Source organism: Lycium ferocissimum, chromosome 2, assembly GCF_029784015.1.
Source record: "Lycium ferocissimum isolate CSIRO_LF1 chromosome 2, AGI_CSIRO_Lferr_CH_V1, whole genome shotgun sequence".
Classification (NCBI taxonomy): Eukaryota; Viridiplantae; Streptophyta; class Magnoliopsida; order Solanales; family Solanaceae; genus Lycium; species Lycium ferocissimum.
In genome coordinates, this window is record NC_081343.1 from 59,271,256 (window position 1) to 59,386,107 (window position 114,852).

General features: G+C 34.8%; 12 protein-coding genes and 1 pseudogene across 16 annotated transcripts in view; 9 read left to right on the plus strand and 4 right to left on the minus strand.

Annotated features, from left to right (window-relative positions):
* LOC132046388 (phospholipase D delta) overlaps positions 1–14,386 on the minus strand; it is a 16,370-nt gene extending 1,984 nt beyond the window's left edge. The window contains 8 exon segments of the mRNA XM_059437009.1: positions 8,212–8,370; positions 8,992–9,140; positions 9,633–9,780; positions 9,916–9,984; positions 10,064–10,366; positions 11,993–12,187; positions 12,745–12,861; positions 13,219–14,386. Of these exon segments, the coding sequence (XP_059292992.1) occupies positions 8,212–8,370; positions 8,992–9,140; positions 9,633–9,780; positions 9,916–9,984; positions 10,064–10,366; positions 11,993–12,187; positions 12,745–12,861; positions 13,219–14,175 (2,097 nt within the window). The 5' untranslated portion in view covers positions 14,176–14,386.
* LOC132048454 (U6 spliceosomal RNA) lies at positions 5,248–5,341 on the minus strand (annotated as a pseudogene).
* Positions 14,387–22,095: 7,709 nt separating the features above from the next.
* LOC132046389 (DNA-directed RNA polymerase II subunit RPB1) lies at positions 22,096–30,473 on the minus strand. The gene is made up of 14 exons (XM_059437010.1): positions 30,184–30,473; positions 29,834–30,097; positions 28,830–29,129; positions 28,590–28,748; positions 28,283–28,444; positions 27,959–28,179; positions 27,707–27,848; positions 27,289–27,624; positions 26,908–27,194; positions 26,344–26,602; positions 23,158–26,261; positions 22,823–22,894; positions 22,568–22,624; positions 22,096–22,493 (listed from the first exon to the last, which is right to left on the minus strand). The coding sequence occupies exons 1-14, from the start codon at positions 30,265–30,267 to the stop codon at positions 22,376–22,378; spliced, it is 5,565 nt and encodes a 1,854-aa protein (XP_059292993.1). The 5' UTR covers positions 30,268–30,473; the 3' UTR covers positions 22,096–22,375.
* Positions 30,474–40,127: 9,654 nt separating this feature from the next.
* LOC132046390 (uncharacterized) lies at positions 40,128–40,894 on the plus strand. The gene has a single exon (XM_059437011.1). The coding sequence runs from the start codon at positions 40,186–40,188 to the stop codon at positions 40,699–40,701; it is 516 nt and encodes a 171-aa protein (XP_059292994.1). The 5' UTR covers positions 40,128–40,185; the 3' UTR covers positions 40,702–40,894.
* Positions 40,895–45,814: 4,920 nt separating this feature from the next.
* On the plus strand, positions 45,815–47,848 carry LOC132046392 (uncharacterized). Of its 2 annotated transcripts, XM_059437013.1 has the most exons (4): positions 45,815–45,954; positions 46,077–46,461; positions 47,283–47,407; positions 47,542–47,848. In XM_059437013.1, the coding sequence occupies exons 2-4, from the start codon at positions 46,228–46,230 to the stop codon at positions 47,678–47,680; spliced, it is 498 nt and encodes a 165-aa protein (XP_059292996.1). In that variant the 5' UTR covers positions 45,815–45,954; positions 46,077–46,227; the 3' UTR covers positions 47,681–47,848. The 2 variants fall into 2 exon arrangements, with proteins under 2 accessions (XP_059292996.1, XP_059292995.1); XM_059437012.1 differs by having other exon boundaries at positions 45,821–46,461.
* Positions 47,849–50,316: 2,468 nt separating this feature from the next.
* On the plus strand, positions 50,317–55,289 carry LOC132046393 (probable prolyl 4-hydroxylase 10). Of its 2 annotated transcripts, none has more exons than XM_059437015.1 (8): positions 50,317–50,701; positions 50,808–50,895; positions 51,634–51,731; positions 51,851–51,948; positions 53,149–53,278; positions 53,359–53,546; positions 53,690–53,776; positions 54,926–55,289. In XM_059437015.1, the coding sequence occupies exons 1-7, from the start codon at positions 50,505–50,507 to the stop codon at positions 53,761–53,763; spliced, it is 873 nt and encodes a 290-aa protein (XP_059292998.1). In that variant the 5' UTR covers positions 50,317–50,504; the 3' UTR covers positions 53,764–53,776; positions 54,926–55,289. The 2 variants fall into 2 exon arrangements, with proteins under 2 accessions (XP_059292998.1, XP_059292997.1); XM_059437014.1 differs by having other exon boundaries at positions 50,318–50,701; positions 54,941–55,289.
* Positions 55,290–69,966: 14,677 nt separating this feature from the next.
* LOC132046394 (NEP1-interacting protein-like 1) lies at positions 69,967–72,084 on the plus strand. The gene is made up of 5 exons (XM_059437017.1): positions 69,967–70,665; positions 70,937–71,115; positions 71,318–71,401; positions 71,491–71,658; positions 71,753–72,084. The coding sequence occupies exons 1-5, from the start codon at positions 70,500–70,502 to the stop codon at positions 71,873–71,875; spliced, it is 720 nt and encodes a 239-aa protein (XP_059293000.1). The 5' UTR covers positions 69,967–70,499; the 3' UTR covers positions 71,876–72,084.
* A 2,611-nt stretch (positions 72,085–74,695) lies between these two features.
* On the plus strand, positions 74,696–76,380 carry LOC132046395 (polyamine oxidase 3). The gene has a single exon (XM_059437018.1). The coding sequence runs from the start codon at positions 74,757–74,759 to the stop codon at positions 76,200–76,202; it is 1,446 nt and encodes a 481-aa protein (XP_059293001.1). The 5' UTR covers positions 74,696–74,756; the 3' UTR covers positions 76,203–76,380.
* A 1,191-nt stretch (positions 76,381–77,571) lies between these two features.
* Positions 77,572–80,016, plus strand: LOC132048267 (receptor-like protein kinase ANXUR1). 2 transcript variants are annotated; one of them, XM_059439172.1, is made up of 7 exons: positions 77,572–77,924; positions 78,263–78,466; positions 78,543–78,611; positions 78,740–78,808; positions 78,884–78,946; positions 79,029–79,322; positions 79,455–79,597. In XM_059439172.1, exons 1-7 carry the CDS (start codon positions 77,780–77,782, stop codon positions 79,463–79,465), a joined length of 855 nt encoding a protein of 284 aa, XP_059295155.1. In that variant the 5' UTR covers positions 77,572–77,779; the 3' UTR covers positions 79,466–79,597. The 2 variants fall into 2 exon arrangements, with proteins under 2 accessions (XP_059295155.1, XP_059295154.1); XM_059439171.1 differs by having other exon boundaries at positions 77,578–77,924; positions 79,029–79,351; positions 79,455–80,016.
* An 8,854-nt stretch (positions 80,017–88,870) lies between these two features.
* Positions 88,871–92,714, minus strand: LOC132046396 (probable protein phosphatase 2C 60). Of its 2 annotated transcripts, XM_059437020.1 has the most exons (5): positions 91,564–92,714; positions 91,101–91,468; positions 90,782–91,018; positions 89,594–89,846; positions 88,871–89,282 (listed from the first exon to the last, which is right to left on the minus strand). In XM_059437020.1, exons 1-4 carry the CDS (start codon positions 91,880–91,882, stop codon positions 89,598–89,600), a joined length of 1,173 nt encoding a protein of 390 aa, XP_059293003.1. In that variant the 5' UTR covers positions 91,883–92,714; the 3' UTR covers positions 88,871–89,282; positions 89,594–89,597. The 2 variants fall into 2 exon arrangements, with proteins under 2 accessions (XP_059293003.1, XP_059293002.1); XM_059437019.1 differs by lacking the exon at positions 88,871–89,282 and having other exon boundaries at positions 89,313–89,846.
* A 7,467-nt stretch (positions 92,715–100,181) lies between these two features.
* Positions 100,182–103,014, plus strand: LOC132046397 (CSC1-like protein At4g35870). Its single transcript, XM_059437021.1, has one exon. The coding sequence runs from the start codon at positions 100,420–100,422 to the stop codon at positions 102,913–102,915; it is 2,496 nt and encodes an 831-aa protein (XP_059293004.1). The 5' UTR covers positions 100,182–100,419; the 3' UTR covers positions 102,916–103,014.
* A 3,009-nt stretch (positions 103,015–106,023) lies between these two features.
* LOC132046399 (uncharacterized) lies at positions 106,024–107,151 on the plus strand. Its single transcript, XM_059437023.1, has 3 exons — positions 106,024–106,325; positions 106,436–106,487; positions 106,623–107,151. Exons 1-3 carry the CDS (start codon positions 106,183–106,185, stop codon positions 106,839–106,841), a joined length of 414 nt encoding a protein of 137 aa, XP_059293006.1. The 5' UTR covers positions 106,024–106,182; the 3' UTR covers positions 106,842–107,151.
* Positions 107,152–109,812: 2,661 nt separating this feature from the next.
* On the plus strand, positions 109,813–114,163 carry LOC132046398 (aspartyl protease family protein 1-like). The gene is made up of 10 exons (XM_059437022.1): positions 109,813–110,414; positions 110,506–110,644; positions 111,483–111,718; positions 111,909–112,133; positions 112,242–112,377; positions 112,461–112,534; positions 112,631–112,730; positions 112,824–112,881; positions 113,449–113,520; positions 113,617–114,163. Exons 1-10 carry the CDS (start codon positions 110,116–110,118, stop codon positions 113,838–113,840), a joined length of 1,563 nt encoding a protein of 520 aa, XP_059293005.1. The 5' UTR covers positions 109,813–110,115; the 3' UTR covers positions 113,841–114,163.
* The last annotated feature ends 689 nt before the right edge of the window (positions 114,164–114,852 follow it).

Below are 114,852 nucleotides of genomic sequence, written 5' to 3' on the forward strand. Positions count from 1 at the left end.
ACCATTTTTCTATAAAGATATAAGAACATTAACATCTCCTCTTCAAAACACAAAATCAAAAATCAACTCCCCCAAACCAAAAAAAAACCCGAATTACTTTCTTATCCAAACGCCACATAGATATCCCAATTGCCCTGATGAATAAAATAATCACAAACCAAAGAGGGAAAAAAAAATCACAAAAAGACAGATCAAAAATCCTAACTAAAAAAAAAATTCAATTACACAGAAAAGAAAGAAAAAAAAACAAAGATAGATTATGGAAGTTAGGTAGAGAAACAAAGTCGTACCTTTTGCGAGGAGAATCGGCCTGCAAAAAAAAAATATAAATTAGTTATTTCGACAATTAATTAAGAAAAGAACGTTGTGAACAATGCAAAATTGACATAACACATATAGTGATGGTAGAGAGAGAAAGAGAGCTTGCCATTTCAGGCGAGAGAAGCGAACCCTAAATTGCCAAAATGATTATGCTGTGAGAATCGAATTTTGAATTATATTTTAGAGTTCAAGCTTTAAGCGTGCCTATCATAATTAGCGAAATTTTAGGTGACTGCATTTACATTTATGCCCTCATGTTTTGTATAACGCCACTTTGAGGTAGAAAAATATTCATTTGTTTTTTGTTTGTATTCTTCTATTTAACTAGTCTTTGTATGCATTGATCTGCTTTTACGTATCAAATGAAATTAATCATAAAAAATTATCATATCTAGTTTATATCATCATCATCATCATCATCATGATTATTATTATTATTATTATTATTATTATTATTATTATTACAACAAATGTAATTACTTAAAACTGTCATTCTTGTGGAGAATTGGAGATAATGTAGTTTCTCTTTATAAGTCAATTTCTAATACTCCTACAGGTGAAAAATAAATTAAAGGATGCCATAATATTCTTTAACATGCTTTAATTTAAAAAATAAAAAAAAAACTTATCAAGTTTTGATATCGAATTTTTATGATTATCTCTCACAGATATTATCTTCAATTGCTTCCCCCCCCCCCCTTTCTTTTTCTTTTTCTTTTTTGTTAATATTCATTGAAAAAATTATAATATTTAAGTTTTTCCAATTTATTACTCCTATCTTAATTCTTTTTTTAAGCTAAAAATGAATTTCTTATCTTTCATCTAAATAAAAAAAAAAAAATTAATAACACTCAATTTAAAAAATTTATATTTCAAATCAAATTCAAAATATAAGCACACTCATTTCAAAAATTCACTTCAATGTTATTGTACTACTTTTAAATATGTCAAATGTTGCCGATTTTCTAATAATTTGCGATTTGCTAAATTTTATTGCCCGCTACATATACTATCCAAGCATGAAATCAATATTGGAAAATAATAGAAATATCAAAGATGGACCATCAATGTTAAAACCAATTGAATGAACATGTGGTGCAAAAATTACCACGGATGTTAAATTATTACTACAATTTATAGTCCAATGTCTTAACATATTTCCTTTATATTGCAACTGTGAATTGTTTTCTTTAACCCATATCATCTAATATACACTACTCGAACACGATGTTTTTCCATTCTTGACCCATATATATTTGATAGCAAGTATATGTTCCTTTTTTTTTTTTTTTTTTTTTTTTTTAAATAGTATCCTTGCATTTCTTGCCAAACCCCTAAGATTTACTTCTTATTCAAACTCTCTTCATTATTTCTTCTTTAAGCTGTTGATTTTAGTGCATAAATTTATGAAGAGTGTCGAAGATGATAAAAGACCAATCTTGGAATTTTAAAAGTTCGAATCCTTCGTAAATAGTATATTGAGAACGTTTTCTCGTATTATATTTATTCAACAGCTCATAAAAAATCAAAATAGAAAAATTGTAGCCGAAATTCAAATATAAAGAAATTTGGTTAAAATGAACAAATTTGCAAAGTGAATACATGAGTACAAAAGATCTTTTTTTAAAATAATAAGAAAAAATATAAAACTACGAAAAGAACATAAAACATTGTGCTCCTTGATATACACCAACTTATGCCGACACAATTCTCTTAAGAGACTTAAAATGACAAATCAACTTTTGAAGAACATAAATAAATAATGCAAGTATTATAGCTAAAATTCAGAAAAAACAAAAAGATCACTATTCCTCTGTATTCAATATAAAGATCTTCGGATCCACGCATATTTTTTAATCAAGAGCAGAATTTATAGCATCACACACTATGATTTGAGCAAATAGATCAATGCCTCATTTCAAGGATCAACCATAGTAATTAATGTATCGAAAACATTACTTGAACTATTCAAAATCTCCTCGGAGATCTGACAACTAAAAAAAAAAAAAAAAAAAGAAGAAGAAGAAGAAGTAGTTCAAGAATAAAGAAGTTCAATTAAAAAGAATAAATATACAGTGAATACAACAAAGTAAGCTTTTTTTAAATAATAATAAATAAAGAAAATAAAGGTGAGTAAAAGTATCCAACCTTGTAGACTCCTTGAAATTCATAAACTCATATCGACACAGATTATATGAAAGAATTGAATTACATATCGACATATGAAGAGCAAAATGAGCTATTGTAATTATTATCTTTTAGCTTTGGAGAAATGAACTCAACCATATCTTCTTCAATTTCTTTTGAAATTTTGCTTGAAGTTTCAATGGATCCACTTTGCCAGTTACTGTGTAACTTTATATTTTATTTTCATTTATTCGACGTCCATCGACTTGATACCTCTAATGTAGATAATAGAACAATTTATTTTGTCCATCTCCCACTCGTTTTTACTCTCTTCTTTCTTTCATGCATTTTGCTACTGCACATTTTCCACGCCGCCGAGAAGATTTATGCAATGACCTTCCCGAAAGTGTTTTAATTCACAATCACAATGCATTTGCATCAATGCATCAATAACCCCTACATCCAGAAGCATCATATTGATAATTAAACCCGACATTACAAATGGAGTGACACCACTATTCTTCGATAGGATGTATAAAATGGAAGCTAAATGATTGACGACTTGGCGAGTAGTTTACCTACTGTTACCTCATTTTTGAACTCTTTTATGCCTGGTCTTGAGTTCTTGGCAAGTCTTTTTAATAGCAACGTCCATCTGGTAATGCCGCCTGTATATAAATCACACATTCAACTTATAATCGGATGAGTGTAAACTAAGCGAAATTTGATACTATTTTTTTCTGCTGAAGTTCAACAATTAAAACACACACGTGATACCTTGTAAGTATGTCCAAATCCCCCCTCTCTAATCTCATTATCTATATATACTTCTATATGATGTAATCATACAAAACTTATTAGTTTCCCATTTCAATAAGTTCTAATCTTTATAAGAATTAAATCATAGTCTTCGAGTAACTTTAGCCATTCCAGGGTGCAACGTGATTTTATTCATAAACAACTCAGTACCAAATAACATACCATATGAAATTTTTAAGTTTTTGCTTGAACACCAACCTTTCAAAATACAGAATGCTAAACCCAAACGACATCCAAATCATAATCTAAATATCAAAAAAATGAAGTGCTGGAGGTTACTTCAATGCTGTAATTCATGTCATAATAAAAAATAAGAAGGATAACATATAGCATAAAGTCTTTCATCTTGATTCTTGAAATGTTTTCAGGTACCTTATAATATTCAAGTTCCCAAAAAAACATCTTGGCAACAACTGTTGCATTCCAGGGCACATGCACCCAATTTGCTTTCATTTGCTTCCTTAAATAAAACATGTGACATCTACCAAAACAAATAAAATACCTATTTTAGAAAGAAAATATACTTTATAAAATAATAATTAAAAAAAAAAAATGACCGCAGGTGTAATAGTCCAAAATATTCGAATATATCAGCAGAAAAAAATTATAAGTACTTTTAAAGATTGTTGTTGAGAAAATCAAAATACAATTTATAATTCCGCTAAAGATCCAATTTATAATCTAAGAGAATGTTGTCAATAGCCGATGTAGCAAGTGATGCTCGGATAGAAAGTAACCCGATGTGTAATGTGATAGCATGTAGCAGGAAATAAGCAGGACCTTTGAGGGTTATCTGAAACTCTCCAAAGCAAAATAGTATGCAGATTTGGGCTTGATACTTTAGGCGTGCGTTAACTACATAAGCAAATAAATTTTGTAACTGATCACATAATAGCAGAATATATACGGTCTAATAACACGATGCTAGAATATTCACAGAGAGGAGAAAGAGGAGAGAAAATAGTAAAACAAACCTTGGCAGTCAATTTGATTATTGGAGTATATATTAAACATTAAGAAGTTAGAACTTCATTCCAACTCAAATTTCATTTGAACTCAAATTTGAGAAATCATACCGATTAATTATGTAGCTTAAAAATAGGAACTGCTTTTTAAAAGCAGTGTATATTTGAAAAGATAGGATTGTAAGATCGTGTTTATCTTTTTGTTTTATTTTTCATACTTTTTATTTATTTTTTATTTTTGATATTTTTCTTCCTTTTTTTTTTTTTTTTTTGGTAGAATCTTCTTCTGTTCTTTAAATTAAATGAAGTGATACTGCTTGCCGTTATTATTATATTGCCTATAATATGAAAGGTAACTTTTTAAATAACTCATATCATTTAAAGATGGCTACTAATAGTTATCTATTTATTTATTTTAGTAAGCCAAAAAGATACTCACTTTTGTTAAAAGAATCCCTCGTCGTTTGCGTACATATAGGAGTAGTAGTTCGTATTGTTCAAATTCAAATAATTAGCTTCTTATCCATTCAGAAAATATATTGCAATCCATAGATTCAAAAAAATATCATCTTTCAATTCAAATTTCATGTTATTACAACCTATTAAGTTTGTCTTAAAATTGCCAAGTGCTTGTATTACTTGCCACTTGCTTAACCACATTGCTTGTACCTCTCCTTTTATATATATAGATTACCAAATCAAATAAAACAAACAATATTTCTTTTCCTTAGAGAGGAAGAAATCAATATGCACAAATAAAACCAATGAAAAGAAGTTGTCTAACTTCGTCAAGTTATTTCTAGTCGATCTAAACGTTTAGATGATTAATCAAAATTGATTCGTCAAACAAAGTTATTCGCTAAGTCTTTGACGAGTTGAATGAATTATAGTTACTTGAGGTAAAGATGTGTGATGCACTTGACGAGTTGAATGAATTATAGTTACATGAGGTAAATTTGACACTCCAAGATATGTGATGCATTGAGCTAGTCAAAGTATATAAAAGAGGGTCATAAAAAATACTGATCATTTTTTTATTTTTGTGCACAAGAGTCGTGCTAATCTTCTTTATATCATTTCAATTTTATCAGAATGTTTCCGAAAGGGACGGGTGGTCAATTTAATAAATTGAAAGTGCTAGTAGCAAGACTAGTTGTATACTGCTTTTCTTTTTTGCTTCTGGGTGTTGTTTGGTAGTCAGTTAGAGTTATGCAAGTACGATTAATATAGGAATTAGTAATGAGGAAATATATGTATTATTTTATGTATGAATTAGTTATATATAGTTTAGTTATTTATGTGAAGTATTAGTTATTTCATCTTTTATCCTACATAAAATAATACATAGATTTCTTCATAACATATCAATGTATTAATTATACGGGTTCTAAATTGCACGCAAAACACCATTTTAGGTGTGTTGAACTTTGTACAATAAAAAATAAAGTGGCTGAATAAATCATGTGAAGCAAGAAGATCTTTGATTAACAACCCTGTCACCGGGAACACTAGGAATTGGAATTTAAAAACTTCTCTAATCAAAGATTTTTCTTAATCGACAGAAAAATTGTCGCCTATAATTATTAATTGATTTTTTTTTTTAAATGCAGACCATGAACTTATGAACCAAAACACAGGAAATCAGAACATCTTGAATGTAATTCTTGTTAAATCACAGGAAATTAAATTGATTTTTTTAAATCATCTGTACTTTTACATATCTTGAATGTAATTCTTGTTGAACAGCTAACACCCAAGGGAAGTAAATCCACAGCTTCCCTAACATTTGACTAATTGTTCCATCAACGAAATTACATAAAAGACTGCAGCTACTCTATATTCAGCAAAAATACAAGTCCACAATCAAATATCCAGGAATCTTTCACATGCATCAAATCATTTCCACCTGTTTTTCGCCCAGTATTGTACAACATAGAAAAATGTACAAACTAACGTCTTGCAGCTATATATGTTTACAGTGACGACAGACTCACTGTCCTGTTATTTCTTGAGATTATGTGGTTAAAACATCTGGGATAGTAGGGGCATGTTGTCCCAGTATTTTACCCCCTACATCTGGGAAATTTTCATGTTCAGATAATGGACCTATTTTCCCTTCAGCGTCCACATGTATTGGATACTTCAGAAGATGTCCTTGCAATGGAGTGAAATTTTCAGCTGTGTACCACTTCCAGTTAGCTTCAGCAACCTGATTCACCCTCCGGACGCATGTTAACGCCTCCGGTTCCTCGAAACATTCTTCTATTCTCCCGAGGTGCTCTGCCCACAGTGACATTCTATATCCGTAGATCTGGAGATAGAGACAAGATGGATGAATAAATAAATAAATAAATAAATGTATACGATTTTGTTAACATCAGTGTTTGGTTAACATCTTGTCAAGATAAATTGCGTGCATTATGTGATTTTCTTTTAAACCTGTCCCCGTGGATGCCTTTGCTTTTCTGTCCATGCGTAATGAGGCTGGTAGGCACCCATAGCTATCTCTGCTGGTAGGAACCCATTATAACATATCTCTGTATCTTTTGGCACCCATGCCATAAACTTATTGAGTTGAGATCTGGTTGGCAAAGAAAACTTCTCAAAAAAGTATTCCTTGATCATCCTATAAGCAAAATAAAACAAAATCATGACATCACAACTATGGTTTAGAGACAGTTCCGATAGTAATGCAGAATTTGTAATGATTATTCTTGTTGGATGTTTAGTTTGACATATTACAATTCGTATATTTAAAAATGTGCTGAACTTTTTAAATGAAATAAAATTGTGTTTACAGTATAAGGATTAATCATTAATGTTCCTTTCTATGCACTACTAATACCCGCACTCTTATTTCACTTTCTAAGAAAGAGATAAAATTTCTCAAGTAATGCTAATTTTATACAGAGATTAGTTCTCCTTATTCAAGCAACCAAGCGGTCCCTAAGTTTTTTCTTCTACTTCACACCTTAAAAGGATAATGCAACAACAAAACAAAATCAAGCAAGCATATAGGTGACAACTCACAACTGTAGGGGGTCACATGGTTTCGAAAGACAAGTAGAAAGCATAAAAAGATAGTAATGCCAGAATTTGTGAAAATGAAAATAACGCGGGGATAAAATAAGATAATCAAAATTGTTGGATGTTTACGTTTGACATATGGAAGGATACAGACTATCTACGCATATTTAAAAATGTGTGCACTTTTTAAACGAAATAAAATTGTGTTTACAGTATAAGGATTAATTTGCATCCAATGTCTCTTGCCCAGTGTTTCTTATCTTGTCCTATGCACTACTAATACCCGCACTCATTATTTCACTTTCTATCCGGCATAACATATTCACGCATAACTTATGCAGTTAAGTATTATTTATGAGAAAGATAAAATTGCAACCAAAGTATTGGGTTATGCTAATTTTATACAGAGATTAGTTCTCCTTATTCAAGCAACTTGCACTCCCCTAAGTTTTTTCTTCTGCTTCACACCTTAAAAGGAAGCATGACAAGACTAAAGATATTGGCAAGGCATAAAAAGGTGTTAAACCTAAAAACCTTAAAGAACTTTGCTTGCTCGAACTCCTCTGCGGCTCGGATATAGAGCAAAGTTTAAGATACCAGTTTTCAAGCAAAATTCTTAATCTAGAGTAAAGCAACTCTATTCTATTCACCTGAAGAACTCATCTCACTCGCACCTTTATAAGTCAGTCTCATTCTATCATAAATGGTTTACCCACTCCAACTAGCGGTCCATAGTAAAGCACGCTACAACTAGTGTAATCAAGCTAATGAATACTCATTCACCAATTGAGAGACAACAGAGTTTAGGAAATTTGATACTGTTTAAAAAAATTTAAGACTCTAGAACCCATTTTCATCAAATATTAAAGGCAGCCTTCGATTCATTTGTTCCTAAGTGTATTTTGTGTATATACACAACAAGAATATTCAAAATAAGAAAATTCCTTATTACCTTATCACCATTACCAGAAGATTGAGCGATAGGGCCTGGAATTTCTTCACGATTACCAAGGCAGTAGAAATTTAAATAATCTTGCGGATGAGAGTCCAAAAGCTGCATTGACTTGAGCTCCGTTGCAATAACTTGATACATCATCTGTATTGTCTGGCTCTGTTGAAAGCAAACAAAAATGTTAAAAAGCACATCTCATTTTCTTCCTGTATACCTTTTTTCAGATCGCTTGGTCCTTCAATAATCAGTTAATCACATATTGAATCATCAAAATTGCATAGTAATATAATGACGATGAGAGGCGTGAAGGAAAATATGTCATGGAAAGTAGCATCTTTTATCAAATTCACCTATTATTCTATCAGGTCCTCAAACATACAATAATGACCATAAACATCCTTTTTCAATGTCCATTTTCTCGCTTGTCCTTCCATGTTTAAGGAAAGAAATAATGCCATTCTAAAGGATAAGAAAATTTGCTCTTTCAAAACATTAAACAAAGAAAAGCTATATAGATATTAAATAAAAGTTGGCCACTGTTTATACTAATGCACGCCCTATAACTAGTACATTCTGAGATTTGGATGCAGTAACCCTTCAAACAGCCAGCATTCCCCCTCTGAAAGTATCCTTGATATAGCTGCCTATTTGAGGCCAGCTTCACCTAATCATTTCTTTTATTGTTGTGGCCAGCATCACCTAATCATTGCTCATTTAAAACTACCTATATTCTTTATTAACATCCAAAAGACATAATCAAAGAGTTTCAGGAAAAATTACCTGCCAGAAGAGTATTTCCTGCACAGTGAGTGTCTTAGGGTCCCCTTCAGGCCACATGGGCATGACAACATATACACAAAACCGTTCCCTGGCTCTAATTTTACTAGTGATTTTCAGTGCCAATTCCATCGGTATCAGATGATCAGCTCCTGATCAAGTGGACAACAAATGAAATCAGGAAGCAATTTAACAACTCCAAGAGTGTTGGAAATGAGTACATCTAGAAAAGAAATATTAGGAAAACTATGGGAGCCACATTTTTTTTTTCAGGAGGTTGCACTATGTCAAAACCATTCATTTCTTTTCTAGGAAGCTGCATAATTTGGAATCTTACCAAGTTTGAAGCAACACCATGATCAATTTATAAAAATGGGGATGCAATCCAAGTGACAAGATGGTCATTTAGATAATTATTTCTTTTCCTGAACTATATTCTACGGCACTATCGATTTGTACCTATGAGTTTCAATGCATTAAGTTGCAATAATTTTTTTTTTTTTTTTGCATTAAGTTGCAATAATTCACGGTTGCAACTTTTCATATGGACAAGAATATAAAGCCAAGCCTACATTAATACAGCGCTGGAGAGTGGAATCTTATATATACAATTCAAAAACATAGCAAGAAGATTAAACTTTGACCTGCATCTCTGTACGATTCCCAAGCGTATGACGATCCGAGAAAATACTGATTTTCAATATATATGAAATGGTCAGCGGATCTTATTGCCTGAATATATGCGGCTTCAATGCTTTTATCTACTATCAGATTTTTTGAGCAGACAAGCTTCTGCAAAAGATATAACGCCAAAGAAAATGTGAAGTGCGAGGGGAAGACAAAAGTTTGAGCAGATAAGGTTCCTTACACATTACAGCTACTTCTACAAAAGTTTGAAAATAGAAGACAAGGTTATGGTTTCCTTGCCTGTTCCTGCGCAACATCAATTCTCTTGGGAAAACCTTGCACTGAACCAGAATCAATGGAGCGGAAGATCTGCAATAAAAGAATGAGAAAGAGAGTTGAAAGAGATGTAAGCTTTTTAAAGATATCCACAATACAAAGAAGTATCTACCTGTACATGCCAATTTTCTGAGTGATCTTCCCCATATACATGTAGTTTCGGATCATCCTCTGGGATTCCAGTATGATCCTTTAAAACAGAAAAAGCAGGGCTAAGTATCCATGAGATACGCTCAATTTTTAACATAGCATCATCATGCCAATGGGACAATGATTTCTTAAAGAATTTGAATTCCCTCCACTTTGTCGCTTTCCTCCATCGTTGAGCAAAGTTTATAAGCACATCATATACAGCAGGTCCTTCAATTCTGCAATGCAAATCATGCCATGGTTGCCTTGGAGCCTTGGTCCCTGACTAATGCATGAGACCAAAAAAAGAATCAAAACAGAGAAAAGAATAATCAACTTTGAGAGAAGTGCAGAAAAGAAGTAATGAAAGAAAGGAACATATCACTGAACAGAGAAAACATGTAAGCATCAAAATTCTCAAATATTGTATTATACAGCTATTTAAAAAAAAAAAAATTGTCAATATTTCCATTGCTAACAGATATACATATTAGAGACTGACTATTAGAGATGAAATAGGCTCATTTATATTAAGGCTAATAACGAACACGTGACCAATAAAGAGTTACTCCCTCCGTCCCATAATAAGTGTCACCTTAGCCAAAAACACGCATATTAAGAAACCAATAATGCAATGTGAAGTTTACCAAATTACCCCTATATAATAAAAATAAATTACTTTTACCTTTTGATTAGAGCATGCACAAGAAGTAAACCTTTTGACATTGAGAATTCAACAATACCAAGTTACTATGTGGCTTTTCCAATCATCATTTAAATGTTACTTTATTGTCTAAGGGTAGAATTGGAAAAAACTAGTCAATTTATGTCTTGGTTTCCTAAGGTGACACTTATTATGAGACAAATTTTTTTAGCTAAGGTGACACTTATTATGGGACGGAGGGAGTAGTAATAAATAAATAAGTTCCAAATTATCACAAAAAAAGAAAAAAAAATCTAAGAAGAAATCATAACAATAAAAAATGAAAGCAGAAAACGGCAAGCTGATATTTGAATATTCAAAATACGGGCACTTAAATTTCAGTCTTCACATTTATTTTATCATTATCAAACAGCTCATAGAACTCCTGAAAATAATTACAGCAATTATGGATGTCAGAACCCTATGTAAGGTTGACATTTCAACATTCAAAATCCAGAAACATAAGTTTCAGTCTTCAGATTTTATCTTTCATTATTAAACAGCTAATACATCTCCTGAACAAAGAATCTACAGCAATTACGTAAGTGTAGGACCAGGTGTCTTTCGCCCCAACTAATTACAACATGCTTCAGAGCCTGAAACACTGTAACCTTTAAATCACGTGAGTGATAATAGTTAACAAATATCCAGCAGCAAATCATTTCCCAAAACATTAACAGATGGCTTACACTTTTTAGTTCGGAAGAAGAATTTTAGATATTTTACTTAAACCTAAAACTCATTATTTCCAGATGACATGGTCAAAATAACAAATGACAATAAATCTGCTGTTATCCTTTTTGATAATTAAGTATAACAAATCTGCTGTTAGTGCCCACAACGTCCCACTAGGGTCAAGTACACTAGCCATTTACCACAACCAACCAATTTCTATAAGCAGTATTCCACAAGCCCATTTCAGTGTCTGCTGAATGCAATCACTGTTGTTCCAAATTCTGCAAGGAAAAACTTAGCAGAACATTAAATTCCCAGAACCAAGGTTCTAGAAAAGAATGAATCAATAAAATGAAGAGAAATCTCTTCATTTGCTGAAGACAATGTTTTTTTTTTGTGAATCTACACTCAGAGTGCTGATCCCTTAACCACCTTCACAATTCTGGAAAACTATCAATTATGTAAAGAATGCCAGAGTACATATAACAGATATCAGAATTATTCAGGGAAATATTGAGAACAAAAACTACTCACAGGAAATGTAGGCTGATGAAAATCGTCTTTAAATACAGTGTCAAGATCGTGGAATAGGCGATGTTCAGGTGTATCGTATCGACCATCGCAGAGATCCAGACCTCCTAAGAATGCTGTAACTTTTCTATTATTACCGGGTGCCTGTGTATCTACCAGTACACACTTCTGATGGTGTGTAAACATGGTTCCAACTACCTGGAAGCAAGAATGTTCAGGTCACAAAATCACTTCATTGCAATATCTATCCAAGGGAAATGATGGATCCAAAGGTAAAGAAATGATTTTATAATCATAAAAACATTGAAAAGACTCATTTATCAAAAAAACAAAAAAAAACAAATTGTAGAGACTCTCAGAAAGGAATATTTAAGACGTCCAAACAAAATTTAGCTTCACACAGCCCATCAAAACCTCAAGTACTGCTGCTTTAGAAGAATTATATGTCTTTATTCCACTCATTCATGACAATATTCTGTCAAGCCAGAAGGCAAGCATCCATATTTATGTTAATCTGCTGAGCTGAAGCTCTTCCTTGATCCCTATCTTTCTTCGGCAAACTTATAAGAATATATTCTACCAATTCATAAGAAAGAACACCCTCCATCAAATGGAACGCCTGATTCTGAACGCAAACTATTGAAAGGGCAGGATTAAAGGGGCAATAACTTCACAGGCACATAGAGAAGTCAACAAGCAGAAGATGTCAAGGTACATTTAATCTAACAAATGAGTGAATGGTTATGAAAGTTAACCTGTTGCTTGATAAGGCTGAGCTTACTGCTAGCATAACGTGGTGACAAAACGCATATTACAGAGGAATGCTTAAAGAACTTTCTGGTCTCCTCATCGTGAGTTCCCATTACTCCCGCCTGCATCCAATGCCAACTCAAACTATAGTGAGACTTACCAACAAGAACTACAACTAATGATGCACTCATTTAAAAGCAAATAGAAAAAGACAATTCATTATAATGTACATAGAGCAACAACAACACAAGTAGTGTATTAAAATAAGGGTAGAGCAACTAGCAATTTCAGCAGTTCAGAAAAGAGACTGAAGTGAAGAAACCATGGCAAAATACCAAAGATAGCAATAATGTACATTATTTAAAATAACAGCCACAATATTCTTAAAGTATCTTAAAATAACAACCAAGAAAGTAAAAGTACCTCAACATAGTTTAACAAGAAATTCAATAAGTAACAGTTTAAAGATCCATACATACCGTGTTAATAAGGAACTTATCATGGGAAGTTTTATCATCCCAAACTAACAACAAAACCCGCACACCTTCTTGTGACTTATATTTAAGCAATTCACCAAGTGTCAAGTCACCCCCACGCGGTAATTGGGTCTTAGTCTCTCGAATTAACTTGATTTTGTGAAAAACAGACCACCCAACAATGTAAATCAAATGATGTGCCTCTGAAATTGCATAACATATATCTTCCCAACATTTATTGTGTTCAAAAACCGTACCATTATCCAACTGAATTTCAGGTAGTTTATAACTATCAGTAACATGAGCATCTTGATATAGCTTCACTGAACTCCCTTTTCTCAACGGAAAATACGTATTTCTAACACCTAAATGTTCTGGATCTGAAGCAATTCCTCGTTTATACAATGGGTTTTTATCATATGGAACAAATTTCATCCATAACCTCAAAGCCGTGTTTGGTTTTGGTGGTTTACCTGAAGCACCAATAACAGGAAACCAACCTGAAATATCCTGACCAGTGGCTATATCATGAACAGGAATAGTAACTTTACCCATAACTTGAGCACCAAAAACATCATCATCTTTAACACGAATTTCCAAACAGTCCATAAAGTGTGCTAAAGGGATATTAAAATGTTCATCCCAAACAGGGTTTTGTGAATTGCGTATGACACGTGTACGTGCAAGAGCAGTATGTGGGGCAGACACAGTTACATATGGGTCACTTGTTATTATTCTCCGGTGATGGATTTTTTGGTTTGATGTTTTCACATTGGGAATTTTGCCGTCGTGTTCATCGTCGTTTGACGGTGGTTGACGGCAGACGTCACAGCCGGTAAAGCAACGGCGTAAACGGTCGGTGGTTAAGTCCATGTTTGGTAAATGACGTGCTTGGATTATGTGAAGTTGTAAATCTCCATGTAAACATATCAAGTTTTGTTGAGATGAATTTTCTGCCATCTTTTTTTTTTTTTTGTTGAGATTATTGTAGTGTTTAGAGGAACATAGTAGGGAAGGATAAGATAAATTGAAGAAAGGGATATACGAAGATTGGGGTTTTAGAAATATGATTTTTTGGGGTAACTGAAATGATGTGTTGAAAATGGGGTCACGTTGTGATTAACGTGGTGAATAACTGCAAGTTGTTTTTGCTTTACTGGGATTTTACGACAGGGTAGCGGTGGAGGTTTAGTAAGTAGCAGTGTTCTTCTATCCTAATGCGACAAAAAGAAAAAGAAAAAATGGTCTGGACAAGAATCAGAGAAATATGATATTTTTTAATATTTAATAATAACTTAATTTTATTTTTTATTTTATTTTAAATGAGGTAATTCATAAGGCACGCGAATATTTATATCTTGTTTAGACTATAAGCTTCTTTTTTTTTTTTTTAATAAAAAATATTCTTACATTTTGTGTTCAATCAAATACCATCACATAAATTGAATTTTGATTTAGTAATTTTCAAAATCTCTAATTCTCATTATAGTTAGCTTTTTGGTAATTAAAGTTGCATATTAAAAAGTCATTATATAATTTTTATGAAAAGCAGGTTTTGTGTAATTGCTATAAGAATTTATGACAGACATGTTAAGGCTAGAACTTTATGATCTTTCAAAATAACGATAATTAGAACAAGTACTATACGTATCATGTTGTGATTTTTCAAAATATTTTTTATTAGACAAATTAAAAGGATACATCACAAATATTTTTCACATGACAAAGCATAATAATCAGGGGCGATTTTAGGTATAAAAAATGGTGCACGTGAATACATGGTCTCTCGTAAAATTAGGTTTTTTATGTATATATTTTCTACAATTAGTATAATACTATCTGCTAGAACGCATACTAGAAAAAGCTAAATAATGCACTTAGTTGAAGGTTGAGTTATTTATCTAGAGGTCCAGGGATCAAGCCCCACTTAATACATCTTTCCTTCTTTTCTTTTTTTTATGGTGAACTCATGTTACAGAAATTCTAGATTCGCCTCTATAATAATAGATTATAAACTAAATTCAGAAGGTGGTGTGTTACCTCAGTTAACTTTAGGAGGCAAGTAAATCTCACTATTTGCCTGCATTTTACATATTTTTCAAAAATTTCACGAAAATTACATATTTTTGGAATTTTGCAGCCAAAATATTACACATTTTGGAAAGGAAAAAAATCCATTGACGTGGTACATGTGTGAATCTGTGATTTGGTGATAGTAGAAATCGAAAAGTCTTACTATGTGCCTCACAGTGAGGCTCTTGTTTGTGAGACAATAAAGTAAACCTACATCTTATATTTTTGGATCCATAAATTTTAGGTTCACTTTTCTATCGCACAAAAAAGAGCCTCACACATTTATTGTGAGTTGTGTGAAGCACATATTTCTAACACCTAAATGTTCTGGATCTGAAGCAATTCCTCGTTTATACAATGGGTTTTTATCATATGGAACAAATTTCATCCATAACCTTAAAGCCGTGTTTGGTTTTGGTGGTTCACCTGAAGCACCAAGAACACGAAACCATCCTGAAATAACCTGACCAGTGGCTATATCATGAACAGGAATAGTAACTTTACCCATAACTTGAGCACCAAAAACATCATCATCTTTGACACGAATTTCCAAACAGTCCATAAAGTGTGCTAAAGGGATATTAAAATGTTCATCCCAAACAGGGTTTTGTGAATTGGGTATGACACGTGTACGTGCAAGAGCAGTATGTGGGGCAGACACAGTTACATAGGGGTCACTTGTTATTATTCTCCGGTGATGGATTTTTTGGTTTGAGGTTTTCACATTGGGAATTTCGCCGTCGTGTTCATCGTCGTTTGACGGAGGTTGACGGCAGACATCACAGCCGGTAAAGCAACGGCGTAAACGGTCGGTGGTTAAGTCCATGTTTGGTAAACGACGTGCTTGGATTATGTGAAGCTGTAAATCTCCATGTAAACATATCAAGTTTTGCTGAGATGAATTTTCTGTCATCTTTTTTTTTTTTTTTTGTTGAGATTATTGTAGTGTTTAGAGGAACATAGTAGTGAAGGATTGATAATAAATTGAAGAAAGGGATATACGAAGTGTGGGGTTTTAGAATTGATTTTTTTGGGGTCAGGTCACGTTGTGATGATGTGTTGAAAATGGGGTCAGGGCACGTTGTGATGAAAGTGGTGAATAACTGCAAGTTGTTTTTTGCTTTGCTGAGAATTTACGACTACGAAGTGGTGACAGGGTAGCGGCGGAGGTTTAATGCGACAAAAAGAAGAAAAAAAAAATGGTCTGGACAAGAATCCGAGAAATATGATATTTTTTAGTAATATTTAATATTAATTTAATTTTAGTTTTTTATTTTATTTTTTTATTTTAAATGAGGTGATTTAAAACTCACACGAATATTTATATCTTAGTTAGGCTATAAGTTTTCAAAAAAATACATATATTCTTAAATTTCGTGATTAATTAAATATCATCACATAAATTGAATTCTCATTTAGTAATTCTCAGAATCTCTAATTAAAGTTGCATATTAAAACGTCATTTTATAGTTTTCATGAAAGCGGATCTTTTGTGATTGCTGTAAGAATTTATGACAAGCATGTAAAGGCTTGGACTTTTCGATCTTTCAAAGTAACCGATAATAAGAACATGTACTATAAGTATCATGTTGTGATTTTTCAAAATATTTTGATTAGACAAATTAAAAGGATACATCACAAACAATTTTAATTGGACAAAGCATAATAATACATTACAAACTAAATTCATAAGGTGGTGTGTTGCCTCAGTTAAGTTTAGGAGGCAAGTAAATCTCATTATTTGCCTGCATTTTACATATTTTAAAAAAAAATCACGAAAATTACATATTTTTGGAATTTTGCAGCCAAAAAATTATACATTTTGAAAAGGAAAGAAATCCATTGATGTGGTGCATGTGTGAATCTGTGATTTGGATTGTAGAAACCGATTTGATAATAACTGATTAGAGGGGTTTGCTTCTTGTTCTTTAATATTTGACTTAAGGGTATGGCCAACATGTTCAGTGGGACCAATTAATTTTGTTGTGATTGATCATTAAGATTTGAGCTTAATAAGTCTATGGCTAACTTTCTTCTATAAAAAGGGTTAAAAGAAGTGTAGCTGCGTAGGGGTTAAATATTGTAGTACGTATACGTACTACTCCTATAGATTTACAGACAAAAATGAAATAAAAGTAAAGCAGCTAATATCCTCCCTTTTCCTATTATATTTCTTATGCAATATTTAAAACCATATACTACTTTACGGCCAAAAGTAAAAATTAGAACAAGCTCATTGGTCGTTTTAGGATAATGTTTCTATTTACAAAACATAATAACATTTCATGTGTCAGAAAGAACATGATGAAAAATAAACAGTCTACATATTGCAATATTTAAATTTATACTCATCCATATGTGCAAATAAATTTTAAAAACCTCCCCTGTGGTTATAATAAACAATGAATATTTTTCTGAGAAAAGATTTTCAGGCATTGTTTATCAATTAATTACTGACTCGAATGCACATTTTTGTGGGGAAGTTACATGAAAGCGAAGCAGCGGAGTACCGATTTGCACAAAAGAGAATTGCAAAAATTGAAAAAAGTCCTGCAACCAAAAAGAATTTACGTCTATAATGAAATCAGACAGCAATTAATGCCTCTCCATGTTGGGTAATAAAATTCATGATGGAAGACAATGATTGGTTGTCCACCTTATCGTCAAAGTTGATCTATATCCATAGACAGAGTTACAATGAATTTCAATATTAACTGGATGGCCTATCTTAAATGCTGCGGACGGACCCAACACTTTAGATTATAGTGTATCTATATATATGTAGTTGTATTTGGATAGCAATAATATATATATATATATATATACTATGATCAAAACACGATTAATATAACATTGTAGTTTGTTATATTCGTATTTGCTACGAAAATTTATTAATACTTTTTAAAAGAGAAAACTTGTTTAAAAGAAACTATTTTTTTCTCTTGAGATAAAACAATAATAATATTTAACGTCGGTTGATACTTTCAATTTGAATTAGATTAATTTAAAGGTGTAAAATACTTATTATTTTTTATCAAATTTTGATTTGGATAATTCTAATTCAAATTATTAAATTAATTTTACATGTTTAAAACGAAACAAAGTTGAAATTGATTTTCTATTTAAATGAAGAAATGCTATTTTTTAATTTTTGGTAAATATTTTTGGATTAGCTCATTTTACTTGTCATGTTGTCTTTTGCATGGTATTTTAAGAAAACGTGAATTAGAATTATAATTTGACTAATTTACCTTACTCATTATTTGATCTCCATTTGATATTAATCTCTTTTCACATTTATTAGAGTAAGAATAAAAATGAAAAAGTAATTAAATTCTATCTTATTTTAAAATATAAATATTTTAAGTATATTTATTTTAATAAACATAACAAATAAATGACATGGCGGAATAGCAAATATAGCAATTAAATATTTAAATTAGATCTCAGGCTAATATAAGAAAAGAAAGGAAATTGTATGTATTTGTCTACTTAACCTTTTGAAGAAAAGCAATAATATGGGTTCATGTTTTTCCCTGTGCAATAATTTCATTTGCTCCCACTAATGGGTTAATACGCATATGGCAATGAATTCACTATTATTGACTTGATGGGATACTTTGGGAATTACATGAATATTGTTTGATTTTTTAATATATGGGTTGCACCTTTTTTTTTTTTTTTGACATTGTTTTTTTTTTAATATGGGGTCCACTTTTTTGTTTCATGAGTTTGGAGAGGGTGGGACCCTTTTTTTTTTTTTAATGAGTTTGGAGAGGTTGGGGTCCATTTTTTTCCTTTTTTTTTTTTTTTTTAATATTGCTTGGCGTTTTTAGTATGGGATCCACCTTTTTTTTTTTTTTTTTAAAAGTGACTGACGACTATGCATGGGTAAACCGATGCTTCTATATAGTAGAAAAATAGAAATATAGTAAAGTATTTCTATCTACTTTTTAGAAGAGTTGGTAATATAAAGTATAAAATGTCATTTTTTTTTTGCCCTTAAATAAAAAAATAGGTGGGACCACAAAGAATTTTTTTGCCCTTAAATAAAAAAAGTGGGACCGAAAGGACGGACGACGATCTTTTAAAAACTCTATATATAGTAGTAAAGTACACACACACACACACACACACACACACACACATATATATATATATATATATATATTATGTTCAAAACACGATTAATATAACGTTGTAGTTTGTGCTCGTATCTAAAACTTTATTATATTAGTGTTTGCTACGAATACAAAGTTGGCAAAAATTTATTAATAGTTTTTAAAAGAGAAGACTTATTTAAAAGGAAACTATTTTCCTCTCTTTAAGATAAAACAATAGCAATATTTAAACATCAGTTGATACTTTGAATTTTAATTCGATTAATTTAAAGGTGTAAAATATTATATTATTAATGTATGTAGATTGGGCCTAAACAATACCTATTATTTTTTATCAAATTTTGATCTGGATAATTCTAATTCATATTGTTATATTAAGTTTACATGTTTAAAATGAAATAAAGTAGAAATTTGATTTTCTATTTAAATGAAGAACTACTATTTTTTAATTTTTGATAAATATTTTTGGTTTAACTCATTTTACTTGTCATGTTGTCTTTTGCACGGTTTTTTAAGGAACCGTCAATTAGAAATATAATTTCACTAATTTACCTTATTAATTATTTGATCTCCATTTAATATTATTTTTACTTTTATGACATTAATCTCTTTTCACATTTATTAGAGTAAGGAAAAAATGAAAAAGTAATTAAACTCTATCTTATTTTAATATATAAGTATGTTGTTGTACAATAATTTCATTTGCTCCCACTAATGGGTTGATACGCATGTGGCAATGAATCCATCATTATTGATTTAATGGGATACTTTAGAAATTACATGAGTATTATTTGATTTTTTAATATGGGATGCACTTTTTTTTGACATTGTTTGTTTTTTTAATATGAGATTCACTTTTTTTTTTTCCCTTGAGTTTGGTGATGGTGGATTCCACATTTTTTTTTTTTTAATATTGGTTGGTGTTTAGTTGAGGCCCACACTTTTTTTTTTTAATGGAACGGACGACGAAGCATGGGTCCAAACCCATGCTTCTATATAGTTAAAATTAAAATTTAGATTAAATTTTATATACTAATAGTGTCTGAAAATCTTTTTAATCAATCAAATAACAGTAGCAGATAATTATATGTAAATCCCTTTATAGACATTAATTGGTATTAACATGGACTATTACAAGTAAATATTCACAAACAATATTAACAAAATTATAGTATTATCTATGTATGTAATTTATATCGTATTTTAATTTTTACGTCTATTCCGTTATATTGGTAATATAAGGTACCTCTGACTCAGCCTAATTCTAAACCATACAATTGCTCTCCACGTACTCACTTTAGTTTTGATGTAAAATGATCATATTACATCACAACTCCTTATTTCACATTCAACAACTACACCCATGACCCACCCTTGAGAATTGTGAGGTAACCACCCCATCTTGCTGAAACTTGGCGCAACTGAAACTCTGACGAATGTCATATGGTTTCTTAAGTATATGAAACTTGCAGACGGTTTATTGCTGCACTTGCTAAGCTTACATGGTTCCCTAATTACGTATCTCGTTCACGTGGGTCAGTCATTGTCGGTGGTTAACCACGATAAAGAAACAACAATTTTTAAAACTACCCAAAAAAGTAGTACTGCCAATTATCGAGGAGAGCGGAATCCACTTTTTGAAGCATAAGTTGAAAAGCAAGAAAAAGAATAGATTTTGGTGCAATAATTAAACTATGCCACTTTAATTTAGCTTTTAAAGTAAAATTGAAACCATAGGCTGCTCTTTCAATTTCTTGAACAGGTTAGTATACGATTATGCTTTGACACTATACTTGATGTTCAAGTTGGTACAGAAATTAACACATTTCCACATGAGGAACTCGAAAAGCTGTATCCTTAAGAGAGCTTGCTTTATCCTTCTCCCTTGGCATCCTTAATTGGCAGGCATACAATACAACAGTACTATATAAAATAATCCACCTCCTCAGCAAACGATTTTTTCATATGAACACTCATCAATCACATGTCTTAGCGCTAGAACATGTGATTTTTCCACCTGAATTAAGATCCTAAAATTTGTCGCTACTACTATTTTTGCAATATCTTTGCAATCTAATTCCCACTGAAATACCATTTACACATTGGATTAAAATTTTCATTGTCCTAAAGAGGTATACAGGAGACCGTGTTGCCCGTGGGAACAACCACTTCAACAGACATACACTAGTAGGAACTACTCTGATGTGTTTTATTTCCTCTTCTTGATCATCACCTTTTTATCTCCTCAAAACATATCGTAACAGAGTGAAAAAAGACCAAAAAGGACCGAGACTCTCATTCGACATTAGGACATCTTTCACTTGAACTAAGATTACTTGTTATCATAATGAAAATGACTCCCCACAACTCTGTCCAGCAGAGTAAAAACCATCAAACAAGACTTTTTCCAGGCATCAGATCTATAATATACTTAGAAATTCAAATCTATAATCAGTAACCTAGTAGGGTGAATCAGTAAACAGTGACCCGAAATCTTTATTCCACGGGAGTTCTGAGATTACTTAAAAGTAGGAAGCAACGTTCAGCACATCCAACACAATATCCAATTCGGTCATAGGCAGCAAAGGTAAACACGCAGCCTACTCCCCAAAATGGAAAACACAGGTTGCAGGTTGCACTATTCGGGTTACCGTTGAAAAGTAGAACCCAATTAATTCATTTCCAATCTCCAACATGTAACAAACCATTGAGACGAATCACCCATTGATACAATTTGATCTCAATCAATGACACCGCGTTTACTCCCTACCCCTATCCACAGCATTCTCAACCGAAAAAAGAGGAACCCACAAACTTGAACAAAACCAGCATTCTTCGAAAAATATTTTACAGCGTCCAGTGTCATTCAATCTTATGCTCCAGAAAGCACAGTAATGACTAATGGGCCAGTTTCGCCACTGAAAGATTAAAGTGAAAAGCAATACAACTTTGTGTTTTCCTAATGATTAACCAGTCTTGTCATCTTTGACACTTTTGTTGTCTTTCTCACTTATGCGTGGGGTGTACTGGCTAGTAGATGATGGTGAATAGCCAGGAGCACTTGGTGAGTACCCTGCACTTGGACTGAAGAAAAACAGCTTTTAGAAACAAACATAAATCACTCTGCATTACTATCTGGTAAAGTAAATCAAACTAACCTGTATTGTGGAGAACTGGGACTATAATCTGGACTTGTACCTGAGTTGTTGTATGGGCTGAATTTGTGGGTGGGGTGGAAGAAAAAGAGAGAATTATTTCAAAAAATGATCAGGTAATAGTGTTCATTAAATTAAAAATGCAGCAAAAGACGTACTAAAGCTAAAAAAGAAGGTTACCCTACAACATAAGATTTCTAAGATCGACCAATATTTCAGGCATTAAATCAAATACAGAAACACATGCAAATCATTTACCTGCTGGGACTGTAGGTTGGGCTTGAAGGAGAATATGATGGAGATGTTGGAGAGTACGAAGGTGACGTTGGACTGCAAACACAAAAACCGCATAATCACGTCATTAGTAATATATCTAGATAAGTCTGAAATCCACCAATACAAACCCCGACAACTTCAAAAACTAACTAGTTATTATGAAGCTGACTTCAAAACTAGAGATAAGGTAAAGCAACTTAGTTAAGAAGAATAAGGCCTACTAAAGTCACTGTATTATTATAAACACAGCCCGACTTAAGAATCTTTCCTGTCTCAGCAAAAGAATCACGACACCATATCAAAGTAAGGTTATTTACCTGTAACTTGGAGATGATGGGCTGTATGGACTAGAAGGAGACAGCTTCGGACTGGTTGGCGAATATGCAAGGGAGGGGCTGTATCTCGCTGAGGGATTGTAACTTGGTGATGTAGGACTGTATGATGGTGATGTTGGGCTGTAACTGGGAGATGTTGGGCTGTAGCCAGGGGAGGTAGGACTGTATGCAGGAGAAGTCGGACTATATGATGGAGAAGTCGGACTATATGAAGGCGACGTGGGGCTGTATGAAGGCGACGTCGGGCTGTATGAAGGCGATGTGGGGCTGTATGACGGCGAAGTGGGGCTGTAAGATGGCGAAGTGGGGCTGTAAGATGGAGAAGTGGGGCTATAGGCAGGAGAAGTAGGGCTGTATGCAGGCGAAGTGGGACTGTAAGCAGGAGAAGTAGGGCTATAGCTAGGCGATGTTGGGCTATAACTAGGAGATGTAGGGCTATAACTCGGAGATGTTGGGCTATAACTGGGTGAAGTGGGTGAGTATGACGGACTGGTTGGAGAATATGCTGGACTTGTCGGGCTGTAGCCAGGGGAGCTTGGGCTATAAGTGGGGGAAGTGGGGCTGTACCCAGGGGATGTGGGGCTGTAACCCGGGGAAGTGGGGCTGTAACCTGGAGAGGTCGGGCTGTAACCAGGGGATGATGGGCTGTAACCAGGAGACGACGGGCTGTATCCAGGGGATGAAGTAGGAGAGAAAGCCATTCCACCCACATAAGGAGAAAATTGAGCATCTGTCATCGGTGACATCCGCATATTATTTGGGCTCAGCAAATAACTTGGAGACATCATTCCATCATGATATGGCGTTCCACTGATAGGTGAACGTCCAGGTGTCATGCCAAATTCCAGACCACCTTCCATGTAGCTAGGCAATGGAATCTCGATAGCTTGTTTCAACATCTCCTCATTGAGGTACAAAGAACAGCCTCCCGTGCCAATTGGTGCAAGCTGACCTAACATGATATTTTCTGTTACACCCCTCAAGTAATCTGATTCTGCATATACAGCAGCATCGAGAAGAATGTCCACCGTCTCCTCAAATGAGCATCTCATCATGGGACCAGTGTCGTTCCGGTTAATACCATGACGAGTAATGGCCATTAAATGACCACGGTAGGTCATGGTATCACACAATATGGCCAAATGTCGGTAGTTCACATAGGACCCATCAAAAGATATGACGACCCTCAACTCATCCAGCAATGCTCTACGAACTGCCTCAATACCAAGAACTTCAATAACTTCAATCAAGTGATTACTTGTCGTTCTACTTGCATCAACATCTTCGTGCGTCATAACAGCCAAAAGATTCACACCCTCAGTGTCCAACATCCATTCATTTTCTGCTTTAAATCCTTCATTGTCATCAAACTTCTGCACCTTACTATTCTTTATGAACACTTTATTAATATCTGGAATTCCCCGGAGAGCCATCTCCGTAAGCATGTTACTCTCTATCTTCTTAAGGAATACATCATCCTCAGCAGATTCATCCAGTTCACCTTTGGGAGCTTCATCATTCATAATACGAATTCGAAGGATCAGCTTTTCCGCATTATCATCATTAAAGATACATGTCAAGTCATCATCAAATTCAAGGTTGATTTTTTCAGCAATGTCAGCCATGCTAAGTTTCTTATCCACCATCATTTCACGATTTAACTCTATACGAAGCAACCATGGGGAGATTTTGTCAGGGTCAATCTCTTCATCCGGCATTTCATAGTATGACTTGACGAATTCAACATCCTCCTCAATAAGGGTGCTCATAGGATCTGGATCATACCACACTTCTGTGGCTTGAGTAACGCTCCGCAAAGTGGTATATTCTAAGGCACACTGGACTGTTTTCGCCCTCTCTTTTGTTTTGCCTACCTCAGGTTTCAAGTACACAGAAAGAGAGGGTGTTTTGATTTTCTTGGCAACATTGATGATCTCCCTCAACCTTGGCACACCAAGAGTAACATTCTTGGCACTCACACCAGCATAATGAAATGTATTAAGAGTCATCTGTGTGGCAGGCTCACCAATAGACTGTGCTGCAACACAGCCAATCATCTCTCCTGGTGCGACAAGGGATTGCAAGAAGCGAGCCTCTATCTCACCAACTAGCCAATCGAAAGCCTCTCGACTAAGCCTATACTCCTTCAGAACCCTTTTACTAGCCAAGGCACTACGGAGCAAGATATTGAAGAAAAGAGTAGCATTCTTTTGAGCTTCCATGCTCAGATAATCATCGCCAGGAACAACTTTAAGCCTCTCTTGTAACTTATCAACAGCTTCCACAATCTCCATAGGATGCATATCAGAGGGTCTTCGGAAATCTATCTTAAATGTCTTCTGGGCATTTAAGACAAGCCTCTGAATGTTAACAGGAAGGGGCCAAGAATTGTCACCCGTAACAGCAATCTCTGTCCCAAGCTGGTGTCTATCAGCTTCAAGCTTCTGAACCTCTGCATCAAACACACTACGAATCTCCCGAATACCTTTTAGATCTTCGACAGCTTCTGGCAACATGTAACTTGGGTTCCAGTTAGAATCATCGATCTCATATGCATACATGTCATCAAATGTTGTTTTCTTTGCTTTCAGAGAATCCAGCTTCTGCGTCTCGATCCAAACAGAATCCATCCCATCTTCCCCATACAGAAACTGGATAACGTCACCCAATGAATTCCTAACAGTGCCATCATACTTGACCATTATATCCTCCATGGCCTTCACTAACCGCCTCTGGATGTACCCAGTCTCAGAAGTTTTTACAGCAGTATCAATTAGACCTTCTCTACCACCCATAGCGTGGAAGAAAAACTCCTGTGGGGTCAGTCCCCGGAGATATGAGTTCTCCACAAAACCACGACTTTCTGGACCATAATCATCCTTGGTAAAATGAGGAAGAGTACGGTCTATGAACCCAAAAGGAATACGTTTCCCTTCAACATTCTGTTGCCCCACACAAGCAGTCATTTGAGATATGTTGATAAAACTTCCTTTGGACCCAGCAGTAACCATAGCTTTAAGATTATTGCTCTCTGATAAACTCTTCTCGGCACTGCTTCCAGCATCATCACGAGCTTTATTCAACACCTGAGATTACAACGAAAACATTATTAAAAAGTTATCACACAAAAGAAAGAGGAAAAGATGGATGTCAATTTACAAAAGGTACCTGATTCACTCTGTTCTCGAATGATTCCATCATAGTTCGCCCCGGTTCAGCTTCTAATTGCTTCTCTTGAGCAGCTTTAATAAGTTCTTTGACTTTGGCTTTTGCATTCGAGATAGTTTCATTAATTTTCTCCATGGTTGAAGCATCAGCAATTGTATCTCCTATTCCAATGCTAAACGCTTGCTGAAGAAGCCAATAATTAACCAGCCACTGTGTATGTCCCAGAAACTTGCGAGCAGCATCCGGCCCAACCTCCTCCCTGTTTGCAGAGGCAGGGTTAACTAGGGAAAAAAGGACAATGACTCCGCCTACTGTAACACAAGTACAGAGCCTATGTTTGATGCTATCATCTCATCCACCTCACATCAACTAGTGACAACATACTCACATAAACAGGAGGAAAGCAAGCCACAGAGCATCACAAAACAGTTATTGTCTATAAAGGTATTTAGGTTTGATATAAAACCAACCACAAGTGAATGGGCCCAGATGCAAACTTGATATGAAAGCAAGATATAAGGCCAGGGGAACCAAATAGAAATACAAAATTCTGAAAATGCATACCATATAACATGAATCAGACTTCCAGTGGACGTTCCAAGGGTCTTTTTGCAAAGAGTACCAGATAGCAACTCCCCTTTCTCTATTCTAACTTGAGTATCTCCAGGAGTTATGTAACCTTTTTCTGTATCATTATGCCATGCAGAATATCTTAACAGATTTATTTGTTTTGGTATGATGAGGTTAAAAACTTGCTTTCCGGTCCAAAGTGGCCTTGGTTTCAGAATCGCTGGAGCGGGTACTTTCCCGTCAAAATCCTCCCACCACATTAAGATGTTCATAAAGACATCCTGCAAACCGAAAGTACGCAGTCTTTACTAAGTTATGCAAAATCATTAAATATTTTATGGTAAGCGCTTTGAAACGGCACAAGTGGATTCTCACCTTTTCTATAAAGGTGTCTCTTTTAGTGACTTTTCGGCAACCTAAAAGGGTATCCTGGACGATACCCATTACAGGCCTATTTGCCTGGGGTGAAACAATACACTTAGGGACCATCATAAGCTCCAGCACCTCTGCTCTGGTTTCAAATGACTGGGGAACATGCATGTTCATTTCGTCACCATCAAAATCAGCATTGTAGGGAGAAGTGACAGATAAATTCAAGCGGAAAGTTGAGTATGGCATGATCTTGATCCTATGCCCCATAATAGACATTTTGTGTAAACTGGGTTGCCGATTGAAGAGAACAAAATCCCCATCATTCAAGTGCCTCTCAACCTGCATTGGCAGCATTGGATGTTAAGGAGCTATCTTAGATATCAAAAGCTCCTCAATAACTTGGGAACTGGAAGAAACAAACCTTATATCCTAGTTCAAGGTGCTGATCGCTGCTCTTCTTCAAGTACCGGAGATCAAGCCTTTGGCCATCATCCCTAATTATATACTTGGCCCCGGTTTTACCAGGAGGTGGATGAGGTCCATTTTCAACAAGCTCCTTTAACCTGTTTGAAAAAACCCGCCTTTCAATCAGCACAAAATTATACAGTTCGAAATCTCCTTTTTTCAAGTGGATTGGTGAGTGTGGTTCATTTCGACAAGAACAACAACACACCTTTCAATGTTATATGGTGTCACTGTTTCTGGATAAGTGAGATTCAAAGCAATACTCCATGGAACTCCCAATTGATCAATGTTAATAGTTGGATCGGGAGTAATCACTGTCCGAGCAGAAAAGTCTACTCTCTTGCCCATCAGATTGCCTCTGATCCGACCTTCCTTTGACTTTAATCTACTACATATTGATTTAATAGGTCTACCTGATCTTTGCGTAGCCTGAAAGGTTAGAATATGTAAAATTCAGCAATTAAAACTAAATGGAGTTTCAAGAGATCCAACAGTTAAAAGAAAAGTATACTCAAAGAGAAAATCAGCATACTCTTGGTTGTCCAGGCAGATCATTATCAAAATATGTAGCTATATGAAATTGCAATAGCTGTGCAAACTCCGAAATGATGTGTGCCGGAGCCCCATTCCTTTCCTGCCTCTTCAAATTCTCATTATGACGAATAATCATGGCCAGTTGATGTGTTAAATCATCCTACATGAAATTTAACAGAAAAAGGTAATCCTTATATTGGCACAATTTTCTAGAATTTTATGAAATGAACAGGAGAAGGTACAGACAAAGTGAAACTTTTAGCAACAGTACACTAAGCTCTCGACCTCAACAGGAAAATGAATACCTCACTCCTTGACGAAGTATCCATCATCACAGAGGGACGAACAGGTGGCGGTGGTATAGGAAGTGCTTGAAGAATCATCCAATCTGGCCGAGCATACTCTGGGTTTAGGCCAAGCAGCAGGCAATCTTCGTCACTTACCCTCTTCAGTATGCTCAACACCTACAAGATGAGGTATAATATTAGACAGGTTGAGAGGTCATCCCAAGCAAACCAAAACACCTAGGGGAAACATTCACATACCCTTTCAGCAGAGAGTTGTTGTTTCCTTTCAACTGGTTCTGGCATCTGCTCCGGGTCATCACTCTTTTTCTTTTGCATCTTATATTCAGCAACCATTTTCATACCATCTATTGAAATTTTTGGCTGCTGTGCACCACAGCCACCTCTACTCTTCTTGACAGGTGTTTCCGAATCTTGACCTTGTACATCAATTTCATCCCCTCCTTCACATTTTGTTTTATTTTTGCAGGCATCCAACATCTTTCTCAGCCTGTTTTTAGGATTCCTGATTCTCATGGCTTGCTTGAATTTGGGATCCTCCTGCACAAAATCGGAAAAACCACGGAATCAATAATCCATCCCAGAGCTACATTGAGCATCAGAAACAATAGTCTAGATAATGGATACAGACCACTTCCTTCTTTATGAGACGTCAAGATAAGACCCCTTTTTTTCCCTCTTCATTCATCAGTGAAACCGTAAAGGAGTGTAGTAAGACCGTAACGGAATTAGAGCTATCTTAATATTAAAGATCACTCCTACACATAAATTATAGTCCAATTTTCACTGTTCAATAAGTAAACTATCAAAAGGTAATGAGTTTGACTACTCTTTAGATAGAAAACTTTCTGTCTCTCCCCCTCTTCTAACAAATTTTGCACCCTTCACAAGAAAAATACCAGTCACTAAAGTACCAAATCCAGACTAACTAATACATAGAAACTACCTCCTAAAAAGGATCATGTCGATATAATAGCAAATACTGTTTTATCACCACTTTTGAAACTTGTTTAGCTAGTTTCAAACAGAAGGAAAAACAATTGGCAAACCTCAATACTCTCCAAATTTAATCGTTTACTCACTTAAAATTTAATATTACTAACTTCAAAAATCTCCCCAGTAGTACACATAGGGTCAGTAATTCAAGTCAAGACCATTCCTTCTTCACATAAAAATACTAACTCTAACCACAAACCACAATATTTCATTGGATGCAAAGTTTCAACCTAACAAAATTCAAGTACCTCATCTGCCAGAATTTTGGAGCAGTTGAAGCAGACACAACGAAGGATACTAAGTACAGGTTTCATAAACCCAATATGAAACATAGGCTTAGCTAGCTCAAGATGACCAAAATGCCCTGGACACTCAGCCATGTTAGCCATACACGTCTCACACTTCATCTTTCGATCAATTGTCCCAAGCCGAGGATCACTCAAACCTCCAGGCTTAGGTTTCCCTCTCTCCGTAGTCTCACCATGCTCAATATGCACCACTGACATTTGTCTCTGCAATTACAAAACAAGCCAAATCAATTTCGTTCAAAATAAACCCTAGATAATTCAAAGAAGTGAATTAGGGATTGGAAATTTACAATTTCGTCCGGGCTGACAATGCCGAACTGGACCATCCGGACTTTGGCAACCTCCGCCGGTGAATAAGGGAAGCGCAAATCCATGGTGGCGCAATCTAGGTTTCAACTTTACAGTAATTAATTAAGCAGTTTGGATACTTGTAATATGGGATTTTGATTTATAGATGTGTATAGTTTCTATTTTAGTACTCGATTCTCAGTTAGTTTCAGTTGATTAGTAGAGATCTGAATTTTGCTTTCGCTCTTTGTCTCCTCTCGATTTGAGAAGAGGCTTTGCAAACGAAGTCAGGAATGAGGGCAATATGAGGGTATTTATAGAATATCCACCGCCCTATGGCGCAAGGAAAGACGCGGATGCTAACTTGGGCCGGGTGTGTTTTGAGAGTTAAATGGCCTTTACTAAAGTGCGCTTATATGGCGAGTCTATGATATCCCTTCTATTTTAGGAGTAGGAGAAGAATAATGAAAAATATTTATATTTATACATAGAAATATATCCATCAATTGTAAGTGCCAGACAAGTTCATTCACATCAAATTTATTTTTACTTATAAATAGTTAAATAATTAATGTGTCTTCATTCTCAATTTATTACGGGGAACGGCGCAAATGGTAAATTAATTAGTACTCCCTCCGTGCTATAATAAGTGTCACATTAATCAAAAATACGCATATTAAGAAACCAATAATACAATGTGTAATTTTCTAAATTACCCCTATATAACAAAAATAAATTATTCTTGCCTCTTGATTAGAACATGCACAAATAGTAATCCTTTTGACATTGGGAATCCAACAATAACAAGTTACTATGTGGCTTTTCTAATCATCATTTAGATGTTAACTTGTGAGTTTTTGTCTTAGGGTAGAGTTGGAAAAAACTATCCAATTTATGTCTTGGTTTCCTAAGGTGACACTTATTATGTAGGGGTGTCAATGGTACGGCTCGGATAGTTATTTTATAAAATTTATACCGTACCAATTTTTCGGTTATTTCATTTTGTAGAACCAAAATTAGACATCTCGAAACCATCCCATCATGTCAGTTTCTCTTCAGTATCGGTACAGTTCAGTTAAGTTTCAGTTTTTTTTTTTTAAAAAAGAACATCATGTTATAGTCACTAATAAAAATTAAGACACAATATCATACATACTTCTATATGACTTTGACAAACACTCTCTAGATATTTTTACTAATTAAAAGGTGATGAATCAAGAAAACATGAAAGATGACAAGAATAGAGATTGATCTCACTATTTTACGGTAGTGTAAAATAATGTTAAGCAAAAATAAATATATTTTAGATCGCACGAGGGGGAAAATCAATGAAAATGAGACTACTAAGATTGAGTATCCGTTAAGAGAATTTAAAATCACACGAGAGGAAAAATGTCTAATATTTTGTAACTTTCTATCCAAAATCGTTGGAATACCTTGTAGCTTAGTAATTACTACTCGTGATGCTAGAACTAATTTAAGTTCAATAGGAGTAATATAATAGGTTTTAGAGTTGGAACTTTAGGTGTTAATTATGTTGCCAACTCATAATTGTTTTCATCATCCCAAACCCAAGGCGAAAATTTTAATATTTTATAGTATGTAAATTTAAGAGAAAAGACATCATTTCCCCCTGGAACTTGGCAGCAAAACTCACTTTAGCAACTAAACTTAACCGGGTAATTATTTACCCCCCTAAACAACTTAAGCGATAATTATTTACCCCCTTAGCGGCCGGACCGGTTGAGTGTATTACACTCGCGCCACGTCATTGCCACATCATTGCAGTCATTGCCACGTCAAAAATTACCAACTCTTCATTTTTTATTTTTCTTTTATTATTTTTTCTCTTTCTTCTACTTTCTCCTCATTCTCACCACCACCGCCGCCCCGCCACCAACACCGCCGCCGCCCCCACCTTCTTCCGCCCTCCACCCCCACCCCACTCGCATCGTGATTTCTTCATTATCAAGAACACCACCACCACCATATTCAAGTCGAAGTCCACCGTATTACATCACAGAACTTCACTCGCTAAGGTGTCAAACAAGAAATTGATTAGGTGAAGCCTTCATATACACACAATTTCATTAGGATATCGCAGGCAAGTACATTAATCGTCTTCTTTAGCAATGCCATAAATAAAATGAAAAACGTAAATACAACTATCCTGTGCGTGAAAGCACGTTTCATTGTACAAATGCCTTCCATTACATTTGTTCTTTAGGAAGTATGGGAGTGAGTAGATTCATTTCTCCTCCACCAACGAGCTAATCTAATAAATAATTAACTTTCAAGTAAGGAGCCCAAACAATAAGCATTCAAGGATATCGGCTAACTCTCGCATTTTCATATTTTCTTTTGTTATTTCCTCTATCGTTGATGCTTTCCTTTCCAAAATACTCAACTCCTCTCGAACCTCGAAAATCACCATACGTATCAATGTATTAAGTTTTCCTAATACTAATAACCGTACAATACAAAGCAATATAAGAAACGATATGAGAACGTACATGTGCATAACTAAACATAACTAAAAGTTCGTTTTTCTCAGTACTTTTAGTTAAACACAACTAAAAGTCCGCCGAACCCGCATAACTAAACATAACTAAAAGTCCGTTTTCTCCGGCGTACTTTTAGTTAAACACAACTAAAAGTCCGCCGATCCGAGATAACTAAATATAACTAAAAGTCCGCCCCTCCAAAGATATTCACCTTGCATTTCTAAGAAAGTATGCCTCGATCGAGCTTGCATTTTAATCTTCTTATGCAGATAATGTTCCAACTCACATGCTTAATCTCGCTTACAAATTAACAACAATTAACATAAGTATGAATTCAAACGAGACAAGCAACCCAAGCAATAAGCATTCAAGGATATCCGGCTAACTCCCCGCATTTTCATATTTTCTTTTGTTATTTCCTCATCGTTGATGCTTTCCTTTCCAAAATACTCAACTCCTTGAACCTCGAAAATCACCACACGATCAATGTATTAAGTTTTCCTAATACTAATAACCGTACAATACAAAGACAATATAAACGATATGAGAACGACAGCATAACTAAACATAACTAAAAGTTCAAGCCCGTGCGACTTTTAGTTAAACACAACTAAAAGTCCATTGGGACCCGCATAACTAAACATAACTAAAAGTTGAAAGCCCCTCCGCGAGACTTTTAGTTAAACACAACTAAAAGTCCGCTCTTGATCCTAGCATAACTAAATATAACTAAAAGTCCGCCCTCCAAAGATATTCAAATTTTGCATTTATAAGAAAGTATGCCTCGATCGAGCTTGCATTTTAATCTTCTTACGCAGATAATGTTCCAACTCACATGCTTAATCTCGCTTTTACAAATTAACAACAATTAACATAAGTATGAATTCACTTTCGAGACAATGCAACCCATAATTCCAAATCCACCGTTTGAATAACAATAACAATTGTCATTGTTATTGTTAACACAAATAACAATAGTAATAGCCACTGTCCCGCCCCCTCTTCTTCGACATAAAGTGCATTCAATTGATAATAATAATATTTTGTCGGAAGACAAGAATTGTAATTTCAGACAAGAAGATTGTTCCTTGAATATGTAATAAGAAATTAAAGTAACTAGAGCTTAATAACAAAACCCGTAACAACACTAGAGAGAGAAACCAACACAAAGAACAAAGCAAATGTCAATTTTATGCAAATGTCAACTTTATGCATTTGAATGATCGTTTCACTATGGCCGAATTTGAGTTGGGTTTGTTAACTCAACAAATTTAATCTCTTTATTTGTGTCAAATCAAACCCATAAATTAAATCTATATACAAAGAAACAAAGAAGAAGAAAAATAGTGGGAACTGTTGAAGTAGAACGCAGAAAGAGAAGGGAAAAGAATAAGAAAGAAAAGGAAAAAGTTAATTTAAAATAGAAAATAAAATATTAAGAAAATCTTAATATATCATCCAATTAGAAGATGACATCTGTACAGTTGGGATCACTTTTAGTGTTTATTTTTTCCTCCCACGCGCTTTTAAGAGATTGAGTACACTTTCTTGCCACGTCACCCGTTAAGGGGGGTAAATAATTATCGGCTAAGTTGTTTAGGGGGATAAATAATTACGGCTAAGTTTAGTTGCTAAAGTGAGTTTTGCTGCCAAGTTCCAGGGGGAAATGATGTCTTTTCTCAAAATTTAATATATAAAATATATTTTAATTATATTTACTTATTCGGTTCGGTATTTTTTCGGTTTATTTTTATAAAATTAAAAACCAACCTAATTATTCGGTACGGTTATAAATTTATATAAAAACCGTCGGTTTTATTAAAAGAAACCTAAAAATCGGTTCGGTACGGTTCGGTTGGTTAAGTCGGTTTTTGAAAAACCATTGACACCCCTCGCTGACAATGTATTATGAGACAATTTTTTTTTTTGCTAAGGTGACATTTATTATAGGATAAAATTTTTAGGCTAAAGTGACACTTATTATGGAACGGAGAGAGTATAATTTAGTGTATGTGTCGAATTTATGGAAAAAAAATTGATAAAATGTGATTAACATAAACGTTACGATAAGATAAAGACTTTGTATTTGAAAAATTTAATCTAATCGTAATTTTGATATTTATTTTGCTTAATCTATTCTAATCTGTATGATAATTTTTTTCTTAAGCTTTTTAAAATGTATGACGCAGTTATATTTCTATTAAGCTTTAACTTTTAATAATTAATAACGTCCTTCAATCAATTATTTATATGCAGGCACAATAAATTTAGTAAATAAAAAAAGTTATATATTAATGAGTATCATCTTCTTGGTGAGTATCTACGTTGAAGATCACTCAAGTTTCGGTGCAGTTGATTACTATCGGTACGTCTATTTTTTTTAACATCAATAGTGTTATTTGATGTGTAGTAGTTAAAATACCCTAATTTCTTATGTAGGGAGAATGTGGTGGTTGCACCAAATTATAGGCAATGGTGGTTGCACCAAATTATAGGCAAAGGCCTGCTATGGATGGTCTGGATTATCCGAATTATATAGTGACATCATCCAGCGATAGTGAGGAAATACCTAATGCGGAGGAAAGTGACGATGAGCAAAGTGACGATGAGATTGAGGTTGGAACTAATCTTCAACATCAAGTAGAATTGTTGTAAGACATGATGAATAGTCCGGCACACGAGGAGGAACTGAATTCACAGCAACCATTTGAACAGCAAGAGTCGACTCCGGTTCACATTGCAGAGCCAATTTCAACAGCAAGAGTCGACCCCGATTCAGTGGCATTCCAATGAGATCCCCATCTTGATCATCTTCAAGATCGCCCCGGATGCCTTTGTCTTTACTAGGGATGATGATCATATTCGGCGAAGTTTGTGGAAAGAGCTAGTGGATCTTTTAAAATAAAAGGCTCATATTGAAAATAAAAAAAGTTAATTATTTATATGCAGGCACAATAAATTTAGTAAATAAAAAAAGTTATATATTAATGAGTATCGTCTTCTTGGTGAGTATCTACGTTGAAGATCACTCAAGTTTCGGTGCAGTTGATTACTATCGGTACATCTATTTTTTTTAACATCAATAGTGTTATTTGATGTGTAGTAGTTAAAATACCCTAATTTCTTATGTAGGGAGAATGTGGTGGTTGCACCAAATTATAGGCAATGGTGGTTGCACCAAATTATAGGCAAAAGCCTACTATGGATGGTCCGAATTATCCGAATTATACAGTGACATCATCCAGCGATAGTGAGGAAATACCTAATGCGGAGGAAAGTGACGATGAGCAAAGTGACGATGAGATTGAGGTTGGAACTAATCTTCAACATCAAGTAGAATTGTTGTAAGACATGATGAATAGTCCGGCACACGAGGAGGAATCGAATTCACAAGAACCATTTGAAAAGAAGAGTCGACTCGGTTCGGCCAGCAGCCAATTTCAACAGCAAGAGTCGACCCCGATTCAGTGGCATTCCAATGAGATCCCCTATCTTGATCATCTTCAAGATCGCCGTATGCCTTTGTCTTTACTAGGGATGATGATCATATTCGGCGAAGTTTGTGGAAAGAGCCAGTGGATCTTTTAAAATAAAAGGCTCATATTGAAAAAGGGATGATTTTCAGCTCGAAAAATCATTGCAAAGGTCGTTAAGATTTATTGCATCCAGGGGATGAGGAGTTAAAAGTTGACGATTTCACACGAAAACTTTGGCGATAGATGCAAAGTCGAAAATATCAAGGCTGCGAATGGATGCTCCGTGGTAAGGAAACTGCTGAAAAGATGTGGATTATTTCAAAGTTCTACACAAAGCACACTTGTGATAAGGGTGACCTCCCAGATGATCATTGCAATCTAGATACTAATTTGATTGCGCGTGTATTAGTTGGCGACATTAGAGAAAACCCAAGGTATCCCCTTCGCCTAAGTTTATTTTATTTTTGGTGATAATATAATGTTCCTCATTGTTATATCTTCGATATTTCAACTTTTCGGGTTCCCTATTAAAGATTGTATTAGAGCGAAAACGAAAGTATATAGCAAAACCGTGACTAGAAGGAAGGCGTATCTTGGGCGTAGGCATGCACATGAGATAGTCTTCGGCAATTGGGAAGGCTCTTTCAAGACGTTGCCGAGATACATGGCGGCTCTACGACACTTCAATCATGGTACAGTTGTTGAATAGAAGCTCAAATCGAAGCCTGGTATGCCCGATAATATTTTTGATTTTGTGTTTTGGGCCTTCAAACCATGCATTGATGGTTTTGCTCATTGTCGGCTCCGTAATATCAATAGATGGAACACATGTGTACGGAAGTATGACATAAAGCTGCTAATAGCTGAGCTGGAATGGATGCAAACGGAGTTATATTCCGTCTAGCTTTTGCAATTGTAGCTAATGAGAGCATTAGTACGTGGGGTATGTTTTTGGACTACTTAAGGCAACACGTTATTAAGGATCACATGGGAATATATGTGATATCAGACAGATATGCTGGCATATTGCACAGTATGTTCAATTTGCAAGGGTGGCAGCCACCCTTTGCCTACCATCGTTATTGTTTAAGGCATTTGAAGGCAAACTTCCAAAAGGCATATCGAATCTCAAAGACTTTGCGGTGGATGTGGGCGGCTGTAATAGAGCATCGGGAGAAGAAGTTTAAACCGAGATGGACATTATTAGGCGGGCGAACGAGGAAGCCTTCCACCGGTTGAATGCAATTGATAAAGACAAATGGACATTACACCGGATGAAGGTAGGCGATGGGGTATGTCGACAACAAAACAGCTCCGAGTCATTCAATGGCTTATTGAAATCGCACAGGTGTACCCGTCACCGCAATGGTGAGAATGACATTTAAGGTGTTGTGGAGCGGTTCGTCAGTAGATCAAAAGAGGTCAAAGCACATGCAACAGCAGGTCTAAGACGGATGCCAAAACCGTCAAAACTGTTCGAGTACCACAAATATAAGGCTCAAAAACATGACTGGATGGAGTACAACTCTGTAAAGTGCATATTTGAACTCACAACAAGTGTGCATCAAGGTAAATGAGGTAACGTCCACACAATTTGTGAGATTCCAAGAACATGCACATGCGGCAAGTGGCAATCATATATGCTATGTTCTCATGCCTTCAAGTGTTTTATCGCAATGGGAAAGAACGCCTCTCCGTACATGGCTGAGGAATATACAGTTGAAAATTATGCAAGAACTATGCTCGAAGGTTTTACCCATTTGGCAGTGAGAGTTATTGGCCACCGGATCCATTTTCAATGGTTGCAAATAAAGCATTTATCCGTAAATTCAGAAAGAATGCATACTCGCGTATTCATAATGAAATGGATGTTCCACCGGGGAGATACACTTGAAAATGCTCATTTTGCAATTATGTTGGTCATGATAAGCGCAAGTGTCCCTTACGGCATGGTGGTCAAACTACATCTCGAGGTGGAAGTACCTCTCGTGGTGGAGGAAACTTTCGTGGTGGAAGTACCTCTAGTGGTGGTGGCACATCTCGCGGTAGTGGCGGAAGATCAACTCAAGGGCATTAATTGATGAATGTTTTTTAAGTTTTTTTTCTTACTTTGATGATTGTATTTTAAAAAGTTTAAGTTTCTTATTAATGAACAAGTTTAAGTATTTTCATCTACTCAAGGTAATGAATGATGCAATTTAATTAAGTTTTTTTTTTTTTTGGTATGAATGCTTGTCATTTTGACTAACTTTTGATTAATTATTAATGAACAAGTTTAAGTATTCGTAAAGAACTTCAAGCTAATGTCACTGAGCCTTCAAACGAAAATGGCGTTCGAGCACTTTTCAATCACTAAAACGCCCATCCGAACTTTTATGTATCCTTGATATATTGACCCTACCTTATTAATCGCACAAAAATAAGTAGGATTCTATATAAAATATTGAAGTTTCGGGGTCCCGAAGCATGATTAATCTATGGTCAAAGTACGTTAAAAAGTGTAATGGAAGAAGGGTTAACCAAAAGGGTCGGAAAAAAAAGAAGGGACACTATAGCGCAGTAAATTATTGCGCTATAGCAGTTAACGGAGCTGTACCCGTTAACTACTTTAGCGCAGTAAATTACTGCGCTAAAGGTAGTTTGGTAATATTTTTTTTTTTGTTGGGGTATTTTGGTTCAAAATATTTTTTTTGGGGGCATTTTGGTTCCGGACTCGTAAAGGGAGACAAAAAAATAGAGACAAAAAATGGCGGTAGTGGAAATGTGGCGGCAATCGTAGGTGGTAGGAAAGGGAATGAGAGAAGTGGTTGGTTGGTGATGGAGATTGCCGGATTATTTTAGGAGGCGGGTCGGGACGGGTAAAATATGGGAGTGAGTTATTTTTAATGAAATCGGGTTATTTCAATCAATTTGGGAATTTTCGTTAAATGAAGGGTATATTTATTAACTTTCATAACGATAGGGGTATAAATTACCCAAAATTATAACGGAATATATTTTTAACCCTTAAAACAAAATAGAGGTATATTTCTGACGCTTTTTATTTAAATAAAACGTCTACTTAACTTCTTTTTTACTTTTATTTTTCAGGAAGGACTTGTCTAAATTTTTTTTAAGGGAAAAGAGTCAAATATACTCTTTTACTTTGTTTTATTAGTTAAATATATCATCCGTTAGTAAAAGTTAATAAAAACACCCTTAGTGTCTTCAAACTTCACACTTATGCCCTTATTTGAATGGAAATTCCCAAATCCTCTCAAATTACCCAATTTCAAAAAAATTATCCTTTTTTTTTACTCGCCCCGCCTGACCCGCCTATCATCATCATTAAGCTTTAGCTTCATTTTCTTTCATGGAGAAAAAAAGAAAAAAATAAGAACACACCCAAATGATAAAATTCCAAAACTGACCTCAAATTTCATCTTTAAATCCAACTCTAAAAATTAACACAGACAGTGAATACCAAATTACATCAAGAATTTTTTTTAAAAAAAGGGAAGTTCGTTTATGTTTGATGAGATATCAACAGCTTTTACAACTTCTTCCTTTTCCTCGAGAATTCGGACATTGTATAACTGCTGCGATTGCCACTGTCCTTTTTTTTTTTTTTTTAAATTCTTGATGTAATTTGGTATTTACTGCATCAAAATTTAGAATTGGATTTAAAAATTAAATTTGAAGTAAGTTTTGAGATTTTATTATTTAGAGTTGCTTTTTCTCCATACATAAGATAAATCAGAAATTACGATGATGATTTAACAGGGTTTGCCGAGAGATGTCAACAAAAAAGGTGAATAATTTTTTTTTGAAATCCGGTAATTTGAGAGTATTTGGGATTTCTATCCAAATAGAGATATAAGTGTGAAGTTTAAAGATGGTAGGGGTATGTTTATTATCTTTTACTAACGAATAATATATTTAATTAATAAAATAAAGTAGAGGGGTATATTTGACCCTTTTTTTAACCTTAACCCAATTTCCGAAAGGAAAGGAAAAGTCCTTGTTGCCGCCCAACTTCTAGATTATGATTCTTTTCAACGCCTCGCCATATTCATGTAGACGCGGTTTTGACACTCCACAATCGAATTCATCTTCCCCAAAATTTGCCCTTCATAAAAACCCCTTTCCTTCACCAAACCCTCTCACCTTCAATTCAAACATGGCATCAATCTACAGTTGTAAAGAATGCGGTACAAACTTCAATCTCCACACCACATATCTCTACCCACCTGATTTTTACTTCGAAGCAGGCAACAAAGGTACTCTATCTTTCTCAGCTATTGATTCATCCAAATTCAAGTTCAAGAAAGAAGATAAAATTAGACCCTTTTTCGAGACCCTTGATTATTGGGGTATCCAGAGGAAAAGGACCAAGATGATGTGTATGAATTGTGGGAAGCTTGTGGGTTATGTGTATGATGATGGGCCACCCATGACTGATAGTCCGGGTCAGTTTCATTTTGGGCCTAGTCAGGTTATTCCTAGAGCACCAAGGTATAGGCTAAAGAATAAGGCTTTGAAGATTACTACTGAGACTTGACATGTGTTGCAATTTTTATTTTTTGGCTAATTTCTAGATGTTGGGGGTTTGTATTTGGACTTAGGAGATGTATGACATTGTGCATAAGAGATTTTTGATTGTCGCAGATGTTGGTTTTGTTATTTGTTTTATTTTGTGTAAATATTCATACTGGATGAATAAAAAGACTACCTTTTTGACTTTCTTTACAGAAGTTTTTAGAAGCTGAATTAAAAAATTTCCTTTAAAAAGAAGGATGAAAGCTAAGGACCATTTTTTGTTTTGATGCTAGAATCAGAATTTTGAACAATGGATGAGCGAAACTTAGCATTAGTGAGCTTTAAATGCTTTGAACTGTTTCTTGTGTTTTGCTAGGATAAGAAGTTTGAGTAGCAGTATCATGTTCTTTTGTTACAACAACAACAATCCAGTGTAATCCTACAAGTGGGGTAGAGTGTACCCTACCATGGTAGGTAGAGGGACTGTTTCTGATAGACCCTCGGCTCAAAGATATCATGTTCTTTTGTTAATAAGTAATTTTGTGATTTAGATAATTAGATGTAGGGAGGCTCCTGCCTGTAGATAACCTTAGGATTTGTACTGAAAAAGCTAGTAAATTAACAACTGTGCCAACTAATTTTTAGGCCATCTCTAATGATTTTGGCATCTCTGATTATTGCAATAATTTTCTTCCTTGGAGATAAGAGGCACGGTCAGTGATTGTCCTGTTTGTTATAGATTTTTCCTTGAAGAACGAGGTTGATACTGTAGTCAATGGAAGTCTGTATCAAATGGCCATGCATACGTTTTTGCTCTGTAGCTTTTCGTTTCTTCCTTGTCTTTCAATCATATGGCCCTTGTCCATTCTCATTAGCAGCAGCTTTCCTGGTGAGACCTTCTTCCATATGACAACCTTTGGCGCTGATATATTGATTTTGCCTCCAGGAAATCAATTATGGTCGTTAAATCCTTACTGCTTTAGCACTCAACATTAAAGATGTTTGTCCACAATCTCTTTTTTGAGGTCACACATATGAATGTAACAATAATTTGCCTACTTATTATGCTATTTTATGGTCTTGTTAAAGACTTTCTCCTTGTAATTCATCTTATGAGGAATGCTACCTCCATGTAGCTTATATAGAATAGTTGATGATGCATTTTCTGATTACAACAACACCTACATATCCAGTGTAATCCCACGAGTGGGTCTGGGGAGGGTAGAGTGTACGCAGACCTTACCCCTACCTTGGGGAGGTAGAGATGCTGGTTTTCCGAGAGACCCTCGGCTCAAGGAAAAGCATTTCAAAGCAGTTCGGAAAAGGTTCATTGTTGCAGTAGCGTAGTATGAATAAAAAAAGGATGGTCAAGATTTTGTTTATATTGACAGAACAAGACCACTACCTTTTCCTTCAGAGCTATGTCCTCTGGAGAAGGAGAGACAATTTATTTTTCTGAGAAGATTTGTGTTCTATTAGAAAATATAGAGCACTTTTAGTGTTAGGGAACCTAAAACGTTAGATGTTGGATTGAGACGGGTCTGAATAAAGCGATATCCATAGCGATGATTCATATAGTTGACCCCAACTAGATTGAGATTGAGGTGTAGTATTATGTTGTTATTCTGACCATTGGCTTTGCCAAATTATTAGTCATCTTATCTGGATCTTTCAAAGATGTAATTATAAGCCAACTGATGGAGGTTGAAGATCGGTGGTTCCTCCCTTTCCCAGGGGGAAAAGCTTCTATATATTTATCTTGATAATGAACATTAAGTTCAAGCATGTGCCTTTGGGTATGTTTGTGCTGAGAAAAGAAACATCGTATCAGGAAATGTTTTGGTTGGGGTGGGGGGGTTGGAGAGGAGGAAGATAAAAATTATACCCAAGGTTGATCTTAGTAGTTGTAACTTAAAGAGATCCTGATGCAGAAATGTACTGACTGAGGCAATTGGTGTAACTGTTACGATTATGACTGGACAAGAGTCATTTAAAACTTCTTTTTCCTTTTGTTTTATGTATATAAATTTATAAATTTATGTTGAGGGAAGGCAAGCTATGTTAAAGTTTCTTGATCGAAGAGATTGTGCATATTGCCCACTGGCCCCGCTACATTCATAAATTTCTGACACCAATATCATTCCTAGCATTCTAACTCGACCCGGTAATGAGATGGTGTTCACTGTTGCTTAGCAAAGGGAACAGGTAGCAAGACACAAAAAAGAACAACATGGTGGTGATTATATCATCTAGTTAATTGGTGAAATCATACCGAACTGCTGAACTAAGGATTATGATGTCTGTTTTATTAGTAAATTAAGCTAGTCGTTTAGAGGTCTTGATCAATGACATATTCTTCTGACATTGACTCCAAAGATTTCTGGAAGTTTCCCAGATTCATGTTTAGAGGTCTGTAGCTCAATTGTAGCTTCTGTAGTATGGCTCGCTGGCTAATCCATGTTATGTGCCTACTCTTTTGAACATCAAACCTGTAAGTCCTCCAGCATCGGCTCCAACATAATTTCCAATATTCTAAAATCTTAAGGCACCCTTATGCTTGTGTCTACCAGTTAAATTCTGTGTCTGATTTTTGTCTGCGTATGGTGGATCATCTATTCTAAATCAGTCCTATTCAGAAGAAAAAGTGCTCCTGGGAGGAGTCTCAACCTAGCTTGCTGTAAGGTTTGAAAGTTTTATTTGATCAATAGCTACTAACCAAAACCTTTGAGTTTCCAAATTCAGTTCTCAGAAAATCCAAAACAAAATTTCGGGCTTTCAATAATATGAAATGATGAGTGTGGAGAAGCTCAAAACACCAGAGACAGGAGTTCAGCAAGAGATCTAAATTCAACGAGAATGCTATTGAGTAATAGTCACTTGGACTCTGAAATGAAGCGGAGTGCAGTTGATTGTATGGCTGCTGGTAAAAAGTTAAAGAAGACCCCTGCACCACCTTCACTACCACTATGACTACAAAGCATGGAGGTTTTTCCTTGCAGGGAACTGTCAGTTGAGCCGATGGCCGCGGCAAGCCTGACAAATAAGGAGATTGCTAAAATATTGGAAGCAGAAGCCCAAGACTGCGCAAGATCACTTGATCTCCATTTAAGGCTGCAGCTCGAAACGGGGCAGCCAATCTCTTGGTGAGGTTTCATATCAATTTCATTAAAGATGTCATTAGAACTTACAGATGAGTAAATTTTGATTGATGAATCATCGTACATTCACCTAGGTGATGCCTATAGGGATAACATTCTGCTAATTCGTTCAGAATTCAGGTTGTTGATTATTTAAGGGTCTTTTGTCCTGCTTATCATTTGTTTAACACCTATCAGCTAGGATTTGCTTCCCATCTGTCAAGGATTCCTCATCCTATGCCTTGCCCTGATTGGTATAATTTTTTTTTATATTGTAAAGTAAGGCATTTAGGGGTAGGAGATCAGTCAAATCATACAATTTATAACTTACTCTACAACTTTTCCATCTTAGAATAGAAACGAAAACTATTGAGGGCTAAATTTTCTCCGTGTATCCTCCTAATAAGATTCCTTAGAAAGTCAAATTGATCCAGTGGGCCAATTATAATAATTTGAAGGACAATGCAATAGTAGATGTTCATTAAGTTATTATTCTATATATCTGCCCCAGTAAGCAAAAGCAATCTAGGTTGCATTTTTATAAATTTGTTTTCTCATTGGCTGGTTGGGCCACAATAACGTGGAATGAAAAAAATATGTTGGATGAGTATACCTTGTTATTTTCTCTCTCTTGAATCTTTTTTGAAGCTGGAAGAAGAGATGCTTAAGCTACTCTTTTGATTTTTTTTTTTTTGTCTCCCTTTCTTCCTCATCGACTCAATCTATGCATTAGTGTGATTTGAACTGTCAAGATGAATGTAGAAATTGTGCTAAATAGGAGTTTTGACAGGAAAAAGTGAGAACACGAGTCATCTTGCCTATCATCTAATACTGGCAACTGGAGTAAAAATAGAGCCCCATCTCGTCATCAGGAGAATGATTTATCTCTATGTGGTTTTAATATTTGATTATCAAAAGCAATAGAGAAAAATGAAAGAGGCGTCCTGAGATTGATTTTGGCCCAGCAGTTCTAATTAACTTTCTTTCATATTGTCTCCTTTAACTTTAAGGACTGTAAAGTGCAAATACCTTGATGAGTCCTGAAGGAGGATAATCATGATAAGGAGAGTGAAATAGTAACTCAGAACTGCACCAAAAATAAAGAGAACAAGAAGGAAAAAAGAGTTGTTGGTATGAAGGATTGGCAAGTGCAAGAGACTAGGACTAGTTGAACGTGAAATTCAACAAGCCACAGTACTGACAAGAAAATTGTGTTGGCCACCGACAATTATAGACACTACTGGTGCATATGGTTGCTTATGTTGGCCCATCAGGAACCATCCAATGGTATCAATTGAATTTGGGACTATTTCAATTAAACAGCTGATATATCAGAATGTTTGGTGATCATTTCTCTGATTGTCACTTCAATCACTGCATAATCGTATTCAAGGTTATTTTCAGTAATTCTGGCAAAATTGCTAACAAAGTTAATTAGAGTTACTGTGAGAGGATAAGTTCTCAATTAGGAAATGGTCCCTCGTAATGCTTTACACTTTGAATACAAGAAGATTACCTATAAAGATTTATTGTTCTTTTTTTGTTTAATCTTCAGATATCTTAACGTTTAAGAATAAGTATCTCTTGAGAGATTTAACAACAACATCAACATACCCATAGAAATCCTTCAATGCCCGAGGAGGGGGTAAAGTGTACAAGGTAGGGAGGATTTAACATATAATTGAAATGAATTTGAAGTAGTTGTTCTATTCTAAATTTTCTTGAGAGTGGGAGGGAAAGCGTGCAACATTAATTTTTTTTTTTTTTTAATTCTGAGGGATTGTAAAAAATGGCCGTCCAATTTCATTCTAGCGCTAAAGTTCCGATGGAAACAATGTTGCTTTTCAGAAGAAAGTTGCAGCATAGACGCACACAAGAAGACAAGACTACGGTGGTTAACTGATAACGTCCCGCCAAATTGCTGACATAAGGAAGGCCGCTTTCTTAGTTAATTATAAAGTGGCTTAGAAGCCTTCTATCAGGGTTATATTCTATTGACATTTATCGTAAATATATATCAAAGCTTAAAGTTTCCTTCAAAGTTTTCAAAGGCGTCTAGCTCAAGTATCAGCAATTTCTGCAGCATATCTCTCTGGCTAATCCATGTTATTTGCCTACTCTATCGTACATCAAAACCTGTAAGTCCGCCAACATCTGGTCCCAAACAAGTTTCTAATGTTACTGAAACTTTGATTTTACCTACTAGTCAATTTCTCCTTTCTGATCTTTGTTTCTTGTTATGGTGGTCTGGACCAACTAGTCTAAAATCAGTCCCTACACGAGAAAAAAGAAAGTTCTGCTGAGAGGTCTCCACTTATAGTCATATTGAAGGCTTGAAAGTTTATATTCCTCATCATCTCATAATCTTGAAAGCTCAAACTTCTAAATCCGGCAAGAATCTATTGAAAAACATGAAGCAAAGGGAAGGTAAGAGTGTAACTGATGGAAAAAAGTCGAAGAAGATTGCTCCACCACCTCCACCACCACCACCAGCATCGAGGTTTCTTCTTAGCAGGAAATTGGCAACACCAAGCCTGACCAAACAGGAGATTGCTAAGTATTGGAAACAGAAGCGCAAAACTGAAGAAGAGCACTTCCTTGATGCCATCAAAGCTGCAGCCAGAATCAGGGCGCGCAATCTCTCGGTAAAGTTTCATATCAATTTATGAAAGAAGTTAATACGCAAGAATTCGTAATTTTTTTTATTGATGAATATACATGCTCTTTGTGAAAAACGTTAGGAAAATAGTAAATTACGTCGTTCGGTCGTTCCTTATCCTGATCCATGTCTTGCTTGCCATAAATCTTTTGATAAAGCATAGTCATAGAAAGGGGGAGGTATGTCAAATCACACCATAGCTTTGCAACTTTGCCATACTTCGGATAGATAATAGTAAGAAATATTGAGTGCTCCACTTTCTTTGCGTATACTCCTATCAGTAAGATTCCTTAAAAGTCATATTCAACCGAAGGCCAATAATAATATTTAATTGATAGATGACTGCTAGACTTCTATGCCCATAAGCAAAGCTTATTACGTTGCATTATTATATATGGGACCAGCAGGCCACTACCACACGGGATGATAAGAAAAGTTTTTGATGAATATCTATTCCCTTATTATTTTCTGGGTCAATAGAAATATAAAATAAGTTAGGAAAGATACCATTTCGCCCTCTTGAATCTTTAAAGAGATCTATAAGTTGCACTTTGATAACTATAGCTAATGACTATGACTAAACTTTTATTCGCCCTTTTGTCTCCTTGTCCCAATGCTGCACTATTTAGATGAATTTGGTCAATTGACAACTCTATATGTTGCTCTGTAACCTGCTACTGGCAACCGGTGTACAAAGTACAGAGCCCATCCGTGATCAAAGGAAATACTTATGTCCTAATTCATATTTGATTTAGAGTTCATATTTCTAATAATTAAGTTCTTTACATATTGTCCGTTGTATTTAAGGAGGAGGACTACAAACATTTCGTGGATTCCTTGTATGAGTATGATAAGGAGAATGAGAAGGTAGCTGAGAACATCTCTGAAACTCAAGACAACGTGAAGGATAAGAGAGTTGGTATAAAGGACTGGTAAGTAGTAGAAACTTTTAACAAAGTGAGACATAACTACTTATTGATGAAATCAATTTCAGTACTTGGTGCTTATCAGCTACTTTCAATTAGTCAAACAAGCAGGCTCACATATATTTATTTGGGACTTGCAGGTGGACGAAGAGCAAATATGCATATTTAAACCAGCCTGCTTTGAAGTCCATGGAACGCCATGGCTCCACTTATATTCCGCAACTATATTGCTACAAGGCTCCACCTCCACCAGTTACGACCACTTTTGGGATCTTCTAGACAATTCAAGCCGTTCACTCAGTCATATATATTTCATGTATGCGTATATCATTGTTTGTTAAGTGTGATCCTCAAATTAGAGGAAGTGTCATATGATTGAAATTGTTGTATTGGGTTTGTGACTTTGTGTGAAAACTGGTGTTAACAAATAATGGTTCTATTGTTGGATGCTCGATCTATTCAGCTTTCAATTCATCAAGTCATTGCAGAACAGAATTATATATGCTGCTATTTTTACCAGATGATACTATTGTGATTTAGTCTGCATTAGCAAAGCCATCGTGAGTTAAGGACATGCAAAAACACTTACACTATCTGGTCATTTAAAAATATGTAACTACACGTAACTGTCTTCTCACATCCGAACATATGATTGGGGAATGGGGCATAATATGTGGAATTACTATTTTGAACAATAATTTATTGCTACTTAAGCTTCTTTTCAAATGATATTATCTAGTCCCCCAAAAAAAAAAAAAAAAAAAAAAATAACCTATTATAACGGGTTAAACTACACTAATAGTCTTTTTTTTAGCTCACTAGTCAATTAAATCCAACTTGGGACCTATATCCTTGAGCAGCGACAAAATTGCGCTTCATACTTTTCAAACGAGTTAGGCTGAGGATGGTAGTTGAGACTTGAGACTAGAAATTCTGCAAATTAACTACATAAGATTTGATAAAAGAAATTGGGTTTACCTTTAATTATTACTCCGTACTACTTAGTTTGGTAAGCAGTTACTATTAGCTAATGATTCCAGCTTGGTTCACTGTCAGCTAATTACCTCCTAGTTTCGATGTAATAACGTTGACTTTAGATAGTCAGTAAAATAAACACTGTTCCATTCAAGAGACGCGTTATTTTGTTATACATATATATGAAGCACGATTTTTCCACTATGTTCAGCAAAGTCTTTGACAACTGTAAATTTGTTCTCAGTTATTTAGTGCAACTTACTGACTCAGAGATTGAGAATTCTTTATTAATCAGAGATATAATTATCCCAAAGCCTGTTCTAGGCAATATTCAGTTCACGCGTTAACGATGATATTATACTTATATATAATGGAGAATATGCAAATTTTATAGTCCTCACATTACCAAGTGTATTCCAATTGTTGCATTTTGGTTGGTTATTCCCAATTCTTAACACCAATTATTTTTCTTGAGTTCATTCCCTCTTTAATTTGTATACTGATATTGTAATAATTTTTTGTGGTTTTCTTTTTCTCTTTACTCCCTTAGTTTTATATTATAGAGCAATATTTTTAACTTTTATACTTAGTTCAAAATAAATATTACTATTATATATAAGGGACAACTAAGAGGCTTTTGTAGTCCTCACAAAAGCTTTCAATAAAATGTCAAATTTTTTAATTAATTATTTCTAGGTCCTAATTTATTTTTTAAAATCAAATTTACTTTTTGTTCTTAAGGTCTACTTTTCGAAAACTGTCGAACCTTCTACCTCATTTTTCCTGTTTTTTGGTTTTCTATCCGGTGCCCGGTTTCCGCATTTGAGCCCGAATAATCCAGATAATTCGCATTGTGTAGCGCCTATTCGGGGAAACCGCTCCCTCCAAAGATTTTTTTCATACCCAAGTTCGAACCCGTGACCCCCTAATTAAGGGATGAGCAGCCCCATCCGCTACACAAGTTTTGTATTTGTCTTAAAAGTTCATTAACTATGTATAGATTATTAATGAACAAAATAACTTTAAAAAAATTAGGATCCAGAACTAATGAGTATCAAATTCTGACTCCGCATTTGATTTGAAGTAAATAATTTCATCAAAATGAAAGTTAAAATATTAAAGGAGTGAAATGAAAGTTTTGCTTTTATATATTGAAAATATACTTATATGAGATTTAAATATTACTAACATAAATTATATTTCTTTAATTAAAATATCTACTTTTATATATTGGGTTTGACACGGGCCTCACAGAACTAGTTAATAGCAGTAATGATGATCCCAACTATTTAAGACAAGTTTGGCTCTTTACCCTTGAAAAGATGTCTCTGTTAATGCTCTCAAAGTATGATTCCCTTTCACCCTCATTTAAATAAGCAAAACTAGTACCATAGGTAGCAGTCCATGATGTGTTGGGTAAATATACCTTCAAAAGAGGGTAAGAAAACATGGAATGTTTCCTCACTACACCAGCATGGTTAAGGACCCTAATTCTTTCTGATTTATGCCAGTTAATTAGCCATCGAATTGAGTTTCATCAACTAATAGATTTTTTTTTTTTTTGAAAGAAAAAAGTGTGGTGCTACTGACTAGTAGTGTTAGGAAATAGCAAATGTAGTGGTCTACCATCTAAAGAAAAATATTTGGGGGGAGGTTTGATAAATATGACTTATTTGCCTCTGATATTTATATCAAAATAAATAAGCTAACTTTAACAATTAAAATCAAAGTAAGAGACACATAATTTATATTTATATATACTTAATATTTAATGTAAATATTGAGTAATTTTTTTTGGTCAAGTATAAAGGTCAACTTTAGTGTCACAAAAATCCAAAGTTTTAAGTACGCGTAGTAGTAGTATAGTAACATATCCATCTGTCACGGACAGATTACAGAAAGTCTGGAAGCGCAAACACATTGTTATATCAAAATCCAATTCCATTTCCCTTTCAATTAGTCAAATCAAATCAAAAGAAAATAAAACCCACCGTTTTTCTTCACCAAAAAAACACCTACGAGCTGTGATCCCAGGTCCCATTAGCTGAAACAAAGTCTTATTCAGATCTTCAAAAAATTCAAGATTTGCAAATTCAATTCTTGATTGTTACTACAGATTTGAGTGGTAATGGCAGTTAAAGGGAGACATTCCCGAGTTGGGCCTCGAAAATCCTCAAATTCTACACTAATCTTTGGTGGATTTATTTTGTTGTCATTTGTCGGTCTCATTTTTCTTGCTTTCCGAATTATCTCCATTCCTAGTAGTTCAAAGGGTTCTCAGAAAGCACATGATCTTAGCTCTATAGCACACAACACTGTTCAAAGGTACCATTCAATTGAGTTGAATTTTGCTGATTGTTTTTTGTTTTTTCTTATGGCAATTGGTGTAGGGATCTGATAGCTAATTTTTTTGTTTTGTTTTGGGGTGCAGACAAGATGATGATGACGATGGAAAAAAAGATCAGTGGGTTGAAGTGATTTCTTTGGAACCAAGAGCCTATGTTTACCATAACTTCTTGGTATCTCTCTTAAAGATTTCGTATTTGTTTTAAATTTTTTTTTTTTTTTCAGTACGTTGTGTTTATGGAAGCTTCTATTGCTACTAGTTATCTCAGAGCTAAATTTCTTTGTGAATTTGATGCTTATAGTTATGCCTCAGTTTGTAGAAAATAAGAAATGCTTTGTATATGCGACGGTTGTTTTACCAAATACTCACTCTGTCCCAATTGATGTGTCATTTTTCACTTATTGAGAGCCAATTTGACTAATTTTCGAAGCTAAATTGGATTGGATCAACTCAATTTTTTAAATTAAAATTTAAATATTCAAAAAACCACCGGAAAAGTACTGATAGATGCAATTCTTCTCATGTGAATATAATGAAAATACATTTTAAAATGTTGGTCAAAATTCATACAGTTTGAATCTTGAGAAGTGAAAACTGTCAAATAAATTGGGACGGAGGGATTATTAGTTTGTGAACACATCAAGCTGAATTTGATATCAGATTCTATTGCTTAGCATATGGCGGAAAAAGAAAAACAAAATTCAATAAAAATTGTGCTCATATGGAAGTTTTCAGTTTAATTAAAAGTCTGACCTTGTCGAAATTTCTTTTCCAATTCTGAATATTGATACTGGTGTTTTCATGTCGCATATCTAGAGCTTGATCTATTGATCGATATATTTGCTGCTATCCATCGGATTCATTGACCTAAGGAGTAAAGACTCTAATTTCATTGTTTTCTCTTTGGCAGTCCAAGGAGGAATGTGAGTATCTGATTAGTCTTGCCAAGCCTCACATGCAAAAGTCAAGTGTTGTAGATAGTGCTACTGGCAAGAGTATGGACAGCAGGTAAGCATATTATTTGCATACCGTGGGCTTGTAAAGCTAGGTTGTATTACTGAGGATTATGGAGATATAACCGTAGTTGATTCTCTAATTCTTTGCTCCTGCTATTCCCTACCTCCCAGGGTCCGAACCAGCTCTGGAACATTTCTTGCAAGAGGACGTGATAAGGTGATCAGGGATATTGAGAAAAGGATTGCAGATTTCACCTTCATACCAGCAGGTATGGAGTAACTGAATGAATATGTCTCTTATTACTGAAGGATCTATTTTCCCTCTAACTGTTATGGAAAGAATAATTATTTAATAAAGCTTTGGGGTGTCTGAAAATGTTTTTTTCTAGTTCACCGGTTAGCTCTTCCTCTCTTAATGAACTCTATTTAATGGTGTTATCTAATGTACTCTCTCTGTCACTAATTTTTTTGCACTATTCTTTTTTGTCCTTTTCAATGCTTTCCTTTTCTTTATTTGAGCTGAGGGTCTATGGAAAACAACCTCTCTACCTCCACAAGGTAGGGGTTAGGTCTGCTTACACACTACCCTCTCCAGAACCCACTTGTCGGATTACACTGGGTTTGTTGTTATTATTATTGTTTTTCTTTTTGTCCATCCCGGCACCTTTCATTTTTAGAAACTAAAAATTATACATTCTCATTTTCCATTGACTTGACTTGTTACTCCATCTTATACGAGACAGATTGCTTGGTATAATGGTAATTCTGATATTTTATTCATATTTAGCTTATCTGTCAGGAGTCTTTTTACTTATTTAAACCCATGTCCGGTTAAACTATGCCAAAACAAATTGGGTCTCGAGGAAGTAACACAATTTTTCCACAAGATATGGAAATATCAAATAAGGCAGGTTTCTTTGATGTCACCAGTAATAGCAGAAGATACGTGATATATTTGTTAGGAGTTTCAGTATGCTAAATTAGTTTTACTCTAAGAGGGAATGCTCCTTTGGAGCTCCAGGAGAAAGAGCCCTATATTTGCAACCAAATAATGTACTAATTTCGTTTTATCCATGATTTCTGGAGCTGTATGCAATATCCAAAATAAAGTTAGATGTGTTATTTTTGGTCGGTTGTTGGATGCAGATTTACTATGCATTGAGTTGGGAGATGGTGGCTGGATGAGTTTGAATTTAATTTTATGTCCAAACTCGATGTAATGATTTGTCTATCCTGCCAGACTTACTAATTAGTTAGAACAGATTCTATGAAACTTTGTGCTCATAAATTTTCTTTTCAAAAGGATCTTAAAGAGATGCATCATCTTCATGCTTAGCCAGTGTTCTTCGTATGGACGATGCTGCTAAACTTGCTCAAGTTGCCTCTTTCAGCAGTGGGCTATTTAACACTTTTTCATTGTGCAATGTCTTAAACTACGCTTGCACTGATGTTTCTGCTGCTGTATACAGAGCATGGTGAAGGTCTTCAAATTCTCCACTACGAAGTGGGGCAAAAGTATGAGCCCCACTATGATTACTTTCTTGATGAGTTTAACACTAAAAATGGAGGTCAGCGCATTGCTACGGTTTTAATGTACTTGTAAGTGACTTTTGCTCTGTGAGGTTTAAGCTTAATATATTTTTATGGAATCCTTAGTTGATTCTCTTGGTGCACTGCAGGTCGGATGTTGAAGAAGGGGGTGAAACAGTATTCCCAGCTGCAAAGGGAAATTATAGTGCGGTCCCTTGGTGGAATGAACTATCTGAATGTGGAAAAGGTGGACTCTCTGTAAAACCAAAGATGGGTGATGCGTTGCTTTTCTGGAGCATGAAGCCTGATGCAACTCTGGATCCATCAAGTTTGCATGGTGAGTAATCTCCATACAAACAGATTTGGATAATGACGCCCATCTTCTAGCTCACAAAGTTTCAATTGCTATACTTTATTGTGGAGTCATGAGCATGGTTAATTGATTGACAGCTAAGAAGAGTTATGTATATCTTGTTTTAGGTGGGTGCCCTGTGATTAAAGGTAACAAGTGGTCGTCTACAAAATGGATGCGTGTCCATGAATACAAGGCTTAACCTACTGCTAGAGGTTAACATCTTTGCCTGGATGGTGTTAAATACACATAATATATGTGCATCCTCTGATGTGATCTTACATAGGGTGTACACAATTGTTGTGGTGTAAACTTGTTTTATTTGCTTGTACTTTGCAATTATGTGGCTGTATCGCTACTGTAGCTATTTCAGTGATTTATATTACATTCTGATTTTTTAACTCTTCCAGTGCATCTTTCAAATTGGTTTGGTGTTTTAGTATTGATCCTTGGGATACATAAACTCAGTATGAAGTCCTATGAAGTGAACATTTGGCGTATTCTTTTCGTATACTACCCTAGACGTTTGCAGCCCTTGCACGAGAAAATGTGTATTTGTGGGAAGGGGGTGTCTACACCTAGTGTACCTCTGATTGCACAGGAAGTGTATACCGAGATTGTAGCCTGGTGTATCTTGCGAGGAAAAGAAGAAAAGTTCAGGGGAGAAGGTTTTATCTGGACTTATCCAGTGCTGTTGTCTGGAAAAAATACCAAGCAGTTTGGATAACATTTGAGTTCCAAGGAAAGAATTTGACGATGCTGATTAATAGTACTCCTCTCGTTTCAATTTGTTTGAACTATTTCTTTAGTCCGCAAAAATGAATGACCTCTTTCCTAATTTGGAAACAAATTCACTTTTGAATGATTTATAGCCACACAAATTTTCAAGGCTTATTTTGAACCACAAGTTTTTCAAAAGCCTTCCCTCTTTTCTTAAATATCCAAATGGGTTCATATAAATTGAAACGGAGGGAGTAGGATTTTAGGCATCGGTTTATGTGAGATGGAATATGCCATCATGCTTTTCCGCACAATGGAAATCACAACAATTCAATGCGAAAATTTTTAGAGTAGTCCTTATGAAACAGATAGGAAATTACGAATTTTAACCTTTAAAATTATAGCAAGTAATGAGACTAGTATTTTTATTAGTTGTCGTTTCTATTTTTTCCAATCCAGTCCTTTAACGTAGTTGACAAGAATCTAGTTGATTATATTCTCAAAGTTTTTGCTTGTTTATGTTGGTAGTTAGTTTATCTCACCATTTGGCACCTCTAATGTTTGTCGCTTAAAGAGCGGCAATCTATTTTCCATGGACCAAGCTTTTATGTTAGTGGTGTCCTCTTGTATTAATTGATTAATAGATATTGGTTTTGCAGGTCCAGTTTTGAGTTTGGATGCAGTCACTAACTCACAGTTGTGCGATTTGTATCAAAAGGATAATCTTTGTAGTCTTGAATGGAGCCCTCTGCTTTCAATCACCCCATGAAGCTTCTGACTTATTTTCAGCTTCGATTTTACTTTAATAGTACTCATACTCGACATTCTTTTTACTTTTCTTTTCTATAAAGTTGAAGCTTACATAGTTGTGTTTGTGTATCTTTCATATATGAGTTTAATTAGAATAATAAAGCTGTGAGAAGCTTCGTTCGATTTATGAGGTGTATTCATGAACCGCGGGAATTATGGCAATTACTCTGTGTCCTACTTTATTGGATGCTATTACTACTTGGAGAGTTTTAACTTGTTTCTACTTTCTAGGTGGACTATGATCATCTAAATATTTTTAGTTTATAATAGATTATGACTTAGTATTTCTCGTGTGTTTATGTATGTACAATCGAAGTTTTATGTTTTGATCACCGCACTCCAGATCAATCAATCTTTTTCCGACAGAGGGTGGAGAAATCATCCGTTGTGTTTAGTTGCTAGATGGAATCAGTGTGGTCTACGTCAAAACCTACAATTCGGGGGTCGTTTGGTTGGTGTTTGTCGAGACAAAAATCATCATTTAAAAAATAACGGAAAAGGGTCATATTTTTCCCTCTACTATTGAAAATAAGTCATATTTGTCCTCCGCTATACTTTTTCAACAAATATACCTCTACGCTCATATTTTATAGCTATATTTATTCCTCACCAGTTAAAATTATTATATTTATCCCTCATCCGTTAAAATTTCATTTTCAACTTTAAAAAGCGACGTGTCATGCTCCTATTGAAGCGCTAGATGACTACCATCTCTATACAACTTGTGTTAGTGTCAAAAAGAAATGACGACCCCTCCTGTACATGGTGAACGTTGTGAGCTATCTCTATACAACTTGTGTTAGTGTCAAAAAGAAATGACGACCCCTCCTGTACATGGTGAACGTTGTGAGCTTTCTTGGGTTACTTTGGTCACTTTTATTTTGCTCGGGTCATTTAGGTTCCGGACTCTTCAAAAAAAAAGGAAAACTAACACTTGTACATACATAATATAAAATACGGAAAAGGCTTAAATATGCCATCCAACTATCGAAAATGGTTCATTTATACCACTCGTCAATAGTTTGGCTCATTTATGCCATCGAACTATAGGAAATGACTCATTTTTGCCATCGAACTATAGGAAATGACTCATTTATGCCACTCATCAATAGTTTGACTCATTTATGCCATCGTCCGTTACCAAAATGACTCATCCATGCCATTTTTCATTAACGCCGGTTTTATAATACCAAATATGACACGTGGCCTCCAATTAGAGGGCTACGTCGTTTAATTAAACCAGCCTAATTTTAAATACCAAATTAATAAAAAATCCGATCCGTACACCTTACCCACCTACAACCATAATCTAGTTGGAGGCCACGTGTTATATATGGTATTGTAAAACCAGCTTTAATGAAATATGGCATGAATGAGTCATTTTGGTAACGGACGATGACATAAATGAGTCAAACTATTGATGAGTGACATAAATGAGCCATTTCCTCTAGTTCGATGGCATAAATGAGCCAAACTATTGACGAGTGGCATAAATGAGCCATTTTTGATAGTTGGATGACATATTTGAGCCTTTTCGGTATAAAATATGTGACATGATAGACAATTTTTATATAAGGGATAGGAAGTTCAAGCAATGTTATAACGGACGGATTTGGCAAATACCATGAATCCACGATGATTTCTCCATTTCTATACCTATTAATTCCTCCAATCTCAGCATTCTTTTGATGGTTGCCACTGTTACCATCCGAATTACTAAGCTTTAATCTACCGGTAGGACTCGTTTGCCAATTCACTCTTGTCATATGGAGGGAGATCTTAAATATGTCATTAACATTTATGTGGTTGAAAAACTATTGAAACATGTGGTCTTAAACATGTCAATGTTTGTATCATTACTTTTAAATGGGCTAATCAGAAAATAGTGTAAAACAAAATGGAAAGGAAGAAGTATTATTTATGACGGGTTAAGTTGGGTAAGCATAGCTACCACTTACTAGATAGCCTGATTATTTTGATTTGAAGTGTAGCACTGACATTACATGTCTCACAATGCATCTTCTTATTAAGTTCTCAATGTAGCAACTACCACCAAAAGGAGTATTAAAGATGCAATGGAAGGTTGTAAACATACTTGGATTAACATTTGCTTCTCCTTTTTTCCTTCTTTTTACGCTTTACTTAGTGAGTTGTGAGACATTCAAAATATTGTGTGCAGACTTTTCTTACTCTCACTACCGACGCGCTGCATTGCACATGTAAAAAATTACTCAAGATTTTTTTTCTCATGCAGTAACCATCAGTCACTCGTCATGTGTCCGATCACAGCTTTTGTAATTCTTGTCCAAAAAAAATATTGTGTTTGAACAGTTTTGGTCCGACTAATTCAAATTTTTGTAAGAGTCGGTCCAGAAATTATCCATTCTCAAAACTTGAATTAAAACCTCTGATAAATGATTGATGCATTCATCATCCAACCACGCCCTTTATGGTTGAGAAAAAATAATCCTCTTATGATCAGTTAAGATCTAAATAAAAGAACAGACACACAAAAAGTCTCTGATATTTTATTATCCATTTTTTTTTTGTAAAAATAAATGTATAACTAAAATGACAGTTGTAAAATTAAACCACTACTCCTGCGAAGGCAATATTCTAACATATTCTAGATGGCTGTAGGCTAAGAAAGAAAACGTAAGTACAACAGACCGACGCCTGACTAATTATCCATCCAATCGTGGGTGGTCAATTATTTCAAGTACTGCAAGTTGCAGCCACTACCTGAAAAATTGCAAGACATTATACCTATCGAATTAGTAGCACCAAATTAACTGAATATGACAAATGTATACTACAAAAATATAAAGAAAAGAGAACACACTGGAACAGAAATCTATCGAAAGATTTTGTTGATTAATAATGCAACTACTCCTTTGACATATTAATAACTCTATAATAAGAAAGAGAATCCGGCTGCGTTCGCTACTCAATTAGATTCATTTCACCACAATTTTTTTAATATATCCCTCCTTTATACTCCTTATTGTAAGATAAATTGTAATTATCCAAGAACATTGTATAGAGTAAGAGTATCATAAGCAAATGGAGTAGACACTACCTGTTAAGCCGTCTTGTTTATCAATGCGAAAATGCTCCCACTGAGGCAGGCGTAGCCAGGTGGAAGCAAGGGATTTCTTTCAGAAAATTATACTGTATATATAAGGTTAAAATTATATTTTATGTGTATTTAGTAGATGTTGAATCCCCCTATATAGTTAGCTTCTTCGTGTGTTTACTTCTTCATATTTTGAGTCTCTTAGTAAAAATTCTAGTTCCACCACTGCACTGAGGTTGCACTCTTGGAGTATAACTCCATTATACACAACTGTGTAGGTTTTAAATTTCCCCATGATCTTTCATCCTACTCACTGACTTACTTCAAATAAAAATTGCTAAAAAGGATTAAAATACTGACAATCAATACGAAAAACACACTAGCAATGTATGGTGAGGTCTTTAATGAACGCACTATCTCGCTAAACTATGCGTAGCAAGAGGAAAATGTCAGTTCAATATCATGCTAGCCATACTATACAAGTTCAATATCATGCCAGCCATACTATACTCCATGAGTGTAAATAAATAATAAAATTTATCTCAGAATGCATCAATTATAATTTCCAATTATATATAACTCGCGGACATATGGACTGGACCATGCATTTCTGCAGGTTTCATAAATGTTTGCTAAAAAAAAAAAAAAAAAAAAAAAAAAAAAGACTTCAACTGATGAACTGTTGGAGTAGGAAATGAATATTGCTGCAAAGCCTTTTAAAATTTGAGGAAACTCAATTTTAAGGTCACATTCTATTTCTAGCTTCCCACCAAATAGACAAAGAAAATAACAATGGAATCTCTAGAGAATCAAATACAGCTCAGAGCAGTCTGGAAAAATAGCACAAAAATATCTTCAGGAATATACTAGGAAATTCTGGGTAGCTACCTATATACATTTTAATATAAGTTTTACGTATTGATAGAGTAAAAAGTATTTATACAATCAGGTCACACAAATGGTAATTACAATTTATTATATTTAATATCATTAATTGATCGATACCTAGATTAAATTGCAAGTCACATGCTATAATATGTTAAATTACAATGATAGCGTAAAAAGTTCTTCATACATACTGCTGTGAATTTATATAATTCAAATTCATTACATTAATTAACAAATCTAGAGTTAGGCCTGTGCTTACAATTTAGCTAGTATATTGGTATTTTCATTGTCCCTATTCCCTTTCCCCCATCCTCTATGTAATAAAATATTTTTTTTTAAAAATGTTGTCGTTCAATAATGCAGCATATATCTGAAGAACCTAGAACATACAATAGAGCAAGAGTTTTTGTTTCCCTCCTCCTTTTAGGTTCAAGTATTACTATAATAATTACGTCAAGAAAAGGGTAGGAGGAGTCTTCAATCTTGGGCATGTTTTATCACCACCACAAGACACTTGAAAATTGTCGTCAAGAACTAAAAAGGAAGAAATGTACGTTTTTTTTTTTTTTTGGCTAATTGAAATGTACTTCAATTGGGTATTAAATGTGGTAATATATTCCTCAAAATAAATTTTTAAAAATCAACTAGTATCAGGTATTGATTTATTTTTTTAATATATCCATTACCTTTTTAGCTCAAGAAATAAAAATAGAAAAAGACGAAAAGGAAGATAGTTTGGTGTTCTTTATGGTTATGTATATTTATTATAGTAATACATTATATTATTGTTATCACTACCCATTTTGGCCGATGGGATCGAAAAAGATGACATTGAATGCTACAAATAAGTAGTAAATAGACATACATAAAAATACATAAACGAATTAAAGGCTTGAGGGGACAAGGACTATGCTCCCTCGGGGCGGATCTAGGAGGGGGTGAGGGTGTTTGGGTGAATACCCTCAGCAAAAAAATTACAATGTACATATAAAGTAATTTTTTTAAATTTTTTTTTTCTATGTACATATATAGATTTGAATCCCCTAAACACAACATTAGAGGTTGGTTAAGGGTTTCAAAATTTACCTTGATGAGGTTTCAAGTTTAAATACCGGATCCGTCAGTGGCTTCCCCCAAATAATCTAGAATTTTCATCAACTTCTGCGCAGTTATTGTTTCAAGATTTATTTCTAGATTGGTATACGGTTCTTCATATTAATTCGTGGTCACTTCACAATTTCAAGCAGTCTCCAACGACAATATTGGAAGAACTACTATTAATGTATGATTCTTTGGTCAAGCGACCTCTAATAATTAATTGAAGTTGGCTGGTTAATGACATTTACGTGAAATGTCTGGAAAAAGAAAACAGAAACATAATCTTTAGTAATGTTGAATTTTATGTCATGGCAAATAGATTCTCCCTGGAAAATACGTAATCAGTTGCCCAACCAAATCTATCATTAATTGTTTCTAAATCTTCCACGAGTTGTAAACTAATTTGAAGCGGAGCCAAAATATTTAGTTTATGAATTATAGATTATAGTTCTTTTTGCTTACTGAATTTTGAAAAGATTGTTTATAAATGTTATTAGTCAGTAAATCTTTTAATACATATAAATTTTGAGTCAAAGCTACTTTGTCTATCCGTAACTATAACGCTGGCTACCATTGAACTTAGCCCACCGGGATTCAGAAAATTTCTGTGCTCGTTAATTGTAGGAAAGACTCATTCAATAAGAAAAGAACTGAGGACCTAAAGCAAATTAAGAACGAGAAGTTTCTTTTTTTTTTTTTTTGGTCGAAGAACAGTTGATGTAATGTGGCTTACCTTAGTGATAAAAATTATCTGGTCGAAATCAAGAGATTAGAGTTGAATGCGTGAAGGAACATAATAAAAGTAGTTATCTATGATTCTATGCTTGCTTGGTTGGTATAGAGATAAAACCACAAGAAAAAAGAAAAGGAAGTTCATTTGATTTTGGATAAAAGTAATTAAGAGATACCATATAATCTTCGTCTTTAATTATTATTTAAATAACTACAGTCAGTACTGGCACACTGCTTGTTTAATTTGGTTCAAAATAAGTTTATCTCAAAATTATAATTATGATAATCCGACCTTTTATATAGGATAGACTATTTCCTAATCACGTAAACACCACGATATGTGGGGTTTTATTAGAATATTAAGAAATTAGAGTTTATGTTTTACTGATATAACAACAAAAATTACACTATTAAATTACGTTGATCTATAAATAAGTAACCTTTTGTATAAATTGTCTGATGTGGTTTTCGAAAAATAAAGTACTCTCTCACACCCAAATTTTGAGCGTCGATTCGAATATAAGTTCTTTAATTTTTTTATATATTTGAGTATCACGTAACAAGTGCTATAAATCATAATAATTAAAACTTTAAAATATTTAAATTCAAGCACCGCCACATAGTTGGTACGGAGGAAATAATAATATGTAAAATTGCATTCAAGGGTATAGCCTAGTGGTCAATAAAGTGGGTTGATAACCATGAGTCTCAAGTTCAAAAATCAGATAGCGAAAATAAAAACACTAGGTGACCTCTTCCCATCCGTTTTAACTTTGGTGGACAAAGTTACCTGATATTTATTGCGGGTGGTTGGTGACAGATTTCTTGTGAAATTAGGAGGTGCGCGCAAGCTCAAGCATTACGGTTATAAAAAAAAAATTGCACCGGTAGAGAGCGGGAATGAACTTGGATTTCTTCATGTCATTGTTTAAATAGCTTACAATTCAGTTTGAAATGTTTGAATATAATTAGTTTGAACCCCATGAAAATGACTGCGGGACAGTTTGACGGCCACTCGAAAAAATAGAATCATCGTTAATTCATAATTTGCCTTAATGGTTAAGATAAGTCAAGTACAAAACATACTAAAATTATCAGTACTATATATTTCTAGAGAGATCCATTATTTTCTTACATGCCCCTACCACATTAATAAATAAATTTTATAGTAACAAATAAGTAATCTGTATTGCATGTTAAGGATTTTAAAGGTGGATCACTGAGGAGTTATAACAAGTGGCGGAATTAAAAAATTTAGTAAGGGGTGTGAAATATAAAAAAGTGAATATACGACGAAATTAAGGGGTTCAACACATAATATATATACATAAAAAAATTCTTTTACGTATTTATACAGTGTGATTTTTCGGTAAAGGGGTGTCTGTTGACAGTTGACACCCCTTGGATGCATGTGGCTCCGCCACCGGTTGTAACACGAAATTAATATAGTGAAAGTGATGTTTACAATGTGTGTAATGTAAGGATAGTTAGATTAAGATTGTCTGCCTTATTTACTAGTTGATTTAGATATTTCAACCTAATATTAATTACTTACTCCTGAGTTGTACTATACGTTGTCTGAAAAGATTGCTTCATTTAATACTTTTGCATTAATTAAGATGGCTTCATGTAAAAATTACTACTAGTTAAAACGTGCATACAATGTTATTTCTTTACTTGTGGATATTACTGTTAGAAGTTGGATAACAAGCACAGCTAAATATGTGATATCTCATCTAAAATTGAAGTGTTTTTTTTTTTTTTTTTAATTTTTTAAATTGTTTTTAATACATGAGGGTGTAGGGGAAGGGATTACAATGTAGGGATTCGAACCCTCATTAACAAGGTGAAAGTTCAGGTAGTCAACCAACTGAGCTACTAAGTCCCTACATCTAAAATTTAAATTATTACCGAAAGCACGTTTATTTTTTTAAAATTATATCCTCAACAAATATAACATAAAAGAAAATTGTTTATCCAGTTGTGCTTTTAATTAATGCTTCTTAGTTGTTTGATCATCATTAGATGGCAAACACTTATCCACTTTGAAAGTTTATACCAAATTAACTTAATTTATCATTATTAGGTGATTTAATGAAGTAAAAATATGCATTAATCAATCATGGTTAGTAATGGAAGTGTATGTGCAAACACATATTATGTATTTATTGGTTTGGTGTCAATTAAGTATCAACACCCCATGAGATTAAATTTTTACCTAATTAAATTTCCCTATTAGATTAAGTTTAACTTGATCAAGGAAAGACTTAATTTAGAATCCGAATCGAATAACCTATGATAAATCAGAGATCACATCCAAGATCATCGTCATCTAAATTATACTGAGTAGTTTTCCCCCCTTGTGACACTTCAACATATTTTACAAGGAATATATGTTCGATTAACGTTTGTAATTAATTACAATTTATCAGAAACTTTTTCCTTGATAAACTAATGTTTTTCATGTATAGGATACGCTCCTCTGAGACTGAAAGAACTAGGAAAAGGGAGTACAATAACTTTCAAAATCAGCTAAATGGATGGCTTATGAATTTATTTAAAGTGGTTATTTAAAAGTTACTTACACGTTAAGCGCTCTAACTAATCAAGGGAGCAATTAAAACCAAATCACCAGTTGGTTTAGTTATATTTGTTAGTCCATTTTCAAGAGTATGAATATTAATGACTCGCAACCCCAGGTGAAGTAACTTATGATGTGGGCTTCAATTAATCTTCCAAATGTTTAATTTTCTTCGTGTTGCAATAGTTGCTAAAATGAGACCGGTCTGTCTTAAGTTGAATAGTCTTCTTTTACGGTCTATTTTTTGATTTTCCATCATAGTAGGAACTATTTTTGATTTTCCATCACACCAATTAAGACAATGCTGGAGAAAATTAAAGCCTTGGACATCGAGGCAATTTGAGCAATTCCATAAAGCAGAGAAAGTGGCAAAAATATAACCTGATCGATTTTAGTTTAACTATCTCACATTAACCAGCCTTCTTAAGAAGAGTGAACCAAATTATGATCCAGAATTGGTAAGGAAGCAGAACAATAGTACTACATTATACGGGTTACCAGTTGTTTGATGAGGAAATCGGATTTATGGTCCTTTAGAACTTAATTATATGATCATTTGCATAAAAAATTGACAGAACATAATACAAGAGATTGATAAAGAAAATACGTGAGATTTTTATAAACTTATTTTTGTCTTTTAAAATTGTAACTGACTATAGGAAATAGTGGACGCAAACGAACTTCTAGCAGGACTAGAAAAACTTCTGAATGAGTTGTTCTCGAAGGTGATGAACTGATGATCATATAAATTTTAATGTATTTGGCCAACAAAAAAAGTATTTATGATTAGTAACATAAGTAATTTTTCTTTTATCGGAAATAAACTACAAATTTATGATTTTTTCCAAGAAGTAGAAGCAAAAGTTGAAAATTATTTTTTCAAGGCAAACAAATCCTTATCATAAAATGATATTCACCAAACAATTATTCCTTACTAATTTAACACATCTGTCTTTCAATTAGATACAATTTTTTTTCTCTTTTTTGGTTTCCAGCATGTCTTTGTTTTAATTTTTTCCCTATCTCTCTTTTCCTTATCATCTTCCTCTTTGAAATAGTTCCACAACTATAAATACGAATTGTTTCTCTTTTTTTTTTTTTTTTTCCTATTCTATTTTTTCAATCTCTTCTATTCCTCTTTGTAGGGGTGTACAAAGCAAACCGACAAACCGCACCAAACCGATAAACCGAATCAAACCCGAGAAAAAAACCCGATTAGTGGTTTGGTGTTGAAAAAAAAAATCGACCATAATTGGTTTGGTTTGGTTTTAGCTAAAAAAAGTCAAACCGAACCAAACCAAACCAACCTGACATTACGTGTATTCCATCTTTAAAATATTTTATACATAAAAATATTTATTTGTAATGTAATTTGTAAATAATTCTTAAATTTTTTCATAGTTTTTTTTTGTCTTTTATCATATTATTTTAAGCTTGAACTTAAAATTTTGAATGCCAATAAGTTTTATATCCCATAGATGTTAGTAACTCAAATAAGTCCAAATCAAAACCAACTCAACACTAATGCTAACAAAAGAAATTCAATTCTAACACTAGTGAATGGCGTAATGAATGCTGATATCTATTCTTTAGCTACGATAATTGGTTTAGAGCGTAAAAATATATAGCTTAATTTTTTTCTTTGTCATGTAATTAATACTTATTAGCCGTACTTATTTTAGCATAACTTAGTAGTTAAATTAAAGTCATTTTCTTTATGGCTTATTAATTAGCAATACTTATTTTAACCGATTTTATTATCTTTTTGGTTGAATATTTTAATACGATGTCATCACCTATCTCACATTTTGTGTTATTTTCTTAAGAAACACCTTAGTTATATCTTTATAGTTGTATCTTACTAGGACTAAAGAAATATTTGAAGTAAAAGTCATATGTTTTGTATGAAGACTTTTTCGGAAAAAAACTCGAACAACCCAAGAAAATCGAATAACCCGAGAAAACCCGAAGTTGAAAAACCCGAATTTTATTGGTTTGGTTTGGTTTATAAATTTAAAAACCCGACGCAATTGGTTTGATTTAATATTTGAAAAATCCGAATAAACCGATTATCCATGTACACCCCTACCTCTTTGTAATAAAGACATCGCCAAATGCAATTGAAAGGAGTTACGACTAAATTTCATAATAAGTATTTAAAATAATTTTTCTGTTTATGTAGTTCGAATTCTAATAGTAAAATGTGCTATAATACAAGTCCTTTCCGCAATCATTTAGAAGCATTTATTCAAAAGATTGACCAACACAATAGATTTATCGAATACTAAAAAACACTTCTCAAATTAATTTAACAAATACAAATTGTTTTCCTCCTAAAGTACTTTTCTGAAAATACTAAAAATAAGCATTTTTTTCAGGCTAAGATCAGCGAAGATTCATCAGTAATCGAAGATTTCTGATAAAAAATTGACAGACAAAGGATTGTCTGAATCGATGAAGAAAAAATTTGCCTAATAAAATACTTCAATTAAATATTTCAAAGGAGAATTATGCTTTACAAACCAAAAATCATCTTAAAAACTTAGGCGACTTGCTTTCAAGAGACACCTTTTTTATGGGATATAAAAGTTGACAGACTTCCATATGTTTTCTTGTTTTTATTTTTTTATTTTTAAACTTCATTAGTACAGATGCCGCCATTAATTATCTTAACGAAATACACAACCGAATCAATGGAATACACAACCGACAATTATTTGTATCTTTTCTCAAGAAAATGCATCTTTTTTAAAAGTTGAAATTATTTTAACAAAAATATTTTTAAAATAAGTATTTCTGATAACTGGGCCAAACATACACTTAAGTGAGGTTTGTTTCCAGAAAAATGTTTCAAATTCTCGAAGCTGAAAAAACATATAAAAAGTTCTGCTTATATCAAATACGGAAAACGGCAAAAAAAAAAAAAAAAAAAATCCCTAATCTATTGAATTTGGCTAAGAAAATACCCTACTTCCATCTATTGGATAGAAAATGTTTCAACATTATTTTTGGCTTGAAAATGCCCCTAGCTTATTGAAGTTGGCTAAAAAATAGAGTCCTTCCACCTATTGACAAAAAATACTCTCAATATTCTTTTTTTTTTTTGCGCTTAAAAATGCACCCAAAACTAATAATCGACTAGTTGATTAGACTAAACTTTATAAAAGCCATGTGGTAGTGTATGATTGTTCAATTATTAATCAAAATGTGATTAAATTACCCAACTCATATGTATTGAATTAAATCACACTGGATTAACACATGGACCAATCTTACAGTGCCACGTGACTTTTTGTGAAGTCTCATCTAGTTAATAAGTCAACCATTAGTTTTAGGGGCTTTAAGCTATAAAAAAAAAAAAAAAAAAAAACGTTGATGGCCTTTTTGGTCCAATAGATGGAAAACGAGTATTTTTGAGCAAAATTCAATAGGGTAAGGATATCTTTAAGCCAAAAAAATGTTGAGGATTTGTGGTCTAGTAAATTAAAGGACATTTAAGAGCATTTATTCAAAATATTGACCAAACACAATATATTTATCGAATACTAAAAAACACTTCTTAGACAAATTTAACAAATATAAACTGTTAAAGTCAAATTGAATAAGTTATTAGGGGCATTTTGAACCTTTCGCTCAAATATTCAAAGCCGAGTTAAGAAGTTTGAAAATTAAGAAGAAGAAGAAGATATAGAGCCAAGTAACCCCTTGAGTGATAGCTCGAATCTCAATTTTCTTTTTTTATTTGAATAAAAATAATGATTCCGTTAAGTTTTTAACTTCCGTTAGTTTGAGGGATCAAAATAGCACGTATATATTAATTGAAGGTTAAATATGCTAAGTCGAATTACACAAGAATCAAAATAGAAATAAAACTATAACACAAGGACTAAAATCGCTATCTCCCCTTCAAATTAACATTACAATAAAACAGATCATTCATTGACTTGAGAGTTTTTTTTAAATTTATTATGTCCCTCTATCCTTGGGAAAAAACTTAAAGATATAGTTGGTGGGTAAGACTTTCGTGCATACTTACGTCGGAATGTCTTTTCTTTCCATTTTTTCTACCCTATAATTTGAGGCATGCCGTCAATTAGTTAATCATCAACATCTTTTAGTTTGATAATGGTTTAGTCAAGATAGATCACTCCAAAAGAAAAATAAATTGCAGCCCAAAATAACTAAGCACATATTTTAGAGATAAGTCCAATGTTTTTTTCCTTTATTAGGATGCAAATGTCACACCCCAGAGGGCATACTTTTTTAACATTATGAACTCTGTCATTAGCCAACATGTAATTAAATATACAAAAAATACTACTTAGTTGTACTCGGGATTTGGTACAAATACCGACACCAATATATTTCTTTTCTCATAACTGTGTTTGCCTCCCTAAGCTTACCAAGTATATATACTCATGTATGCAATCTACTACTTTATATTTTATAGAGAGATAAGGTCCAGGTTGATATCAAAATACAAGAAGTTACGTAAGTCACCCAAACTATAATACTTAAAAAATATTCCTACAACTGATACTAATCCTCTTTCCCGATATGTCGTAATTTTTCTTTCTAAAATTTAACATATAGTCAGCGAGATTGAATAGTATTGAAATTAAGATACGTCTGCAAAACTGCAAGTCTCCAACCATGGTTCGTCCTCTTCTTTTCTGATGAGGTATCTATAAGACTATAATCCTTTTTCCTAAACAGTAAACATCTACCCCTTATTTTAGGTTAACTTGAGTAACCATTAAACCAAGTTAATTGGTTGTTCATTGTATCTGGTATTTCGTTTTCTGGGTTAACATAATTAAAATGGCTTTATTGGCAGAAGAAATAAAGTTAAAAGTAATGCCAACTCATTTTTGAGAGTGACTAATTTTTAGGGTACTTTGATTTTTGAGAGAAAATGCAATAGTTGAGTAAACTTTAGTAACTTTTCTAAGTAATTTGGTTAACTTGAGTAGCAATTTTGAGGAATCAACTCTAGTAAGACTAACAAATTTTTGTCATCATGAATATTTAGGAGTGTCATTAATCATTATTTCAGCTTTTCGACTATCATAATTAATTAAAGGGTTAGTGATATCTGAGTCATAATTTAAGTAAAATTTTAGAACTTTTTCTTCTTCACAGATCAAAGGCATGAAAGCGAAGGGTAACAGTAAATCTAGCTAGGTGATGGCGGATGAAAAAGTAAACCGTATAATTCATTCGTCCCAATTAATATGACACATTTATATATTTAGTAACAATTTAACTTTATAATACTCATTTTATACTTAATGAAATGATTTTTACCGCCACACAAATATTTATAGTTCATTTTAGACCACAAATTTTCAAAGTGTTCCTTTATTTTTTATTCCTTGCCAAGGAAAACATCCCATATAAATTGGGACTAACGGGGTAAAGGATCGCCTATACCTGAAGTTTGTTGTGTCAGTGGGCTACTGATCAGACTGCGTCGTTTCAAGGAGAAATATTTATTTGTATTCTGTATTTATATCAAGTTAAATAAATTAATCCTAAGAGTTATGAGTTATAATGAACATACAATGCGGACCTTTTATTTTTGTTAATATCGATATTTAAATAAGTTATTTTTTCTGCTCTGACATGCACATTCCCTGTCCCTCCCCGGAAAATATCTCTGACTAAATCTTCAATAAAATGTACTGTGATCCATCCACCCTTCACCAAACCACCACTTCCTTTAATATTCCTAATTATTATCTAAGAAAAAAAGGGGAAATTCAAAAGCCAAGAAGAATGTGAAAAATGAATAAAACCTACTTCAAGTTTTATGTATGGTAAAATATGCCAGTCAATTTGAATCATTGTATTAGCAGACGCAAAAGGACAACAACAAGCTTTTTTCTACATGTCACGCGATAAGCAGCCTGCACAGCTTGGTATCCACTGTACAAGCCATTGGGATTGCTTATATTGGTAAAAAGAATATTTTCTATATTGGATAAAAATATCACATGGATTTTGCTCATATACTTTGTTCTTGGAGAGAATTTTACACTATTAATATAAATTTATCTGTTGCAACTTGCAACATGTTACTTACCCTACATTTTAGATTTTTCGCTCCCTGAAACAAGAGGGGTAATTTCTTAAGTGACTAGTATAAAAAGTATTTTGTACTGTCAGTGAATATGATAATCTTAATTATTTTATTTACTCAATTTATATGGCAGTGTTTGATTGATGACAATTTTTTTTTAAAATGAAATGTTATTAAAATTTGTGATTTAATACATGTCATAAATAATTGTGTGAGTATAAGATCATACGCGTTTCGTGTTTATTAATTTGACCAAATAGACTGAGCACTTGTCAATATAATTTTTTTTCAATTCCACATGTATTAACAAGAAGAGTACGTCACATACTCGCTTATCATTATAATAATAGGAAAAAGAAAATATCTACCGTGAATTTTATAAAAGGCAGCCTCCGCAACATAGCAAGTCCAATGAAACAACCTTACCGCAGACCATTTCTCCAACTTACATACAAAGTATAAATAGAGATGCTTGGCATGTGATTTCAATTCGTGGATCACATAAACACTACAGCAATTACCAAAGACATAAAAATAATTTTCATTTGTCAAAAAAGAAGCTTCACTTTTTCTAGTGGCCTTTGAATTTTAGGCAAAAGAAGCCAAATATTAATTCAATCCCGATCATATATTTTTCTCTTTTGCCTTTTTCTTTTTACTATCATCATCGTGGGAGGAAAAAAAAGTAAGCAAAGCCATAAATGCGAGTTGGTTTGTGTAGGTTATTGTCATCACCTTTGGCTTAGCAACTAAGATTACTCCCTTCCCTTTGCCTTATACATCTTCCACTTAACTTCTTCTCTTGTTATATATACAGCCGCTACTTTCAAATAACAAACTATATTTCTATATCTGTCTGTTATATAGCTGCTTTCTTGGAACCCCAATATCTTTATTAGCACAGATAGTAAAGACAAACCCCAAGATTTTCTTGAATCAGCCAAAAAAAAAATGGAGTTTTATGCATATCCATCTCGTGCTTTGCCTTCATCATCTTCTATTTCTTCTTTTTCAATTGGGGATTTGGTTGAAAGGGTTAAAGATTGTTTCAGCCTTGCGGTTTCTACAATTGTCGGCAATGTATTCTCTGCAATCTTCACCTTCTTCTTTGCACTAGGTGCGTATTAATTTTCTTTGATTGTGTTTATATTTGATTTGCCCCAAATTGTGCATCCCATTTGATGGCTTACAATTTTATAACTAGGGGTTCTTGGAAATTTCTTTTTACAATCGCCAATTTGGAGTTCTTTGTTAAATTTGTTCTTGGACTTGAAAATTAGGGTATCAAAGAATCTAAGAAGGGACAATTTTTGGCCTTTTAATTTCTAAAAATTGTTTCTTTTTTCGATTTTTGGTGAAACTAATGAGAATGGACTTGGTTGTTGCAGTGGGAACTTTATTAGGAGCAATGACTGGAGCTTTGATTGGGCAAGAAACAGAAAGTGGATTTGTTAGAGGTGCTGCAGTTGGTGCCATATCTGGTGCTGTTTTCTCTCTTGAAGTCTTTGAATCATCTCTATTACTATGGCAGACTGATGAATCTGGAATTGGATGTCTTCTTTACTTGGTAAGCATCATTGCATCTTCTAATTGATATTGTTAAAAGAGACAACTTTATGTGAGAAAATATTTTCCTTTACAATAGAGTAAGATCCAATGTGTACTGTTGAGAGAAATGGGGTAAAATACAAACATAATGAGAGAAATGTAAGTTCTGTTTCATAATCCATTGGCATATGACTAATTGATAAAACTCTTGAATTGTACAGATTGATGTAATTGCGAGCCTATTAAGCGGCAGACTAGTTCGTGAGCGGATTGGTCCAGCTATGCTAAGTGCAGTGCAAAGTCAGGTATGTTGCGGCCTAATCAATTGACCTGCAGAATTCTGCTTGAAACTTGATTTACCTTCATTTGTAACACTCGCTTATTGTTGTAACAGATGGGAGCCGTTGAAACTGCATATGACGAGATCCCTAACATTTTCGATATAGGTGGTGCAAAGGGTTTGCCTTGTGATTCTGTTGAAAAGATCCCTAAGATTGTAATTACTAATGATAACGATGTTGATGATTCTGGAGAGAGAGTCTCCTGTTCAGTCTGCCTACAGGTAAGACACATTTGTACCTTTTGTTTGCTATTCTACTGTGTTATTGAATTGCTTAATTGATTCTGAATGCTGATTTTGGTTTCTATATTTCCAGGACTTTCAACTGGGAGAGACTGCTAGATGTTTACCACAATGTCATCACATGTTTCACCTTCCGTGCATTGATACATGGCTGTTGAGACATGGATCTTGTCCATTGTGCAGAAGGGATCTGTAGGTGACTGTACTCTGTATATGATAACATGGTTTTTTAATTTCTTCGTACTCGCTCTTAGGATTTCTCTCTCACTTGTACCAATTTTCCTGGAAATATGATGTAATTAGAGTATGTGCTCCTTTGAGCTTGATCTTTGTAGTTGATTACCCTCCTGTATAGAATTTTGAGCAATCATAGTGTACTCTACTTCCACGAAGTAGCACTTTGTATTGGTGTGCCTCTTGTTTTGCTATCTCCTTGTGCAAGATATGGTCTACCTTGATCCTAAGTACTTAACAGGACATATGAAATTCTCCTCTTAGACAAGGTGCTTTCAAGAAAGTACTTGACCCATGCCTATTGTAAATTGTAAATTACTTGTGGTGCTCCGTATAGCCAACACTTTAGTTAAGTAGTGAAATGAATATGTTTAAAAAGTGGGTGATTTTCCTCAATCAATGAGGAAAGAACTAGTTGGCAAAAGATCTTCATTACGTAAATGTTCATGCACCAACCATTCTGCTGCTGATATTTCAACTTACACCTCTGCATAAAGTCATACCTAAATTTGGCAGTTGCAGTGAAAAGTATTAATTTTTGTTTATGCCTACTTGGCAAGCCTGTAACGAGTAGATGTATAACATATTTTTGGCCGGCCGGTGCCAATTGCAGGATATTGAGCTTGGTCATGATTGTTGAATTTCAACAATTGTTAGTTAATGTACTTTCGCTTGACTTTTCGCAACTTTATAAAGTTAGTTATGTACCTTTACTTGACTTTTTGGAACTGCTATCCATTTAGAGGGTTGCAAGGTCTCCCTGTTTTTACTTTTTCTTTGTTTTAGGTAGGATGCTCGACTTCATAGGTAGCTAGCCTCATTCTATTTGCTTGAGAACTAGCTGTAATCCCGCCCCTGCCGCAATCCCACTCATTTCGGGAACTCATCTGAACTTTCAATATTTTATAGCCCAATGTCACAGCCTTAGACTTCGACTAACACACCATGTGATACTTGGCAACTCACCTTGATCTTGACAACTTGCTCACGCTTCTTGTTATGCCAAGTCAATTTTACTACATTCAGGGAACGTTAAATAAGAAAGAGAATGCTAGATAGGAAAGACGAGAGATTTGCCAAATGAAGCTTTTATATTGCTCAAGACTTGAATAATGAATTACAAATGAATGACCCCTTTTATATTTTAGCCTCCTATGGGCCATAAATACTAATAGAGTGCAAATAATATTTGTGTACAAATCTTTCATTCTGACTAGATAAGGGCTTTCTCTAAAATTCTCTACGAGGCTTGAAGGTTCAAGGCCTTTCCTAGCAAATTCACAGGGATCTAGGTCCTTCCAAGGAAAATCTCCATAAGTGCTGGCTTTCTTGCTCATATAAGCTTTCTGCATGGTAAAAATAACTCCAAATGGCGCCTAAACGGCATGATGAAGTGGCTGGTTGTCACACCAAGGTTTGGAAGTTGGGAATTGGGGTCTGGTGCCTTAATTAATGTTTGAAAATTCAAATCCGTAATATGTACGCCACCAGGAGTAACGGAGAGAGCCAGTAAGATTTTTCTATTAATAGGAGATTCTTGCGTACAGGAAAGTTAAGAGGCAGAAAATTCTGAAATGAAAGCGTTTTACACTTCAGCAAATGGAGCTAAATCTTCCAACCCTACTCAGCTTCTAATTTCTGACCATAAATGCTTTCTTTCTGTACTGCAACCATTGACCAGGAAATTGTTTTTCATATGCTACGGTGAGTCTTATAGTTCGTGGGACACCATTTTGAACATGTCGATCCATTTAAACGTTTCCAAATCAATAAAATGTGAGCTGACAGGGCCGTGTGAGAATGAATTATGAAGCGTAAGTTGAAACATCAGTTCAATTTTGTGGATTTGAGCCGGTCAAAGAATGATAGTTCAAACACACTTGCCATAAAACAAAACGAACAAATGCCAATTTTCGAAATCAATACGCTGCATTCAATTTTCAAATAGACGTTGATATATGCTAAATGTGACTTAGAATTTGTGCATATTGAACGTGTCATCTTTTGCGGTCTAGCATAACTCGGCGGTCATTTTCTTTTGGCAAAAAAAAGTGTATTTTTTCAGACAAAACACGTTGAGAGAAAACTAAAAGTTTTCCAATTTTCCTTGTAGCTTGGTGAAAAAAACAATTTTTGCAAAGACATTGAAATTTTTATCCAAAACAAAACACAAATTAGAACTGGAGTGTCGTAGACAAGAATACAGTAGATCATTGTTGTCCATGTAATACGTAAAAAGGTAGATTCATAGCATCTCACTTTTAATGTGCACCACATAGCGTTCCAATTTTACTATTAGTACTCCATCAGTTCCATATTAGTTGTACTGTTTCGCTTTTTAAGAGTCAAGTTGATTAATTTTCTGAGATTAATTGAATTAGATCAATTTAATATTTTAAAAGTACAATTTAAATATTCCAAAATTAAAAATGCTACAAGTTGCAATTTTTTTATATTAATATAATTAAAAAATATATCTCAAAATGTTGGTCAAAGTTATATAGTTTAATTTTTAAAAAAGGAAAGTGGACAAGTAATATGGGACAGAGGGAGTATAAAAAAAGGGAAGTGTGGTGCACTAAGCCCCTGCTAAATCTGAGGTTCAGAATCGATGCCTTACCGCTTCATTTTTAGAAGAGGTTATTTCCACAATTTGAACTTCACTAGTTACGCTAAGACTGCAGTGACTTTATATTGTAGCAGTAGTATTTAATTGGGTGACCAAAAATAAATAATAATTTAGAAATAAGGAGAAGCTTCAACCACAGAATCCAAAATGGATAGAATACACAACCAACGAAAATCCACATTAGAAACAGTCCCTGAGGTTTCCGTTATCCTAAATGCCGCCGTGTCTGTGTCTTCCCGCCACTCACTCTCTCCTCTCCACGCGCCACCGCTTTCGTCTCCTAAAACCACCTAATGCTTCCTCACAGATATCCTTTAACTCACCATTACCCAATCAAACCTCAAACCCGAAAACCACTGGAGTCATTGTCATCGGTGGTGGCTTAGCTGGCTTAGCAGCTGCCACGCGTCTTCAAGCCGACAACATCCCATTTCTCCTTCTAGAAGCTTCTGATGCTGTTGGTGGTCGTGTTCGCACAGACATAATTGACGGTTATACCCTTGATCGTGGTTTTCAAATTTTCATCACTGGTTACCCTGAGGCTAGAAAGATCCTTGATTATGACTCGTTAGACCTCAGAAAATTCTATTCTGGGGCGCAGGTTTACTATGGTGGTCGCTTCCATACTGTTGCTGATCCTCTAAGGCACTTTTCTGATTCTCTGCAATCTTTAACCAACCCAATTGGTTCAGTTGTTGATAAATTACTTATCGGATTGACTAGATTGAAAGTTTTGACGAAAGAAGATGATGAAATATTGACTGATGAAGAAGTTCCTACGATTGATTTATTGAAAAAGATTGGTTTTTCTGATGCGATATTAGAAAGGTTCTTTCGACCCTTTTTTGGCGGGATTTTCTTTGATAGAGAGTTACAAACGACGTCGCGGCTGTTTAATTTTATCTTCAAATGCTTAGCTCTTGGTGACAACACACTTCCAGCTAAGGGCATTGCTGCCATTCCAGAACAATTGGCGTCGAACTTGCCATTGAAGTCGATATTGTTTAATACACGAGTTGTTTCTGTTGATTCGGTATCGAATTCGAGCTCGAGAATAAGAGTGAAATTACAAAATGGAGAAATGTTGGAAAGTGAATTTGGGGTAATTTTGGCAGTTGAAGAGCCTGAAGCAGTTAAGTTATTGAAGGGAAAAATGGCGGGAGAGAAAACCGCTGAGGTTCGGGAACCGGTTCGGAGCACGGTTTGTTTGTATTTTTCAGCTGACCAAGAAAAAGTTCCGGTTCGGGACCCGGTTCTTCTTCTTAACGGGTCGGGTAAAGGGATAGTAAATAACATGTTCTTCGCGACCAATGTTGCTCCCTCATATGCTCCAGCGGGGAAGGCACTTGTTTCTGTCACGCTTGTGGGGCTTTATGGTGACGTGGCGGATGAGGATTTGGTGGACCGGGTTATGAAGGAGCTATCGGGTTGGTTTGGAGAGTCGGTAGTTGGATCGTGGAGTTACTTGAGAATGTACCGGATTGGGTTTGCCCAACCGAACCAATGCCCACCTACTAACTTGAAGAAGAACCCGAAAATAAAACCGGGGTTGTACATTTGTGGAGATTATGTGACTAGTGCTACCTTTGATGGAGCTTTGGTTTCTGGGAAAAAAGCAGCAGAAACTTTGTTACAAGATAGAGTCTTGGTTAATGTATAGCTTAATTTTGGTTGAGTTTCTTCAGTTGTGTAAAAGTAGAAGTTTTCTGATGTTCCTGATTTATTTGTATATGATTCATAAACATTTATAGCTCATTTTGATGCAATAGTTGGCCTTTTTGGTTTTTCATCAAGTGTACTCAATTGTATCGAGAAAGAAGACAATATGGTTTGACTTATTCTGTTGTTCCTATAAAATTGCAATTACACTTTTCACCGATGTTGTTTTACATGATCTGGAGCTCACTCTCTGAAACAGGACAGTAACATACCAGCATAATTTGCACAAGAGTTTCACTTCTAAACGCTTACACTATCAGGTCATCTAACAAATAACTACATATAACTGCCTAAAAGAATTTCCATGTAGGGAAGATTGTTTGTAATTCCGACATTTGGATCAGAGGCGGATCCAGGATTTGATGCTTGTGGCTTCCAACCCATTTCAAATTAAAAAATATAAAGAGACAAAACAAAAACCTACAGTTGACCAAGGATTCGAACCCTTGACCAAGAGAAACAAAGCTTTAAGAGTTCCTTCTTTGTCACTCAACCAACAACACACTTTATTAATGGATTCCCAAATCGTATTTCTTATATATTTACTGAATTTTTCAATATAAATCTGCCCCTGGTTTGGATGACGTTTTTGGCTGCAGAAACAAGCTTGGGAAAGCATAGTGCAGCGTCCAAGTTCCTTGTAGATTATCTGGAAGTCTAAAGGGTTTGACTCCTTCATACTGCATTAATCTGCAAAAATTTTAAGTTTGAGAAGCTTCAACTTTTGTCAAGCTTTTAGTTAGATGCCAATCTTTATGTAAAAGAACTTGCACACAGCCGAAGAGAACATAGTTGTTGTACTTATTCAATGAATATAGATTCGATCTTTTTGTTCTTGAGAAGCAAGGTAGGACAAGGGGATGATACTCCTGGTTCTTGAATTCTTATAGTTTACAATTTGTTCACGACTTAATTTTACAGCTTTGCAATGAATTTTATAGTAGTATACCCTATTTGATTATGAAGACGGTGCTTTAGCTGCTAATATAATAAGGGAGGTTGCTATCAGTAGATGGACCATTGTAAGTGTGTTTAATCCTTCTAATTCTTTATTATTAACATAAACCAGACAGTGATGTCTTTCCTAAATAATGTGTCTGATGCTGCCGACAACTATATAATATCATGGAAAACATGACCATCATTTCATTGCAATTAGAAGCTTCTCCCCTGTTATAAATATCCCTATATAATATAAAACAAATGCATCGCATTCTCTGGTTTTTACTGTGAAGTCATTTTCAGATGAATATTTAACATATCTACATGCATATATATGTTTGCATGTCCTCTTTGGCAGTATGTGCCGCTTGGACAGAAGGATAACTGACCAAGTCTGGTTTGGCATGCAAAGACAACAAATGAATGGCTAGCCGGCAGAGATACTAATCCTTTTGAATAAGTATTACAGACCTACCTATTCTTGCTTTTGCCCACTTAGTAATGCAGTTGAATGCAAAGGAAAATTAAGGCATGGAAAGCCTAGTAGAGTAGAAGTGGGATAAAACTAAAAGAAAAATGAGTCGAGGTTTCTTTCAAAGTCAGCAACACACATGGGGAGGAGTATCAGCTGGAATTCTGATAGTATTTTTTGGTTGCTCAATTTTTTTCTGCTTCAAGAGAAAGCTTTATACATGCTTTACGTTACCGGTGAACCAAAAAGGTTAGTGAATCCCTCATCGATGCAACAAGTTCCTACTTTCCTCATCAAGGAATATTGGAAAAAACTAGATCTCCAAGTATTTGTCCAGAATTTTTGCACTAGTGTCCGTCCTTTAAGGAATTACCAGCAAGTTACTGTCAAATTGGGGACAGTGCATTGTGTTCAACGTCCTAAGAAATTAGCATTTCTGTTGAAGGCAAGCTAATTAAGAAATAAATAAGTCTTCAATAAACATTTATATCAGATTCATTATCTATTGGTAACTGATTGTATACGGAATTCATTTGATATCTGCTTCTGATTTTATCTTCCTTTACTGACATTTTCTGGGTCAGTAGGAACTCTAAAAGCTGAACAACTTATGTTGAAGCATTTCCAGCTGGAACAATTACAGAAGGCAACTAATAATTTCAGTCAAGATTGTCTGGTTGGTTCTGGTGCATTTGGAAATGTCTACCTAGGATCATTCGACGGGGAGGGAAAACTAGCTATAAAGAAGGCACATACTGAATCATACACAAGTACTGAAGAGTTTGAAAATGGTAATTGAGCATCTCTCTTTCTGTTTAAACGCCTGAAATTTTTACAGTAATCGATACAACTGCTATCTCCATGCAGAGATCAGGTTGGTCTCAAAAGTGAAACACAAAAATCTCGTTAGTTTGGTGGGGTTCTGCCAAGGCGCTGGTAAATTCATTTCACTTATTATTATTAAATTACGGCCAAGAAATTTCAAAAATTCAGATAAAAACAGCTGTGATGATAAAATAAAGCAAAAATTGTAAGGCTTATCACGCTGTTTTATGCATCAATAGGGCAAAAGGGAGCAAAAATTCTGGTGTATGAGTATGTTCCAAATGGTTCTCTGCTAGACCACATCATGGGTAAGTTCCATCTCCAGAGTCATGTATTGTTGCTTAGTTCTGAAATTTAACATTTTCTGGAAATGCTTATTGTAGGGAGGGGAGGAAGGAGCTTAACATGGAGGCAAAGAGTGACGATAGCCATTGGAGCAGCTAAAGGTAAGTTTCCAGTGCCTTATGTGGTTGATTAAGAGAAGATGAGAGGACAGATTTTGACACACATTAATACTTGCTATCCCAGGGATAGCTCATCTGCATGAAGGAATCAAACCAAGTATAATTCATCGGGACATAAAACCGAGCAACATCTTAGTAGGAGAGAACTTTGAGGCCAAGGTCTCAGATTTTGGGCTTGTGAAATCAGGTCCTATTGGGGATCAATCACATGTTAGCAGTCAGATAAAGGGAACACCAGGGTACCTTGACCCTGCCTACTGTTCGTCTCTCCAGTTGACTCCTTTTACTGATGTCTACAGCTATGGTGTTATCCTACTGCAGCTTGTTGCTGCTAGACCCGTAGTCGAGAAAACTAGAGGTCATCCTAATTTTCACATTATTGATTGGGTAAAAAATTTCAATGTGCAAAACTTTCTATGTCAATATGATAAAGTTGTCTGCCTTATAGTATTTTCCACTTCATTTTCTCAATTGATTGTTTGTTATACAGGCAAGACCTAGCTTAGAACGAGGAAGCATCGATGAAATAATAGATGCCAATCTCTTAATGGAGGAATGCAACATGGAAATGATGTTAAAAATGGGACAGCTTGGTCTGAAATGTGCGGTTAAAGTCCCCAAAGAAAGGCCTACAATGACTCAAGTGTGGCAAGAACTGGAGTCTGCCCTCTTTTCTGCAGAGAATATCATATATAAGCAACCTTCAAATGGTTCTTTGAAATTAGCTAGCTTGTCTAGCCTATCAGTGGAACGGGGAAACCATCGATCGAAACAACTTGATTATTCTCAAAGCATAGTTAGCATAGATGGCATTAGGTTGCAGAAATTTTATATGGACATGGACGGCATATCCTTTGGGAGTGCAAAATTGAGGTGTTTAGATGCCTATAGTATAAGCTTTGAAGACGACTCATACAACCTGACAGGAACTTCAGAGGGAACAACCACGAGTGGGAACTAAGAGTTTAGGCTTAACATTTAACATCAGTTAAGGTTTGATTAATGTCAGAGTTTAAACTTTCATCAACAGATTAAAGAATTTGCACCCATCATTTCCCATACTGCAATCTTGGTTGACCTTCTTTGATGTTCGAACCAAGCAATATCTCAGTAATCAGCTCTTGTAACTTGTGAGTTAACCTAGTCAAGTTATCATGAATCTTCACAATACATAATATTTTAATATATTTTCAACTTGCTTAGATTGACAGGTAATTGTATACTTGAATTTCGGTTGAATGTAGAAAATCAAAATTATTTGGGAGAAGATTGCCGCAATGAATGGAACAACAATATGTTCCTAGTAAGGCAATCATAAGGGTGATATTTAACTAACCTTTTTCCATGATAATCACAAATTATTCCAGTTAGCAGTGATTTCTAACTGTGGTGTCAGTACCAGCTTGTGCGCATTTCGACTATTTCCACGGAATACCTGCTACTTCCAGCAGCACAGTTAGACAGATGAAAACCACTAGGCTTGGGTGATATTTAACTAACCTTTTTCCATGATAATCACAAATTATTCCAGTTAGCAGTGATTTCTAACTGTGGTGTCAGTACCAGCTTGTGCGCATTTCGACTATTTCCACGGAATACCTGCTACTTCCAGCAGCACAGTTAGACAGATGAAAACCACTAGGCTTTATTCTTGACCTATATTCTTTTTATCTTTCCCTTCAATTGGACGATTTGTGCTCAAAGCCTAAATAGAATTCGTGTTTCTTTGTAAGTCTTTTTATCTTTCCCTTCAATTGCACGCTTTGTGCTCAAAGCCTAAACAGAATTCGTTTTTCTTTGTAAGTAGTTCTTAGTCAATAACTAGGCATGATTTGTTCAGGCAAGAGCAGACAAATCTATGTACAAGGAATTGATTGACAAAATTATGTTTGAAAACAAAAAAAGAAGACTTTCATTGAGTAACAGCAGAAAGAAAGTTAATGAAAGCTAAGGAATTGATTGACAAAATTAAATTTAAAAAAGAAAGACTTCCATTCAGTAACACCAGAAAGAGAGCTAATGAAAGCTAGGAAGCGAAGACAAAGCAATAGTTAAGTAAACTAAGTAACGCTAATGAAAGCTAGGAAGCAAAGACAAAGCAATAGTAAAATAAACTAACTTATAGGCCCTGTGGCAAATTAAATAAGCTAGTCTAAATCAAGAGCGAGTTACGTTGCTGAAAACCCAAAGTGGTGGAGTGACTTTGTGGTAGGATTGACCAGTGTAGTGGGGCACTATGGTTCCATCAAGAAGGTTGTATACGCCCATGTCCTTGCCACCAACGACTGTAGCATGTGTCTTTACAATCATCTGTGAAATAAATATGGCTGCCTTGTATGCCAGCAGCTAATCGTTCAATAGCCACAGTGGCACTATTGCCAACGAACAAAACCCTATTGCCCTAAGTCTTTAATCTCCTGATAGCTAGTACTAGTACTCTCCCCCTCCCTATCGACGTCATTAATCTTGTACACATGGAATGTTTTAGCCCCATAATGACCACTATCATCGCCCTTGTCACTATAAGCTCCGTCTCGAGTGATCATTAATAGTTCACCCATTGAATAGACGACGAAAACCTGGCAACTGCCAACTGAGTCGGGAGGTATCCCTCTGACAACTCTCGCGGTGGTTGGATAATAATCTTTCTGGGAAGACGTGAAGTCGAAGATCACCATAGAAGTGGCCATCATGCCAAGTGATGTCAGAATAGGCACAATCAGGTATTGTGTCCAGCCTAGTAAAGGACTTGCTCCCTGGCCTCCAGAAAGCAAAAGTGTTAAGAGCCCGGAACCAAAATGCCCCAAAAAAAAACATTTTCAACCAAAATATCCCAACAAACAAAAAAATGTTACGAAAATACCTTTAGCGCAGTAATTTACTGCGCTAAAGTAGTTAACGGAGACGGTTCCGTTAACTGCTATAGCGCAGTAAATTACTGCGCTATAGTGTTCGTCTTTTTTTTTTTCCGGCTCTTTTGGTTAACCCTTCTTTCGTTACACTTTTTAACGTACTTTGACCATAGATTAATCATGCTTCGGGACCCCGAAACTTCAATATTCTATATAGAATCCTACTTATTTTTGTGCGATTAATAAGGTAGAATCAACACATCAAGGATACACAAAAGTTCGGATGGCCGTTTTAGAGGTTGAAAAGTGCTCGAACGCCATTTTCGTTTCTAGGCTCGTTGACATTAGCTTGAAGATCTTTACGAATACTTAAACTTATTCATTAATAATTAATCAAAAGTTAGTTAAAATGGTAGCATTCATACAAAAAAAAAAAAAAAAAAAAAACTTAATTAAATTGCATCATTCATAACCTTGAGTAGATGAAAATACTTAACATACTAATATTCTTCAAAATGACAAAGATAATGATATATTAAACTTAAAACTAAAATCACAACATTCTTAATCATCATCGCAGTACAAGTCCTCAATATCGTCCTCAAAAAATATTGGCGGTTTCTTAAGACACTTCTTTTTTCGGTGCTTAGTTCTCTACCGGTTGATGATGCTTGTTCTTCGGCCAACTTTAGCATGTAAAATCTACATCGTCTTGCCAGCATCCTGTTGTTTTCTTTTTTAATCCTTTGCACGGCAAGCTCGCAAGTTTCTAGACCTACTTGAGGCATGGTTAAGGAGTACCTTGTTGGGATTGGAGCGTTGAGATTTTCCAAGTTACAAACAAGACATTCTGATTCGGCAAGCCGATGTGACCATTCTCGGTGTAAACCGCAATAATATTCCCATGGATTTGAATATTCACACTGCAGAAATCATCATTACGCTCTATAAGAAGGTAGGGATTTAGCTCATCTAATTTGAAATCACTGGTATCGCTCGAAAACTCGCTATGATTTGAACTCTCATCATCACCGCTATTTGGTTCTTTTGGAAGGAGTAAAGACCAAGCCGAGTTTCTACTACTCGACATTGAATATGGTGTAGTCTAATAACAAAGAAAGGGCTACTTATATAGTTGCAAACCCCCAAATATCCTAGGGGGGGGGGGGGGGGAGGGTCTTTATGACCCTACCTACTTACTTTATTGTAAGAAAAATATTAATCTTCATCGGACATTTCACAGTTCGAATCCCACTTGGATCTAAATCTTGTGCTACCATGTATACCATATTCTACCCTATGGTAACGTATTTGCATCAGATTGTTCTCTTCGCGAAAAACGATTAAGAGCCAAATTAAACTCTTGTGGAGTTCCGCGAGGCATTGACATAGCACGTTTTTTTGGGCGTTTAAGCCCTACGACGCTAACTTGTGCTCCGGTCTTTGCACCTCCCTAACACGCCAATCCTACTCCTCGTCATTTTATTATTGTATTCTCGATTGAATCTATCGTTAGGGTTATTTGAGTAATGAAAATCATCATCATCTAGTTCCCTGTGTCCTACCCATCGCTTCAAATATGTTTTTGAAGTGAACGATATAACACGACTAATATCTCTAAATTGGTCAAAAAATGACATAGTAGCTCAATTTTGTGTGGAATGTTGTGTGGTTGGTAACAACTATTCGTCAAATTACGTTATATAAAGTTTGATTCGAATCATGACGTTTTTCTGTTTGACAGTTGAGGTGACAATATGGTGCAGTGGTATAGCGCAGTAAAATAATGCGTTATGCTAGTATAACGCATTAAATTACTGCGTTATACTCTATCTGAGTGCATTAACGCAGTTATTTACTGCGCTATATTGCTGGAACCTACCATAACGCATTTATTTCATGCATTATGCAACTCTCCGCACTTAATTTGATTTGACATAACACTGCAAGACACTGTAATTGCATGCATGCGTTGGTTCTATATTCAAACTTCAAATTTTATAAATACCGAGTTCGTATAACGCAAAAAAAGCAAAAAATTCAAAGTTTCATCTAGTTTTTGCGTTTTGTGTTCCTCCTAAATTATTCAAAATATGGCAGATGTTCCAAGAATTAAAGTTTCTTTATTCTGGGACGGATAAATTATATTCGAGGAAAATAATTTGCGCTATGATTCTTCCCCAAAATACCATGTTAAGTTTTCACTTGACTTAAAATTCTCAAAACTACTCCAAGTCTTGTATAATAGACTACAAGTTAGTAGAAGTGATTTTGATCTAAATATAATTGAAAAATATCCAACGTCATTTACGCCGCAAGGTGTAACTAGTTATGGACAAAGGTACATTCAAGACGATGATTCGTTGATCGATTTTTGAAGGCGTCTTATGATTATAGGAAATGCATAACTTTAAATATCCTTGAAATGTATATAGAGAAGGTCCCCATTAATCGACTTGAATTCATGGCTAGGGCTCCTCGGGAAGCCCGAAATAGACCTCGTCGGGAAATCCCGTCTATAATTCAGGCCGAAGTCATTCAAGCGGAACCTACTTATCAACACAATTACCCTGACATAAGTACCTATGAAAGCATTTTGACTAGCCAAATGCCTCTGGATAGTTTAAGTCAGCAATTTGACGGCCAGTGGTAAATATTCATTTTTTACATTATTATTATTACTATTATCATCATCATCATCATCATCATTATTATGTGTAATGGCACTTGAATGCTATTAATGATGTTGATTATATTATTTAGGGGTTACCTGATATGGATCATATCGGACGGTCTCCTCAATCGGGATGGATGAATCAGGTTGGAACATCCTCAGCCTATCCAACAACTTAAAGCGATGGTCCTTCCTCAAGTTTCGGTGCAGTTGATTACTATCGGTACGTCTATTTTTTTTTTAACATCAATAGTGTTATTTGATGTGTAGTAGTTAAAACACCCTAATTTCTTGTGTAGGGAGAATGTGGTGGTTGCACCAAATTATAGGCAAAGGCGTGCTATGGATGGTCCAGATTATCCGAATTATATAGTGACATCACCCAGCGATAGTGAGGAAATACCTAATGCGGAGGAAAGTGACGATGAGATTGAGGTTGGAACTAATCCTCAACATCAAGTAGAACGTTGTGCAAGACATGATGAACGATCCCAAGACACGAGGAGGAACCGAATTCACAACAACCATTTGAATAAAGAATCGACTCGGTTCGGCCGCAAAGCCAATTTCAATGCAAAGAGTCGACCCGATTTAGTGGCATTCCGACGAGATCCCCTATCTTGATCATCTTCAAGATCGCCCAGATGCCTTTGTCTTTACTAGGAATGATGATCATATTCGGCGAAGTTTGTGGAAAGAGCCATTGAATCTGGTAAAACAAAAGGCTCATATTGAAAAATGGATGATTTTCAGCTCGAAAAAATCATTGCGAAAATTTTATGTTAAGATTTATTGCATCCGGGGATGAGGGAGTTTAAAGTTGACGATTCCACACGAAAACTTTGGCGATTGTCCGTAAGCGAAAGTATCAAGGTCGCGAATGGATGCTCGTGGTAAGGAAGCTGCCGAAAAGATGTGGACTATTTCAAAGTTCTACACAAAACACACTTGTGATATGGGTGACCTCCCAGATGATCATTGCAATCTAGATACTAATTTGATTGCGCGTGTATTAGTTAGCGACATTAGAGAAAACCCAAGGTATCCCCTTCGCCTAAGTTTATTTTATTTTTGGTGTTAATATAATGTTACTTGTTGTTATATGCTGATATTTCAACTTTTTCAGGTACCCTATTAAAGATTGTATTAGAGCGCGATCCGAAAGTATATAACAAAGCCGTTACTAGGAGGAAGGCGTATCTTGGGCGTAGGCGTGCACATGAAATAGTCTTCGGCAATTGGGAGGCTCTTTCAAGACGTTGCCGAGATACATGGCGGCTCTACAACACTTCAATCATGTATCGTTGTTGAATGGAAGCTCAAATCGAAGCTTGGTATGCCCGGTAATATTTTTGATTTTGTATTTTGGGCCTTCAAACCATGCATTGATGGGTTTGCTCATTGTTGGCCTGTAATATCAATAGATGGAACACATGTGTACGGGAAGTATGACATAAAGCTGCTAATAGCAGTTGGAATGGATGCAAATGGAGCTATATTCCCTTTAGCTTTTGCAATTGCAGCTAATGAGAGCATTAGTACGTGGGGTATGTTTTTGGACTACTTAAGGCAACACGTTATTAAGGATCGCATGGGAATATGTGTGATATCAGACAGACATGCTGGCATATTGCACAATATGTTCAATTTGCAAGGGTGGCGACCACCCTTTGCCTACCATCGTTATTGTTTAAGGCATTTGAAGGCAAACTTCCAAAAGGCATATCGAATCCAAAGACTTTGCAATTGGATGTGGGCGGCTGCAACGAGCATCGGAGAGAAGTTTAACCTGGATGGACATTATTAGGCGGGCGAATGAGGAAGCCTTCCCGGTTAAATGGAATTAATAAAGACAAATGGACATTACACCGGGATAAAGGTAGGCGATGGGGTATCCGACAACAAATGTTCTCCGAGTCATTCAATGGCTTGTTGAAATCTACATGGGGACTACCCGTCACCGCAATGGTGAGAATGACATTTAAGCGGAGTTGTGGAGCGGTTCGTCGTAGATCAAAAGAGGCCAAAGCACACGGCAGAAGGTCTAAGATGGATGCCAAAACCGTTAAACCGTTCGAGTACCACAAATATAAGGCTCGAAACATGACCGGATGGAGTACAACCCCGCAGCGCATATTTGAACTCACAACAAGTGTGCACCAAGGTAAAGGAGGTAACGTTCACACAATTTGTGAGATTCAAGAACATGCACATGCGCGAAGTGGAAATCATATCACGCCATGTTCTCATGCCTTCAAGTGTTTTATCACAATGAGAAAGAACGCCTCTCGTACATGGGCCGAGGAATATCTCGTTGAAAATTATGCAAGAACGTATCTTTGGAAGGTTCTACCCACTTGGTAGTGATAGTTATTGCCCACCGGATCCATTTTCAATAGTTGTAAATAAAGCATTTATCTGTAAATTCAGAAGGAATGCATACTCGCGTATTCATAATGAAATGGATGCTCCACCGGGGAGATACACTCGAAAATACTCATTTTGCAATTATGTTGGTCATGATAAGCGCAAGTGTCCCTTACGGCATGGTGGTCAAACTACATCTCGCGGTGGAAGTACCTCTCGTGGTGGAGGAAACTTTAGTGGTGGAAGTACCTCTAGTGGTGGTGGCACATCTCGCGGTGGTGGCGAAAGCTCAACTCAAGGGCATTAATTGATGAATGTTTTTTAAGTTTTTTTTCTTACTTCGATGATTGTATTTTTAAAAGTTTGGGTTTCTTATTAATGAATTAGTATGTTAAGTATTTTCATCTACTCAAGGTTATGAATGATGCAATTTAATTAAGTTTTTTTTTTTTTTGTATGAATCTTTGCCATTTTGACTAACTTTTGATTAATTATTAATGAACAAGTTTAAGTATTCGTAAAGAGCTTCAAGCTAATGTCACCGAGCCTTGAAACGAAAATGGCGTTCGAGCACTTTTTAACCTCTAAAACGGCCATCCGAACTTTTGTGTATCCTTGATGTGTTGATCCTACCTTATTAATCGCACAAAAATAAGTAGGGTTCTATATAAAATATTGAAGTTTCGGGGTCCCGAAGCATGATTAATCTATGGTCAAAGTACGTTAAAAAGTATAACGAAAGAAGGGTTAACCAAAAGAGCCGGAAAAAAAAAAAAAAAAAAAAAAGACAAACACTATAGCGTAGTAATTTACTGCGCTATAGCAGTTAACGGAACCGTCTCCGTTAACTTCTATTTACTGCGCTAAAGGTATTTTCGTGACATTTTTTTTTTGTTGGGGTATTTTGGTTGAAAATGTTTTTTTTTTGGGCATTTTGGTTCCGGACCCGTGCAAGGAGACCCTTGAATCAGGGCCAAAAAATAGTCTGTTTGACGACAAAGGATCAGAAGAAATTAATACTTTTTCGTAACACGATCACAACAAAATTCCTCCTCGGAATCAAAACCTTTCAACATGCCCATGTCTGGGAGGTTTATTATGGTCGCGTAAAAAGATGAAACAAATTCATGTGTCCTTGTTCAGCAGCAGTGAAAAGCCAACCTGGAAATCCAACACCATAGCAACACTTGCCAGCTAGTTCGGGGAAACTCATGGTGTAGGTAAACACTTTTCGACAAGTCGAAAAACTCACGTGTTTCTTCCTTCCCCTCTTTCTCCCGCCAATATCAACCAAGGAACTTCAAGTGGTGCTTAAAGTAATAGATCGATAGTTAACTTCACCCTAGGATATTTTTGGAATTAAAAGGTTTCTGGTTTATTTAAACTTACAATTCCGTTCTTGAACAAATACTAGTGGCAATAATAAATGAGTTTGTGAAACTGGACTTCCCAATTCTTTCTACTTTCTCTCCTCTCCTCTCCAACCCACTAATCTTCTTTCTTCGGATAATAAAAATGTCATCGCCTGAACATTGATGAAATTCTTCCACAATGTTGTCAACTTTCTAAATCTTTTAACAAATGCTCGCTCTCTCTCATGCAAGCTCTCATTTTTTTTTTTTTTTAATCAAAATCCACCTAATTTTAAAGCACGTTTCATGGAAGATGTTGGAAATCTTTTTTTCTTTTCTTTTGCTGGGGGTAACAAATATAAGATGAGTCAAAGTTTAGGGGTCTTTAGGTCTTTACACTATCAACACAATTTAATAGGTTATAGTAGCAAATAAGTGCATAAAAAACTGGATGAATTGACATGTGCATTCAGAGAATAGGAAACCTGAATAAATTCATTAATCAACAACCCGAGAGTACAGAGGAAACTTTTATGGATGCCACGGAGAAATGGTCAATTTTTCAGCTGTCCCCCACATACTACTGTTGGTCAGTCAAACAAATAATGTCAATAAAGTACATGGTCCATTATTCAGTGCTGCTTCTGGAAGGTCCTAGTAGTGATCAATGCTGTACTGCCAAATTAAAACTTATCAACGGATTCTTCACTGCTGATTATTAGGTGCCAAAAATTCAAGATACACAAATAAATTGCGACTCCAGTGGGAAACTCCTCTAAAAATAAACGTCCATACATGGCCGATGCCATGGTAACCAAACTGGAAAACAGTGCCCAAAATCAACAGTCATGAATCCATTTCCAGGAGAAAAAAACACATTATGGGCTGCAAGATGAATGGCGTTTGGCTGCAACAGCTGCACTTGATGCACTGTTCTAAACGTCTTTGTAATTTTGAGTGATTAATCATGAAGACCAAATAATCGAGTTACCAGAAAGTTACAATTCCACGGCAAACAGGACCATGATAGAACATAATAATTCTTCATTCATTGGACTTCAGTTCTACAACATCTATATCATAATATCTTCGAATCAGTCAGGTGGTAAGAACGAAAATGAAATAAGCAGAAAAGTACATCCTCAAGAAAGAATCTCTACAGTAAATTCTTTCTATCTTCTTGCTTGCTCATAAAGTTAATAAGACGCATGTTCCAAGTTAAACGTTACATTGAACATAAAAAGACATTACATTACACATCAAAAGAATAAATTAGCGCTGCACCTTCTGTTATTTCTCTTTAATCTACTACAAGATCTTGTCATAAGAAGTTTCAGTAAGGACACAGCAAAGTATACAACAGAGTGAAAAGTTGAAGCAGTACCAAGTTATGTGGGAGTGGGAGCCTGACTTTTTGCTGGGAGGTTCAGACCACCTCCTCTCAGAGATATAGAGGGCCCTCTAAGTGAGCTGGCCCTACTCACAAGATTTGAATCGAGAAACACGACTATGACCGAGATGTCATCATGAAAATGTCTCCTCACACCACGATCAATCTTCTTCAGATCAGAATACCTCATCTCCCTTTTCTTTGCCGCTTCTTGCAGTGCAGTTTTTACAAGCCGCCGAGCACTTCCCTGAAGATTGCAATTTAGAAAATGTAATTACTTTACCAATAAGCTCAACATTCAGATGAAACTCAACCATATTCATGCCAGGAAGACATAGAAGAACATAGCACAAAAGAGAATTTGGCAGGGAAGTATATAAACCCTTCACACTTCCATTCAAGCATTGGAACAACGAACTGTGAAGTTCTTAGTTTCATTTTTCATTACTCAAAAAACAATTGTTATTTGTTAATCTGATAAGCTTTTGTTAAGGATTTCTGCTTCTAACAATTCTTTATTGCCTTTTTCAACTGTCAGTTTTTTATTTCTTAATTTGACTGCAACAGTAAACTTTCAATGCCTTGACAATATGCTGCCCGGTCTTGGATTTAATCATCCTGTGCACTTCTGTTTATCTCACGATTTCTGTACCTTTTTATCTCACCATGTCTGTATAACATGAATAAGACATGTCACTTGAAGAAAAGTCCCCCAAAGGACAAACTAATGATGAATCGTGGCTACATATAGTTTTGCCTTTTATTTACTACAGATGAGGATCAATGGATTAGGAGTAAGATTTGTTTCTTGTATGTCAAGGACAGGGCATATTGTTAACGTACTGTACTTCTATACGAGCACTATATTAAGTGTCCTCAAGGTGTTATTACTGAAATAATATGTTCTTTAATCAGGACGCTAATAAGTGAATACCATGTAAAATAATGTAATTTTTACATGCAATGCAATTGTGTATCACCAAAAAAGGAATATTTCATAGTTAAAGCTTTCAGTGCAGTAGTCCATTACAGGATATGTGGTTTCAGTTTGTATATACGTTAAATTAGACATGCACCGCCTAATGAAATCAGACCAGCTTTCTATCCATGACTGTAAAAAAATAATTTTAAGAAATTAAAAGAAGAATAAGATATGTTATGCTTTCAAGTGAAGGAGCATACATTGCGAGAGCTATTTTGGACGATATCAACTGCCTCTTGATTGCTAAGATGTTCCCAAAGACCATCAGAAGCAAGTATGAGAAACTGATCATATGATTGGAGTTCATGCACTGAAATTGATGGATCCGCACTCAATATGGGCCTTTTAAAAGGTTCTCGCAAACGAAATTTTGCATACAATGGCTCCTTATTGTACTCCGCATTTTTGAGGTATAAATCGCCAATAGATCTCGAAATCTGTCAGATTAATACAAGATACTTTAAAACAGGAAATCCATGTAAAGCACATAATACTGGATGAAAACCTAGCCTTGCATACCTGTATCAGACCCTTTACACGCCATACATTATGCTTCAAAACGACTATCTGCGGATCATCCGGATGCATAGAATGTAATTCCTGTCTGACAGACTCAAAACTTGCATTATGCTCAGCTGAAAGCTGAAGGGCTATCACCTCTCCTGTAGCCCTAACAAGTCTCCCCAAAACAGCTCGGGAATCACCAAGGTTCGCAACATAAAGGGTCCCATCACAGATCACCCCAACCAGACAACAAGATCCAACAGCAGCCATCTGCGGTTTCGTTAGCCACTGCTTGGCAACTAGAGAAAGGAATCCCTCCTCTGTTGCTTGAAACGCTTTTCGTATTACATCAACAGACATGGAACTTTGTTCAGCTGCAAACCCTGCAAATATATAAGTTGCAAAGTAATCAAGATCAAGTTATCAACTGAATACTTGGCAGACAAGCAGTTTAGACAAATATATCCAATATGCTTACCCTTGAGATGCTGAAAGAGGTGATCATTGATATACCGTGATGTTTCAGGCCCACCATGACCATCATACACCCCGACAAACGTTCCATAGGGGCCAGAATCGAGGGAGCTTAAAGAACCCGACTCAATCTGGCTTTGATCCTCCAGCAAATTGTTGGCCTGAACAACCGCCATAGAGAAGTCACCAAGTAAGTGTTGTCCATTGTCCTTATACCAAAGAAGTCCATCTTGCCGTCCAGCTGAATCTGGACCAGTATGTACATAACGGTCCGAAGATGGCCGCCAACATGCCCTCAGGAAATTTATTAACTTTGATAACATCCCTCATTTCACCCTTAGCTTACCGCCAATTTCTCAACATCCAAACGGATGCAAAAACTGTCCAAACTAAAAACTTTCACCACTACTCCCTTATCCTACAAATTGGTAACAAATACAACAAGAAATTCAGGTAAACAACAACTTCAACTACCACAGAAGAGAGCCAAGATCATAGCTTTATCAACAACTCAATTGGAAGAATAACTCCCAATTTCAACAGCAATGAAGATAATCATAACCCACAAACTACAAATCTCTCAAGATTTGAACACAACTAGGGGCAAAAAAGCATGGTCAAACTAACCCATTATAGTCACAAAAAAAAGAAAGGGTCAATTATAAGGTTGTAAAAGCCAAAACCCAGTAAAACCACATGTGCAATGAACAAAATAGCAGTAAAGACCCACAGGAAATCATAAAAAAAACAATACCAAGTTCACAGCTTTAACAATTGCCTCTTAAATAAAGAAAACAAGAAGACTTACAGTTGTATATGCTATCTTCTTGTCAATTACTGAAAGTGTTAGATCTACAGATCCATCAAAAATCAAGACCTGCTTATGCAAATATACGGTTAAAGAATATCAATACAGAAAAAAGATTAAGTCTTTTTCCTGTCTTTTATTTTTCTGTTCAGTTTTTTGTTTTCCTTTCTCTCTCTATCTGGTTTTCAGTTGAAGGTGAGAGATAAGAAAGGAAACGAAGATTTGAAGAAGATAAAAGAAGGAAATAGAAGGTTTTTTTTTTCTGAATCAGTGTGTGATTGAACTAACTGAAGAGAAAGTCTTTCCTTTTTTTATATTTCGTATTTTGAGTTTCTTTTCTTGTGTTTCTGACCAAATAAAAAAAACCCTTTAAATAGAAAAACCATCAAAATCGATGGCTGAAAACCAGCAATGCAAATGGGTTGCCAATTGCCATGGGCTCCACCTTATAATGAGACAATAGAAATAAGATAAAGATACCTCACTTCCCTGTAGTATAGAAAACCAAAACAATTTCACTTGTTTTGAAATTTTTGAAGTTAGAATTTTGTTTGGTCATAGTACGTTTTTGCAATAATATTTGATATCCCTAATTTTTTTAAAAAAAATAGCAAAATCACTCAAAGCAATTAGTAATAAACATAATCAATGCATAAAAACTGCTTCATCAAGTCCACCTTTCACTTGTACTCCATATAAAACCCGAAAAAACTAAACCAAGTAGCTAAACACTATCAATACTAGAAAAAAATTCAAACAAGAATGACCCAGAATAAAAAACATATTTCTTTCCCCTTTTGAAGCTGGGTCTTTAGTATAAATGGGGTTTTTTTTATATTAAAAAAAAAACTTTTAGGGTAAAGTTGAAAACAGAAAAACAAAAGTCAGGGTCCAAATTAGAAAATGGAAAAAGTAAAAAACACAGTTTGTTGTTTTTCAAAGTCTAAATACAACTTTAAGTACGTACTTGGAATTTCTATGGCCAAATACTAATTTTTGAAAAAAGTTAAAAATATTTCGAAAAAAATAAATAATTCTCATGGTCAAACGGGTCCTTATCCGGAAAAAATTGAATAACTTCAATAGTGAAAAGTGAGTTGAAAAATAAGTTATAAGTTGTTTTCTAAATTTAAAATACAACTTCCAGTTGATTTTGGATTTTTCATGCCCAACACTAAGTTTTTAGTCCCGAATAATTTTTATATCCATCATGATTTTTATTTCATTACCTCGTTTTAAAACTTTTTATATAGAAGTTACTATTCGCGCAATTTACTTTCTAACACAGTTTATTAGGCCAAAATCCATGTTTAAATTAGTGAGTTGGAATATTTATCTTTTGGTTAAACATGTATGTGCCACGTAGTTGTGCGTATTAATTACAGACACGGTTGGGGAATTTTTTACGTGTAAAACTTTTGCTGTAAAGACGTATTAAAGAGATTTCGTACAAATTGAGAGGCTAAATATGCATTAAGCCTATCTGTATATCAGTATATGTTTACTCATCTCCCTTAAACTAACTAAACTAGGACAATAAAATGAAACTGGATAAGTGAGGCGCTTTCTGCACATCGCGGTTTTCTTATTTCTTTTTTATTCCTTGATTTTCTCAAAAATCTTAGTTCCAACAAATGATTACATTGTCATTTCTTCCAAACCCTCCTGTTTTTTGCTTCAAAAAAATAAAATTTGTAACATACCTAAAAGATATAGCTCAATAGTTAAAAATTTACAATTCAAACCGTGATGTCATGTCACCACAATTTTCTTGTTTTCTTTTGCCACAGAGCCTCTCTTGTATAATATTTCTAGGTTAATACTTTTTAACAACTAATTAGGTCAATCAAATACTCTATTTTCTTTTGCCAAAGATGCCTCTCTTTTAATTTTTTATAACATGTTTTTGCACTATAATCTTAATTTAACACATAATGTTTTACGCTTAGCAAGGTGTAGATAAGATCACAATTTAGTAATATGCCTAATTTTTCTTCCCTGGCGGAACTATTTTAGATGGCATGATTACTATCGCCATTAACAAACACAAAGAAGTATTATGCTCTAAATATTCCAACATGAGAAGAGCTTATTTTATAAATGTAATTATAGCCTTAATATTGCATACAACATTGCCAGTTTACAACTATCTACAGTAGGATCCAATGAATAAGAATGCTAAATTCAAGGTTGGGCAAAACAATGAAACTAGTCCATCTAATAACGGACAAAACAATTCTCTTTATGAAAAAAAAAAAAAAAAAAAAACTGTATTGATCAAAATTCTCGAATAATTTTGTTGTAATAATCACTAAAAGGTCATAATTCAAACTAAGAATCACGAGTTTGAAATTTAACTATCTCCGGATTTACTGTCCATTAAACTTCCGTTTGAGTTGGGCACTGACCTTTCTTTTAGATTTGGTTCGGAGGTCGTATGTTCAGACACATATTGAACGTCCACAATTTTATTCACCTATAGTCATCGCACATGTCATTTTGGAACATATAATATTTAAATTAATGTACTCATTCTCATGATTTTCAGCATCAATTATTTCAGAGTCAATAAAGGAGTTTTGGAAAGAGAATATTACTTACTGGATTTGGAATATGCCAAAAATTGGCTGAGCTAAAACGAATCAACCCAAATGATAACAAGAGTGTTCTTTACAGCTAAAAATCTGATACAGTGATTTAACAAGTTACATCAGCAAAGCCCAGAAAGTTATGTGTTGTCCCTCTTGCCCTCAAAGCTCCAGCTCAATTTACCAAATTCAAGAAATTTTCAGGCAATCGTCATAACTTAACGTGCATGAACAGTCGTAACAAACCTGTTTGGATCAAAAAGTTTTGATTGCAATAGCTAACATTCAAGCAACTCCCATTATTACTTTTTCCTTAACTGGAATGAACAATATGTCAATACAACTGCACTGGTCATTACTATTCTTGCAAAAGAAATTTACGTCAAATCATGAAAATTTAAAAATAATCACATCTAATTATTCATAATAAGTAGAATTAATAACCTAGAATGAAATTATATTCGCAGTTACGTTACTTACGTTAGATTAAATCCTACTGAAAGTGTGAAAGTTCTCTGCGTTGTTTTTGTATATGTGAACAAGAACGCACTCATTCTTATGCATGCGTGCAGTGGTGGAGCCACATGCCTCCAAGGGGTGTCAACCGACACCTCTTCGCCGAAAAATTATACTATGTAAATACGTAAAAAAAAAAAAAAATTTATGTATATATATTATGTGTTGAACCCCCGTAATTTCATCTTATATTTACTTTTTTAAATGTTGACACCCCTTAGTAAAAATTCTAATTCCACCACTGCATGCGTGTATACTAGTATTATATATGGGTGTGTGTACACGATCTTGTTTGCGTACATTTCAGTACTACAAGATTATTTAATGGTGCTCTCTCAATTCTTCTCATAAAAAATTAACATCCAATTTATTTTCAGAAACTTGTTGAATTTGCAATCACGACCCATCACGTTCATTTGCTGACTATAAACAGCATCGATTTCTAATTATCTAGTTAGTAATTTTCGTTATCATTAATTAGTGTTATAATTTTATAATACTTGTGAACCAAATAAAACGAGATAGCAAGAGTCTCAATCATTTTTTTCTATATATTAAAGTGAGTGCGGCACAATAAGATGGAATATTTCATTTTACATTTTTTGTACGTGATTCAAACGTTGGTGCTTTCTTGAAAGCTGTGTTATTAATAAAGTACGAAATTGGGTGGCAATATCATGGTAATCTCATGCATATAATACTTGCAGAATAAGGATCTCATGGCAGATACGATTTGGGGCAAATTAAAGACGTCATTGAGGAGCTCACACTGTACAAACTCTTCTACATATCTTCGTAGTAGGTGCTGCCGTATATGATTTAAGTATAGGTATAGCTTAATTGATTAATTACGTAATATAGTATAAATTTTTTATGCTATCTGATTACAGCTTGCAAGATAACTACATATTTATTATAGGCGAGATTACTATTAATCTGACGCCCCATTATCTGAGGCCTGAGGGCCAGCCTAGGAAGGTGGGTCAAATAGCGAAGGATTAACAAACTTCTAAAAAAGGGTTCATGATATTTTAGGCGAATCTCGTATTAAAATGAGAAAGAAAATAAAAAAATCTAAAGCACAATACAAATTTACGTGATATTCGCTTTTGGGTGATGCACAGCTGGTCAAAGCATGCAATAAGCTTAATTAGCTTGTGTACGTTGTCTCAAATAATTACTAGTGTATATATGAAATAGTAATAAAATCAATAAGCTATATATGTGACAGGGAGCTCTTTGTCAAGGAAAGAATGGAGGCAAAAGGTGTGAAACAAAGCTGTTCTTTACTCTGAAAGATTGACATTTTTTTTAGCTTTTGTTTCTTTTCAAGGACGCCTGCAGTTTTTAAATACTTAATCTAGCAATTATATAATATTGGGACATTTCTGCTTGTTGTGATCAATATTGGAACTTCAAGATTAATTTAGATTTTTTTTTTTTTTCTAAATCAGCTTACAAATAAAAAATTCCTTTTCTTACTTCCTTAACTCAAATCATATCGAACTCCACTTACTTTTGATGTACGTATAATAAGTACTTCCTTTTACCAAAATAATTAATTGAAATAATTAATGCACCCTCTACTTTTCACAAGTTTATCACTTCTATCTTGTTTTGGCAAAAAGACTATATAGTGAAAAGAAATCATATTACTTCCTAATATATACTCCCTCCATATCTCCGTTCACAATTACTTGTCCACTATATTAAAAATACGTTTTCACATTTACTTGTCACTTTTAGTATATCAAGAGAAAAACATATTTTATTTCAGATTTTTATACCTTTACCATTAAAACTTATTCCCAAATTATTTCTCAAGACTAAGACTAAATATCAATTAATAAGGATAATGTGGTCTAATAGTCATATCAATTTTTATTTTTTAAATGATGTGCAAAGTCCAAGCTGGAGAAGAGTGAACAGAGAGAGTATATGTCACAAACTTGAAGTTTTCTTATGGTGGAAGTCATCATTGAAAAAGATCATGTGTTTAATGTGTTATAACTACTCTTATCAAGATACAATCTCAATTGTCAAACTCAAAATAAAATTAACCTCAATTAATTCAAGGCAGACTACATATGCAGGAAATGCATACCCGATACAGTCGACTATTTTATTTTATTGAACAGACCTGTGATTATCATCAAGTCAACAAATTATACATTAAATCTTCCTCATTTGAAAATAAAATTCAATTTTTCTTTATTTTAATCTTTAAGTAATTAATTATTTTCTGTACGGACCAAATCAAGCCATTATATATGATTTACAAGAAGAGCTTGTTCTTCTTATTAAGCTAATCTACATATTGTCATTATAATAGTGTCTGCTTTATCCTTTAATGAAAAATTGCAGGTTTTAATTGATCAACCCATGTGATGATGCACTACGCAGCTTTTATATATAAATAATGAAAGGGTAAAGGTCAGGTGCAAATTTCCTTTTTGACCCCGTCATTAGTAGTCAAGTATTCCTTAAAAATGCCTTTTTTTCCTTTTATTTGGTATTTGTAACTCCAGTTGTGAATGGTTCTCACAGCATTAGATTTGATTAATCTTTATATTTTGATTATAGTAATAACAATGAATGATAAAGGTGAACAGTTTTTGTGGGGCTTCAAAAGATAATATTATGTTTACTACTTATGCATCATATTACATAATGGGACTTTTCTAGATGTTTCAGTCTCATCTAAGTCTAATACATAACTATTTTAGAACAAAAGAGAGGAGTAATAAAGTATTTTCATCTAGATCTTCACTTCAAGAGAAATCTTAAGAGTTATTCATTTACTTGTTCAAACATGCACACCCCTTGATAGAAGCAATAAATAAAATGATAATTTTACTATATTACTCATAATTATTATAAGTCATCCAATGTTGAGAAGAATTAGAAATAATTAAAGCATTAATAATAAGGGTAAAATATGTATGAATTGTAAAATTATCTCAAGTTTCTCCAAGTATAGTGTATGGGTAAAAATGGATGGAAGGAGTAATTGTTAAAGCTACCTGTCAATCGTCTTGCATAGACCGATTTTGATGCCGAAAATCAGCAGGTTTGGCCCAAGTCAGATTTTGGCCACTACAAAACAATCATTTTATCTGTAACAATTTTAAAGAAGTACCAAAAATCCAATTTTGTTAATTAATTAGAGAAAATTTTCAAAAAGGAAGAAGAAAAGATTAAAAAAGTTGTCCAAATGCCATATGAGGACTGAAGCAACATGATGGGAGGCAACGAAATATGAAAGCACAAATTCTGGAGTCAACAAAGAAAAGGAAAGCTCAAGCACTCAAGTCCATAATAAACGCCTAATTATGAAACATTTGAGGCTGAGCACTGAAACTGAAAATGTTCAGCCAATAGTCTTCGTAAGTTCAAGATTTGAAGTCAACTACATATATTTTTCATGGGGTAAAGTAAGATACTACATAAGATATGATGCCCATTTTGAAGTGAGCCTTCACGTTTTACTATTTCAGGATACGTGAAGATTGTGTTTATCTGAAGGTCCAATCACTTGATGAACCTGACATTTTTTCATGACGTACGGTGGTGGAAAAAAGAGAAGACTGATAACAAATTAAAGCCTATGAATAGGTATTCGTGGACAAAAGAAGAAAATTGGAGAAGGAAAAGAATAAGCTGTTTACGGTTGCAGAAAAATAATTGCATGAATAATGGAGGAGTGTGAAGATTTAGCATTTGTTGTTAAATGCATGAGCCTCTTCAGAGAAAATATTAGCAAGATATTTGAATGGGTTCAAGTTAAATAAAATTGGGTTATTATCTTTGTCCTACCAATAACTTAATTCAATTCATTTTGACTCAAGTAAACTTTGAGTGAGTTGAATCTTGATTGGTTTGACTCGTCTCAACCTGTTCGAACTTTGACCTGATCCATTAATTTGACACCTCTACTTGTGACTCTCTGTAATTGCATTTATAATTTTATTATCGAGCCTGTAATGGTGTCTTTATCCATCATTTCCTCAGAAATCAGTGATGGATCTACATCTACCATTGTAGTACTCAGTTCAATAGAATCTATTATGTTCAACACAAACTCAGATATGGGCCTCAGAATCGTATTTGGTCCTTTAGAAAAAAGTCGGTTTTATCTCTATTGGGCCTAACAATTTCGGTCGTGTGAGTCGTTATATGAAGTTTTTGCGCGGATTGGCATTCAAACGCAGTGGTCTTTAATTTTTTGTCCCTCATATTTGTGATTTTTAATTTTTTTTTCCCTATTGCTTATTTAATGAAAATATAAGACCCGCTTCGGCTCGGCATAAGTTCTTTAACATTTTTATCTTCGGAAACTAAACTTTTGTCTCGCTCGGCACAAGTCCAGTACAAATTAAGTCAGTCATAGTTTTGGCTTTTCCGGCTTAATTTGTGTGAATGTTATGATATATATGTCGAAGCTAAATGTAAACTTTTCTGAGCGGAATCTAAGTTATACCGCACCGAAACTGCTGAAGGAAAAAAATTAAAGACCACCACGGAATAGGTCATTTGTGCGAATGACCCTTCAACAAAATCTACTATGTTCAGCAGACACTCGAATTTGGGCCTTAGAATCGTATTTGGTCCATCTTAGAAAAAGTCGGTTGATCTCTATTGGGCCTAGCAATATCAGTTGTGTGAGCATTAACAGTACCTTTCTTTCCCACATGGTGAAGTAACTAAAAAGTACTAATTGTGTCATTATGATAGGCTTTAACAGGAACAGGAGTTTTACTTTTATACCTGAAAAATTGAAATCAGATCTTAAACACCAAAGGTATGACCTTTCCACATTCTCATCACCTCCTCGGGTCAATCGTTTCTGCAATTAACCAACCCGCCAAAAACCCTAAATCTAGATGAATCTCAAATTCTCTTCCCTTCATATTAATTTCAAACCCTATCTCAACAATCTCAATTCAATATGATCTCTTCCAGTTCCCCTGCATACCCACCTTCCATGTCATCCTTTACTACTTTCTCTCCACCCCCTTCAGGTGACGGGGACTTCAATTACGACGTCGCCTGGTATGGTAACATCCAGTACCTCCTCAATATCTCCGCTATTGGAGCTCTAACTTGCCTTCTTATTTTCATCTTCGGGAAACTTCGTAGCGACCACCGTCGTATGCCCGGTCCCACAGCCATTGCCTCTAAACTCCTCGCTGCGTGGCACGCGACGGGCATCGAAATTGCCCGCCACTGTGGGGCCGACGCTGCGCAATATCTCCTCATTGAGGGCGGCAGCTCGGCGCTGCTGTTATTTATAGCTTTTCTTGCACTTGCTGTTATGTTGCCTTTGAATATTCATGCTGGTAAGGCTCCTATGGCTGATCAGTTCTCGAAAACTACGATTAATCATATTGAAAAAGGTTCTCCTTTACTTTGGGTTCATTTTCTATTTGTTGTGATTGTTGTTGTTTTGGTACATTATGGTATTAGTGAAATACAAAAGAGGTTGAAAATTACTAGGCTTAGAGATGGCTATGGAATTCCGAGTAGCCCTGGTGGGAATAGCAGTGCGATTTTTACTATTATGGTGCAGGGTGTACCGAAAACTTTAGGTTTTGATAAGAGACCATTGGTAGAGTATTTTCAGCAGAAGTATCCGGGAAAAGTGTATAGAGTAGTTGTGCCTATGGATTTGTGTGCATTGGATGATTTAGCTACAGAGTTGGTGAAGGTTCGGGAAGATATATCTAAGTTAGTGTCGAGGATTGAGTCACGGGGTTATTTGAATGAGGGTGAGGAATATGATGAGGATGATAATGATAGTGTAAAGGCTCGAGGTTTGTTGGGGAGACTGTGCTTTATGTGGAGAAAGGCCAAGGATATGTGGTATCGTATGATGGATCAGTTGGGTTTTTCAGATGAAGAGAGGTTGAGAAAGTTGCAAGAGTTGAGAGCTGATTTGGAGATGGAAATGGCATCTTATAAAGAAGGGCGGGCAAGAGGTGCTGGTGTAGCTTTTGTGGTGTTTAAGGATGTCTTTACAGCTAATAAGGCTGTCCAGGACCTCCGAAATGAGAAGAGGAGGCGATATGGCCGATTCTTTTCTGTCATTGAGTTGCAACTGCAGAGGAACCAGTGGAAAGTAGAGAGAGCTCCTTTAGCTACTGACATATACTGGAACCACCTGGGATCGACAAAGTTCTCTTTAAGGTTACGCAGAGTGTTGGTGAACACATGCCTACTCTTGATGCTGCTATTCTGCAGTTCTCCACTCGCTGTGATTAGTGCCATTCAAAGCGCAGGGAGAATAATCAATGCTGAAGCAATGGATCATGCTCAGATGTGGCTGAACTGGGTGCAGAGCTCGAGCTGGCTAGCAACAATAATATATCAATTTTTGCCCAATGTTCTGATTTTTGTGAGCATGTACATTGTCGTCCCTTCAGTTCTTTCTTATCTTTCGAAATTTGAACGACATCTTACTGTATCTGGTGAGCAAAGGGCTGCACTACTGAAAATGGTTTGCTTCTTTCTGGTAAATCTGATTCTCCTTAGGGCTCTGGTCGAGTCTACTCTTGAGGGTGCGCTCTTAAGTATGGGTCGCTGTTATTTGGATGGAGAAGATTGCAAAAAGATCGAGCAGTACATGAGTGCTTCCTTTTTGACAAGGTCATGCCTTTCGTCTCTTGCATTTTTAATTTCAAGCAGTTTCTTGGGTATATCTTTTGATTTATTAGCTCCAATCCCTTGGATTAAGAAGCAGCTTCAAAAGTTTCGAAAAAATGACATGCTTCAGCTGGTGCCAGAAAGGATCGAGGACTATCCATTGGAAAATCAAGACATTGATAGTTTGGAGAGGCCTCTGATTCATGAAAGGAGTTCAACTGTGGTTGCTGACAACAATGGATTTTTAAATGATGCATCTCCAAATGAAATTGATTTCCCAGGACAAGATTTGTCTGAATACCCTCCAGTCAGCCGAACCTCACCGGTTCCAAAACCGAAGTTTGATTTTGCGCAATATTATGCCTTCAATCTGACAATATTTGCCCTGACCCTGATCTATTGTTCGTTTGCTCCTCTGGTAGTTCCTGTTGGTGCAGTTTACTTTGGTTACAGGTATGTGGTTGACAAGTACAACTTCCTGTTTGTATACAGAGTGCGAGGTTTCCCTGCTGGTAATGATGGGAGATTGATGGATACTGTATTATCTATCATGAGGTTTTGTGTTGACTTGTTCCTCCTCGCGATGCTACTTTTCTTTTCTGTACGAGGAGACTCAACAAAACTTCAAGCCATATTCACACTTGGGTTGTTAGTGATGTATAAAATTTTGCCCTCTGATAATGATGCTTTTCAGCCAACTTTATTACAAGGCATACAGACTGTTGACAACATTGTAGAAGGGCCGACTGATTATGAGGTGTTCTCACAACCTACGTTTGACTGGGATACATATAATTCATGACTTGTGAATAAAATCAAAGATTTGTGTTGAGATTTGTATATATGCTTATTTGTAATTGGATGTGTTTCTGCATCTATCGATCTCTCTTTCTCTTTTTCATGGTTCGTCCTTTGGCTGGAACATTTAGTTGTAAACAGATATTTGGCTTAGGACCACACGAGCAACGGGTCACATGTTCTAATGTCTACCCTGGTTCCAGTGTATTAGTAGTCCGTAGTGTTAGGATCAGGTCTTGTTTAATATTGCGGTGTTTGACGACAGTATGCCTTCAGTTTATCTTAGTGTTAGATTTATAAATTTAGTTCTCACAGCATTGGCAGATCAAGTTTTGACCAATCTACTGAGTGAATAGATGTTTACGCCAACATCTGCTCAAGGTTACTTTAGAGTTGTTGCGTATTTGGTCCATTTTGCTTGGGAGAAACATTATATACTTTTGGCTTTCTCAAAGGACTAGAATTTTCATTTAACTAGTTTTTAATATGTTCATTGTATCAGCAAAATTGCTGTTGCCCTATTTGTTTGTCCTCACTTTGTAGCATTGCAGGACAGTCCATTTCATAGTAGTCGTAACAGCTGTAGTGTGGTTTTTTAAGTTGAAAATATTGCCTTACAACCAGGAAGATAAGTTTAAGAAACGAGGTTCTTGGAGAAGGTTTGATGTTTGCTGTTTTCTCGTGCGTTCACGTTAGCATATGATTGTTGTCTTGGTAGGTCAACCCTATGCCAAAGAAGTGGGTAATAAATTGGTTTAATGAAACCTTAAGACTTTTTTAGAGGATACAATTGCTATTTTTGTTTTTGTTTTTGTTACCAGGAGGTAAGGAATCAGTTCGTTAGAGATACAATGGTTACGAATGAACGATACTAATGGTATTGCACTTCTAAAGAACAATGCATTTTATGTGTACATGTACCAAAATAACTTCGAGTATCAAATGAATGGACCAAGTCAAAATTGGCCAGTCAAATAGGCTAATCACAATATAGATCATGTCCCGATTTGTCAATAATTAATGCTCCAAGATGTTGTGTCAAATACGTGTCGTGTATCAGAACATAACTCAGCTCACTCAAGACCACTTGTCAAACAATTCTTGTTCCAATTGGATAAAAAAAAAATTGTGTGAATTTATTCCCCTTTGAAGTTATTTTTGTTGATAGAGGAAACATTGAATGGTCAATTCAGGTTCTGTCAGGTGTAAGTCATCCTAAATTATATCACTTGTCCAACTCGTGAAATGTTGTACAAGTGACATACAGAGTTAATTCCTAAACCATAATTCAAGTTTGGAAAATTACCTTTAAATATCACTTTTATTTCTTTTAAGATAATAAAGTCATTCAACTATCACTATTTTCCTCAAAATATACTAAACACTTCAAAGGCATCATTCTCTCCTATTTGTCATGTCATGTCATTAAATTCCTTTAAAAAAAAAAAAAACGAATAGACTTTTTTAACGCATCAAACCTATTTAACTAAACCTATATTTTATACCCAATTAAATATGATTAGATCAAAAACGACAAAGGAATCAAACCGTACTTTCTATTAAGTCACTTTTTCAAATCTAAGATTCTTTTATCTCAACTCAAATATATTATTTTTCACTTTAAATTTAAATTTAAGTAGTTTTATCTTTCTATTCAAATTCAAATATTTTTAAGTATCATATTTCCCCCACATTAAACGATATATTCTTTCCACATTAAGAAATAAAGTAAGTGTAAATTTTTCCTTTATATTTTGAGTTATTTATCTTTAAATATGTAGTGTGTAATTTTTTAGTATTTCCATCATCCACTCTTGATGGCCACAGATCCTCTTTATTGACGTCTATAAATCTTTTTTGAGTTATGTCGTAGTTTGTTGGAAAAAAGGAACTTATGCTAAAGAACAACAAAGTTAATAATGTGGTAATGGAGAAATTATGATAAGCAAGATCTGACATATATAACTCAAATATCAATAGATGATTCTTATAAGTCTTGAATTGAATTTTCTTGGTTATGTATACTTTGTAAGAATTGAATTATCTGCTTATGCATACTAATAATTAAATTTGTAACAACTAAGTTAGCTGAAGAAGTGCTTTATGTATGCAAAGATAATTTCTCGATGGTCTAGAAATTAAAATACAAAAAAATTACATACTACATAATTAAGAATAGATAACTCAAAATACAAAGGAAAATTTTTACACTAACTTTATTTTTTAAAATATAAGATTCAATTAGTTTTCTTATATGTTAAGCTTATACGAAAGTAATTTTTTTGTTATCTATGTAATTCCATTTTAATGTGAAAAGAATATGTCATTTAATGTGGAAAAAAAATATGATATTTAAGAATATTTGAATTTGAATAGAAAGACAAACCTACTTAAATTTAAATTTAAATTTTCTTTTATTTGAATTGAGAAAAAAGAAACATAGATTTGAAAAAGTGGCATAATAGAAAGCATGGTTTACTTTGCCGCTTTTTTAACCGGGTTACACTTGACTAAGTATAAAATATGAATTTGGTTAAATGAGTTTGATGAGTTAAATAGGTATATTATTCAAAAAATTGACTTTAATGATATAGCATACCAACTAGGAAAGAAGGAGGCTTTTGAGGTGTTTAGTATATTTTGAGGAAAATAGTGATAATTGAGTGACTGTATTGTCCTAAAAGTAACAAAAGTGATATTTTGAGGCAATTCTTCAAACTTGAGTGATCATCTAGGGAATTAACTTGTGACATATAGTGACAACCCTAACCCTACTTATGATTAAAGAAGTTAACATTAGCAAATGCATGTATACGTTAAAAGATAATTTTCTCAAAACATAAGCAGAAAATTGAGTTAAATTATGAATGCAATAAGTGTTAGGAAACCTAAATACTTGGACCAATGAATTATAGGCAAGATGAGAAATGGAGAAGAAATAGGAAAAATAAGCTATAGTCAAATACCTTAAGTTACGGGAAATCTTGGCCAAGCAATTAATTGCCTCATTCAACCTTTCACTATAACTAACTAAACTTGTATAAGCCAGTGGACCCCACTAATCACTATTTTATCTCTTTCTTTGTCCCAGTCTTTGAGACACAACTTGTGGCCGATGTTAACTTATGGTACAAACATGTGTAATCGTTTTCCAGAAAGGTATAAATAAGCAGGAACAGTTATAGAAAGTGTCACAAGTTCTCTTACTTGTGACATTTAATTAGTAGAATTACACTTTTCATATGTTAATTAGAGAAACATTGAGAGACAGATGTATCATTCTTCAGTGAAGAGCATTTTTGTTGAGGAGAAAAATGTAGAAAATGATGTGCCGCCTATTTGCCCTAAGCCTAGAAGACTTGGATCCTCTACTCTTCCTGAATTCCTCAAATCCCTAAATTGCAATGATAACAGGTACTTAATTCTTTTACTCCAATAATTCACGCTTAATATTTTTATCAAAATGGGGTATTATATTTGTGAGATCTCTTGAGAAATAACATTTGGAAAATTCATGTGATCAGCCAGAAGAATTTTGATGGAAGAAGTGGGATTCTCAACATTGTCGCTGAAAAGGTTTGTTCTCTAATGACTTCAAATCTTGCATGCGTCTTATGATTTTTCACGTACTTCTTTTTAATTTGGCAAGTCGATTATACTTCTTATTTTGATGGCAATAGTAGATTTTCTTAATTTCTTTTTCCAATGCAGACTAGAGATGGACGAAATTCACCATCTTGTTACTCGGGTTCTCCTCCTGGAAGAACCGGTAATCCTTTGGTACACGACGTGCAATTTATTCAGCAGATGGAGCATTTTTCACCTTTGACAAGAACCAACTTGTCTGATAAATATGGATTTATACCTCTGTCTCTCCAGCTTGAGCAATACACAGAGATTAAAAAAAATTCACAATTTTGTTTACTTTAAGAAGCATAATGATAAGATGTATAAGTCAAGATCCCTCTTTGAGGGAGTTATCTTCTTTTTTTTTGTTATTTTTTAATGGGTAGTGCAATAGTGCCCTGTTAGGTTGTGACGTGAGCAAACAATATGTAAATATGTAGTACGATTTTTCTTTTTTGGGTTTTGATTCAACTGAACATTATATGTACATGTTAACTTTGAGAATGACTTGCACTAGTTGTCAATTGAGAGGCGAGTTTTTGGGTAAATGCTTACTAATTTGAGCAATTAATGACTTGAATTCTCTTTTCGTCTTTTTGTCAAAACTTTTGTGCATTATCTGAGATTTTGTTTAAAGTGGAAATTCAGGATAAATTTAGTTCATTGAAGGAACCTTGTGTATGGAATCTTTCTTTTGAAAAAGAAAATCGGGTTCTTATTATACATATGTAGTATGAAACGAATTGGCTAACTAATATGGACTGCTAAACGCCTAAATGAAAATGGAATTGAGAAAGCAGAAAAAAGAAGATAACAGAAATAGAATTGAGCTATCAACAAAATCAGGAGGAATCTAAGTTTTTTTTTCTTCTTATTTTGCAATGAAAACAGAGATAAAGAAATGACCTTTCTGACTTGGATGTCCACAAATTTAAACTTCCAAACTAAATTATATCCCCCAAGTTAGTGTGGGGACCGAAATTTAAGAAAATTAAGATCTAAATATAAGTGTCAGTTCAATGAGACAACAAAAGAACATACTAGTATAAATTATTTTCAAACAAAGTTTATAAAGTTGAAGAATATTTAATTTTTCATGCCCCACATGGATAGAAGGAAATAGAAAAGGAGCCGCTTAAAGGTGTTTGTCTCGTTCGTTGTCATGCAGATACAATATTTATTTCACAACTTGCTTTAGCGGTCAGGAGAATTATAAAATTCATTAAAACACTTGGGAAACAGTCTGCCAGCTCTATATAAAAATTAAAAATAGATATTAACATGTCAAAAAAAAGAGCAAATTTAATAAAACCCTAGAGTATCACTTTCTTGGGAATTAGACAAGTGTCAAGTCTGCCCCATACAGATATAATTCGTCCAAGTCGCTTAAATCTAAAGCGTAGGGGCCGAGTTATAACCTGTTGATAACTAATCTTATCTTGATCAATCTTTACATGGCGTTAGATTATAATTAATTTATTGATTTATCCTTTCCGGATTACTCATTACTTTGAATTTGATCTCTCGTACTTGTTCAAGGTCAATTTTGATAACAAAGAAACATACCTAAATTATCGCTTCTTCGCGGGTTTCATACCTCAATTATCCATCGTACCTTTTATCTACCTAAAGTATCATTCTAGTCGGATACACCTCGATGTTAGTTTAGGTATGTAAAGATAACAATGGATAGTTGGCCAACTCCTCATCGAGGTGTGTTTTAATATAAATGGAGTGATAATTTAGGTAGGTAAAGGAACAATTGATAATTGAGGTATGAAACTCGCTAAAAAGTGATAGTTTGTGTGTGTTTGTGACCATTAACTCTTTCTATTAAGATTGAGACATTTGAATCTAAATATTAAGATGTGTGTTAAGATTAAAATGTATAAGTTTGAATACACATCTAAATATTAATATATCGTATTAATATACGACTAAATAATTAGGATTGTTCGTTTTTTCAACATCTTAATGCATAAATGTCTTTAATTATTTAAAAATTAATAAATATGAGATTCATACAAAGTACTAATTAATCTAATATTATATCCACCAATAATATATGGTGGTTCGTAATAGTAGTGACTTATGGTGGTGGTTGTGGGTGCCGACTGTGATGGTGATTGGTGAGAGTGTTGGTTGATAGTGATGATTGTGGATATGTAGCAGTTAGTAATGGTGGTCACTTTTTTTTTTTTTAAATTCAACTCACCATGTTATTCATTGCCAGAGAGTGGGAACAAAGTTTGTGGAGGAAGAGTCCACCTTTCCGCTTTGAGGGATCGACAGGCCAATCTCTTTACATACTTGGTGCAACCAAAAAAAAAAAAAAAACTGAAAACAAACTAGAAGACTAATGCTACCACATGCACTACGGTGGGTTGTAGCAAATTTCATTTGCCTTCAGTTGGCGGACTCGGAAGGAAAGCATCTCCATTTTGTCCAGCTGTGTTAAACCCCTGACTATTCTAGGCAACCTCTCAAAACTTGTAAAGATTAGCTTTCTCCTATGTATTTGGCTGATTGTTGCAAGCTTGTCTGCTACTCGATTTGCTTCACGAAAATAGTGTTGGATTTGGATCCCATTTTCCTCAATTCTCCTTTTTATATCCTCCACTGTTTGAGCTATTCTCCATGGCACTGTAGCTTCACCTTTGACGCACATTGTTAGCATCTTTGAGTCCGCTTCTGCCACCAAATCATTAATGCCATAGTCCATACCGAGTTGTAGCCCAATTAGATGCGGTTGATAATTGATTGATGATTGTTATGGTAACGATGATTGGCGGTGATAATGAAAAATGATGGCTAATGGTGGAGATTGGTGATGGTGGTAATTGTGGCTGAGGATGATTGTTATAGTAGTAGATAATGATGGACGACGACGGTATTAGCGGTGAAATTTGATTAAAGTAATGGTGAAATGACATCTTTACAAAAATATCGAATACCTAGCATCTTAATAATATTAAATTTTTTGTTGCAAATCATAACTATTTAAATCTATTAAATTATTAAGTCGTAAAAGAGAAAAATAAATATAATTAATAATTAAGATCCAAATAATTAAAAATTTAAATTTTTCATTAAGGTCAAACGAATGAGTCATTAGTTATGCCCCAATTATGACTCATCCAAATCTTGGTTGAATTTTGCTCAACACAATTTTTAACATGCGAGAAATGGACTTAACCTGTCCATTTGACATCATAGTGGCCCATCACGTGCTAGATTATCATTATTCACAACTGTGATTGTTCAAGTATTAAAGACCAAAAATCCATCAAAAAAGCAAATCAATCACCTCAGCGAAATTTTCTCAACTTGGCAAACTTAGTTTTGGAAATTGAGTCAATGAACAACCCCATGAAAGCTCCTAACCGACTCAGTACAATGGAGTAATCCTATTTTCTTGAACTAAAACCCAACATTCCTCAACAAACAACTCTCAAAATTTACTCTACTCCCAAACTAACCCCTTTTTCTCTCTCCTTTTCCTTTTCTTGATTCTCCCTCTGTAAACCTAACCCAATAATTTCAGTTCAAGATCTGAGTTTCTAAGGATAGAAGAAAAATGTCTTCTTTCTTTATTTTCTTTCTAACATTGCTCTCATTTTTCCCATTTCGACAATGCAATGGCCGTGTTTTTACATTTGAAATGCACCATCGTTTCTCTGAAACAGTCAAGAAGTGGTCACTGCAGAAAAAAATTGGTGGTCCACTTCAAAATTGGCCTGTAAAGGGAAGTCTCCAATACTACACTCAGTTGGCTAACCATGATAAGTTGTTACATGGCAAGAAGCTCTTCAAATTTGATGGACCACTTACTTTCTCTGATGGAAATTCCACTTTCCGGATCAGTTCTCTTGGATTGTAAGACCAAAACCCTCTTTTTATTTTCTTGGGAGTAATTTTGTGGTGTATTTTTTGAAGTTCTTGAATTTGTTTTGGGGTATTTTTGTAGCTTGCATTATACCACAGTGACATTGGGGACACCTGGTTTGAAGTTTCTTGTGGCTCTTGATACTGGGAGTGGTTTATTTTGGGTGCCTTGTGAATGTGGCAGATGTGCTTCTACTGATGATCCTACACTTTACAGCTCTGTATGTTTTACTTTCCCTTCATTTTTTGGGTATCTTATATGTGTATGAATTTATTGATTGAAACATTGTGCCTTTGACAGCTAAACCATTTTGTTGCATCCATGAATTATATGCTATTTAGGCACAAGATGCATATGATGGAAATGTGAGGAGCTTATACGAGAGGTCACCTGTGAGAATGTAGTAAATGATGACCTCTACTTGCGTGTGAAAAGTGAAAACCACTGTCATTGATTTACAAACCTATGATAGTATCCACAAAACTCTGTGCCTTTAGGAATGTCGTATACCATGACTCGTGAGTGTAATTTTTATGTTCTGATAAGAGTCGGTACATTAAACTAGAAAATGACCACTTATAAGGGCATTATAGTATGGGTTCTACATTTTTGGATAATTTTGTGAAGCAGCCAAAGAGAAGTTTACATCTAAATTTTCACGAGTATGCATGATCATAGATTCCTTTATCTAATTCACGTGTACATTATTCTCAACTATGAACAGATAGCAAACTAGTTCTCCCGTATGGTAGCTTTTGGGCACTTATGAACAATTGATTTGTCAAGCAACAGTGTTTTATTGCCTAGTTTTCCAGTTGGGGTTACCATTTTACTGTTGTTTGATTCCCTCACAGCCTTACTCACCAAACTTGTATGTTCATTTTGTCAGTTTCTCATCTAGGCCATGGTCTGATGGAATTAAATTTACTGTTAACTTTGATTTGCAAGATAAATTATGAGAGTGGTTAGACAGACTGTTGGAGAAATGAGATGCATTCCTTTTAGTGGTTATTGTTTCATTTTCACTCCTTTTGAAGGGGATTATGTTTTTGTTCCAGGATTTTGAGCTTAGCATATACAGCCTGAACGGATCGTCAACTAGCAAGAAGGTCACCTGCAGCGATAGCTTGTGTACAGAGCGCAATAATTGCCTTGGTGTATATAACCACTGCCCTTATTCAGTATCCTATGTATCCTCGGAAACTTCAACTTCAGGAATTTTGGTGGATGATATTTTGCATTTGAGAACAGAAGACAATGAGAAAAAATTTGTTCAGGCGCGTGTGATCTTTGGGTAAGTATCCTGAACTTCTTTTATCTAATTGACGTGAATTTGTTTGTTTAGTTTGATGTCTGGTAGTTTAATTTTAACTGTTATATGTGTTGTATGGAAAGTACATTTGGGTTAACTGATTAGCTGAGGAGTTCTTCTGCTTCTGACCAAGTCCTCAAATTCATTTTCTGATACTATTTCAAGTGTGCAGTTGTGGACAGGAGCAAACTGGTTCTTTTCTAGATGTTGCAGCACCAAACGGTTTATTTGGGCTTGGTCTCGAGAATATATCAGTCCCTAGTATTCTGTCTCGGGAAGGTTTTATGGCAGATTCCTTCTCCATGTGCTTTGGTAGTGATGGGGCAGGACGGATTAGTTTTGGAGACAAGGGTAGCTTTGACCAGGAAGAGACCCCTTTTAATATAAACCCATTACAGTAAGTGGTAATCACACCATTAAACACCACCTTAAATTTATTTTTGTCTGCTCCATCAAAGATCTTTTGTATTCACTTAATCATGCTCTCGTGGCAAACCTTTTGCAGCCCAACATATAACATTTCTGTGGATCAAATACGTGTTGGAGCAACTCTCGTTGATTCAGGTTTTACAGCACTTTTTGATACCGGAACCTCCTTTACATATCTTGCGGGCCTATCCTATACAAAGCTTTCAGAGAGTGTAAGTATCCTTTTCAAATGGTATACTTATTTGTAGACATTGTTAGACAATGTTTAAGATTCAAATGCCTTCTTCCTCAATAGTTCCATTCTCAAGTACGAGACAAGCGGCGTGCACCTGATCCGAGGATCCCTTTTGAATATTGTTATGATATGAGGTAAAATATGCTAATACACACACACAAACATTTTTTTTCAACATTTTATTATTTACTATGTTTCCCTTTTATCATTTTATGATTTCAATTGGACAGTCCTGATGCAAACACTAGCTTGATTCCTAGTTTAAGCCTAACTATGAAAGGGGGAGGCCAACTTGTTGTCACTGACCCAATTATTGTCATATCCATGCAGGTATAATTTTTCAACTATCTTGCATAATATTTTCTTTTCACTTTCAATTATTGCCTTTCCTGTAAATGTACTAAAATACTGTCTCCTATGCAGAACCAACTCGTGTATTGCCTGGCTGTTGTGAAGAGTCAAGATCTAAATATAATTGGACGTAAGATTTCCTAAGTGCGAATTGTTTTTGAACTTTCTATTTTTCATTTTCATTGAAGTGAAGTTTCAAACACGTGGTAAGAATGTCTTTACTGCTACATGAAAAAAAGAAAAAAAGAAAAAGAAAAAAAAGAGAAGTGTATTTTAAACTCGGAGCAAAAATAATATTTTACATGGAAAAGTTGATTACACCTTTGCATTAAAGACTCAGGTTTAGTGGTCTCAAAAAACGACTCAATTGAATTTGGGCAATTTAGCCAGAATACTATGTGCTAAAAATTATTTCAGAAAATACTATTAAAAATGGACCTTGTTCAACTCCAAATGTTAGCATGAGGCGAGGATTGCCAAGACCATATAAGTAGACAACAACTTATACTCTCAACAAATGTGGGAATCTCACACACACACGCTCTACCTTTCACCCTCGCACAACAAGCATTGAACGTTTGGAGCGTGAACAATATAACATGGAGGTGTAACATTGTATAAACCAAAACTATAGATGGGCCTGGCTCTATACCATTATGATATCTGATTGTGATTGCTCTTACTGATCATTTTCCAGAAAACTTCATGACTGGATACCGCTTTGTGTTTGATCGAGAAAAAATCATCCTTGGTTGGAAGAAGTTTGATTGTGAGTATTGTTCTTGGTGTTGTTTTCTCCAATAACTTAAATATGGCAAAAACTGTAGTTTGTTAATACTTGTTTGGATTTGTGACCTTCATGCAGGTTATGACATTGAGAAAATAGACCATTTCCCATCACAGCCCGTTAATACCACCAATGTGCCACCTGCTGTTGCTGTTGGGCCTGGAAATGATAATGCAGAAAAATCAGATGAAAGGACTACAAATACTCCTCAAAGTTCTTTTGCATCATCTGTTTATCAAACATTGTTTTTGAACCTCATAAACTACTATCTAGCTATAATGTTGCTACTTTATCATAGCTAGTTAGCTTACCATATGCTCATACTCGCGTATGGTTGAAGTTCTCAGGATTCAAGTAGGCTTTTATCATAGCTAGTTGACACATAGTGCAGATAACAATCTTGCTGAGCTCCAATATGGTTAGAAATTTTAGCGTTGGTTTGCCTGGTCCTATTTGATATCGAGGCTAAACCATAATGTAAATACATATAGGAAAGTTATTTTTATTCCGAGCCAAACCTTGTTTTTTTGGTAGGTTATGTACATTATGATTGCAATAGAAGTATAGAACAGTGAGATTGTGTAGAGCCACCATGTTCCAGAGTCATAGCTGCAATTATATTCGATTAGTACTTCTCCTCCTCTCCTTTTGCTCTTCAACCCCTCCACTTCCCACCCAGAATGTCCTGACTACACTTCCATTGAAGTAATATGGAGTGCATTTTGAATTAACCTCTTAGTGTCTGGAGAAGGTGAATTCACCCGGCAATTTTTGTGTTGCGATTATGGCCTTTTCTTTTGGTTACTCTCCCATAAGAGTCTCGTAGACACTTATGTTTTGTGGAGTATATATACACTATCCCTCTTATTCCTTCAAACTTAGGATTATGCTTGTAGTTTTGGATTAGTTTTCTTATCATAATAGGTTAGAACTTAGTTACTGATTTTTTCACATGGATAATGCATGCTGATTTTTCTATTGAAAGCTCCTTCTGATGGTTTTCAGATGTCAACAAGCAGTTAGATATGCATTTACAAGTGTCCTAAAGGCCACAGCTAACTAGTTTATTTGCCCCTCCCTATATGTATAACCAAATCACGAATGACATTACTGAAAAATCAAGTGTGATAGCCACCTAAAGTTCCTAGTTTCCTACTGGCACCTGTCAAAACGAGAATAATTAGCTTAAGACTTTGAATAGACTACTTTAGCCTTGGATGACTCAAATAGACTGCATTTACATCCACTGACTTTAAATCGTAGAATCAACCTTAGCTTCGTAATAACGGGCCAATTTGGTAACGCGGATATTAA

Excerpts from the sequence above, each read along its gene's own strand:
- LOC132046389 (XM_059437010.1), bottom strand. The coding sequence starts at position 30,267 with ATGGATTTGCGCTTCCCTTATTCACCGGCGGAGGTTGCCAAAGTCCGG. Across the intron at positions 28,749-28,829 it reads AACAACTCTCTGCTGAAAGG|GTGTTGAGCATACTGAAGAG; the intron begins GTATGTGAATGT and ends CTCATCTTGTAG. Across the intron at positions 27,195-27,288 it reads GAGACACCTTTATAGAAAAG|GATGTCTTTATGAACATCTT; the intron begins GTGAGAATCCAC and ends TTCGGTTTGCAG.
- LOC132046390 (XM_059437011.1), top strand. The coding sequence starts at position 40,186 with ATGATTCTTTTCAACGCCTCGCCATATTCATGTAGACGCGGTTTTGAC.
- LOC132046392 (XM_059437013.1), top strand. The coding sequence starts at position 46,228 with ATGAAGCAAAGGGAAGGTAAGAGTGTAACTGATGGAAAAAAGTCGAAG. Across the intron at positions 46,462-47,282 it reads TCAGGGCGCGCAATCTCTCG|GAGGAGGACTACAAACATTT; the intron begins GTAAAGTTTCAT and ends GTTGTATTTAAG. Across the intron at positions 47,408-47,541 it reads AGAGTTGGTATAAAGGACTG|GTGGACGAAGAGCAAATATG; the intron begins GTAAGTAGTAGA and ends TGGGACTTGCAG.
- LOC132046393 (XM_059437015.1), top strand. The coding sequence starts at position 50,505 with ATGGCAGTTAAAGGGAGACATTCCCGAGTTGGGCCTCGAAAATCCTCA. Across the intron at positions 53,279-53,358 it reads GCTACGGTTTTAATGTACTT|GTCGGATGTTGAAGAAGGGG; the intron begins GTAAGTGACTTT and ends GGTGCACTGCAG. Across the intron at positions 53,547-53,689 it reads GGATCCATCAAGTTTGCATG|GTGGGTGCCCTGTGATTAAA; the intron begins GTGAGTAATCTC and ends ATCTTGTTTTAG.
- LOC132046394 (XM_059437017.1), top strand. The coding sequence starts at position 70,500 with ATGGAGTTTTATGCATATCCATCTCGTGCTTTGCCTTCATCATCTTCT. Across the intron at positions 70,666-70,936 it reads CACCTTCTTCTTTGCACTAG|TGGGAACTTTATTAGGAGCA; the intron begins GTGCGTATTAAT and ends TGGTTGTTGCAG. Across the intron at positions 71,116-71,317 it reads TTGGATGTCTTCTTTACTTG|ATTGATGTAATTGCGAGCCT; the intron begins GTAAGCATCATT and ends TGAATTGTACAG.
- LOC132046395 (XM_059437018.1), top strand. The coding sequence starts at position 74,757 with ATGCCGCCGTGTCTGTGTCTTCCCGCCACTCACTCTCTCCTCTCCACG.
- LOC132048267 (XM_059439171.1), top strand. The coding sequence starts at position 77,780 with ATGAGTCGAGGTTTCTTTCAAAGTCAGCAACACACATGGGGAGGAGTA. Across the intron at positions 78,467-78,542 it reads TACTGAAGAGTTTGAAAATG|AGATCAGGTTGGTCTCAAAA; the intron begins GTAATTGAGCAT and ends ATCTCCATGCAG. Across the intron at positions 78,947-79,028 it reads AGCCATTGGAGCAGCTAAAG|GGATAGCTCATCTGCATGAA; the intron begins GTAAGTTTCCAG and ends TTGCTATCCCAG.
- LOC132046396 (XM_059437020.1), bottom strand. The coding sequence starts at position 91,882 with ATGTTATCAAAGTTAATAAATTTCCTGAGGGCATGTTGGCGGCCATCT. Across the intron at positions 91,469-91,563 it reads CCTCTTTCAGCATCTCAAGG|GGTTTGCAGCTGAACAAAGT; the intron begins GTAAGCATATTG and ends ATATATTTGCAG. Across the intron at positions 89,847-90,781 it reads TCCAAAATAGCTCTCGCAAT|GGAAGTGCTCGGCGGCTTGT; the intron begins GTATGCTCCTTC and ends TGCAATCTTCAG.
- LOC132046397 (XM_059437021.1), top strand. The coding sequence starts at position 100,420 with ATGATCTCTTCCAGTTCCCCTGCATACCCACCTTCCATGTCATCCTTT.
- LOC132046399 (XM_059437023.1), top strand. The coding sequence starts at position 106,183 with ATGTATCATTCTTCAGTGAAGAGCATTTTTGTTGAGGAGAAAAATGTA. Across the intron at positions 106,326-106,435 it reads CTAAATTGCAATGATAACAG|CCAGAAGAATTTTGATGGAA; the intron begins GTACTTAATTCT and ends TCATGTGATCAG. Across the intron at positions 106,488-106,622 it reads TCAACATTGTCGCTGAAAAG|ACTAGAGATGGACGAAATTC; the intron begins GTTTGTTCTCTA and ends TTTCCAATGCAG.
- LOC132046398 (XM_059437022.1), top strand. The coding sequence starts at position 110,116 with ATGTCTTCTTTCTTTATTTTCTTTCTAACATTGCTCTCATTTTTCCCA. Across the intron at positions 110,415-110,505 it reads CGGATCAGTTCTCTTGGATT|CTTGCATTATACCACAGTGA; the intron begins GTAAGACCAAAA and ends GTATTTTTGTAG. Across the intron at positions 112,134-112,241 it reads TTTAATATAAACCCATTACA|CCCAACATATAACATTTCTG; the intron begins GTAAGTGGTAAT and ends AACCTTTTGCAG.